Genomic DNA, 120,528 nt, shown 5'->3' with positions numbered 1-120,528 from the left:
GCAACGCCAGGGACCCAAGCTAGTAAAATATAAAAATAAATAATAAAATATAGGAAGAATTAAACTATAAACAGAAATAAAATATAAAAATATGTAATAATAAAATAAAATACACCTAATAAAAGTGAAAATGTATATGTATGTAGCGGAGGTGTCCACTTACACAGACAGCCTCCCGCCTCCACAAACAGGCCTATGGCACACAGTGCCGAAGAGCCACCAAAAGCCCTCCCTCCAAGGACATTGCAGGTTATAGCCGGGGCCATGAACATGTCTCCCAACTCCTGCCAATGTCCTCCTCAAACACCATACTGCCCACCACTCAAGGAATGCTTTCATTCGGGCACAATATCTTCTTAGATTTTTGGTTTTACCTCCAGATGGGCATCACAGGGTTCCTTACTCTTTCCATAGCTGTGAAATTTGCATGACCCCGCCCACTGCCTCTCCCTTAACCCTTTCCTATGGCACACAGCAAACAGGAATTGATCAGCAACTGAACAAGAGTTTTGGGAAGAATGTAGGTGAACTATTGTGTGTGTGTGTGTGTGTGTGTGTGTATATATACACACACACAGATAATATAAAGAAATAAAATGGAAAATATAAAAAATATAAAATATAAAAATATTTTTAAAATAAAATATAAAAAGCAATAAAAATATAAAATAAAAATGTATTCCACCTCAAACCTCAATATTACCATTTATTTTCATGCAATAAACAAAAATTATATCAGATTGTTTTGCCAAAAGAAACCACACACATACTTTAAATGTCAATCATTTTTAATATCTTTAAATATATTTTCCATAATTTAAATACAAGGAAAACAAGAAGGAGAGGAAATGAGGAAGTCTTCAATATTCCAATATTTATTTACTAGAATTAATTAAAAATAAAATCCATGGCATGAGGGAAATAAATTGTGCAAATTTATATTCAATTGTATTTCTTAAAAAACCAAGTCTTTTATTTTGTTTATTTATTTTCTCTAGATCTTCACCCAGAAATTTAACAAAATCTCATTACTGATGAACAACAGTTCATAATCTCAAAAAAGAAAGCTGTAATAAAATAAAATTATCAGAAAAAACGAGAAATGGAACATTTCGTAATATTCTGAAAAAGAAAAAATGCAAAAAATATTGTAAGACCAAAAATAAGAAAAACATTCACATTAAAGCAGGATGCAAAGAATGGGAAACAGAACGTTCTAGAATGTTTTGGAACATTGGGGGGGGGGGGGAGCTTAATTAGAAAAAAGTGGGGTGTGAAAAGGCTATATATATATATATAGAGAGAGAGAGAGAGAGAGCGAGATCAATCCATCATAAATGGGATCAGATTGCACATCGTATTGTGGAAAACTTCATGACAAAAAAAATAGGGTATGCAAAGGCTCTGTCTCTCTCTCTATCTATAATATGGATGAATTAATCATCAATGGGGTTGGCTTGTATCGCAGGGAAAATGAGAAATAGAACATTATGGGGAAAAAATAACAATAATCCCCCCCAAAAAAGGAAAGAAAAAAAATAATGGTTCCGAAAATAATAAAAAACGAGATGACTGAAAGGATCTTAAACTAGACAAATCTTCTAAAAAAGCGTGTGTGTGTGTGTCCATATATATAATGGAAATTGAACAAACTAATAGGGGAAAAATCTATTTCTGGTATATATATCATTTTCAGGCACAATTGTGTATAATTTCAGTTTTTTAAGGCCGAAGGTTTCTTTCTGTAATTACTATTAATTATAGCTCATTAATTTGTTGGGTTGATAAGAGCTTGTTAATGGAGGTATTTATTGATTTGAAAAAAGTGCTAATTCCAGGCTCGTTTGTCAAAGAAACGAGACCCCAAAACATTAGAAGAAAAATAAAGTTCATGAAATACAACATTAATATACTAAATTGCGGGACTCGTTGGAGCAAAATATTCAGATTTTCTTCTTTAAATCAATGGGATTTTTCCAGATGCGACCCATTCATAAGGAAATGAGAAAAACCTCTGCAAACAGGAAGCGGAAAGGATGAACATTGCAGTGGGCGGCGGCCATCTTAAAAAAATATCCACAGCCATAACTCTTGGTGGAGTATGAAGACAGCGGCCATCTGGAAAGGACAAGGAAGAATCACGACTTTCTTTGGACAGGTTTCATTACTAGGAGTCGATTGATTTCGGGAAGGATGAGTGGAGGACTTCCATTGAAGGAAGTAATTCACTTCATAATGTCAAGCAGAATGAAGATTGTGGCTATCCTGAAAGGACAACCCACGACGCCCTTTTAGGCCAGACGCCATCTTGGAAAGACAATGGATGAAGAAGGTACTTCACTTCACCACGGATGATGCCTTTACAGCTCTCAATGATTTCATCCAATGAAGGTGAAGGAGGCAGCCATCTTGAAAGAACAATTGACGATTTGCATTTTCAATATGGAAGACATAAGGAAACGGGTGACCCGCCACTGAAAGAAGGAATTCGCTACACCATGGACATCATCTTGGAAACTCAACAATATCATCCCATTAAGATGAAGACAGTGGACATCTTAAAAGGCCAATTGCCGACTCTTGTCTAAGAGGAAACGACTTCGTTTGGATAGGACTCGTCAACATTTCGGGAATGGTGAATGGCTAACATGGAAGACACTTAGAAACGGGGGATCCTCCATTGATAGTAGAAGGAAGTAATGAACATCACCACAGATGACAATCGATTTCAGGAAGGACGAGTACCCAATATGGAAGACTTATGTGGAAGGAAGAAATTCATAATGAAGATGAAGACAGTGGCCATCTTGAAAGATGACAATCGATTTTGGGTAGGCGAGGGCCAATGTGGAGGACTTCCATAGAAGAAAATAATTCACTTAATACTCTCTTAACTCCTAATGAGGATGAAAACAGCAGCCATCTTGAAAGACCGATCACCAACTCTCATATAAGAGTAAATGACCTTGCTTGGATTCCACCGTCAAAACGATCTGGTCACTTCCTGCACAGGAGGTCCTTCCTTTCTATAGTCACCCCAAGTTTCAACTGCCTAAATTAGTCCTCTCTAGGCATTTCCTTGATCCCCTGGTGAAATGCTCCCCACACTATCAGAAGGACGAGTGGCCAATATGGAGGACATTCAGAAATAGGAGTTCTTCCATTGACAGTAGAAGTAAGTAATTAACCACTGCAGATGATGAGTGGCCAATATGGAAGACTTCCATGGAAGGAAGGAATTCATAATGAGGATGAAGATGGCGGCTAAACTGAAAAACCAATCGCCGGCTCTCCTTTGGATCAGAGTCCACCTTGAAAGGCCAATCGGCAACCCTCATCCAAGAGGAAGATGCCTCGTCTGGATAGGACTCGCTGATCAGATTTGGGAAGGAGACAAGGGCGCAATGCAGAGGAACATTGTAGGGCTGTGATCCAGCCTCAGCTTTCTGTGTCATCTTGCTGGGCGCAGAAGGCCTCGAGGTCGGTCAGCCTCTGGAGGAGGAGGGCGTCCAGCTCCCGCCCGCCCAGAGCAGCCTTCTGGGCCCGAGTGAAACCCTGGCTGGCAGGGTGGAGCCTCCCTCGTAGCCGGCGCTTCCTGGGGAGTGTGAAGTCCGGGAATTCCAGCACACGCCTCCGCTTCTGGTGGCTCACCCACACCCAGGCCCCCCCGCGACGCTCCTTTGGCTCCTCAAAGATGGTCTCCAGGGACCTGGAAGTAGAGACAGGAGGAAGGGGGAATTACAAGATGGCACTCACAAGGAGAGAAGGGGCTCCTGAAAGGGAGGAAACATGGTCGATGTTCACCACTCTATCGGAAGAGCTTCTATGGAGGCCCGAAGTAGAAACCAAATCATGAATCCCATCATTTTCAATCTCTCACTCTTTACAAGACTCATTTCCATAATTTTCCCTAGATTAAAAAGATGCCTAGCTACACATCCCTCTCATATGATCCAAACAGGAAGTGGCATGACACCACTTCCTGCTGCAGGGTTCAAACCTTGTGGCTGGAGGGGATTTGTAGTTCTTGTTGGTGTAGATCTCCTCCAAGCTGAACTCGGTCTTCTGTAACCTGGGAAAGGTTCAAGAAAATGGTATTTCAAGATGGCACCCAATTTGTCTATTGTTCAACCCATTATCAGGGCCGGAAGGACTACATCTCCCATAGATGTAGCCTATGTATCCCACCTTTTGGGTCTTGGGAGGCCCATCGGGGTCAGGTTGGGATCTGGCTTCGGGATCGCTTTCCGGATCCGGATCTGTGAGACCTTCTTTGGCTTCTTCTTCTCTGGTTCGGTCTGCGGGCAAAGGAGAAGCATATACAGGAATACAGAACGGTTCTCGGTATCTACTTCACGATTACTCACTATTATCACTTCCTTCTTCCTACTGAAGAAACTAAGAAATGCCTAGGACGGACATATTTTGGTTAAATGAAAATATGGGTAAAATACTGAAATTATGATATTGAAAGGAAGGATTCATGGTCCAAGAGCATCACAGTGTGCTGGTGGACCTAGAAAATGCATAGAGAGGACACAATTTTTCAGACATGGATATTTAACATTATAGCTAATACTGAAATAATAATAATAATAATAATAATGTTTGTGTCCCCTTTAACCTTTCTTATAATGCCAATATAGTAGTAGTAATAGCAGTAGTAATAGTAATAGCTTCTAGAAGAAGACACTATATGAATATATAATATTACATATATATACAAATATTTTTGAAAGGAAGGACTTGTGGTCTAATAATACCATAGAGCTACATTGGAGAAACCCAGAGAGGACATATTTCAGAGAATGAAGGCCATGAATAGCTCATTTCCTTTGGAATACAGGATTTCCTGTGCAACAATACCATAGACTGGCACTAGAGGACCTAGAAAATGTCCAGAGGGGAAATATTTTGTCAGATGTGGATAAACGAAACCCAGGATAGGATCTAATTCTATGGGTGGGAAGAACTTCCTGCGCAAGGAACGCCACAGAGTTGCACTGGAGAACCTAGGAGATTCCTATAGAGAGTCCTGAACTCACGGTCTGAGGGGGAGTAGGGACAGGGACCTCCAGTTCCTCCAATGAATTACAGACAGAAAACGTCGGGGCCGGAAGGCAGGACCAAGATGGTTCTGGGGTCGACAGGCAGGTCGGCATTGAGGCAGAAAAGGAAGGCTCCCACCTGGGAAGGGGAAAGACCGCAACAGGAAAAGTCTCATAACAAAATTCTATAGCAGGGGTCCTCAAACTTTTTAAACGGGGGCAGTTCACTGTCCCTCAGACTGTTGGAGGGCCGGACTATAGTTTTTTTAAAAAAAAAATCAATTAAAAAAATTCCTATGCACACTGCACATATCTTATTTTGCTGTGTGGAAGGACCCTTAGAAGGGGTTCTTTCTAGCCCTCTTTAGGCAGTAATTCCAGGAGCAGGGAATGGGAAATCCTGCAATCCTATCACTAATATCATCTGCTGTAGGTGTGTAGTGAGGGGGTCAGAGAATGGGAAATCTTCTTATTTACAGTCTGCTTTAAGCGGTAATTCCAGGAGCAGAGAATGGGAAATCCTGCAACTGTATGACTAATGTAATCTGCTGTAGGTGTGTGGTGAGGGGATCCGAGAATGGGAAATCTCCCTATTTCTAGTCTGCTTTAGGCAGTAATTCCAGGAGCAGAGAATGGATAATAATAATAATAATAATAATAATAATAATAATAATAATAACAACTTAATTTTTATATCCCGCCAACCATCTCCCCAAGGGGACTCGGGGCGGCTTACAAGGGATAAGCCCAAAAATTACAAATAAAACACAAACAATTAAAAACATCAGATAAAATATAAAAACAATCACAATCATAAATTACATCAAAACAATATGGCTGAGAAACGAACATAGCTGGCTTTGGCCTTTAAAGCCCTAAACGGTTCTGGCCCAACATATCTATCCGAACGTATCTCGACCTATCAGCCCACCAGGACCCTAAGATCTTCAGGAGAGGCCCTTCTCTCAATCCCGCCTGCTTCACAGGTGCGGTTGGCGGGAACGAGAGATAGGGCCTTTTCTGTGGTGGCCCCTCGGCTTTGGAATGCCCTCCCTATAGAGATAAGAACAGCCTCTTCACTGATGGTATTTCGTAAAAAACTGAAAACTTGGATGTTCGAGCAAGCTTTCGATTAACCCGATGCAAGGAATTCTCGACCTAGGACCGGCAATTACTGACAACGAATCAGGATCATGGCTAAACTAAGAGATGCATTGGTCTGTATTGGTGGCCCAATACTGTGAAATGTATATGTTGTGTTTTATATTTTAATTGGAATATTGTTGTTTTATTGTTGTTGTAAACCGCGATGAGTCGCCGCTTTAGGCTGAGATATCGGCGGTATACAAGCGTACTAAATAAATAAATAAATAAATAAATAGCTGAGGTTCAGGCTCAATGAGTGCAATATATCCTGAAGGGAGCGCAAGGAAAGTGCAACAATCATCCTGCAACTGTATCACTAATACCATCCACTGTAGGTGTGTGGGTCAGAGAATGGCAAATTCCAAGACCAGAGAATGGCAAATCCTGTGAATTTGTCACTGGTATCATCTGTTGTAGGTGTGCAGTGAAGAGATTAATTCTACTTCATTTTAGGCATCAATTCCATGGACCAGAGAATGGGGCCCTTTCCACACAGCTGTGTAACATCCACACGAAACTAGATCATATGGCAGTGTGGACTCAGATAATCCAATGAACAAAATCTAGCTACCAGTATTTAAAAAAAACTCTAAAATTATAACTGTAAATAAAAAACAACACTCAAACACAGGGGAACTCCAGACAAGAAACAAACAGGGCCAGCTAATCACCTCTCAACAAAGGATCCCCCTAAAAACTGTCAGGCCATGAAATGGTAATCAAGGTGGCCAATTGAAACATTCATACCTACCTCCAACAGACAAGAGTTCTTTCTCCCACCCTGGATCTTCCACAGATATATAAACCCAACGTTCCTAGTTAAAGGTTTTCCTCCGACATTAAGTCCAGTCATGTTTGACTCTGGGGTGTGGTGCTCATCTGCATTTCTAAGTCGAAGAGCCAGCGTTGTCTTTAGACACCTCCAAGGTCATGTGGCCGGCATGACTGCATGGAGCGCCGGGGCAGCCTCCCTTGGTTGGCTCACGCTGCCCATCGGGCCTGATGGATTACCTGAGCCAGCCAAGGGGGTCACAGCACCGTGTGGCCTGTCATCGCGCGAAGTCCCTCGCCAGGCACAGAGCTTTGCACGGGAATAGGTCACGCGGGGCAGCTGCCCTTGGCTGGCTCATGCTGCCCATCGGGCCCAATGGACAGTGTGAGCCAGCCAAGGGAGGAAGAGCACCGCTCGGCCTGTCCCCGCACGAAGTCCCTCGCCAGCCACGGAGCTTTGCGCGGGGATTAGCCACGTGGGGCACCTGCCCGTGGCTGGCTCACGCTGCCCATCGGGCCTGACAGATTGTGTGAGCCAGCCAAGGGAGGAGCACTGAGAGGGTGGCCTGAGAGGGCACTGTGGGGGGGGGGGGCGCTCCTCCTCCGCGGACCAGATAAGTGCCCTTGGTGGGCCAGAAGTGGCCCGCGGGCCGTAGTTTGAGGACCCCTGCTCTACAGAAATGAAGGACTTCCTCCATAGAATTGCATTGGGGGACCTAGAAAATGCCTAGAAGGGACATATTTGGTGGAAAATAGACAGACAAAGCTATAAATAATATAAAACCCTATGGAAAGGAAGGACTTCTTGAACAGGAATACCACAGAATTGCCTGGGAGGACTAAGGAAATCTCCAGAGAGGACTACTTTAAGCAGTTGAAACTTGGGATAACTATGGAAAGAAAGGACTTCCTGTGCAGGGATATCATAGAGTTGCACCACAGGACCTGGGAAATGCCTAGAGAAGACAATGACAAATCAATGGGGATTTGGGGATTGGGAAAATAAAATATTTGAGATTCACCTAGTATTACTCTTTGGAGAAACAGGAAGTTCCATCGACTTTCCGGTCACTGGGGGTAACACTGTAGTGCTGGGTTTGAAGAAGAAAGCAGAGTTAAAGTAGTGTCAAACCGGATTAATTCCGCAGTGTAGAGGCTCCCTGGGACAAACTAAACTCAAGGAAATTGGAACATTCTCCATGGAAAGCTGACCTCTATCCTTTGGTTTGGCTTCTTCCAACCCAATAAGAAAGGAAAAGCATCTATACATTCATATATATATATATATATATATATATATCTAATTACATATATACTGTATATATAAAACTGAAACATTCATAAGATTTTCATGCCCTGAATTCGCCTTTGATGTAAAAATAGGCTGACCCCAAACATACATGTTTGTTTGTTTCGCAAAGGTTCCTATCTGGGATAACTGGATCAGGATCAAAAGGTGGTGGATATATCAGTTATTCTCCAACTTAAATTTATTGGGGTATTTAGAGCACAAAACCCACCACGGTTTGAAAATACGCCCCCCAAAATGAACACCACAGCACAGAGATAGAATGGATTAGTTCTGTAGTTATATGTGGATGCAATGCTTAGACATGGCCACAAGGGGGCAATATAGAAAGGAGGATGATGATGATGATGATGGTGATGATTTTACCTGTTCTGGAGGTTGAGGCACATCCATGGTGATGGAAAGGTTGAAATCGCAGAGGTCGCTTCCTGTGGTGAACAGATAGGTGGGACTTCGGAGGAAGGAGGGTCGAACTGTCTCCATGCGGGGAGTCCATTGTCAAAAGTAGTGGAAAGCAAGGATGCAAAGATATTGGAGTGTGGCGGGTTTGGGTCCTTTGAAGCCCCAGTGAACTGGAAGAAGGTGAGCCGCCGAACTGGGAAACGTAATTTTCTGGCCCAGAGGCGAGAATAACCTGGCGAGAACAGCGCCAGAATGGTCTGGAGTCCAACGGGGCACCCACCATCTTTTTTCACAGGGGACAAGTTCAGGATTGGCCCCGTAATACTTTGGGAAAAGAGAATTGAGAATGTCCACTCAAAGGGCAGCTGCATGGCTGTTTCTTTCCAAGTTGGCGTCGATTTCTGTATGGGAACAGGCACCATTTTGAACTGGAACAACGGCGTAGCAAAGGATAATTTCGACCTCAGGTCCAAGATACAAAAGCCATCCGATTCAAGAGGAAATAACGAGAAAGTTGACTGCAAATTGGACTTCTGAACGTTCGCATTCACAACAGATGATAATAGATCTGGTATCATTTTGCGTCCGAATCTGGGGATATTCAAGGCGGGTTTCGACCTCTGAGGGGGTGAAATTGTATTGGCGAGTACAGACAGCTTCCTCAAAAGGCTCATCTCTTCAGTGCATTTGCTAGGCTTGAAAATGTCCACCAAGGAGGTGATACGCTGTCCAGTCATCCTTCTGGGAGGATCCATATTGCATGGAGATGTTTGTGGCACTTCTGCGGCCATTTTCGGTAAGCTAAATGGGTGCTTTATCGTTCGAAGAGGGCAATCGCTGTGAACGGACTGAACAATCTGAGGAGGAATCGGTTTGCTTAACAATCGTTGATTGTTTCCGGAGCTTTCCGCAGATATTTTCAGCCATTTTGGCGACCCCCAATGTAGATGGAGGGCTCTATTATTAATTCTAATGCTCTCCATTCTTCTGGAAAAGCCATCAAAAGGGCGCTCGGTTTTTAGTATTTTCCTCCGTTTCTTTCGATTGGAAGAAGATACAGCCCTGAGGCATTTCAGAGGAGGACACATCAAGATATCTGGAAGCGAGCGTCCATTTTGTAAGGCCAAACTCGTTATTTCAGAGGGATCGTCAGACATAGTATCGTCAAATTTTGGGGTATTTTCCAGCTCCTTAAAAGGTTGTGCGATTTCTTCCTTGTCGGCAGGAAATGCAGAGGTCAGCAACTCAGTTTGCTCCATTGAAGGCTCTGAAGGATCAGGTCTTTTTTTCAGAGAGGAGTCTCCATCGGGCGACGTTTGAGTTTCTTCAGGTTTGAGGAACGAAGTTTGAGTCCTATCATCTATTTGTCGTTCTTCTGGGATAAAATGTTGGGTTTCATCAGGTTTAGGGACTGAAATCTGAATAATTTCATCAACATCCCTTTCCGTAATTTTTTTGAGGCCCTCTGAAATGGTACATGTCTCAAGGACCAAGCAGAGATCATCTATGTATGGTACACTAGGCCTCAATGCTTCCACCATATTCTTTGTCCTGGTTTCAAGGCTACTGATCTCATTATTGCTGCCATTTTGACTCGTGGGTGGCATTTCTTCATTAAGGGGCAAATGCATCCTACAGACCCCAAGGTGTTCTCCATCAAGAGACACAGCAGAAGTGATGTCAGCCTCGTTGGCCATCTTGGTTGTCTCTGGACATTTCTCTTGCGACAGTGCACTTTCATTTGATTCAGGGTCACAGTAGAGTGGGGGAGAATGGGAATTGATGTTTAAATTATAGCTGAAAGAATTCCTTTCTGCGCAAAGGGTCTTGCTTCCTTCGTCCAACATAGCCAATTCTCCATCAATCGGAAGGGGAGATATCTGATTATTCATACCCTGGTCTATGGTTGGCAAAAGGACAGGATCGCAAAGAGAAGGAACACCATGTTGAAAAATTATCCTATCCTCAATGGATCCATCTTCGGTTGATGGAAGGACAATGTTCTGGAGGGGGGAGACGTCATTTTGCAAGGCTGTGTTACTTTCCATGGATCCCCCTCTTATTAGCAGGCGGGTGTGATTGTGAAGAGGAACACTGCCACTGGATCCACCTGCAGCTGATGGAATGACGCCATTTTGGAGGGGAGGGGTGCCACTTTGTAATGTGATGCTATCCGCCAGGGCTCCATCTTTGGTTGGTAGAAGGTTGAGCTGGCAAGAGCCACCATTTTGTAGATTTGCACTGGATCCATTTCCACTTGGCAGAAAAAGGACATTTTGGAGAGGGCAAACACCATTTTGGAGGGGGGAGATGCCATTTTTTAAAGTTACACTATCTGCCCTGGATCCATCTTTGGTTGACGGAAGGTTGAGGTCGCGAGGGATGCCATTTTGGAGCAGGGAGAGGCAATTTTGTAGATTCTCAAGGGATCCATCTTCAGTTGGCGGAACAAGGATATTTTGGAGGGGGAAGACACCATTTTGTACAGCCACACTTTCCACCATGGATCCATCTTTGGTTGGTGAAAGGACGAGATTGCAGGAGAAGCCAGTTTGTAGATTCTCAACACATCCATCTCCAGTTGGTGGAACAAGGATATTTCCAAGGGGAGGGACACCATCTTGTAAAGCCACACTATCCGCCCTGGATCCATCTTTGGTTGGCAGAAGGCCAAGGTCATGAGAGACGCCATTTCCTTCTCTACCTATTGTCGCTCCACCATTTCCGTTTCCATAGAATTTTGCAAGGCGACTATAGGAATGATCCACTTTTTCCTCACATTCGCTGTAAAGACCTTCGCAGCTCCAATCGTCTTCCATCTTTATTTCAGAGCCCCATTCATCCAGGAGCTCGATTCCAGAGTTTTGCCCCTCTGTTCCACAAACGAGTTCAAGAAGGTCTGTACCTGTGCTTCCAAAATCCCAATAAAGGGAAGTGTCCACAATAACCCCATTTTCGCCAGTGTAGTGATTCTTGTTTCTCCAATCCTTCTGAAAACATGAACGTTCTCCGGCGTCCGTCAAATTGCAAGGTGTTGATCCTATCGTCTCAGCGTCTTCCATGAGGCTCAGCGGCTCAAGGGATGGCAAGGTGGCTGTTTCGAAAATGGGGATTGCAACCTCCGACCTCCAACCTTCACTCAACTGGGCTGTCCTCTGTGATGCCAATCCTGTTTCGGATTGGAGGGGGTTCCCGGGGGTCAAGGGCTCTGTGGCTTCTTCTTTGGGGCCCCATTTGCAGCAGAGGGCGGCCAAGGCCTCTTCCTCTTCAGCCGGATTCGTACTCGGGACCCGGGGAGCAACATAGGGCTCTTGCACCAAAACGGCCGACATCAAAGAGGGAGGAGAAGACGACAATGACAACGCCCCGAATCCCTCTCCTGGAATCAGGGCGGCCCCGGTGCCCCGGAGTCCATCTTTAGAAGCCTTGGCCACTTCACCTCCTCAAAGGGAGCCAGGAGAAAGGCCAGTGAACAGCATTACGAGCCTCCTCCTTCTTCATCTTCTTCATCACCTGGGTCGGAAGGAGGGGAGGTACCTCCTCTTTGCTCTTTTTTCTTTTCCCTGGTGGAGGAAACAGAGGGAAAAGCTTGAGTGAGAGACCCCCAACTCTCTCCCCAATACATTACCTCCCCTTCAAAGAGCCCCCCAAATCCCCCCACTTTTCCCCTCAAGCCCCCAAATTTCTCCCCAAAATCAATTTCCAAAGAACCCAATTTTCCTTAAAAAAACTCCCTAATTTCCTCTCCAAAGACCCCATAATGTATTTTAAAATACCCTCCAATTTCCACTCAAAAGGCCCCTGAATCTCCCTTAAAAGACCCCATAAATTAAGACCCCACAATTTCATCTCAAAAGACCCCATAACCTCCTTTAAAAGACCCCTTAATTTCCCCTGAAAATTTCTCTTAAAAGACCCCTTATCTTGAGACCATAATTTCCTCTCAAAAGACCCCATAATCTCCTTTAAAAGATCCCCAAATTTCTTCTCAAAAGACCCCAATTGCCCTGAAGAGACCCCTAATTTCCCCTCCAAAGACACCTAAATCTCCTTTAAAAGACCCTTAAATCTTTAAAAGACCGCTTAATTTCCTCTCAAAAAGACCCTGATTTCTCTTTTTAAAACCCTATAACCCCCTTTAAAAGACCCCCAATTTCTCTGAAAAGACCCCACAATTTCCCCTCAAAAACCCCCACAATTTCCCTTAAAAGACCGCTTAATTTCCTCTTAAAAGACCACATAATCTCCTTTAAAATACTCCTTAATTTCCACATAATCTTCCCTTAAAAGACCCCCAATTTCATAGAATCGTAGAATCAGAGTTGGAAGAGACCTCATGGGCCATCCAGTCCAACCTCCTGCCAGGAAGATTATGAGGTCTTTTCCCCTCAAAAGACCTCATAATCTCCATTCAAAGACCACTTAATTTCCTCTCAAAAGACCTCCTAATTTCCACTCAAAAGACCCCTGAATCTCCCTTAAATTATCATATATTGTATTGTTCTTATAGTATTATTATATTATATATTATTATTATAGAAGTAGTAGAAGTATGTATTTGCAAATTATGAGAAATTATATATATGTTGTATACACACACATATATTTGGAAGGTATGAGAAATTGTGCCTGATTTATTATTATATATTATTATACTATAATCAATGAGTAATATTTTATATTATTATATATCATTGTGTTATTATAATATTATAAGGTAAAGGTAAAGGTTTTCCCCAGACATTAAGTCCGGTCATGTCCGACTCGGAATTGGTGCTCATCTCCATTTCTAAGCCGAAGAGCCAGTGTTGTCAGTAGACACCTGCAAGGTCATGTGGCCAGCATGACTTCACGGAACGCTGTTATAATATAATATTATATATTACATTATTATAATATTGACAGTTTGAAGCCGGGTCAGGGTGAGCTCCTGACCTTCAGACCCGCTCCCCTGCCCACCTGGTGGATCAAAAACAGCAATGTGAGTAGATGAATAGGAACCACATTAAGCGGGGAGGTATTTTATGTAAGAAATATTAAATATTAACTATTTTGGATTACAAAAGTGTGAGTCAAGCACTGAAAGAGTTAGTAGGTGGAAGCCTGTAAGAGCCAGGGGAACAAAGCTAGTGTCTTCCTGAGAATGAGTAGGCCAAAGCCTGTTAGAGTGAGTGGGCCTAAGCTAGTGTCGTTCTGAGGAGTGTGCGTGAGAAGCTTTGGTGAAAGAAGCCCCAGGTTAAAGGCCTTACTATGTGAAGCTCCAGGATAAGTTCATTGTGAGAGGAGGCTCTGTGAGATTGAGGCTGTTTATCTGCATGAGGAAGAAGCCCAGCATGGAAGGAAAGAAGGAAGTATAAAGGACTTTATTTGTGTTATAGAAACCTTGTTATTGTAAATAGTGCAACTATATTATTTTACTACGAAGAAAAGCCTTCTATGGAAGATATAACTTTGGTCTGTGTGTTTTTGTTCTTTTTATCACTTCTGGTTACTGGTGCTGGGTTACACTGCTACTAATAAGTTACTCTGCTATACATTCATGGGGAGGGTCCTTCATTAATAAGCCCACTCGTCCAACATTTTAGGCACAGCGTTTCGGAGAAAAGTTGACGAAGAAAGAAAACTTTTTGGCAAGGAGGAGGAGCAACAGCACACCCCTGTGGCTGGAACCAAGCACAGCCTCCAAAAGATGCCGAATGATGAGAAATAAGCCTAACCCTAACCCTATCTATTGCCTGTCTTGACATTGTATACTCGGCATTGAATGTTTGCCGTATATGTGTTCTGTGATCTGCACTGAGTCCCCTTCAGGGTGAGACAGCCAAAATAGAAGTACTGTAAATAAATAAAATAAAAATAAAAATATAATATCTATATAAATAAAAATGCAATGTTCATTTGTGGGATTAACATAACTCAAAAACCACTAGACGATTTGACACCAAATTTGGACACAATACACTGATCAGGCCAATTAGTGACCATCACTCATAAAAACACTGAAAAACACAGTAGAAGGGACTTAAAAAGTCACACACCTCCGCCCAAAAGATGCTACAACGCATGCACAAAATGATTCCCCCTGGCAAACAAAACACACAATAGCATATCCACACTCTCTTCCAGACTACAGCTCCCAGCATCCCTTAGATCAGGCCCTTTAGGAGAGGAGGTTTAGCACAGCTGGTAAATCATCAGCAATTATAAGATCTATCAACCAAAAGGTTGCAAGTTCGAAGCCCCAGGTTGGCATGAGCTGCTAACTGTCAGCCTAGCTCATTGTTTACCTAAGCAATTCGAAGACAGCTTTAGCTGTGATTAGAGAAGTTAGGTACCGCTAAAAGTGGGGGAGGTGTTTTACGACGCCATAAAGAAAAAATATCAAAAAATGCTGGTTGACCAAAAGGAAGGAAAAGTCCTGATGGCTCTTCGTCATAGAGAATAGACTCAAGCCCAACCTTCCATGGCACCAAAAACAGCTGGACACTGAGTTGAAAGAAAAGGGGAGGGGGGAGAGAAAGAAGGAAGGAGAGAAGGAAAGAAAAAAAACATAACAAATCTTACTAATGGGAGTTTTAGGGGGTTAAATTATAACCTTATGCATTTTGCCGGGTACCCAAGCTAGTATTATATATATAACATATTAATAAAAGAATACTATAAGAATATAATTATAACAATAAGAATAGAAATATACCTATACAATAATAATATTATACTATAATATAATAATCCTATAAGAATACAATATATAAGAATGATATAACAATAACATAATATTATATTATACTAATATAAGAAGACTATAAATATAAAATGACTATAAGAATATTATATATAAGAATACAAATATAACATATTTATAATATAATATATTACAAAAAGAATATAATATAATAAGACTGTAAGATTATAATATATAACAATAATATAACATAATAATATATACTTATATGCTATAATACTATAATATAATAGAAGAAGAGTGGACTATATAAGAATATAACTGTAATATATAACAATAAAACATACAATAATACTATAATATAATATAGGAATACCATAAGGATATAGTATATAAGAATATATTAGTATAACCTATAATCTATATAAATAAAAATAAAAATGTAATGGTTGTTTGTGGGATTAACAGAACTCAAAAACCACTGGGGGAATTGACACCAAATTTGGATACAATACATCTATCAGGCCAACAAGTGACCATCACTCAAAAGAATTGATTTTGTAATTTGGGAGTTTTAGTTGCTGGGATTTATCGTTTACCAAGAATCAAAGAGCATTCTGAACTCCAGCAAGGGTGGAATTGAACCAAACTTGACACACAGAACTCCCGTGACCAAAAGAAAACACTAGAAGGGTTTAGTGGGCATTGACCTTGAGTTTTGGAGTTGTAGTTCATCTACATCCAGAGAGCTCTGTGGATTCAAACAATGAAGGATCTAGACCAAACTTGGCATGAATACTCCATATACCCAAATATGAACACAGATGGGAGTTTGGGGAAAATAGACCATAACATTTGGGAGTTGTAGTTCACCCAAAATCAAAGAGCATTCTAAACCTCACCAATGATAGAATTGGGCCAAACTCACCACACAGAGACCCCCATAACCAACAGATAATACTGTGCTTTCTGGTGGTCTTTGGCAACCCTTCTGACACCCCCTAGCGACCCCCCAGGGGCCTGATCCCCAGGTTGAGAAATGCAGCCTTAAGGCCTTCTATATTAGTTATACTAGTCCAACTCCCTTCACCAGGACAAGAAAACATAATCAAAGCCCTCCTGATAAAAAGCCACCCAGCCATAGATATAGGTAGATAGACATGATTCATGTGCGCGCACACACACACATATATATGTATATGACAGATATAGTATCATAGATTTGAAAGGGACACCTAAAGAAGGACAATTATATGCTGCATGTTCCAGAGTAGGCAAACCAGACAATCCCTACACCAACACTGACAAAGAAAAAAAAAAGAAATACTGTTTACACACAAGCAGAAAGACATTACATATATTAGAAACCAACAGTTTTTCATTGCCTTATTTTCCAAATCACAAGACTGGACCACAGCAATGCATGACAAGGGACAGCTAGTATTATATAATATAATATATAAGAATACAGCATATAAGAAAAATATAACTATAGTATAACAATTATATAAGACTATATATTACATAAGAATATAACATAATAATATAGAATAGCATAAGACTAAAAGAATATAAAATAAAATATTAATATCTGTAATAATATTATAAGAAAGTAAGGAGAGTATAAGAATAACATATAATAATAATATGAAAATATACTACTATTATTGTTCATTCGTTCAGTCATTTCCAACTCTTCGTGACCTCATGGACTAGCCCACGCCAGAGCTCCCTGTCGGCTGTCACCACCCCCAGCTCCTTCAAGGTCAGTCCAGTCACTTCAAGGATCCCGTCCATCCATCTTGCTCTTGATCGGCCCCTCTTCCTTTTTCCTTCCATTTTCCCCAGCATCGTCTTCTCTAAGCTTTCCTTTCTTCTCATGATGTGACCAAAGTACTTCATCTTTGCCTCTACTATCCTTCCCTCCAATGAGCAGTTGGGCTTTATTTCCTGAAGGTATGGACTGGTTGGATCTTCTGGCGCTCCAAGGCACTCTCAGAACTTTCCTCCAACACCACAGTTCAAAAGCATCTCTCTTCCTTTGCTCAGCCTTCCCTAAGGTCCAGCTCTCACATCCGTAGGTGACTATGAGGAATACCATGGCTTTAACTATGCGGATCTTTGTTGCCAATGTGATGTCTCTACTCTTCACTATTTTATTGAGATTGGACATCGCTCTCCTCCCAAGAAGTAAGTGTCTCCTGATTTCCTGGCTGCAGTCTGCGTCTGCAGTAATCTTCGCTCCTAGAAATACAAAGTCTGTCACTGCCTCCATGTTTTCTCCCTCTATTTCCCAGTTGCTAATCATTCTTGTTGCCATAATCTTGGTTTTTTTTATGTTTAGCTGCAACCCAGCTTTTGCGCTTTCTTATTTCACCTTGATTAGAAGGCTCCTCAGCTCCTCCTCGCTTTCGACCATCAAAGTGGTGTAATCTGCATATCTAAGGTTGTTAATGTTTCTTCCAGAAATGTTTACCCCAGCCTTGCATTCGTCAAGCCCCGCACGTCGCATGATGTGTTCTGCATACAAGTTGAATAGGTTGGGGGAGAGTATACAACCCTGCCGCACACCTTTCCGAATCTTGAACCAGTCTCTTGTTCCATGGTCAGTTCTTACTGTTGCTACTTGGTCCTTGTACAGATTCCTCAGGAGACAGACAAGGTGACTTAGTATGCCCAGACCACCAAGAACTTGCCACAATTTATTATGATCCACACAGTCAAAGGCTTTAGAATAGTCAATGAAACAGAAATAGATGTTTTTCTGAAACTCCCTGCCTTTCTCCATTATCCAGCAGATATTGGCAACTTGGTCTCAGCACAACAACAGAGAGGAAACAAACAAGGACATTTAATCACCTCTCAACAAAAGTTTGCTCCAGGCACTGTTAGGCCATTATATGCTAATCAAGGTGGTCAGTTGAAACATTCACACCTAGCTCCAGCAGACAATTTATTTACTTTATTTATTTACTTTATTGGTATACCGCTCTTCTCAGCCCTTAGGCAACTCAGAGCGGTTTACAACAATTTAGGTATACACAATACAAAATCAGACAAGAGTCCTTTGCCCCACCCTGGTCATTCCACAGATTTATAAACCCATTTTCCTAGTTCCAACAGACCTCACTACCTCTGAGGATGCTTGCCATAGATGCAGGCGAAACGTCAGGAGAGAATGCCTCTAGACCATGGCCATATAGTCCGAAAAAAACCTACAACAGCCCAGTGATTCCGGCCACTAAAGCCTTCGACAATACATTAATTTGGTTTCTCATTCCTCTACTTTTTCTAAACTACTATTATAAGAATAAAATCGTATAAATCTAACAACATATAACATAGCAATAGCACTATAATACATTGTATATTAATATAACAATAACAACATATGGTTTTTGTATGTTTTTTCGGGCTATAGGGCCATGTTCTAGAGGCATTTCTCCTGACGTTTCGCCTGCATCTATAGCAAGCATCCTCAGAAGTAGTGAGGTCTGTTGGAATTAGGACAATGGGTTTATATATCTGTGGAATGGCTGGGGTGGGGCAAAGAGCTCTTCTCTGCTGGAGCTAGGTGTGAATGTTTCAGCTGACCACCTTCATTAGCATTTGAAGGCCTGGCTGAGCCTGGGAAAATGTTTTGTTGAGAGGTGTTAAGATGTGCCTGGTTGTTTCCTCTCTGCTGTTTTGCTGTAGTAATTTTAGAGGGGGTTTTTTTAGAGAGGAAACAACCAGGCACATCTTAACACCTCTCAACAGAACATTTTCCCAGGCTCAGCCAGGCCTTCAAATGCTAATGAAGGTGGTCAGCTGAAACATTCACACCTAGCTCCAGCAGAGATGAGCCCTTTGCCCCACCCCAGCCATTCCACAGATATATAAACACATTGTCCTAATTCCAACAGACCTCACTACCTCTGAGGATGCTTGTCATAGATGCAGGCGAAACGTCAGGAGAAATGCCTCTAGAACATGGCCCTATAGCCCGAAAAAACCCACAAGAACCTAGTGATTCCAGCCATGAAAGCCTTCGACAATACAAATAACAACATAATAATCCAATGATATAATTTTCAAATAGAACATATAAGATGAATATACCATAACTATAAAAATTCTGTAAGAAGAATAGAATAGACTAGAATAACAGTATTATCACCGAATGGCAAGGTCTTCTCTCTGAAGGGGCTTCCTCCCTCCCTCCCTCCTTCCTTCCTCCCCCTCCCCTGAGGGAGGGGCCACTTCCGGCAGAACCCAAGACCGCGCCTCGGTGGGAGCCTTTCTCCTGCTTCTCATTCTTCTCCTCTTGCTTCTCCATCCTTACCTGCTTCGGCCGCCGAGGAGGCCTGCCTCCCTCTCGCGCCGCGACTATCCTCCCGCCCCTCTCGGTGACCCGCCGCCTCCACTTCCGCCTCCGCTCTGTCCCGCCACTCGGTGGTTCTACATCCGGGGACTGACTCCAGTGCCTTCCTTCCGCCTTGTCCCAATCTTAGGAGGAAAGAGATACCCGGATGGGGACGCTCTAGGCCTCCGTGGTGTTTATACACGCGCCGGGAGTCCCGCTCTCCATTCGAAGCCCAGGGCATTCCAGAGGCAAGGGGTGGTTGGGTCTCAGCCTCTCCGCCTCGCCTGGCCCCGCCCCATTTCCCGGTCGCAGTTGGTTCGGCCCGCCATTCAGGAGACCCAGGTGGGTTGAACCATTATGATCTACATAGGGGGGAATCCCGCAGAGGCCTGCCTGCCTGTCTCCCTTCTGTAATATGATACAGTCATAATATAATTGTAATATATTATAATAATATTAATTTAAGAACGATAATGTAATAATATAATACTGATATGATTGTAAGGTAATGATAATATAATAATAATAATCTATATAAATAAAAATGTAGTGTTCGTTTGTGGTATTCACAGAACTCAAAAACCACTGGACGAATTGACACCAAACTTGGACACAATACACCTATCAGGCCAATGAGTGTCCATCACCCCTAAAAACACACTAAAAAACCAGCAGAACCCCCCCCCCCCAAATAAGCTATATATACATATACACCTGCACACATACATACACACACACATGTGTACACAAGCACACACAAATATACACGTACATATAGACATGCACACATACATGCACACATACACATATATTTACATATACACATGCATACATACACATATATACACAAGCACACACATATACACAATATACATATGCACATATACACCTATCTATCTATTTGTGTATATGTGTATATATGTGTGTTTGCATATATAGATAGACAGAGATATATACACACATACACACACACAAACAAACCATATATGCAGACTGGGCCACAGCAACACATGGCAGGGTACGGCTAGTCTATATAAATAAAAATGTAATGTTCATTTGTGGGGTTAACAGAACTCAAAAACCACTGGACAAATTGACACCAAACTTGGACACAATACATCTATCAGGCCAATGAGTGTCCATCACCCCTAAAAACACACTAAAAAATCAGCAGAACGGACTTAAACCCCACCCACCCCCCAATAAACTATATATACATATACACTTGCACACATACATACACACACACATGTACACAAGCACACACAAATATACACATGCACACATACACATATATTTACATATACACATGCATGCATACATAAACATATATACACAAGCGCACACGTATACACAATATACATATGCACACACATACATCTATCTATCTATTTGTGTATATGTGTATATATGTGTGTTTGCATATATAGATAGATAGATAGATAGATATATATACACACATTCACACACACACACACTGTATATACAGACTGGGCCACAGCAACGCATGGCAGGGTATGGCTAGTCTATATAAATAAAAATGTAATGTTCATTTGTGGGGTTAACAGAACTCAAAAACCACTGGGTGAATTGACACCAAACTTGGACACAAGACACCTATCAGGCCAGTGAGTGTCCATCACCCCTAAAAACACACAAAAAACCCAGCAGAACGGACTTAACCCCCCCCAAAATAAACTATATATACATATACACTTGCACACACATACATACATACACACACACATGTACACAAGCACACACAAATATACACATACATATAGACATGCACACATACACATATATTTACATATACACATGCATACATACACATATATACACAAGCACATACAATATACATATACACATATGCACACACACACATATACACCTATCTATCTATCTATTTGTGTATATGTGTATATATGTGTGTTTGCATATATAGATAGAGATACATACACACATACACACACACAAACAAACCATATATGCAGACTGGGCCACAGCAACACATGGCAGGGTACGGCTAGTCTATATAAATAAAAATGTAATGTTCATAGAATCATAGAAACAAAGAGTTGGAAGTGACCTCATGGGCCATCCAGTCCAACCCCCTGCCAAGAGGCAGGAATATTGCATTCAAATCACCCCTGACAGATGGCCATCCAGCCTCTGTTTAAAAGCTTCCAAAGAAGGAGCCTCCACCACACTCCGGGGCAGAGAGTTCCACTGTTCGTTTGTGGGGTTAACATAACTCAAAAACCACTGGACGAATTACTGCCAAACTTGGCCACAAGACGTCAACTAACCCAAGGAGCGACCATCACTCAAAAAAATTGAATTTGGCATTTGGGAGTTGGGGGGAATAGACCTTGACATTTGGGAGTTGAAGTTGCTGGGATTTATAGTTCACCTACAATCAAAGAGCATTCTGAACCCCACGAACGACAGAATTGGGCCAAATTTCCCACACAGAACTCCCATGACCAACAGAAAATACTCAAGGTCATCCAGTCCAACTCCCTTCACCAGAGCAAGAAAAGGTAATCAAAGCCCTCCTGACAAACAACCATAGATATAGATAGATATGATTCACACACGCACAGATATAGTATCATAGATTTGAAAGGGACCCCTGAAGAAGGACAATGATATGTTGCATGTTCCTGAGTAGGCAAACCAGACAATCTCCACATCAACACTGACAAAAAACAACAAGAAATACTGTTTACCCACAAGCATAAAGAAATTACATATATTAGAATTCAACACCTTCTCGTTACTTTATTTTCCAGATCACCAGACTGGGCCACAGCAACATGTGGCAGTGGACGGCTAGTCTATATAAATAAAAATGTAATGTTTGTTTGTGGGATTAACAGAACTCAAAAACCACTGGACGAACTGACACCAAATTTGGACACAATACGCCTATCATGCCAACAAGCCAAAAAACAAAACATGCATTACAATGCATGCGCAAAAAACATATAAACACAAACACACATATATACACATATACACAAATATATACACACACATATATGCATATACATACACACAAAACACAAAAACACAGACTGGGCCACAGCAATGCATGGCAGGGGACAGCTAGTAATCTATATAAATACAAATGTCATGTTCGTTTGTGGGATTAACAGAACTCAAAAATCACTGGACAAATTGCAGCCAAATTTGGCCACGAGACACCTCCTAACCCAAGGAGTGACCTTCACTAAAAAAAAAAATCGATTTTGTCATTTGGGAGTTGTAGTTGCTGGGATTTGTAGTTCACTAACATTTAAAGAGCGTTCTAAACTCCACCAATGATGGAATTGACCCAAACGTGGCACACAGAACTCCCATTAACAACAGAAAACACTAGAAGGGTTTGGTGGGCACTGACCTTGAGTTTGGGACTTGTAGTTCATCTACATCCAGAGATCACTGTGGACTCAAACTTAAAGAGACTTAAAAAGCCAAAAAACAAAAATTACATTACAACGCATGCGCAAAACCACATATATAAACGCAAACACATACACACAGATATACACACATAAAACACATATAGACAGATGGCCACAGCAACATGTGGCAGGGGACGGCTAGTAAATAAGGGGGATTCAGGGCATTTTCCAAGTAACATCACCGAAACATACAAAGTAAACAGCATAACATAAAATTAACAAAACAACATAAGCATAAAATTATCAGAATAACACATGTATATTAAAAGTAATCCTGCCTGTTCAGAGCAATTAAAAGCTGGGACAAAGCTAGTGCAAACTCAAAATATGAGGGAATTAAGATCAGTGCTATAACTCTGGACTAGAACTGGTCATTCTCAAAGGCCACCAGGTCTTCAAGCTCTTACAAAAGGAGGGGAGGGATGGGGCCTGTCTTATTTCCCTTGGAAGGGCGTTCTAGAGGCGGGGGCCACCACCCAGAAGGCCCTCTCTCTTGTCCCCACCGACCCTTCCAATATTTTCGGTTGGTCATGGGAGTTCTGTGTGGCAATTTTGGTTCCATTCATCATTGGTGGAGTTTGGAATGCTCTTTGAATATAGGTGAACTATAAATCCCAGCAACTACAACTCCCAAATGACAAAATCACCCCACCCCACCAGTATTCAAATTTGGCGTATTAGGTATTTTGGGTGCTTCAGAACCCCCCCCCCCCCCCCCCCCCCCCCGCTTTTAAGTGGTACCTATTTATCAACTCATATTTCCTTTCGAACCACTAGGTAAGCGGAAGCTGAGCTAAAGGCCGGGAACTCAGCCTGACTTCAAACTGATAGCCTTTCAACTGACAAAATTAACTGCAGCTGGTGGTTTAACCTGCTGTGCTCAAGCCCAGCATTTTAATAACATTGATAATAAAACTGTAATAAAAGTTTTGTGTATGTGTCAAGAGCGGCTTGAGAAACTGCAAGTCATTTCTGGTGTGAGAGAATAGGCCATTTGCAAAGACGTTGCCTATGGGATGCCCAGATGTTATACCATCCTGTGGGAGGCTTCTCTCATGTCCCTTCATGGAACGCTGGAGCTGACAGATTCAAACCACCGATCTTTTGGTCAGCAGTCCTGCTTGCGAAAGGACAAAACCCATTGCGCCATTGGGTACTCCACTGATCATATTTTTGTTGTTCATTTGTTCAATCGTCTCCGACTCTTCATGACCTCATGGACCAGCCCACGCCAGAGCTCCCAGTCAGCCACTGATTATATACTATAGTAATAATATAATAGTAATATAATAATGATAATATCATTATAATATAATAATTAATGGGGAGATTCTCAGTCCTTGTCTAATGCAATTCTATGGTGAAATACATTTTCTTAAAGGAATATTTCTATTTTTTGAAGGATTTGAAGCCTCAAGATGAAAACCAACAAAGTCTACAAACTCGTCATCCATAAGAAAGGCTTCGGCAGCAGCGGTTAGTTCATGGGAAACTAAATATTGCATATATATATATATATATATATATATATATAATTATTACTGAAGTATAGCATTATAAGTAATATTAAATTATATTATTTTAAAATTATATTATAATAATCAAATATATATTTAAAATATTAAAATATATTATTGTTTTGAAATTATAGATATTGTTCTTATTAAATTATGATTACCGTTATTAAAATATATTATGAAGTATTATATTAAAACATATTATTCTTAAAATATTAATAGTCATAACAATTATTATTTATTGCTTTGCAGATGATGAGCTGGTGGTCAATCCCAAAGTATTTCTTCATATTAAATTGGGAGATATTGTGGAAATCGCTCACCCCAATGACGAATACAGGTCAAATATTAATTATTAATGTTATTATTTTAAGTTTTCATGTATTTATATTCTAATGCATTTGTCCTGTTTTTATGAGCATAGTATTATTTATATATCTGTATTAGGAGGAAATTGGGATAAAAATAAAGAAAATATAATAATTGTTATAGTAAAGGCTTTCTGTATATATTTCAGATTTCAATATTAATGTCAAAAAGACGTATGATTTTCCATAGGATTTGTGCTACATTAGAATAGTAAAGACAAATATCACTTAAGTAAAATAAGCGTTAAATATTAAATAACCAGAAAAATAAACTAAGGTGTAAACACTAAACTAATCCTGTATATTATATAAATGATCCAAAAAGCTACAGACCAATCTCCCTGTTGTGCCACCTCTACAAAGTTCTGGAGGGACTTATTTTGCATAGAATTATGGAAAAACTAGACCCCTGTCTGATCCCACAGCAAGCTGGCTTCATAAAAGGCAAAAGCTACACATCGCAAGTGTTGAACCTCACTCAGCACATAGAAGATGGTTTTGAAAGGCAGCAGATCACAGGAGCTGTCTTCATATACCTGTCAGCAGCCTATGATACTGTGAACCACCGCCTCCTCCTGAGAAAAATGTATGATATCACAAAGGACTACCACCTCACCCGCCTCTTAGGAAACTTGTTACAAAACAGGAGCTTTTTCCAGGGTCAGAGAAGCAGATGGCGGAAACAGAAGAACGGCCTGCCTCAGGGGAGCGTGCTTGCCCCATCCATGTTCAACATCTACACAAATGACCAGCCACTGCCAGAAGGGACAGAGAGTTTCATCTACGCTGATGATCGTGCCATTACTGCTCAAGCAGGGAGCTTTGAGATGGTTGAACAGAAGCTCTCCGAAGCTCTAGGTGCTCTTACTGCCTATTACAGGGAAAACCAACTGATCCCCAACCCATCTAAAACACAGACATGTGCCTTTCATCTCAAGAACAGACAAGCATCCCGAGCTCTGAAGATCACCTGGGAAGGAATCCCACTGGAGCATTGCAGCGCACCCAAATATTTGGGAGTCACTCTGGACCGTGCTCTTACCTACAAGAAGCACTGCCTGAACATCAAGCAAAAAGTGGGTGCTAGAAACAATATCATACGAAAGCTTACTGGCACAACCTGGGGATCACAACCAGATACAGTGAAGACATCTGCCCTTGCGCTGTGCTACTCTGCTGCTGAGTATGCATGCCCAGTGTGGAACACATCTCACCACACTAAAGCAGTGGATGTGGCTCTTAATGAGACATGCCGCATTATCACAGGGTGCCTGCGCCCTACACCACTGGAAAAATTACACTGTCTAGCCGGTATTGCACCACCTGACATCCGCCGGGAAGTAGCAGCCAGTAGTGAAAGGACCAAGGCAGAGACATCTCCAGCCCATCCCCTGTTTGGGTATCAGCCAGCACGTCAACGACTTAAATCTAGAAATAGTTTTCTAAGATCTACAGAGACACTCACTGGAACACCTCAGCAAGCGAGAGTCCAAAAGTGGCAGGCCCAAACCCAGAACCTCAACCAATGGCTGATACCCAATGAGACTCCCCCCTGGGCACACAGAGGACTGGGCGACCTGGAAGGCACTGAACAGACTGCGCTCTGGCACCACGAGATGCAGAGCCAACCTTCAGAAATGGGACTACAAAGTGGAATCCTCGACATGCGAGTGTGGAGAGGAGCAAACCACTGACCACCTGCTGCAATGCACCCTGAGCCCTGCCACATGCACAAGGGAGGACCTTCTTGCAGCAACACCAGAGGCACTCCAAGTGGCCAGATACTGGTCAAAGGACATTTAATCAACTCTCATACTCACAAATTTTGTAATCTGCTTGTTTGCTTTGTTCTGTTAGAAATGTAATATAATTTGACTGGTTGTTCTGACACGACAAATAAATATTATATAAATAATATATTATAATAATAATCTATAATAATGGCAATAGTATTAATATAACACAATAATATAACAATATATAACAATAGGAATATAAAATAGTGATATAAATAATATGTATGTTTATTTATTATATAAATAATAGTAATATATAATACAGGTAATTTGAATTTGTTTTAATTTTAATAGTTGTTTGATTATTTTTCTCATGTTAAATATTTATATTCTAGCATGGATTTTAAAAGGAAATAATAAATTAAAAACAATTTATTTTCATGTATATAAAATAATTAGAAAATATAAAATAAGCTATACAACAAAATATTACTACTAATGGAATACTACTAAAAATAATGGTACATAATATTAATATAATATATAATATTCTGATAATAAAATGAAAAATAGTAGTAACACATTATAATAAAGTATCAAATAATAATACTACAAACGAATAATATAATCTATAATAAGACTAATACTACAAACACATAATATAATATACTAATACTAGTAATACTGCAAACAAAAAGATGATATAATACTCTAAAAAACTAGTAGTAATACTACAAGTAATATAATAATATGAATAATACTACAAACAAATTACACAATAATCTACACATGAATAATATGATACTAATACTAATAATACTGCAAACAAATAATATGATATATCGTATATAGTCAAAGATATGCTGAATTTTTCAGACCTTTTTATGGTCTGAAAAAGCCTCCCTTGGCTTATAATGGGGTCAAGCCGGGCAGCGGAGCCTGGAGGCCATTGCTTCCAATATATTATATATTTCTCTCTCATCTTCCCCTCCCTAAACAGTGTGTTTTCTTTTCTGCTTCTGTTCTGCTATAAAAACATTTTCCCCTGAAATATTTGTTAATCTCGCCTACAGATATATAGGCATTTCACCCTGCAAGCCTTTGCAGTCCCTACGTATCTATATATTTATATCTATGTATATACATTAATTTTATACATTAATTTCCCCTCATATGTTTGCAGGTCTTTTCAAATCCTATATATATATAGATATCTAGAGATTTCTATGTACCTGTATATGTATGCGTTATTTATATATGGGAATCTTCCACTCACATGTTTGTAATGCAAATCCTATATAGGTATCAATAAATATAGAGGTACCTATATTAAATATCTGTATATCTGTGTGTGTATATGTGTATATATAAAAATAATTTTATATATGAATTTTCCCCTCACATGTTTGCAAGTCTTTGCAAATCCTATATAGATATAATTATAAAGAGAGAGATGTCTAGATAGATAGATATGAATATAGATATATAGGGCTTGCAAATATTACAGGGGGAAACTGTAATTTTATATTCTTATATAAAACTATATAAGAATAAGAATAATTGTATTTATTTCATTGCAGTCCTCTCCTCCTTCAAGTCAAATCGCTCAAAGAAGATTTACAGAAAGGTAAGGCTATCATAGAAAGATGGTAGAATATATGTGTGTGTGTGTGTGTGTGTGTGTATATATATGATACTATTATTATGCTCCTTTCAGAAACCATCAGCGTAGACCAGACAGTTGCTCAGGTCTTCCGCCTGAGGCCCTACCAAGATGTGCATGTCAATGTCGTCGATCCAAAGGTAAATATTATAATGTAATTCAATAATAATTTAATATAATATATTTTAATAAAAATGTAATAAATTATAATTATAGCAGCTCATGCTTCTAAGAGAAAGTCTGGCTAGACAGAGGACAAGGGCATAAATATTTTAATAAGAATTATATAATATATGATGATATGTTTTAATAATTGAATGTATTTGAATAATATACTATAGTAATGTTCCAAAATATTACTATTATATTAATATGTTTTATATAAATGTAATATATTTTGTATAACTATAAGACCTTTTAATAATATAATATAAACTAGATTATAATATAACAATAATAATATAATTTAGAAATGTAATACTATTATAAGAATAATATATTTTAATCTATCTATCTTCTATACATCTATACACATAATAAAAGTGAAAATGTGTATGATTTCCCCTTAGAAAATCCTGCTTGCTCGGGGCCATTATGTTGTTTTGGTTGACCCATGATTCTAGCCTAGTCTGGAGAAGCTTGGCATACATCTTTCCTATTATAGAGAGCAGGCTAATAGGTCGATAGTTTGTTGGATCATTTTGGTCTCCTTTTTTGAATATTGGGACCATTATGGAGGAGGTCCATGCCTTTGGCATGAACCCCTTTTCGTTGATCCTTGTAAAAAGGTGTGCTAGCAGGTTTGCCCACCATAGTGGGTTTGCCTTCAGTATTTCAAGTGCTGAGAAGCCTCCAAAGGCACTCCCTCCAAGGACATTGCAGGTTGTAGTGAACGCCATAAGCATGTAGCCCAGCCCCTGCCAACGTCTTGTCTACAGCATCATCCGTTGGGAGCCCCTCCCTCAACACCAACTGCTACTCCGGGACCAGAGTAAAGAGAGGGGTCCAGGAAGATACTGTATTTATTTTATTTATTGTATTGTATACTACTTGTAAGCCGCTCTGAGTCCCCTTCGGCGTGAAAAGGGCGGCATATAAATGTCAAAAATAAATAAATAAAACATAATAAACGTCCTCCCCAAACACCATAGTGCCCGCCAGCCAATTGAAGGCTTACATTCGGGGATGATTCCATCCTAGATGTTGTGTTTTTCTTCCAGAATGGACATCCCAGGGTTTCTTTCTCTCTCTATTGGCGTGGAATTTGCGTAACCCCGCCCTCTGCCTCCCCCTTAACCTTTTCCTACTCTTTCCTATGGCAAACAGCAAACAGAGGAAGGCTTCACTTTGATTTATAGGAATTATTGTACATACAGAGAGCACTGTGAATGAGAAAACAATATCAATTTAAATAATAATAACAATAATTATAGTAATATAATTTAAATGGTTCTGGCCCAGTTTACCTGTCCAAACGTATCTCCTGCTATGAACCATCTCGCAGCTTAAAATCGTCAGGAGAGGCCCTGCTCTCGATCGCACCATTCTCACAAATGCAGTTGTTGGGGACAAGAGACAGGGCCTTCTCAGCAGTGGCCCCCGTCTGTGGAACTCCCTCCCTAAGGACATCAGGCTGGCCAGCTCCCTTCTGTCCTTCAGGAGACAACTGAAGACCTGGCTGTGGGACCAGGCGTTTGACTAGAGGCATTGACCAGAAGACAATGGCAGCTTGGAAAGGAAACTTGAACATTATGGCATTGGATTTGTTTGGCTGGATCTTGGTTTTAGCGGCATGTTAGTTGAATGTTAAATTTTTTGATGATTTTTTGATGATTTTTGTAATGTTTTAATCAAGCTTTACTGTTTTTAATTGAATGTATATGTTGACTGATGCTTATGTAAAGTCTCCCTGAGTCCCCTTGTGGGAGAAGGGAGGGGTAGAAATGAAGGAAAGAATTAATTAAAGTAATATATTGAAAAAATAATAATAATTCAAAATAAAATAATAGCAATTAAAATAATACATTAAAATAATAATTATTAACATATTCATAATAATAATGCATTATTTTGCATTTCCAGGATGTGACCCTCGATTTGGTAGAATTAACCTTCAAAGATCAGTACATCGGTCGAGGGGATATGTGGCGGCTAAAGAAGAGCTTGGTGATTTGCATAATTTATTCGTTTGCCTAATTTGCAGAATTTATTTGTATGTTACAAATTTATTTATGTATTATTTGCATTCACTTCTTAGGTCGGCACCTGTGCGTACGTCACTCAGAAAGTGGAATTTGCCGGAATTCGGTATTACTCTCATTGTTTATTATTATATCATTAATATAATAATATTATATTTTATATTTTCTAATTTTATTTAATATTGATAATATTTTATGTTATATTTATTTAATATTTTAATATATTATATTCAATAATATTGTAAGTTAGTGAATCTATTTGAGGATTTAGAATTGTATTTTATGTATTTAAATTAGTTTATGGCTCATAATTCATAATTCATTATTTCAATTGAATTAAATAATTATTTATATTTTTAGTAAACTTTGATTGAATTAATTACTCATTTTTAATTTGTTAATTATTTACATTTTTTATTTATTTAAATTTTATTATTCACATTTTTTAGTGTTGTTGATTACTATTGTTATATTTGATTTTATAGGGCCCAAGCCGGAGAGCTTTGGGTTAAAAGCGAAAAAGTGACTTGTGGTTATATCAGCGAAGACACTCGGGTAAGACATTTCCTGATATAATTGAAAATATATATGCACATTTGTTGATTTGTTCCATGAAGGCTCCCATTGGCTTCAATGGATCAGGACCAAAACATGTCAGATATATTTGTTATGCCCTAAATTAAAATGATTGGAGTCTTTTAAGTATGAAACCCAGCCAATTTTGGAGCAAATGCTCAAAAAATGAAAATTGGAATTGGAAAGGATCAGCTGCAGAGCTTAGTATATACATATACTGAGGCATATATTTCTATGCCTCACAGGTGGTTTTCCGCTCAACCTCCGCCATGGTTTACATCTTTATCCAGATGAGTTGCGAAATGTGGGATTTCGACATTTATGGTATGGGAAGAAAACAAATATAATGAAACATAAAATGTATTACAATAATAACAAGATTATAATTTCTGGGTATTTTCATTTACGCAGGTGACCTCTATTTTGAGAAGGCCGTCAACGGTTTCCTGGCTGACCTTTTCACCAAGTGGAAGGTCAGCTTGTTGTTGTTTTGTTGTTGTTGTTTTTGTTGTCATTGCTTTGTGAAGGTCTAACAAATGTATGTTGTCTCCTTCAGGAGAAGAACTGCAGCCACGAAGTGACCGTCGTCCTTTTTTCTAGAACGTTCTACGAGGCTAGGTCCATAAGTAAGTCCTTGTGCAAGACCATTTACATTTTTCACTCATATTTAAATTTTCTTGTTTTCACATTTTGCTCTTATTTAAATTTCCCCGTTTTCACTTTTTCCTCGTATTTAAATTTTCCCATTTTTATGTTTTGGTCATATTTCAATTTTCCCGTTTTCACATTTCCCTCATTTTTAAATTTCCCCTTTTTCACTTTTCCTCGTATTTAAGTTTTTACATTTCCCTCATGTTAAAATTTCCCCATTTTCACATTTACCTCATGTTAAAATTTTCCCGTTTTCACATTTTGCTCACATTTAAATTTCCCCTTTTTCATGTTTCTCTCATATTTAATTTTCCCCATTTTCACTTTTTCCTCGTATTTAAATTTCCCCGTTTTCACATTTTGTTCATTTTGTTCATATTTAAATTTCCCTGTTGTCATATTTTCATTGTATTTAAATTGCTCTTTTTTCACGTTTTCCTCATATTTACATTTCCCCATTTTCTTGTTTTGCTCATATTAAAATTTTCCCATTTTCCTCGTATTTAAATTTCCCTGGTTTTCATGTTTTGCTCTTTAATTACCCTGCTTTCACTTTTTCCTTCCAATTTCCATGTTTTCACTTTTCTCTCTTACTATTTGAGATTATTTCCCCATAAAGCAAATTCTGTATTGAACTATCAACCGAAATAATAGAAAAATTAAGAAAATACTAAAAATAATAGTAAGAAATAATTATAATAATTCCTTCCTTCGTTTCAATTTTGCTCAGTTTGAGATTATTTCCTCATTAACATAAATCAATCAAAATAATCGTAAAATGAACAACAAAATATCCAAAAATAATAGTAAGAAATAATTATAATAATTCAAACTTGAGATTATTTCCCTGTAATGTAAATCCTATATGGAACAAAATAACGATAAGAGGAAGAATTATAATAAGGACAGTCATAACTGTAAATTCTGAATAACTTTTTGGAAGGGGGGAAACGTTCATAATCATTCAACCAAGTGGATATTTATTTAAATGTTTTCTCTTCCTCCCTCTGTATTTTAGGCGACTTTCCAGAATCGCACCGCCCCGCCATTCAACAAGATCACCAAGGCCGGTCCTATGAGGATTTTTACAAGTAGGTTCCTCCCTAATACAGTTCCACTTCTGTCATTGATTTACTCCATTGGTTTTCCCCATGGAACACCCTTTTTGGGGACATGACATGAAGTGACCTTAGCTCACTTCCTGTTGTCATTCTCTGTGATGCTTTCAGGGTCGTGGTCCAGAACGAGAGGCGGGAGGAATGGACCTCATTACTCGTTACCATCAAGAAGCTCTTCATCCAGTACCCCGTCCTGGTCCGACTGGAGCAAGCGGGTGGGGAAAATACTCCTTTATAGGTTTCATATAGAAATGAATTTAATATTTCACATAGAAATACATTTAATAATATTCATATTTCAATGAATAGTATAGAAACACACCCACACATCTATAACTTGGCACAAAGACTCAACATGGCCAACTGGCAGGATTTAGGGATGATTGCCCTCAGAATCTGTAAGTTGTACTTGTATCTGCATCCAGAGAAACTGACAATCGACCAGGAGCAAACTTGGCACAGAGAAGTCCCATGACCAACTGAACATACTACAGAGGTTTGGGGAAAATGACCTTGATTTTGGGAGGTGTAGTTCACCTGCATCCCAAGAGCACTCAACCCAGCTGATGACCCAACATGGCCAAATGTGAATACTGGCAGGGTTTGGGGGTGATTGCCCTGGGAATCTGGGAGCTGTAGTTCTCTTTATCCAGAGAGTACTGAACACATCGTAACGACGGATCTGGACCAAACTTAAGTGATATTACCTAACATCCCAAAACAAACAATGCCTGCTTATAATATCCCATGGTCTGTTGTAGCCGAAGTGATTGAAAGTACTGCAAATCCCATCATCTGTGGTCCATCCTCTCTCAAACAGCACCAGGACGTAAAGTGGGTCATGGGGGTTATGTGTGCCAAGTTTGGTCCATGTTAGTCTTCCATGGGGTCACAATGGCCTGTAGAGGTGGCAGCCAATCAGAAACTGCCATACACACTGACACCCACACAAATGACGGATCTGGACCAAACTTGGCACACAGATTCCCAGCGACCAACGGAACATACTGGAGAAGTTTGGGGGACATTGATCTTGATTTATGGCCATTATAGTTCACATGCATGCAGAGAAACTGACCCCCACCAACAATGCACTGGGACCAAAGTTAGCACAGAGAAGCCCCATGACTAAGTGAACATACTGCAGGGGTTTGTGGGAATAGATCTTGATTTTGGATGTTGTAGTTTGCCTGCATCCAGGGAACACTGAACCCAGCCCGCAACGGACCTGGGCAACACTTGGCATACAGGGCAACAATATGGGCAGCTGTGAATACTGGAGGGGTTTGGGGTTACTGTTCTGGGAATCTGGGAATTGTAGTTCACCCTTATTCAGATTGGCCTGAACCCAACTGATGTCAGATCTGGACCAAACTTGGCACACAGACCCAACATGGCCAACTGTGCGTACAAGCAGGGTTTAGGGGTGAATGACCTTGGCTCTGGGAGTTGTTGTTCACCCTTATCCAGAGATCTTGATACACAGACCCAACATGGCCAACTGTTAATACTAGTGGGGTTTCAGGGTTATTTCCCAGGGAATCTGGGAATTGTAGTTCACCCACATCCTTATGCATTTTCTAATGGGAGCATTCATAAACAACAAAATCAAAGACTCCTTTTCTAATAGTGTTATTAATTTATTAAATAATATGACCTAACACTCCAAAACAAACAATGCCGTTTTCAAATAACCCAGGCACTGCCATGTACTCAAGCTAGTATATAATAAAGCGCTAAATAAAATGTGATATAAAACATATTAAAATACAAATAAAATATTATAAAATACAAAATTTCTTTACATTTCATATAGGAATTAATTTTAAATTTGTATGGAAATTCCTTTACTTTCGTGTAGAAAATCATTTACCTTCCATATAGGAATTCATTCATACTGTTTGTGTTTCAAATAGAAATTCATTGACTTTCATCTAGAGTACCATAGAGTGGTGTGGGAGGACCTAGAAAATGCCTAGAGGGGGCATATTTTGAGGATGAATGGGATCCTATGACTCATCTGGTGATCCTTCTCTCCTAGAGGGGTTCCCTCCGGGACGTAATTCGACCTCAGCCCAAGGAAACTATTTGGAGGCCATCAACCTGTCCTTTAATGGTGAGCAGAAAGACTACCGCAGATCAGAAGTGTAGTGAGATCACAGTATTGCATTGTTAGTAGTATTATCCGAATTATAGGAAGCGAGAGTCATTGGTTTTGTCCATTTCATTGAGTCACAGATACATTTTGAAAGACGAAACCTATGTAAATGAAAGCTTTCCCATCGAAAAAGGAAATGCTGTATGATTGGCTTGTCTAGGACCCATAGAAATATCTCGAAAACCATAAAAAATCTGGGATTTGTACAATCTTAATTTTGAGGACCCAGTGGGGATGGAGGAATCAACCGTTTTGTCCTTGCTCATTAGTCAGTTTAGAGGAGAGATAATTAAGTTTTGGAGTTGATAGACTTGACCTATGAAAATGAAAATTTCCCCATAGAAAATGTTTCAGAGTTGTATAAAGAAATTCTTAGAAAATTCTCAAACTTGTAAAAATATTTCAAATTTGTATAAAGATTTGAAAAAAAAATTCTCAAACTTCAAATAAGTAAAAAGAGACTCAGAAAAGACTTGAACTTGAAAAAAACACTTCAAATTTGTAAGAAGAGATTTGTAAAGAAATCTCAGACTTGTCCGAAAAAATAACACGACTTTCTTTGTTTATCCCAACCAGTCTTTGACAAGCATTACATCAACCGAAATTTTGACCGGACGGGTCAGATGTCGGTAGTGATCACACCCGGTGTGGGCGTCTTTGAGGTGGACCGCCTCCTCATGATCCTGACCAAGCAACGCATGATCGATAACGGTAAACAAACAAACCCATATTTATTAGACATTGATTTAATAAACTTCATCTTCTTTTGTGAGTGTTTGATATTTGGTTCTCTCCATCGGCGTGATAATCACAGCAGCAATGGGAGATATAGCCCAGTCAGAATGGGAGATAGTGTAATTGTGATAGGAGATATAGTTAAGTAAGGGTGGGAGATATTGTCTAATCATAATGGGAAATATCGTTCAGAAAGGATAGGAGATATAATCCAGTCATGATGGGAGATACTATCCAATTGTAATGAGAGACATAATATAATCATGATGGGAAATATCGGCCAATCCTGATGGTATAGTCCAGTTGTGATGGGAGATGTTGTCCAATCGTGATTATTGATATAGTCCAATCATGATGGGGGATACAGTGTAATAGTGATGAGAGATAATTGTCCAGTTGTGATGGGCGATGTAGTTCAATAATATATGGAGGGAATTGGATTACTCACCATATGAAATATTTCCTTACTTTTGGTAGGGATCGGTGTCGATTTGGTCTGTATGGGAGAGCAACCCCTCCATGCCGTTCCTCTCTTTAAGGTAGGACTTCGTTTATCTTACTCATTCTTATTTATTGTAGGCATTTCCTGGACCTCCTGTGCAAGAATACCATAGAGTTGCGCTGGAAAACCTAGAAAATGCCCTGAGGGCACATTTTTTTCCTTTTTATTTCTTACAGCTACACAATCGTTCCAGTCCTGGGGATTCCCGTTTGGGAGATGACTATAACATACCGCATTGGATAAACCACAGGTATATCTCATTGAGGAATTGTATATCTATATAAATAAAAATGTAATATTCATTTGTGGGATTAACATAACTAAAAAAACCACTGGACAAACTGACACCAAATTTGGACACAATACACCTATCAGGCCAACAAGTGACCATCACTCATAAAAACACTGAAAAACACAGCAGAAGAGACTTAAAAAGCCTAAAAATAAAAATACATTACAATGCATTCACAAAACCACACACACACATATACATGCAAACACACATATATACCCATATACACAGAAATATGCACACACATATACACACACAAAATATATATACAGACTGGGCCACAGCAATGCGTGGCAGGGGACAGCTAGTATTGTGTGTGTGTGTATGTGTATATATGTAATTCTAGAGTTGTCAATAACAATATACCAAAATATTTTTTTTACAGTTTCTACACTTCAAAAAGCCAGCTCCAATGTAATAGCTTCACTCCACGCATCAAGCTGGCAGGCAGAAAGGTAAGGATATTCCCATTTCATATATTACCCCCCCCCCCCCCGATATTTTCAAACTTAAATTAAATTCTGAAGGTGCTATTGGTAAAATAAAATGGTTCCCTCACGGACCTCACTCTTTCTCTGTTTTCCTGCCTTTCGCAGCCGCAGGGTGAAAGGGCAAAGAACAGCAAGGATTCATGTGAGTCATTTCCCCAAATTATTTAATTTAGTTTGTTGTTAGTCTTGTAATCACTGTATTACTCCATTAATAACCATACAGTTGTCCTGTAATAACTACAGTTCTATTGTAATAACAGTAGTGTTGTTATTCCCATTATAACCATAGGGTTGCCTCATCATAACCATGGTGTTGCCCCATAAGAATTATAGGATTCCTCCATAATATGTGGGATAGTGATCCTCTCGTCCCTTAAGAATCATACAGTTGTCCTGTAATAACTGTAGAGTGGTCCCTTAATAACAGTGGCTCTGTTAGTCCCATTATAATTATACGGTTGTCCCGTGATAACAGTGGTGGTGTTATTCCCATTATAACCATGGGGTTGTCTCATCATAACCATGGGCTTGCCCCGTAAAAATTATAGGATTCCTCCTTAATATGTGGGATATTGATCCTTTCTTTGTCCCATAATAACCATACAGTTATAGGATTTCTCCATCGTAAGTGTGCTGTCGATACTCTTGTTATAATAGTACAGTTGTCCTATAATAACCAAAGGGTTGTCTGATAGTAACCATAGAGCTGCCTCTTAATAGCTGTAACGTCATCTCATGATATTGTGCTGTGCTGTAATGGGCATAGGGTTGTCTTGTTCCGTAATGTTTCAATTACTGTTGTGACCCTAGTGTTGTGTTTCCAGCGCTGGGAGCTCCGAAAGAAACTGAGAACGCCCTTCCAATCCAGGTGGACTACGATGCCTATGATAGCCAGGTCTTCAGGCTCCCTGGACCCTCCCGGGCACAGCGTTGTGCCCCATTCCGGTGAGAGGGGGCCCTCCCTCCTGTGATACCTATCTGTGGCCTTGTTCCATAGTCACCAGGGTGGCGTCTGGACGCAATTTTATGGGTTTGTCTATAGTCACCATAGAGGTGTCTCCCAACTGGGGGATTGTCTCATAATAACAGTGGAGTTTTCCTGCTATAGCTGTAGCCTTACCCCTTAATAACTGTGGGTTGTGCTGCTAAATTCATAGTGTTATCCCATAATGACCAGGGCATTGTCTTGTTATATCAATGGTCTTATCCCATAATATTATATTATATCCATGGCCTTATCCCGTAATAAGTGGGGCCTTGTGCTACTATATTCATGGCATTATCCCATAATGACCAGGCCCTTGTCCTGTAATAACAAGGGGGTTGTCCTGTTATATCCATGGTCTAATCCCATAATATCCTATTATATCCATTGCATTAACCTGTAAGAACTGGGGCCATGTTTGTTATATCTATGACATTATCCTATAATAACCAAGGACTTGTCCTGTTATATCCATGGCATTATCCCATAATAACAAGGGGGTTGTCCTGTAATATCAATGATCTGATCTCATAATATCCAATTATATCCATGGCCTTATCCCATAATAACCAGGGTCTTGTGCTACTATATCCATGGCACTATCTCGTAATGACCGGGGCCTTGTTTTGTCATATCCATGATCTTATCCCATAATAACGAGGAGATTGTCCTGCTATATTCATGGTGTTATCCCAGAACATTGTCCTGTTATATCCATGGCCTTATCCCACAATAACCATGGGGCTGCCCTGTCATAATCGGTGGATTGTCCTGCAGTCGCCCTAGTGTCATGTGATGAAGTAGGGAATTTCCCGCGCAGGTCAGTCCGGGAACGCGAGAGCCGTCCCCGGAAAAGCTCAAGCTCCTACGACGTCTCGTCCAGCCCTTCCCGCCTGGGAGGCCGGGCACTTCATCTTCCCCCAGAAGAAGCGCGGAGCCAGGCCTCGGACGACAGCTCCCTCGGCCGCATCTCCAACATCCTCATGATCCCCCGCCCACACCTTCACACGACCTATGAAGTCAGCAGCTCCTTGGGATACACTGGCCACCGAGGTGAGGACAATCCTGATATTTGGAAGCTCGTCTATATTTATTTTTTTACAAATTTGTTTATATGTGTTGTCTTGATAAATATAACATCGCCATATGGACCCAAAGACTGTGAATGGCAACAAGCAATGAATCGATGTTCTCTCGTGGTATTTTTTGCAGACGCCCTGGAGAGCATGTTGGAATCGCAACAGCGCGACTCCAGCGCTCCTGGAAGGTTCCACGTCGGAAGTGCCGAGTCCATGTTGCACCTCCGTTCAGCTGGAGGGTACGCCCCGCAACGGGCCCTCATAAACCCCTTTGCCCCCTCTCGGATGCCCATGAAACTCACCTCCAACCGGCGGCGTTGGGTACACACTTTCCCTGTGGGTGAGTAAGGAATGCTGTTTGCATGTCTCCCTCAATTGCTGATGAGAGCTATGCAATCGATGAAAAACCCGTTACAAAATTCAAAACTCATATTTATGTGTATATATGTGTATATTAGGACTGGGTGGCCCATGAGGTCTCTTCCAACTCTATGATTCTACTTTAGAAATGAAAGGCTGGTGCCCCCCTAATTTCTTTTCATCTACCTCTCAGCCTTCTTTTCAGGCTAAACATGGCCAGCTCTTTAAGCCACTCCTCATAGGGCTTGTTCTCCAGACCCTTGATCATTTTAGTCACCCTCCTCTGGACACATTCCATCTTAGAGTCAAAATCTCCCTTCAATTATGGTGCCCAGAATTGGACACAATATTCCAGGTGTGGTCTAACCAAGGCAGAATAGAGGGGTAGCATGACTTCCCTGGATCTAGACGCTATACTATTGATGCAGGCCAAAATCCTGTTGGCTTTTTTTGCCGCCACATCACATTTTTTTGCCTTCATTTTTTGTTTGTTTATAAAGTGTAACATACAGTGAGATTAACTTTTTTAAATTAAATGTTTTAATGGCCTCTTTGGAAGTGATATAAGCTGCCTTGAATACCGTTCTCAGGGAACGGTGTAACATGAAATGATCAGTGATATGTAGCAGGGGAAACAACAAGACTGGTATAATTAACAATTAACATTTGTGAATAAATGAAGATTTACATCCATCATTGATTGGACAGGTCCATCAGGAGAAGCTATCCAAATCCACCACCAGACCCGCCAGAACATGGCGGAGATGCAAGGGAGTGGACAACGGGATTGGACGCATTCCTCTGCCGAACTCCTGGAGCTCGCCTACCATGAAGCCACGGGGAGGTCAGGTTCGCCCCCAAATCCTGTGTATCTAGGGTCCTTTGGGTTTGGTCAATCGGCCTTATGAATCCTTTTTGGCTTTTTCAGGCACGGGGTTTTCCGCCATCCAGACGACACTGTTTCCTTCTCAAGTTTCAGCGGGACAGAAGATTATCCTCACCAGTTAACGGGGAGCCATGGTACTGATGAAAGTCTCTTGTTTTGTACAAACGAAGATCAACAGGCTCCAAATTTCAACATTTTGACTGGATAATTTGGTTTCCCGCAGGGACGAACGTCAGAACCCAAGCCAAAGACTCAGCCGACGGATCAGTCTCTAACTCTCCAGATCCAAGTAAGTATTGAGGTAGAACCCAAAACATAACTGAAAAAGAGATGGGAACGAGACCTGGTTCCTAAATCTAGAGTCCCACCACAACCCACAACTTCTTGTCCGCGGCTGTTTTTCCTCTTATTTCTCCATCACTCAATATCGGGGGGTGGTGGGAAGGCTCATATTTAATTTGTCTTGTTCTGGGCCATTCACAGTTTGTCCTCTTGCTTTGCTAACTAAAACCTGCTCATTGGGGAGGAGGGTGAATTAATTCCACGGGTGATGAATAGAGGGCACACTTCTCCAAGCTCTCCTACTTGCCTGCCCCTGATTTAAATAACGTTTGAATACTTTTAGACATATCCGAAATTGCATGAGGGGTTGAACGATGAGTTGGCATGGGGGCCCTGCGTTATTTTAACAAACTCTGTCTTTCTTTCTTCCTTCCTTTTCCTCCCCACCCTCCTTCCTTCTTCACCTCTCCCGCCCTCCTCCTTCCCCGGCTTCCTGTCCTGTCCTGGGCAACCTTTCACTCCTGCCTCCGCTTCCCCTCCCCGACCCCCCCTCCCCGAATGAATGGTTTCCTCCTTCCGCCCCCATGATGCAACGAGGCAGTTCTGCTGACCCTGTCTGCTCCCCCCATAGTGCCAGGCTTCTGTTGTACCGTCGGGGTGGACTGGAAGTCCCTCACTACCCCGGCCTGCCTCCCCCTCACCACGGATTACTTCCCCGACCGCCAGAGCCTCCAGAATGACTACACCGAGGGATGCTACGACCTTCTCCCGGAAGCCGATATGGACAGGTACGCCTTTGTAGATGGCATCAGGATACGCAGCGTCCGGGGGTGTAATGATTATTACCCCAATGAATGAGATGGGGAACAGAAGGCGATATCGCAATATATGCTATGACCTCCTCCTGGAAGCCGATATGGACAGGTATAGCCCTGTATGTGGCATTGTATACTGCATCACAATAAACAGGATCTGGGAGTTGTTTTATTGTTTCATTCCATTCCCCCCTCCCCTCCTTGGACATACAATTTATACTGCAAACTACAGAAGTTACTATTGAAATATCAATCTCAATCTTAATTTTTCCACTTCACATCTTAACACATTTTCTAAGCCAGGGGTCCACAAACTTTTTAAACAGAGGGCCAGGTCACAGTTCCTCAAACTGTTGGAGGGCCGGATTATAATTTGAATTCCTATGCACACTGCACATATCTTATTTGTAGTGCAAAAATCACTTAAAACAATACAATAATTAAAATGAAGAACAATTTAACAAATATAAACTTATTAGTATCCCAGTGGGAAGTGTGGGCCTGCTTTTGACTCATGAGATAGGATTGTTGTCATTGTTGTTGTGTGCTTTCAAGTCGTTTCAGACTTAGGTTGACCTTGAGCGAGGGCCGGGTAAATTACCTTGGAGGGCCGCATCCGGCCCCCGGGCCTTAGTTTGAGGACCCATGCTCTAAGAGATTCCTGACTGGTTCCCACATCCTCTTAATTATCATAACCTTTTCCATTTTGTCTATATTGCTCCATTTACAGTTTTCTTATTTCCACATTTAACATACTAACTTGCACCAATTCGTCAGAGTCCAATTTATTTTTTCTTTCCAACGCCTCACTAAAACGCTATTAATTTGTCAACCAATTTTTCTTTTTGTATATTATTCACTCCTGTTGGATGGGGTTAAACTCCCCCTGAAGACTCAGCTTTGCAGCTTGGGAGTGATCCTGGATTCATCGCTGAGCCTGGAACCTCCGGTCTCAGCGGTGGCCAGGGGAGCTTTTGCACAATTAAAACTTGTGTGCCAGCTGCGCCCGTACCTTGGGAAGTCTGATCTGGTCACAGTGGTCCACGCTCTTGTTACATCCCGAAAAGATTACAGCAACGCACCCTATGTAGGGTTGCCTTTGAAGACTCTTTGGAAACTCCCAACTAGTCCAATCGGCGGCAGCCAGATTACTCACCAGAGCGACACACAGGAAGCATACCACTCCCCTGTTACGTCAGCTCCATTGGCTGCCGGTCCACTTCCGAACGCAATTCAAAGTGCTGGCCTTAGTCTATAAAGCCCTATAAGGTTCCAGCCCAGCTTACTTGTCTGAACGTATCTCCCTCTATGATCCACCTCGGAGTTTAAGATCATCGGGGAGGCCCTCCTCTCTATCTCGTTACCCTAGCAAGCGGGCGATTGGCGGGGACAAGAGACAGGGCCTTCTTGGTGGTGGCCCCCATCTGTGGAACACACTTCCCAGTGAAATTAGGTCGTCTCCATCTCTCCTCTCCTTTAGAAAAAAAGTTTAAATCATGGCTATGAGACCAGGCATTCGGGTCACAGGCTTAGAAGTAATAATCACAATGACTCAGGAGAATTGATAATGGACAGGCCTCGGACTGGGACTCTGGATGGTGAATTGGATTTGGATGTGGTTGTATTGTTGTTAGTATTGTTTTTAATTGAAATTTTTAATCTTTTAACCAATGTTTAATTTGTGTTTATGTTGCTCTTGTTTGTTTTGTTGTTGACATCTAATGCTTGCCAGTTGTAAGCCGTACTGAGCCCCCCCTCCCCCCCCCCCCGGGTTGAGAAGGATATAGATACTTGTAATAAGTAAATAGTCCTTTCATACATTTCTATTAGCTATTATTACTTGTAGATTTCACATTCTATTGATTTCTCCTTCAATCATTCTCCAGTATTCTTGCATTTGATCACGTTCCCATATCATGTGATTAAAAACCCTCTTTGTTCACAACCATGCCAACACCTTTCCTTTATTCCTGGTAAGAAATGTGAAAGTTGTGCAGGAGTTCTGTACCATTTTTTAATGGTTGGCTTGTAATAATCATTGCATCATCAGCAAAATGATTGAGCTTTATTTCTTCCTTTTGTCCTTCTTCCTTTTCTATTGTATATCCTGTCCAATTAGTGCTATTCTTGATGCATTCAGCTAGTATTTCTATCGCTATTACAACTAGAGTAAGGGAAAATGGACAACCTTGTTTTGTATCATTTAAAATTGGGATTTCTCCTGTCCTTCCATCGTTCACCCTTACTCTTTCTTTACAGTTTCTATACAACTGTTGCAATGTTTTGCAAAAATGTTTCCCCATATTCAGCCGTTGATACAATCTTAACAAAAATGTATGATTGGCCTTATCAAAAGCTTTATAAACGTCCAATTTGAGAATTCCAATTTTTTTTCTTATTCAAATTTGCGTGGTTTATTGCAATTACCACATTTTATTGGATCCCCAATTTTTCTTCTCTTCACAAATCCATATTGATCTTCTTTGATTATTTTTGGCATTATTGTTTTCAATCTTTTTACCAGAACTTTTATAAATATTTTATAATCCTAATTACACAGACTAATAAGTCTATAAAACCCTGGTTGTTTTAAATCTCTTCTCTTTTTTTGTATAGTTAAAATGTCTGATACTTTCCATGTTATTGTGATTATTACCTCAGTGGATGAGGTAGGGAACAGAAGGTGGCATCACAATATATGGCACAGGAAGACCTCCTCGGTCTCCGCTGTTACAATACACGACAAAAGTAGAGACACCTCCCCTCCCACTCTGGTATTCAAGGAGGTACGTTCCCAACAGATTGTGATTACCTGATGGATGAAATGAGAGTCATAAGACACCATAGTGATATATGATGCAGGAAGACTCCACCAACTTGATACATGATACAGTGAGACATCCCCTCCTCCCGTATCAGTGTGTGAGGGGGGGTATGTTCCCTATAAATTGTGATAACCCATTGGTTCCCATATCCACCATCACAATACGCAGCATTGTAAGACCTCCATCTCCGGGAGGGATACATTTCCCACAGATTGTAATTACCTGATGGTACCCATACCTGCCATCCTGATACACAGTATGTAAGACACATTCCCCGCGTATTGTGATTACCTCAATGGATGAGGTGGAGGACAGCAGGCAATACCGCAATATATGGCATAGGTCTCCTCGATCTCCACCATCACGGTACACAACAAAATAGGGACACCTCCCCCCATCCCAAATATTCAGGAGGTATGTTCCTGACATTGTGGTCAGGAAGTCATCAGATGCCATAGTGATAGATGACTATTCAAGGGGACACCCTCCCCTTATATTAGAGAATTGTGAGAATGACCCTGCTTCTGAATCCCAACAAACCCAACTCTTTGCTTCCCAGGCGAGACGAGGAAGGGGTCCAGATGACGGCCCAGCAGGTCTTTGAGGAATTCATTTGCCAGCGACTGATGCAGGGCTACCAGCTCATTGTCCAAAGCAAGCTGCAGAAAGCGGCGGCTGCTGTCCAGCCCCCACTGAGTAGTAGCCCCCTCTACAGCCGAGGTGAGGCAGCCATCTTTCTTGCTTTGTTACTCATAAGGGAAGTCAAGTTCTTGTTTGTTGGTTATTCAACATGGGCAACGAAGTGAGGCATATAGATATATATAATAAATATAATGAATCAAATGTATGTGCCTCTTGTTGTGGCGACTTAGGCCTGGTGTCCCGGAACCGGTTGGAAGAAGAGGACCAATACTGGCTGAGCATGGGGCGGACTTTCCACAAAGTTACTCTCAAGGATAAGATCATCACCGTCACACGATACCTGCCCAAGTGAGTGTCCTGCCTAAGCATTGGTTCAAACAGAGGACTGTTTTCTCCCTTTTCCAGCTCTAAGAAGGAGGGCCTACTTTCTCCTTTCTCCAGCTCTGAGGAGACTTACTTTCTCTCAGTCTGAAAAGGCCCACTTTCTCCCCTGTCCAGCTCTGAGGACTACTCTCTCTCATTTCTAAAAAGGCCTACCTTCTTCAGCTTTGAGAAAGACCTACTTTCTCCCTTCTCCAGTTCTGAGAATGCTTACTTTCTGTATATCCAGGAAGGCCTACTTTTTCTCTTCTCCAGCCTGAGGATTACTTTCTCCCTTCTTCAACTCTGAGAAGGCCGGCTTTCTTTATATCCAAGAAGGCCTACTTCCTCCCTTCTCCAGCTCTGGGAGGATTTGCTTTCTCCAGATCTGAGAGGAAGGCCTACTTCCTGCTTTCTCCTCTCTCCAGCTCTGAGAAGGCCAACTTTCTGTTATCCGAGAAGGCCTTCCTCCCTTTTCCAGCTCTGGGAGGGTCTACTGTCTCCAGCTCTCTTCTCCAGCTCTGATATTATTTTGTTGTGGTGGTTGTCTTTCTAGGTATCCATATGAGTCTGCACAGATCAACTACACGTACAGCCTCTGTCCGTCCCATTCAGATTCGGAGTTCTTTCTTTGTTGGGTGGAGTTCTCACATGAGAGACTGGAGGAGTACAAGTGGAATTACCTCGACCAGTATATCTGCTCTGCAGGTTCGGAGGACTTCAGGTCAGCCGCCTTTCCTTTCTCTGCCCCGTTTCCTCCCCCTTCCATAGAGACTTTTCTGTGTGGCAGGATGGCATCACTCCCGTATCTGCGGCGGATACCATAGCATTGGGTGGGAGGACCTTCCCCTCCATGGGACGAGGTCATTGAGAACGATGAAGGCATCCTCCGCAGTGAAGCGGATTACTTCCTTCTACTCATCAAATGCGAGGCAGCCATTGTCCTTCCAAGGTGGCCTCCAATCCAAATGAGAGTTGGTGATTGTCCTTCTAAGATGGCCTCCAGTCCAAATGATTGTTGGTGAATGTCCATCCAAGATGGCCGCCACCTTCCCCTCCATGAGACAATGGTCATTGAGAGTGACTAAGACATCATCTACGATGAAGTGGATTACTTCCTTCTACTAGCCAAACGTGAGTCATCCATTGGCCTTCCAAGATGGTGGCTGCCTTCCCCTTCACGGGCTGAGGTTATTGAGAGAGATGAAGACCTAATCCATGGTGAAGTCTATAACATTCCTCTACTAGCCAAACACAAGTCTTCCAAGATAACAACGCACCCAATCAGAAAGAAGGCTGCATCTTCCGAGGATGCCATAGAGCTGCCTAGGAGGGCCTTGAGAATGGCTAGAGAATCATCATGCTAATGCTCTCCTCTCCCCCCTCTTGCAGCCTGATTGAGTCACTGAAGTTCTGGCGAACGCGCTTCCTGCTGCTGCCAGCCTGTGTGGGGGCCACCAAGCGCATCCTGGAAGGGGAGTCCCACTGCGACATCTACGGCGAGAAGCCCCGCTCAGAGGAGGAGGAGTGGCAGCTCCGGGACGGCTTCCTCCGCTTCGTGGAGGGGCTCAACCGCATCCGCCGGCGCCACCGCTCTGACCGCATGCTCCGGGTGAGCTGAGGGAACTGCCCATGCCTACCTGCCATGGGGATGTGCAAAGAATGTGCCACTGTGTTGACTTGGAGCCCTTGTTTCCCCTCCCCTCCCCCGTTTCCTCTCTCCATGTGCAGAAGGGCTCGGCCATGAAGGGTCTCCAGACCTCGGCAACTCCCACCCTGGCCCCCCACCCACCGGAACCACCCCCCAACCTGGTCAAGAAGGGCACCTCTGCCCTCTCGGCGCTCCTGGAGATGGAGGCCACGCACAAGTGAGTGAGCAAGCAAGCAGTCATCCAATTCTGAATGTTGCTTTTCCTTCTGTCTGCCAATAAGAAATCAATATCCGCTTCCAATAAACATGACTAGTAAAAGAAAACCAATATCTACTTCTCCTTAAGAATGGCCAATAAAACAATCAATGCCCACCACTACCAATAAATATGGCCAATACAAAAATGGCCAATGCAAAATCAAGATCCAATTCCAATACAAAATTAATATCTACTTCCAATACAAAAATGGCTAGTACAAAATTTATATCCACTTCCAGTAAATATGTCCAATACAACAATCAATACCCACCACTACCAGTAAATACTTCCAATATAAAAATGGCCAATACAAAATCTATGTTTTTTCAATAGAAAGAAATCAATATCTACTTCCAATAAAATATCAGCATCTTCCAATAGAAAAATCACTATCTTCTTCCAATACAAAATCAATATCTACTTCCAATACAAAAATGGCCAATACAAAACCAATATCTACTTCCAATTAATACAACCAATAAGAATTCAGGGTCTACTTCCAATAAACAATCCGTAGCCACTTCCAGTTCAAAATCGGTATCTACCTCCAATAAAAAATAAGCATCCACTTTCACTAAAAATGGCCAATAAAAAATCAGTACCTATTTATTGGAAGTAGAGACTGATTTTTATTGGAAGTAAATATTGATTTTGTATTGTACATTTTTGTATCGGAAAAAGATACTGATTTCTTATTGGAAGAAGATACTGACTTTTTGAAGTAGATAATAATTTTGGATTGCCATTTTTATATTAGAAGTAGATATGATTTTTTATTGGATACTAGCGTTGATGTGGCCCAGTCTGTTGATCTGGAAAATAAAGTAATGAGAAAGTGTTGGTTTCTAATATATGTCATTTCTTTATGCTTGTGGGTAAACAGTATTTCTTGCTGTTTCTTTGTCAGTGTTGATGTGGAGATTGACTGGTTGTCTACTCTGGAACATGCAACATGCATAATTGTCCTTCTTCAGGGGTCCCTTTCAAATCTATGTTACTATATCTGTGTGTGTGTGAATCATATCTATCTATATATATCTATGGCTGGATGGCTCTGTCAGGAGATTTGATTACGTTTTCTTGCCCTGGTGAAGGGAGTTGGACTGGATGGCCTTGAGTGTTTTCTCTTGGTCATGGGGGTTCTGTGTGGGAAGTTTGGCCCAATTCTGTCATTGGTGGGGTTCAGAACGTTCTTTGATTGTAGGTGAACTATAAATCCCAGTAACTACAACTCTCAAATGTCAAGGTCTATTTTCCCCAAACTCCATCTGTGTTCATATTTGGGCATATGGAATATTTGTGCCAAGTTTGGTCCAGATCCATCATTGTTTGAGCCCACAGCGCTCTCTAGATGTAGGTGAACGACAACTCCCAAACTCAAGGTCAATGCCCACCAAATCCTTCCAATATTTTCTGTTGGTCAGGGGAGTCCTGTGTGCCAAGTTTGGTTCAATTCCATCGTTGATGGAGTTCAGAATGCTCTTTGATTGTAGATTGTTTGAGTCCATGGTAGTCTCTGGATGTAGGTGAACTACAACACCCAAACTCAAGGTCAATGCTCACCAAACCCTTCTAGTGTTTTCTGTTGGTCACGGGAGTCCTGTATGCCCCGGTTGGTTCAATTCTATCATGCTATTTTGATTATAGGTGAACTATAAATCCCAGCAACTACAACACCCTATCTATCTATCTATCTATGGCTGGATGGCTCTTTGTCAGGAGGACTTTGATTTCATTTTCTTGCCCCGGTGAAGGGAGTTGGACTGGATGGCCTTAAGTATTTTCTGTTGGTCATGGGGGTTCAGTGTGGGAAGTTTGCCCCAATTCTGTCGTTCATGGGGTTCAAAATGCTCTTTAATTGTAGGCAAACTGTGAATCCCCGTGACTACAACTCCCAAATGTCAAGGTCTATTTCCCCCAAACTCCATCTGTGTTGATATTTGGGCGTATTGAGTGCTTGTGCCAAGTTTAGTTCAGATCCATCATTGTTTGAGCCCACAGCGCTCTCTGGATGTAGGTGAACTACAACTCCCAAATTCAAGGTCAGTGCCCTCCAAACCCTTCTGGTGTTTCCTATTGGTCATGGGAGTTCTGTGTGCCAAGTTTGGTTCACTTCCATCGTTGATAGAGTTCAGAATGCTCTTTGATTGTAGGTGAACTATAAATCCCAGCAGCTACAACTCCCAAATGACAAAATCATAGTTTTTTGAGTGATGGTCACTCCTTGTGTTGTGAGCCGTTTTTTGCCAAATTTGGTGTGATTTCATTCATTGGTTCTTTTGTTTTTAAGGTGCTCATTATGCACAGAGCATTTTTATATAGAGAGATATATACAGATTTTTTATTGGAAGTAGATCCTGATTTTGTATTGGCAATTTTTGTATTGGAAATAGATAATGTTTTTTATTGGAAGTGGTTATGGAATGCTTTTGCAGTATTCAAAAAGACAACGTTTGTTCCTGCACTCATTTGTAATTTTATTATCAGTTTCACTTTTAACTTTACTTTGAGTTTCACTTTTGCAGCATTTTTTTTACATTTGTTTTCCCTTTTCTTTGTATTACAGGAGAATGTATTATTTGTTGTTGTTTTTTTCAGGACATTGACCGAACAACAAATGGCTCCCATTTCCACCAAAAACTCCAGCGCCCAGCCCTCCGATGGCAACAGCACGGCCACAAATTCGAATTACGTGGACAGCCCACGTAAAGTAAGAAAAGAAATTGAAAATAAAATTGAAAAATAAATAAATAAAGTGCAATGGAATAATTAATAAATAAATAAAAATGGCACAATTCAATAAAGTAATAAAATAGAAATAAATTAAAATAATACATAAAAGTAAATAACTAAAATATTAAAAATAAATGTTAAATGAATAAAGCATATTTAAAACAATCAATAAAATAAATAAATGAAATTATAAAAAGTCACAATAAAATAAATAAATATTAAATAAGTAAAAAATATATAAAAATAAATAAATTAAATAATACATATATAAAAATAAATAAATTAAATAATACATATATAAAAATAAATAAATCAAAATTAAAATGATATGTAAAAATAAAGTTAAATAACTAAAATAAGACCAGAAAATAAAATAAATGAATAATAATTAAAATAATATGTAAAAATAAAAAATGAGTAAATGTAGTAATACATATAAATAAATAAATAAATAATGTGTAAAAATAAATAATCAAAATTACATATAAATTAATAAATAATAATTAAAATTTATAAACATAATAAAAGTGAAAATATGTGTGTATGTGGCTGGGATCCCCACTTTCACAGACAGGCTCCCACTTCCACAAATAGCTATAGCTCCCACTACTCAGGGGACACCAATGGCCTTCCCTCCAGTGACATTGCAGGTTATAGAGAGTGCAATGAACATGTCCAAGAGCCCTGCCAATGTCCTCCACCAATATAATATTGCCCACCACCCAAGTGAAGGCTTTCATACGGGGACAATTCCATCCTAGATTTTATGTTTTTCATCTACCACAGACATCCCAGTGTTTCTTTTTCCATTGGTGTGGAATTTGCATGATCCCATCTACTGCCTCTCCCTTAACCCTTTCCTACTGTTGTCAACTCTGTCTGCACAACAAACAGAGCAGTACTAATCAGCAACTAAACATACTGGAGGAGTTTGTGGGATTGACTCCACATGATGGGAGTTGTAGGTCACACTGCATCAAGTCAGAGCACTGTGGCCCCTACTGACAATGGACCTGGACCACATTTGGCACATACAATCCCCTTAAAAAATGATTTCTTCAAATAACCTGGGCAACGCTGGGTACCTAAGCTAGTAATATATAAAAATAAATGAAAGAAAGAAACTAAAAATGAAATTAATAATTAAAATAATCTATAAAATAAAAAAAACACAAAGGTAAAATAAATAACTAATTAAAATAATCCATAGAAATAAAAATGAATAAATGAAGGAATACAGAAAACTAAAATAATAAATAAAGAAATAATAAAATAATATATTATAGTAATATAATAGATGAAATAAAAACAAAACAGACCTTTATTGATTTTTACTTGCATGTTATATATATATATATATCTACTTACACATATATATGTAAGGAAGATTGTCCCATTTCTGAGGCTGAGAGAGTATGACTATTACAGCAGATTTGAGCTTGGTAGTCCCATGGTTTTATAGGCAGCAATGGCCTTTTTTTTTTTTTTTTGTGGAGGTATCGATTGACCAGTCAGTGGTCGGTTTGGAGTCTGAACGGAGCAGCGGCCAGTCGCTGACTGGGTCCCAAAGTGTTGACCAGATGCCTGGATGGACGGAAAATGGGTGAGTAATGGGGGGGGCAACCCCCGACGTCTTTGGCACAAAGCCGTATTGAACACCCTGAACCCTCTCTTCGCAGTACCCAGCCCTTGACCGCCGGCCCCTTGACCTCATCGTCCACCTTGACGGAGATCCTGGAAGCCATGAAGCACCCAACGTAAGAGAGGCAGAGGTAGGGGTGGTTCCCCTGCCATTGCATAGGGCTGGGATGCCCACTTCCTGTCTTCTTCGCAGGTCAGGGGTACCACTCCTCACTGAACAGAAAGGCCTTTCCCCGTCCTGCTTCATCAGTGCGGAGGCTGTCCATTGGCTAGTCAACATGGTGGAAGGGGTCCAGACTCAGGCCATGGCCATCGACATCATGCAGGTGAGCAGCAGAAAGACGAAGGGGAGGGCTACTTCTGCCCTTCTCCAGCTCTACTTCCTCCCTCCTCCACCTTTGAGAACAAGGACTACTATCTCCAGCTCAGAGAAGACCTATGTTCTCCCTTCTCCAGTTCGTCCCTCTGATCCCCTGTCCGTATACAGTACGTTGCCTTCTCATCCAGTGTTTTAAACTTTTAATCCTTGCTATCGGCCCTACCCACTGATTTATTTTCTTGTGTGTAAATTATTGTGATTTTATATTGTTGATGTTTATTTATATTGTTTCTTGTATTTTATTTTTATTTTCATATTTTACTGTCGTTGTATGCTGTTTATTTGCATTATTGTATTGTTGGGCTTGGCCTCATGTAAGCTGCCCCGAGTCCCCCTGGGGAGATGGTGGCAGGGTATAAATAAAGATGATTATTATTATTATTATTATTATTATTAGGTGATCTGCTTCCTCCCTCCTCCAGTTCTAAAAGGCCTACTTTCCCCCTTTTCCATCTCTGAGGCTTCTAGCTCTAAAAAGAAGGATCTAGTTCCTCTTCTTTCCAGCTCCACTTCCTCCCTCCTTCAGCTCCAAGATCAAGGCCCACTTTCCCTTTTTTCCAGCTCTACTTTCTCCCTCCTCCAGCTCTAAACGGGCACTACTTCCTCCCTCCTCCCACTCAACTGTCACTTTCCCAAGAACTGTCCTCTAGAGGTCTGTCCGTCCTATGACCTCAGGGTCATGACCCCCCAGAGCCCATTTCCTCTCCCGGTCCATCTTGTTAATTATCCTCCATTTTTCCGATCCAGAAAATGCTGGATGAGCAGCTGATCCTGCATGCCTCGGGGGAGGCCCTCCGCACCTTCGTCTATGGCTTCTACTTCTACAAGGCCCTGGAAAACAAGGAGCAGGAGCATCGCAGTGAGTCCCACCATTGGGCCCCTTTTTCTTCCTCCACAATGGCCACACGAGGGGTCCTAATGTGCCTGCCTTTCCGTCCTTCCTCCCTCCCAGCGGGGCTGCCTCCGCCCCCATCGCTGTGGCCCTCAGCTGCCCGGGATGACGCCTCAGCCTTCCAGCGCAAGTGGTTCGAGGTGGCTGTGGTAGCCGAGGAGCAGCCCAGCCTCCGCTCCGAGGTCCCAGCCTTCCTCCTGCCCTGGCTGCCCAGCCGCCCCGCCTCCTATGCCAGCCGGCACAGCTCCTTCAGCCGCAGTTTTGGTGGCCGCAGCCAGGCTGCCGCCCTTCTCGGTAACCGGGGAGGGAGGGCAGGAGGTCCCTTGGAGGGGAGGGGTCGGTCAATGCGTCTCCTGAGACCAGTCCACGGGCACCACCTTCTCGTTCCTTGCTTCACTTCTCCCCTCGATTTCCTTATTTCGTCCCTTGTTTATTCTCGTTTTCCTCATTTCCTCCCTGATTCCTCCTCATTTTCCTTGGTTTCCCCCCTCATTTTCCTGCTTGTTTTTTCTCTCATTTCCTCCCTTGTTTCGTCTCATTTCCTTCCCTTGTTTTGTCTCATTTTTTCCTCTTGTTTTTTTCTCATTTCTCCCCTCTATTTCTCCCCTCATTTTGTTGCTAATTTTTTCTCGGTTCGCCATTTCCCCTCATTTGCCCCATTTATCTCATTTTCTTCTCTCGTTTTCCCTCTTTTTTCTCAATTTTCCCTCTTGTTTTTCTCATTTCTCTCTTCTATTTCCCTCTAATTCCCCCTTTTCTCTTACTGTTTTCCCTCTCATTTTTTCATTCCCCCATTTTTTTCTCATTTCCTCCCTCGGTTTCCCCTTCATTTCCCCTTGTTTTTTTGTTTTCTTCCCTCATGATCCCTCATTTTCCCTGTTTCCCCCCTCATTTTCCTCGTTGTTTTTCTCATTTTCCCTTTTTTTCCTTCATTTCCCCCTCATTTCCCCCGATTTCTTCTTGTTTTTCACATTTTCCCTCTTGTTTTCCCCCTCATTTTTCTGAATTTTCCCTTCATTCCCCCTACCCTCAATTTCATTCTTGTTCTTCCCCTCATTTCCCCCCTCCCCTGGCAGCGGCCACAGTCCCGGAGCAGCGGACAGTGACCCTAGAGGTGGACGTGAACCACCGGACACAGCGCCTGGAATGGTGCAGCTGCTACTACCATGGCAACTTCTCCCTTGGCGCTGCCTTCGAGGTCAAACTTCACTGGATGGCCGTCACTGCTGCCGTCCTCTTCGAGATGGTCAGTGGGGGTGATCCTTGAGTCATGGGGGAGGGGGAGAGGTCAACATGCACACCTTCCTTTCTTCCCTCAAGCCTGGTTCCCTCTCAACCTCAGGTCCAGGGCTGGCACCGGAAGGCCACTTCCTGCGGCTTCTTGCTGGTCCCGGTCCTAGAGGGGCCCTTTGCTCTGCCCAGCTTCCTGTACGGAGACCCCCTCCGGGCCCAGCTCTTCATCCCTCTCCACATCCACTGCCTACAGAAGGAAGGCACCCAGGAGCACCTCTTTGATGGTAAGGTCAGCACTCCATGGAAAGGAGGGGAGGGACTTCCTGCCTAGGAGGGCCAAGGAGATGTGCTGAAGGATCTAGGGAATGCCTAGAGAGGACACATTGTGTTGTGAAGAAAAATGTGGTTAATACTGAATAATAACGAATGAGCCATGATCCTGTGATATGGATGGATGACGACGAATAATGATTTTTGATGACGACTGACCACTGTAATTATATGATTGTATTTTGCTATTTTAATGTTTTAGTGTGATTTAGAATATGATGTTTTAATGACTGTCTGTAATATTGATGTTGGAAACCGGCCTGAGTCCCTCGAACGGAGGTGAGAATAAATAAATAAATAAATAAATAAATAATGAAAATGTGGGTCATACTGAAATAATAATAACAACAACAACAATAACCCTTCCACCAGGATTTGAGCCGGAGACCTACTGGGACCGAATGCAGTTGCTGCAGGAAGTGATTGCCCACCGGTTCGGCTTCATCCGGGACAAATACTCGGCGTCTGCCTTCAACTTCCCCTCCGACAACAAGCCCCAGTACATCCATGTCACAGGTTAGTGACCCCTGACCCCCCCCCCTTCCCTATGACCTCTCACTTTTGGGGATATAAATGGACGGATCACAACCTGTTAGGATTGCAACCCATCAAGGGTAGCAGAGTTTGAGAGGGGTATTCCTTGCATTTATTTGATTTTTTTGGCAGCCAAAGATTCAAGGAGACTTCTTTTAGAATACCAATGTTTGTTTACTTATAACTTCTAAACTTTGATGATACAGGCACATTTCGTTTGAGGGTTGAAATATGTCAAAAACGTTTGGAGAGTTTCTATCTTAACACTTCAAAACGTTAATTGTTTCTTCCCAAACTGTGCTGCTCCACATAGCTCTCCTCAAGAAGCGTTCACTTTCAGAGAAAACACAAGCCTCAACCATTTCTGACATTAGCTTCTACACAATCGCAGGCTCCAGCTCCAAGAGGCATTCTCTAATAGGGCTCAAAGCTCAACTGATGTTCTCTAACGGTCATTCCTTTTTAAAACGGAACATTCTAAACCGTCACATGATCGCAGCCCCTCCCACTGCTTCAGTACAAAGAGACCAGGTAACTGCAAACTACAAACAAGACATACACTTCAGATTACAAAATGTCACACTAATAAAACACTATTACACAATAGGCAAACATAACATAGAGGAGGCTTGAGATCTTGCTTCCTTCAACACTCACAATAGCTGTCACCATTATTTAACATCTAATATCCATATTATTATTTCTCATTTATTCCTCTCTATTATTCCTTATTTATTTCTGTCTATTGTTATTCCTGATTTGTCTCTTGATATTGTTATTCCTTATTAAACTCTTTATTTATTATCATTATTATCTCTTGATATTATTACTATTTCTTAAGTTAGTAGGAATATATCCTTATACAGTAAGAGTCTCGCTTATCCAACATAAACGGGTCGGCGGAACGTTGGATAAGCAAAAATGTTGGATAATAAAGGAGGGATTAAGGAAAAGCCTGTTAAACATCAAAGTATGTTATGATTTTACAAATTAAGCACCAAAACATCATGTTTTACAACAAATCGACAGAAAAAGCAGCAACACAGCAATGTTATGTAGTAATTACTGTATTTACAAATTTAGCACCAAAACATCACAATGTATTGAAATAGCTGTGGATCCTGGTGGGAGGCATACTGTGTTGGGTAATACGGAACGTTGGATGAGCGAAGGTTGGATAAGCGAGGCTCTATGGTACTATTATTATTATTTCTTATATTATTATTATTTCTCTCTCGATATTGTTATTATTTCTCAGTCTCTCAATATTGTGAGATATCATTTAACGGGATTTCGACGTTATGCAAATGGTTCAATATATCCCGATATTATGAATTATCTCTCGATATTATTATTTCTCAATCTCTCGATATTGTGAGATATTGTTTAATGGGGTTTGACACCACATACATTGTTCAACTGTGGTGGTCCTTCTTCTTCGTAGGGACTGTCTTCTTGCAGCTGCCGTACTCCAAGCGCCGCTCTTCGGGGTCACAGCCGCTTCCTCCTCCTGCAGCCGCCCCTCCCCCAGCCCAGCGCAGGAGGCGGGACTCAGCCCCCTCGCCCTCGGCCAATGGGGAGGGGCAGGGGGTGGGCTTCCACTGGGCCCACAACTCCATGCTGACCAAGACCTGGCGCTCCTCTGCCACGGGCGATGAGCGCTTCCCTGACCGGCTCCTCCGGGACTTCACCCACTTCTGCGCCAACGGGGAGGGACGCCTAGCTGCCTTCTGGGCTGCCTGCCTTGCCCGCACCCACGCCGCCGCCCCTTGACCGAGCCCCCACATCCATCCAGGCCCTCTCCTGCCCTCTTGAAACAATCCGCAGGCACCTGCCTCTCGGTTTACCTCCAGTAACACAGAATAAGCCATTCCATCTCTTTCAGGGCAATCCTGAGGTACATTCTCCCTTTTTTGCCCCAGAATGACACATAGTAAGCCTTTTCAATTCCATTTCTTGCCAATTTTGGGGCAAATTTAAGCCAGTTCTCTTTTTTACCTCAGAATGACACAGAATAACCCTTTTCCTTCCCTTTCTGGCCAATCCTGAGGGAATTTCCTCTCATTTTACCTCAAGATACAGAATAAGCCCTTTCCTTCCCTTTCTGGCCAATCTTGAGACATCCCTCTCGTTTTACCTCAGAATGACACAGAATAACCCCTTCCCTTTCTGGCTAGTTCTGAGGTACATTCCTCTTTTTTTTTTTTACCTCGGAATGACACAGAATAACCCTTTCCCTTCCCTTTCTGGCCAATCCTGAGGTACATTCCTCATTTTTTACCTCAGAAAGAGACAGAATAAACCCTTTCCATTCCATTTCTGGCCAATCTGAGGCAAATTCCTCATTTCTTTGTTTCAGAATGACAGAAATAGACAATACAACCCCTTTCCCTTCAATTTCTGGTCAATCCATTCTGCATGCATTCCCCCCACTGAGCATTTTCCTGTCTTTTTTTCTCTCATTCTGAGGTAAACTATTGGGAATTGAGGAAAATTTATCTCGGGATTCAAAAGAAATTTATCTCAGGATTCTCCCCCTCCCTTTTTTCCCCCCTGTCATTTTAAGGGGGGGGGGGGGAAGAATTGAGGGAAGTTTACCTCAAGAGAAGAAGGGAGAGATGTAGGATATGTAAGATAATATAAATATATACACATGTAAATATGTACGGTATTAAAACACTGGCAATAAAATTAACAAAATACTACACAATTGCTTGTTGTCGTTTTTGGCTACAAATAACTTGGTCCTCACCTCGTATTTCCTCCTGAGAAAACATGGAGGTGAATTATCCCCAGAAAATTGAGAAATTATTTTATTTCACATTTTATTTAGTGTTTTACTATATATTTAATTTTGTGTTTTATTATAGACTAGCTTGGGTACCCGGTGATTAATTGAAAACACAGTCATTCCTGAGAGCTCAAAAGGCCCTACTCCCCAAATTGAGGTATATCCATATAAACAAAGGCCTTGTTCACATTAAAATGTTGACTAATCATTGCCAAAAGCCTGCTTTAACAGCCTTAGAAAATGCATAAGGAGATGGGTTTTGCAGCACCCAAAAATCTTGGGTCAATCCTTTCCAAAACCTGCCAGTATGCAAAGTTGGCTGTGTTTGGTCTGTGTAGCAAAGGTGGTCCAGATCCGCAATTGCTGGGGTTCAGAATGCTTTCTAAATGCAGGGTGAACTACAACTCCAACCGGGGTGGGTTAGTCCCCCAAACCTCTCCAGTATGTTCTGTTGGTCTTAGGGGTTCTGTGTGCCAAGTTTGGTCCAGGTCCATCATTGGTGGGGTTCAGAGGGCTCTCTGAACTTGGTGAACTACAGCTCCCACCTGGGTGGGTCAGTCCCCCCCCCCCCAACCCCTCCAGTATGTTCAGCTGGTCATGGGACTTCTCTGTGCCAAGTTAGGTCCCCGTCAGTGGGGGTCACAGTATTTCTAGATTCAGGTGAACTACAACTCACGAAAATCAAGGTCAACACCCCCCTCCAAAAAAAACAAAACCCTGCAGTATGTTCAGTTGTTCATGGGGGTTCTCTGTGCCAAGTTCGGTCCACATCTGTCATTGGTGGAGTTCAAAGGGCCCGTGGAATACAAGTGAACTATAACTCCCAGAGTTCATGGTCAACCAACCCCAAAGTCCACCATCATTCACAGTCAACCATGTTGGGTCTGTGTGGCAAGTTTGGTCCAGATCCATCATTGGTGGGGTTCAGAGGACCCATGGAATAAAGGTGAACTATAATTTCCAGAGTTTGCTAATCACTTCCAAAGTCCACCAGCATTCACAGTTGGCCATTTTGGGTCTGTGTGGTAAGTTTGGTCCAGATCCGGCATCTGCTGGGTTCGGTGTTCTCTGAATACAGGCGAACTATAACTCCTGGGTGCCAAGGTCAATCCTGCCCCCAACAGCTCCAGTATGTGCTGTTGGTCGTTTTGGGGGGGGGGGGGTCAGTGTGCCAAGTTTGGTCCAGATCCATCATTGGTGGGGTTCACAGTGCTCTTTGGATGCAGGGTGAACTACAGCTCCCACGCAGGTAGGTCAGTCCCTCCATTCACTTTATTATATATGAGATAAATACAGATTTTATTTCATTTCGCATTTTACTTAGTGTTTTATTATACATTTCATTTTGTATTTTATTATATATTCTATTTTATATTATCTTTTATATATATCAGGAGATCTGTATTTGTAATGCACAATAGTATGTCGTGGAAACCTGGGGAATAATGTCCATATTTAAATAAGCTAAATAATCATTAATTAAATTATAAAATAATAATAATTGATATTGATGGATAGAATAATAGATTTTATTTTTAAAAAAACACACATAACTTCTCAGGTTGAACTTTGCTATCGAGACCTAAATCAGTACAATAATAATAATAATAAATGTGTGGACTCTGAGCCACTAATTATTATTATTATTATACCTTTAATTAATTTTTAAACGGTAAGAAGCTCATTATTCTTATCTCAAGGTTTTTCTCGGGAAAGTCACTCCGTTTCCTCATGCATTTCAGCTGTTTCCTTAAAGGAAGTTCTTGAGTATTTTATTCATTCAATATATATATATATATATATATATATATATTGAATGAATAAAATACTCAAGAACTTCCTTTAAGGAAACAGCTGAAATGTGTGTGTGTGTGTGTGTGTGTGTGTGTGTGTGTATATATATATATATATATATATATAAATTTCAATTGTTATTAACTAACCCAGGTGTCAACATTGACATTTTTTTCGCCCCAGAAGAAACCAAATGGGAGGCAAATCCCACCAAACTGGTTTGAATGGTTTCACCTCACATGAAAGAGGGATAATAGAACAAAAGCAACACTCACAACCCTCTTCCTTCTCTTTGTTTAAGTTTCGTTATAATTATGATTAGTATTATTCCTTCTCAATTTTCTATTATTATTCCTTCAATTATTATTATTCCTCTATATATTATTATTCTATTATTATTATTTTATTATTATTATTTCTCCATTATTATTCTCTATTTTCTATTATTATTTCTCCATTGATTATTTTTCCTCAATTTTAGTTTAGTTAATTAGTAACACTATTTATTAGAAAAAAGCCAGTCTTTGATTTTGTTTTTTATGAATGTTCCCATTAGAAAATACATAACGATATGGGTGAACTACAATTCCCAGAATCGTGGGTCAATCCTCCCCAAACCAGGCCTGTATGTGCAGCTGGCCATGTTGGGTCTTTGTGCCAAGTTGGTTCTTTGTGCCAAGTTTGGTCCAGATCCGGGGTTGGCTGAGTTCAGTGCTCTCTGGATAAGTGTGAAGTACAACTCCCAAAATGAAGGCAAACTCCCACAAAGCCCTGCCGTATGTTCTGTTGGTCATGGGGCTTCTCTGTGCCAAGTTTGGTCCCGGTCCATTGTCGGTGGGGATCACAGTTTCTCTGGATGCAGGTGAACTACAACTCCCAGATTCCCAGGGCAATCACCCTCAAACTCTGCCTGTATTTGAAGTTGGGCATGTTGGATCTGTGTGCCAAGTTTGGTCAAGATCAGTTATTGATGGGGTTCACAGTGCTCTGGATGAATGGTGAACTACAACTCCCATGCGGGTGGATCATTCCCTCCCCAACCCCTCCAGTATGTTCTGTTGGTTATCAGGATTCTGTGTGCCACGTGTGTTCCAGATCTGCCATTGGGTGCAGGGTGAACTACAACTCCCATGTGGGTTGGATAGTCCTCCCCTAAATTTCCAGTATGTTAAGTTGGGTTCTGTGTATTATGTTTGTTCCAGATTAATAATTGCTGTGGTTCAGAGTGCTCTGTATGCAGAGTGAACTCCCACGCGGGTGGGTCAGTTCCCCCAAACCCCTCCAGTATGCTCTGCTGGTCATGGGTGTTTTGTGTCCCAAGTTTGGTCCAGGTCCGCCATTCCTGGGGATCGCAGTGGTTTGTGGAAGTCGGTGAAGGTACTGCAAATCCCATCGACTGTGGTCCATCATCCCCCAACCCTCACCAGAACATAAAGTGCGTCCTACGGAGTCTGTGTGCCAAATTTGGCCCAGGTGCATCATTCGTTTGAGTTGCAGTGGTTTCTGGAAGTGAGTGAAGGTACTGCAATTCCCATCATCCCTGATCCATCCTCTCCCAAAACTCACCAGGATGTAAATTACGTCATGGAGAGTGTGTGTGGCAAGTTTGGTCCAGGTCCGTCATTCGTGGGGGCCGAAGTGGTCTCTGGAAGTGAGTGAAGGTACAGCAAGTCCCATCATCCGTGGCAAGTGTGGTCCAGATTCATTGTTGGTTCGGTTCACAGTGCTCTCTGGATGTAGGTAAACTACAATTCCTATGAATCATGGTGAATTCTTTCCAAACCTCTTGTTCAGTTGCTGATCAATTCCTGTTTGCTGTGTGCCTTAGGAAAGGGTAAAGGGAGAGAGGCAGTGGGCGTGGCATGCAAATTACACACCAATGGAGAGAGAAAGGAACCCTGGGATGTCCATTCTGGAGGAAAAACAGAACATCTAGGATGAAATTGTTCTCATATGAAAGCCTTCACTTGGGTGGCGGGCAGTATGGTGTTGGTGGAGGACATTGGCAAGGCTCTTGGACTATAATCTGCAATGTCAGTCGTATCCTGAGTAGTGGGAGCTATAGCTGTTTGTGAAAGTAGGAGCCTGTCTGTATAAGTGGACACCTCCGTCACATACACATATACACACTTTCACTTTGATTGTGTGTATAGATTATTATTATTATTATTATTATTATTATTATCCTTTCTCTATTTTCTATTAGTATTCTCCATTTTCTATTGCTCCTGTTATATTTATTCTTATATTTCTTACTAGCCGTCCCCTGCCATATATTTGTGTATATGTGTGTTTGCGTATATATATGTGGTTTCGCGCATGCGTTGTGTCAATTTGTCCAGTGGTTTTTGAGTTATGTTAATCCCACAAATGAACATTACATTTTTATTTCTATAGCTTTATTATTATTATTATTATTATTATTATTATTATTATACCGTCTCTATTTTCTGTTATTATTATTATATTTATGTTGTTATTCTTTCTCCTTTTCCTCTTCTTATTATACTTCCCTTTTATTATTATCATATTTTTCATATTAGGGCCCTCCTGGTGGCGCAGCGGGTTAAACTGCTGAGCTGCTGAACTTCCTGGCTGAAACATCAGCAGTTCGAATCTGGGGAGTAGGGTGAGCTCCTGCTGTTAGGCCCAGCTTCTGCCAACCTAGCAGTTCAAAAATATAGATCTATAGGTACCCTTTCTGTTGGAAGGTAATGGCGCTCCGTGCAGTCATGCTGGCCACATGACCTTGGAGGTGTCTACGGACAACGCCGGCTCCTCGGCTTAGAAATGGGGATGAGCGCCACCCCCCAGAGTCGGACAATACTAAGCTTAATGACAAGGAGAAACTTATTTATCACATTATTATTATACTTTCTCTATTTTCGATTATTATTATATATTTTCTTATTATTATACCTTCTCTATTTTCTATTATTATATTTCTTATATTATTATTATTCTACCTTCTATCATAATAATAATAATTATTATTATTATTTTAAAAAATGTAATTGTTTTCCCCTGACATTAATTCCAGTCGTGTCCGACTCTGGAGAGTGGTGTTCATCTCCATTTCTAAGCCGAAGAGCCAGTGTTGTCCGTAGACACCTCCAAGGTCATGTGGCCGGCATAACTGCAAGAAGTACCATTATTATTATTATTATTATTATTATTATTATTATTATATTTCTTATTATTATTCCTTCCTTCCTACAGCATTTTGTATTCTTATTCTAGAGGATGAGGATGGTTCCAATGCTGCCTAGCAACCGTGGGCCTCCAACTGACAAATCCGAGGGAGGCTCCCTGATTGGCCTGTGGGCCTCCCAATGGGCGGAGCTTACGCTGGGCAGATTGGCAGCCTCCAAGGCAGTCTCCCAGTTTCCCCAGTTCAGCCGATTAACTGGGAACAGAGCTTGTCCAGGAACTCCCAGGTTGGGTGACCCAAAACGTTCTTAAGAACCTTGACCAACATTAGCATAAGAGAAAGAGCAAGAGCGAAAGAGGGATGGATTGATGAACAGATCTAGATGGATGGATCTATCAATAGATACAGATACATAGAGATGGATGGATGGATGGACTAGATAGATAGATGGACTAGACAGAGAGAGAGAGAGAGATGGATGAAGAGACAGATAGGTAAAGAGATGGACGGATGGATAAAGAAAATTAAGTAAATAGATGGATGGATGGAAAGATAGATGGATGGACAGATGGATGGATGGATAGATGATAGCTAGATAGATGTAGACATAGGTAAACAGATAGATAGAGTATATAGAAGATGGCTAGATAGATATAGATAGATCTAGCAACAGATACATCTAGATAGATGTAGAAATAGAAACATAGAATTAAGACCGTGGTAGCACAAGAGGTTAAATCGCTGAGCTGCAGAACTTGGTCAGCAATTCAAAACTATGGCTTTGGTGAGCTCCTTTAGTTAGCCCCGGCTTCTGCCAACCTAGCAGTTCGAAAACATGCAAATGTGAGTAGATCAATAGATACCGCTTTGGTGGAAAGGTAATTGTGCTTCATGCAGTCATGCCACCCACATGACTGCATGGAGGTGTCTATGGACAACGCCAGCTCTTCAACTTAGAAATGGAGATGAGCACCAACCCCCAGGGTTGGAAACGACTGGACTTACTGTCAAGGGGAAGATCTTTACCTTTTTAGAGATAGATAAGTAGGTAGATAGATATAATGATGGACAGATGGATCGAGCGATAGATATAGATATAGATACAGAGAGATAGATGGATAGATAGATAGGTAGATATAATGATGGATGGATGGATAGATCAGATCCAGGAGACAGACAGATAGAAAGAGAGAACTGTAGATAGATAGATAGATAGATAGATAGATAGATAGATAGATAGATAGATGTAGAGGTAGGTAGGTAGGTAGGTAGGTATAATGATGGATGGATGGATAGATCAGATTGAGGAGACAGAAGGAGATAGAACAATAGATAGATGAGATAGATATAATGATGGATGGATGGATGGATAGATCAGATCAAGGAGAGAGAGATAATAAATATAACGAAAATGTCTGTCTTTCTATCTAAGACAGACAGATAAAGATAGATAGAGGGGGGAGATGGATGGATGGATGGATAGACAGACAGACAGACAGACAAATGGACAGATCAGAGGAGACAAATGATAGAAAGATAGAAAGAGAGAGAGAACAGTAGATAGAGAGAGAGAGAGAGAGAAATAGATAGAGAAATAGATAGAGAAATAGATAGATATAATGATAGTTGGATTGATATATCAGATCAAGGACAGAGACACACAATAGATAGAAAGATAGAGAGATAGATCGATAGCTAGAATGATAGATAGGCAGACAGATAGATACATATAGACAGAAATATAGATACTAGATATAAAAAGATAGATAGATAGATAGATAGATAGATAGATAGACAGATAGAGGAAGGAAGGAAAGAAAGATGGATACAAAGATAGATGGAGATAGATACAGTAGATTGAATGATGGATAGAAAGATAGACAGATATAGATAGATACTAGAGATAGATAGATATATAGATAGATAGATAGATAGATAGAGAAAGAAAGAAAGGTAGATTAGATTAGATAGAATGATGGATAGATGGAGGGAGTGAGAGAAAGAAGGAGAGGTAGATTGATCAGATCGAGGAGTGAGACACATGATAAATAGAACGATAGATAGATAGATAGATAGATAGATAGATAGATAGATAGATATGATGGATGGATAGATCAGATCGAGGGGAGAGACCGATGATTGTCTGTACTGGTAGATAGAAAAAAGGAGATAAAGGGTAGAGAAAACAACAGAAAGATAGAAAGACAGATATAATGATGGATGTTTAATGATAAAATTATGTTTGCTTTATATTGTTTTATGATGTTGTTTTATGAATTTATTGTGTTATTTTAAATTATGTTGGTTGGGCTTGTACCCATGTAAGCTGCCCCGAGTCCCTTCGGGGAGATGGAGGTGGGATACAAAAATAAAATGATGATGATGATGATAGAATCATAGAGTTGGAAGAGACCTCATGGGCCATCCAGTCCAACCCCATTCTGCCAAGAAGCAGAACAATTGTGTTCAAAGCACCCCCAACAGATGGCCATCCAGCCTCTGTTTAAAAGCCTACATAGAAGGAGCCTCCACCACACTTTGGGGTGGAGAGTTCCACTGCTGAACAGCTCTCATGGTCAGAAAGTTCTTCCTAATGTTCAGGAAATGTCTCCTTTCCTGTAGTTTGAAGCCATTGCTCTGCGTCCTAGTCTCCAGGGCAGCAGAAAATGATGGTGATGATATGGATGGATCAGATAGACAGACAGATAGAACAATAGATAGAAAGAGATAGATATACATAGAAAAACTGATGGAAAGATAGACAGATACATATAGATAGAAAGATAAATCTATATAGAAAGAAAGAAAGATACTAGAGGGAGGGAGGGAGGGAGGGAGGGAGGGAGGGAGGCAGAACTATAGATAGATAGATCAATAGAGAGAGAGAGAGATAAAGAGATAGATAACAAGAAAGAATGATGGATAGAACGATAGATCAAACAGAGAGAGAGAGAGAGAGATATTAGATAGATAGCAACAAGTAGGTAGGCAGGCAGGCAGGATGATGGATAGACAGATGATGGAAAGATTGAGATAGATAGATAGATAGATAGATAGATAGATAGATAGATAGATAGAGATAGAAAGACAGAAAGAAATGGACAGATAGATAGAAACATAAAAAAGATAGAGATAGAAAGGTAGAAATAGAAAGAAAGATAGAAAGAGAAAGATAGATCAATAAATAGATAGATAGATATAGAAAGACATAGCTAGAGAAAGATATCTATAGATAGACAGATAGAAGGACAGACAGACAGAGATAGAAAAATAGAAAAAAAGGAAGACAGGAAGGAAGGAAGGAAGGAAGGAAGGAAGGAAGGAAGGAAGGAAGGAAGGAAAGGATACAAAGATAGAGAGTGAGATAGAAGAGCGAGGGGGAGGTGTGGGTGCGTTTCTGGTGGCCCTTCTTTTTCTTCTCTTCAGCTGTTGAAATCAATGGAGGAACGAAACTGATTAATTAATTCTGGAGGCGAAGGAAGGAAGGAACGAACAAACTAACGAACAAGTGGGAAGAATGAGAAGAATGGCCTTCGTTTCGCAACCTTGTAATGATTAATCTCCCATTAGGCCCATGCAAAGGGGCTGGAATGGGAGGAATCTACCGCAGAGGGGCCCCCAAAGGCCATGTAGTCTGCACCCATCCCTTGTTGTTATTGTTGTTGTTGTTGTTGCTGTTAACTTTATATTATTAACTATTGTTATCATTATATTCTTTAGATTATTTTATATTCTTTATATTATATCGTAATAATGACATAATGACATAATAATGAAAATGAAAAGAAAATAAGAATATAAAAAGTGAATAAGAATAATATATAAAAATAAGAATAATAATATAAAATAATAATATAATATAATAATGAAAATAATAAGAAAATAATCTAATAATGAAAATAAGAATAATAGGAATACAATATATTAATAAAATATATTAATCATATATAAAAATGTTAATAAGAATATTTCATTTTCATTATATTCTTATTTTTATTTTCTCTATATTATTCTTATTAAATATTCTTATTTTATGTTATTCTTATTTTCTTCTTGTTTTCGTTTTCATTATTATTATATTATTGTTATTATTTTATTTGTTATTATTGTTATATAATATTCTTATTTTATATTTTATTACTATTGCTATTCTTATTCTTATTTTAATTATTAATTTCTTATTATTATATTATTCTTATTGTTATGTATTATTCTAATTCTCTTTATATTCTTGTTATTTTCTTTATATTATTATTATTGTTTCATGTTATTCTTATTCTTGTTATTCTCATTATTATATTCTTATTATTTTTTCTTTTTGTTATTGTGATATATTATTCTTATTCTCATTTTATATTCTTATTATTTTCATTATTTATTTGTTTTGATTTAAATAAATAAATAAAAATTAATTAATTAATCTGTTCTTATTCTTATTTTTATATTATTATATATTATTCTATTATTTATATTATTATTATTATTATTATTTTCATTATTATTACTACTTCTTATTCTTATTTTCTTTATATTATTATATATTCTGATTATATATTATTATTCTTATTATATATTCTTATTAATTTCATTGTTATATTCTTATTCCTATTTTCTTTATATTATTATTATTGTATATTATTCTTGCTGTTGTTATTATTATATGTTATTCTCATTTTCTACATTATTATTATCGTTATCATTATCATTCTGATCATTATTAATGCATTCCCTGCTTTTCTTTCCTTCTTTCCCCTTAAGGGTCAACCCACCTCCCTTCTGGGTGATCTCCACTGACCTTTTGTAACCCCAGGTGACACCCAGGTAACTTCAAGAGCGAAAGAAGGAATGTGAAGAGATGCCTTAATTCCCCCAAGGCCCGCCTTCCTTCCTTTCTCCCTTCCTTCCTCCCTAAAAATAGCCCTTGGCCCGTCTTACCTGCCGCACCTGCAGCTGGTTTCTTTATTAACAAAGGCAGCAAAGGAGGAGGAAGAGCCGCAGGTGAGCAATTAGGACTCCCTCCGGAGCAGCGAGTTTGATCATTAACCCCCAGCAGAGATATAAAACGGAATACGGAGGAAAGGAAAGGAAGAGAAGAGAAGAGAAGGAGAAGGAAGGATGGAGACCACTACGCTCCCGCAGGGGTTCATGACCACAATGAATAAGGCCAGCGACAAGAGGGTGGCAGTGGACAATGCGGCCGATATTGCTGTCATCGTGATCTACTTCCTGGTGGTCCTGGCCGTGGGCCTCTGGGTGAGTCCCTGAGTCCCCCGCTGCCCTGGGTCTGGGATCCACCATGTCCCCCCAATCCCCAGTTGACCACATTCACAACCCCTCCGCCATCCACAATGCTCTCTGAATCCTCGATTCACCAGATCCTTGAACCATCAAATCTATGAATTCCCCGAATCCCTGAGTCACCAAATCTGCACATTCCCCAAATCCCTGGTTCCTCAAATCCAGGAATCCCCCAAATCTACAACTCTCTGAATCCTTGATTCTTCAAATCCTCAAATTCCCCAAATCCCTGAAATCTTTGATTCACCAAATCCATACTTCCTCAAATCCTTGATCCACTAAATCCACACATTCAGGAAATCCCTAAAACATTTGATTCACCGAATCAATGAATTCCCCGAATCTTTGATCCACCAAATACATGAATTCCGCAAATCCTTGATTCACTAAATCCAGGAATTCCCCAAATCCTTGATCCACTAAATCTAGGAATTCCCCAAATCCACAACTTTCTGGATCCTTGATTCCCCAAATCTGTGAATCTTTGATTCCTTAAATCCTTAACTAAATCCACAAATTCCACAAATGCTTGATTCACCAATTCTAAAAATTCTCCAAATCTCTCAATCCCTGATGCACCAAAATTAGGAATCCCCCGAATCCACAACTCTCTCTCTGAATCCTTGATTCCCTAAATCCACACATTCACCAAATCCCTGAATCCTTGAATGACCAAATCCTTGATCCACTAAATCCATGAATTCCACAAATTCACAAGTTGCCAAATGTACACATTCCCTGAATCCCTGGTTCTTCAAATCCACAAATTCCCCAAATCCACAACTCTCTGAATCCTTGATTCACAAAATCTCAAAATCCCCAACTCCTTGAATCCTTGATTCACCAAATCTACACCTTCACTAAATCCCTGGTTCCCCAAATACAGGAATTCCCCAAACCCACAACTCTCTCTAAATCATTGATTCCTCAGCTCTATGAATCCCTCAATCCTTTATTAACCAAATCCCAGAATTCCCCAGATTCCTGAATCCTTGATCCCCCAAATCCATACATTCCCTAAACCCCCCAAATCACTGAATCCCTAAATCCCCAGATCCTTGGACCTTGATTCCCCAAATCCCTCAATCCTAGAGTCACCAAGTTCTCTGAATCCATTAATCATAGATTCCCCAAATCCCTCAATCCTTGATTCACTAAATTCCCTGAATCCTTGATTCACTCAATCCAAGAATTCCCTGAATCCCTGCATCCTTGATCCCCCAAATCCCTGAATTCTCCAAATCCCTCAATTCTTGATTCACCCAAATCCTTGCGTTCCCCAAATCCCTGAACTCTTTAATCCCTCAAATCTATTCATTCATTCATTCATTCATTCATTCATTCATTCATTCTGTCTCTCTCTGTTCTATTATCTATCTATCTATCTATCTATCTATCTATCTATCTATCTCTTCCTTATCAATCAATTAATTCTCTCTCTCTCTCTCTCTCTCTCTCTATCTTTCTATGTTTCTCTATTCTATCTATCCCAGTGGTTCTTAACCTGTGGTCCGCAGATCACCAGTGGGCCACGAGGACGAAAAACTGGTCCGCGAACCTCCTTTCACTTTATTTATTTTATTTTATTTCCACTCCTTTCACGTCACCTGCCACTCCTTTCCTGTCACTAACCAACCCCGACCCCTTGGATAGACCACATCAGCTCTAGATGATTAAATATGGTTTTCTGTGGGCAAGCAGATGGGAACTACCAGATGGCATATGTTCTGTATCAGAAACTAGAGCTGATGTGGTCTATCCAATGCAATTTTCTGAATTCCAAATTACCAAACCAAATCTAAAGTTGACCAAAAATTGATTCGTAATACTTTTGATACTAATGTTGGAGAGTGGTCCCTGGTCAAAGTGGTCCCTGGTCAAGTGGTCCCTGGTAAAAAAAAAGGTTGGGAACCACTGATCTATCAATTCATTCTCTCTGTATTCTCTCTATCTCTTTCTTATTGATCAATTAAATCTATTGCTATTAATATCCATACTGATATAAAGACTGATAACAACAGAGAGAAAAAGAAATAGATATAATATATCAATATGGAAAGGTAATAGATATGGATAATAATAGGCTAATGTTTAGATCAGGGATCCACAAACTTTAAACTGAGGGCCAGGTCACAGTCCCTCAAACTGTTGGAGGGCCGGATTATAATCTGAAAAAAACATGAATGAATTCCTATGCACACTGCACATATCTTATTTGTAGTGCAATAAACACTTAAAAACAATACGATAATTAAAATGAAGAACAATTTTAACAAACATAAACTCATTAGTATTTCAATGGGAAATGCGGGGCTGCTTTTGGCTGATGAGATAGGCTTGTTGTTGTTGTTGTTGTGTGCTTTTAAGTTGTTTCAGGCTTAGGTTGACCCTGAGCGAGGGCCAGGTAAATGACCTTGGAGGGTTGTATCTGGCCCCCGGGCCTTAGTTTGAGGACCCCTGATTTAGATAGATAGATAGATAGAGAGATAGAGAGATAGAGAAATAGAGAGGAAGTTGATTTATAGATAAATTATAGATAGATATAGATTGATGATACTTACTTACTTAGGCAATCCCTCATTGGCCGAGTAGGATAGTCTTCCAGGATTCTTGTGGGTCCATAGGTGACTGTGGAGCCCTATTCTTGACTTGATGATAGATTGATGATAGAATCTATATAAATAAAAATGTAATGTTCGTTTGTGGGATTAACAGAACTCAAAAACCACTGGGGGAATTGACACCAAATTTGGACAGAAGACACCTAACAACCCAATGTATGTCCTTCACTCAAAAAAACACTGGAAAATCACAGCAGAAGGGACTTTAAAAGCCCCAGAAAGCTAAATGACGAAAACGTAAATGAGAATACAGAAAAAAGGGAAGAAAGAGGGAGGGAGGAGGAGAAAAGAAAGAAAGAAAGAAAAGAAAAGAAAAGGGGAGGGAAAGAAAGAAAGAAGGAAAGGGAGAAGGAAGCATGGAAGCAAAGAGAGAAGGAAAGAAGAAGAGAAAAAGGGGGAAGGAAGGAAAGTTAGAGAAGGAAGGAAGGAGAGAAGGAAAGAAAAACGAAAGAAGGAAGGAAAGAGGGAGCGAAGGAAGGAGGGAAGATGTAGAGAAAGAGGGAAGGAAAGAAGGAAAGAGAAGGAAGAAAAGAGAAACAGCAGAAGAGAAAGAAAAAGGGGAAGGAAGGAAAGAGATAAAGAAGGAAGAAGAGAAGGAAAGATGGGAAGGAAGGAAAGAGGGAGTGAAGGAAGGAGGGAAAGAAGGAGAGAAAGAGGGAAGGTTGGCCACAGCAACGCGTGGTGGGTACAGCTAGTTGTAGATAAATAGAGAAAAATATTGGATAGATATTGATAGAATTGTACGTAGAATTATACAGATGATAGAATTGTAGATAAAGATATTAGATAGATATTGATAGAATTGTACATAGAATTATAAATAGATTGATTGATCAATAGATGAGATAGACAGATGGATGATAGGTAGATACTGATAGATTATAGAATTATAGATAGAGAAATATAGATTGATGATAGAATTGTAGATAAATTGAGAAAGATGTTGGGTAGATATTGATAAATCCACAAATTCCCCGAATATCTCAATCCCTGAATTCCCCGAATCATTCAAAAATCCCTTTTGGCAACTGATTGATTGATGACTGATTTCTATCTGGCTGCTGCGATAACAGCAACAACAACAACAACAACAATAAAACTTTATTTATATTCAGCTCTGTCTCCCCAGAGGGACTCAGGACAGATTCCAAGTATAAAAGGCAAATATTCAATGTCCAAATACAACAACAATACATCCATACTAACAAAATTTCAACAACCCAACATATGAACACGAATTATGACTTAATAACTAAAATTAAATTTAAAAACTCAGCCTGTTATAACAGACATAAGACAAAGCATCAAACATTGAAGAGAAACAACAATTTCCCACTGCCCTGATCTATTCTGTTTCAATTAATCAATCGATCAATCAATCAAGTTAGTCAATGTTTTTTTCCCAATAAGTCTTTATTGAGCTGTCTCTCAATCTAGTCACTTGTTATGTTCTCTCTCTTATGTATTGTAATCGATCTATCTATCTAATATCTTTCTCTCTTTTTCTATTATCTATCTATCTATCTATCTATCTATCTATCTATCATCATTCAATATCTACCTATCATCTGTCTGTCTATCTTATCTATTGATTAATCAGTCTATCATTGCTTCTCTAATTCTTTTAATATCTATCTAATATCTCTCCATGCAGTCATGCCGGCCACATGACCTTGGAGGTGTCTACGGACAACGCCGGGTCTTCGGCTTAGAAATGGAGATGAGCACCACACCCCAGAGTCAGACATGACTGGACTTAATGTCAGGGGACAACCTTTAAGCTTTAATATCTCTTTATCTACAATTCTATCATCTCTATAATTCTATCTACAATTCTATCAATATCTATCCAATATCTTTCTTTCTCTATTTATCTACAATTCTATCATCAATCTATATTTCTCTATCTACAGTTATATCATCTATCAGTATCTAACTATTTTCCACCTGTCTATCTTATCTATTGACCAATCTATCATTCTATCTATGGATGGATGGATAGATAGATAGATAGACAGACAGACAGACAGACAGACATGTGTGCATTAGACTGATAGGACCAATTAACCTGATCAGATCCAAACTATTGATCATTAGCAAGGATCCCCAAAAGGCCATTGATTAATATCTGAATCATTCTAATCAATACCCTTCATTAATTGATATTTTTGTGTTTCCGCTGATTTTAGGCCATGTATTCCACGAATCGTGGGACCGTCGGGGGCTTCTTCCTGGCTGGGCGCAGCATGTCCTGGTGGCCGGTGAGTGGCATTATTGATCCACTGATTGATCTATCTATCTATCAATCAATCAGTGAATTCCATGGAGTAAATCTTCCCAAGAAAGGCACTTCATAGCTTTGCCTCTCTCCCTCCTCTTTCCTATAACTGGGGCAAATGGTGTCCTGATGTTGCATTGATTGATTACTGGATTGATTGAGCAATAGATTGATTAATGAATTGATGGATTAATATCTCGATCAATGAATATATGGATTGACAAATCGAACTATTGGTGAATAGATTGATAAACTGATCAATTGACAAACTAATCTATGATGAATCAATCGATTGACAGATTGATGAATTGATGAATTGATTGATAGGTAATAGATTGATTATTTGATTGATTGGTGAATCAGTCAATTGACTAATTGATCAGTGAATAGATTCATGATTTGATTGATCGAAGAACTGATTGACTGACAAATAGATGGATCGGTGAATATATTGGTTATTTGATCGATTGATTAATAGATTGATTGACTAATAAATTGATTGAGAAATTGAGCAATTGGTAAATAAGTTGATGATTTCATCACTGGACGAATTGATCAATCAGTTAATAGATTGATGACTTGATTGATTGATAAATTTATCGCTTTCCTATATTCCCCAGATCGGGGCCTCCCTCTTCGCCAGCAACATTGGCAGTGGCCATTTTGTGGGGCTAGCTGGAACTGGGGCAGCTGCTGGGATTGCCATCGGTGGCTTCGAGTGGAACGTGAGTATTGATCCCAATAGAATTATTGATTCCTGATAGGAAATTGGACTATGTATATATGCATGTGTCTGTGTTTTCATTGGCCCCAGGCGCTGGTGATGGTGGTGGTCCTTGGCTGGGTGTTCGTCCCCATTTACATCAAGGCCGGGGTGAGTACAGATGTTCAGGCTGACCCTAAGACCCTAACCCAAACCCCAACCCGAATTCCAGTCCATCTCTAACTCAAATGAGGTCTCTAATCCTAGCCCATCCTTGACCAAACCCTCAATCTTACCCATAAAGAACCCTCACTCTAATTGTATCCCTAAACCTGACTCTAACTCATCCCTAATTGTAACCAACCCCTGACCCTAGCCTTGAACCTGACCCCAGTTCTACCCATAACCCTTCCTCTAACCCAAACCTAAACTAAACTAAGCCTTATTCTAACTTACTCCCGACCTTAACCCTCATAGATCCCTGACCCTAACTCCAGCCCTAAGCCCTCTTTTACTCTCACTCATCCCTTCATTCATACTGAACCCTAACCATGATTCTAACCCATCTCTGAATCTAACCCTACCTCCCATCCGAACTCTAAATTTATTCTAAACTCATCCTTCTACCTTTATTCTAAATGAACTCTGACCTCAACTCTAACCAATCCCTGACCCAAAACCTATCCCTAACCCTTCTTCTAATGCTTCACTCGCTCTAGCCTTAACCCCAATCCTAACCCTAATTCTAACCCATTCTTTAATACAACCCTAACTCTTCTTCTAACCCCAAAATTCCCCAAAATCCCCAATATCAGTGGATAAGCGAAATGTTCTGAAACTGGATGGGCTCACGGTGGTAAGCGTGCTCTACCATTGTAGCAAGTTTTACCCCAATAACTGTAAAAATGAGGGAGAAAGGACCCCCGAAGTTTCCCCACATATGCAATAGATGAGAACAAAAAAGTCAAGAAATTTCATTACTCTCATTATGGTGGTAAAATTTATCCACCAATTTATCCACAATTCATCCATCCATCCACCATTCTAGTCACGATTCCATCCATCCATCTATCTATCTATCTATCTATCTATCTATGTATCTACCTACCTACCTATCCACTCATTCATCCACAATTCTCTCTCTCTCTCTCTTGCTCCCTCCCTCCCTCTATCAATCTATCCACATTCACAAACATAGAATTGTGTATAATGTATGTAAGTATGTATCCATCCATATACCTGTCCACAATTCTATCTATTTATCTATCAGTCTCGCCACCCACCATCCATCCACCAATCTTTCTACAATTCTTTCTAATCTATCTATCTATCTATCTATCTATCTATCTATCTGTCTATCTATTTATCTACCCATCCATTCATCCACAATTCTATTTATCCAGCCATCCATCCACCAATCTCTCTATCCATCCACCCACAATTCTATCTATCTATCTATCTATCTATCTATCTATCTATCTATCTATCCATCCATCCATCCATCCATCTATCCACCCACCCACCCATCCACAATTCTATCAGATAGTTATATATATCTATCTATTTTTCTATCTACCTCTCCATCCATCCACCAATCGCTTCCTCTCTTTCTCTCTATCTATTTATCTATCCATTCATCCACAATTCTATCCATCCATCCATCCCATTCATTCATCCACCCACCAATCTATCTATCCACCCATCCGTCCACAATTATCTATCTATCTATCTATCTATCTATCTATCTATCTATCTACCCATCCATCTATCCATCCACCAATCTATCCACCCACCCATCCACAATGCTATCTGTCTCTCTATCTCTCTATCTCTCTATCTCTCTATCTCTCTCTCTCTCTCTCTATCTACCTGCCTATCTATCTATCTATCTATCTATCTATCTATCTATCTATCTATCTATCTATCTATCTATCTCATCTATCCAATCACCAATCTATCTATCCATCCATTCATCCACAATTCTATCTATCTGTCCATCCATCCATCATCTATCAATGCACCAATCTATCTACAATTCTGTCTATCTGTCTATCTAGCTATCTATCCATCCATCTATCCACCCATTCATCCATCTATCCATTTATCAATCGATCTACAATTTCTTTTCTATCTGTCTATCTATCTATCTATCTATCTATCTATCTATCTATCCATCAACTAATCTATCCACAATTCTATCTATCTATCTATCTATCTATCTATCTATCTATCTGTATTATATTACAATGTTATCATGTGTCACTGTACAGACAATTGAACAAGACAGCTCTTGTAGGTTTTTTTTAATGTTGTTTATAAAAACTTAGAAATTTCCCCAAAATTCCGTGGAAAAGTGAAAATGTCCTGAAATTGGGTGGGCTAATTGTGGTCAATGTGTTCTGTAACCATACAAAGTTTCAGCCTGATAGCTGTAAAAAGTGAGGCAGGAAGGAGCCCCGTGAGTTTCCCCACATGCGCAATCGCGAGAACGAAAAAGTCATGAAATTTCATTTCTCTCATTATGGTGACGAAATTTTCACTAACGACTCGCATAGGCCTACTACCCATCCCTTACTCCAATCCTATTTGTTACTTTCACTCTACTCAACTTCAATATGGAAATATTATAACAATAACCATAAACCCGATTCTAACGAAGCCGCTGTCTACCCATAACCTCAATTTTTACCCTAATTGTAATCAATCTCACTGATCTTTGACCCCTGACTGTAACCTTGAAGGGGCCCCTGATTCTAACTTTAACTGACCCCTGACCCTAACCCTTCTTCTGACCCTCATCAGGTGGTGACGATGCCGGAGTACCTCAAGAAGCGCTTTGGAGGGAAGCGGATCCAGATCTACCTCTCTGTCCTTTCACTCCTGCTCTACATCTTCACCAAGATCTCAGTGAGTGGCAACCATCTTGGAAGCAAGGAGGCCCTTTAAGGGAAATGGGGGAGTCCCGGGGGAGAAGGCCAAGAGAGAGGAGCCTCAGGGGGAGGAAGAAAAATACTATTATTATTATTATTATTATTATCATCATTATTACGTTGTTATATTATTATATATTTATTTACTTACTATATTTATACCATCATATATATATATTATATCACTACAATTATATTATATACTAGCCGTCCCCAGCCACACGTTGCTGTGGCCCAGTCTGTGTATGTGTGTTTTGTGTGTGTATATATGTCTGTGTATTTGTGTATATGTGTATATATGTGTGTTTGAATATATATGTATGTGGTTTTGTGCATGCGTTGTAATGTCTTTATGTTTTGGCTTTTGAGGTCTCTTCTGCAGTGTTTTTCAGTGTTTTTATGAGTGATGGTCACTTGTTAGTCTGATAAGTGTATTGTGTCCAAATTTGGTGTCAATTCGCTTAGTGGTTTTTGAGTTATGTTAATCCCACAAACAAACATTACATTTTTATTTATATAGATAATATAATAATTATTATATACTATAAAATTTATATTATAATAATTATTATAATAAGATATCACTGCAAATATATATTCTATCACTACAATTATAGTATTATGTGAGATATATATTATTATATGATGTATATATTATAAGATATGTATTCTTATAATATAAACATTAGTGTGTGTATATATATATATATATATATATATATATATATATATATATATCACATTATATCTATATATTATACCATATATACCATGAGATAAGCCTCCCCGCAGGATTGTAACAAATCCAGGCATCCCCTGGGCAACGACTTTGTAGATCGCTGATTCTTTTACAACCAGAAGCAACTTGCAGCATGGAACCAAACAAACCAACAGACCTTTTTAGGAGCAACTATGACAATAATCTCAATCCCCATCAAAGACATGCCAGTTGCCAATTTTTTTTTTATCGTGTCAGGAGCGACTTGAGAAACTGCAAGTCGCTTCTGGTATGAAAGAATTGGCCGTCTGCAAGGACGTTGACCAGGGGATGCCCGGATGATTTGATGTTTTTATCATCCTTGTGGGAGGCTTTTCTCATGTCCCCGCATGAGGAGCTGGAGCAGATAGAGGGAGCTCATCCGCCTCTCCCCGGATTTGAACCTGCGACCTGTCGGTCTTCAGTCTTGCCGGCACAAGGGTTTAACCCATTGCGTCACCGGGGGCTCCAAATAACAGCTGCTTTATGAATTGTGCCAAGATAAAAAATGTGATGTGCTGTGTGTCCAAGAAACATACAGGGATAAACAACAGAAATGACCGAAAGTTCCAGGAATGATCTTAGTGGCGGAAAAACCATATGCACAGTATAGAAGCGCTAACTTTGTAAAACCAGGACTTAAGTCAGCAGTGCCCATAAACACTGAAGAAAACAATATAACAGTAGAGCTTAGTAACATCACGGTTACCTCTATGTACAAGTCCCCAAATGAAGAGTTTTGTTTCTCCTCTTCTGAGAACTTTGATAGGCACCAAAGGACGGTAGTAATTTATTTATGTATTTATTTATTTATTTTAACCACACTTTTATCCTGCCCTTTTCATCCCAAAGGCGACTCACAGCGGTATACAGACTGGCAAAAATTAGATGCTGAACACACATAAATACATAGTTTAAAACAGGCTAAATCACATAATAAAATTCATATAAAACAATTTAAAACTATAAAAATCAATGACTTCCAAGTTTAAATCCATGTCCATTTACATCGTTAAACCGTTCCATATTCGTTCGCAATACTTGTCTGGTTACAACTAGGTTCCAAAAGCTTGCTCGAAGAGCCAGGTTTTTACTCTTTTCCAAAAGGTCAGGAGGGAGGGGGCCGATCTAATATCCACAGGAAGGAAGTGCCACAGCCGAGGGGCCACCACGGAGAAGGCCCTGTCCTTCATCCCCACCAAGCGTGCCTGTGAGGCAGGCGGGATCAAGAGCAGGGCCTCCCCAGATGATCTTAAATTCCTGGAAGGTTCGTAAGGAGAGATACATTATAATAGGCAAGTTGGGCCAGAACTGTTTAGGGCTTTATAGGCTATTGGTGACTTTAACAGCCATAGCCATGTATGGGGCTGTGCTCAAGAGGATAAAAATGGAGAGGTTGTCCTCTCCTGGTCTTAACTGCACAAACTATCACTCATTCATGATAGTAAGCTCCCACCATTCTACAACAGTGGGCGATGGCACCAAGGATATAACCCCGACCTCCTATTTGTGAGTGACAGAATTATGCAGCAATGCACTAAATCAGTGGGATCACCAATACCAAATACCCAGCATCGGCCGATAGTATGCCAATTGTTCCCAACTACAAGACCTCAGGAAGTTTGGTTTAAATGAAGATTCAACTTCAGAAAGGCAGATTGGTCTAAATTCTTAGACATGTTAGATGACAAGATCATATCGATCGCCCCAACCCCTGAGGAATACAAGCGCTTTATCAAAATAGTAAAAACCTGCTCACGGGCCTCTACACCAAGAGGCTGCAGATCCCACTACCTTCAGGGCATTACTCCTGAAACAGCTGCCTTGTTGGAAGACTATTACAGGCTCCACAACGAAGACTCATTTAGTGAGCAAACTCTTCAGGCAGCGCAGAGCATTTTGTCCTCCATCTCTGAAGCCAAGAAAGAACAGTAGATAAAGCTGATAACAGAAGTCCACATGGGTTAGTCAAGGCGTGGAGGCTGTTAAGACAGTTGAACAATGATCCCCCACAAACTAATACCCATGCCAACATAAAGGCAGATCACATAACGCATCAATTTCTGAAGAATAGGAAACCCAACATTGCTGCCAAAGGAGGAAGGAAACCAATAGTCAGACAACCAGAAAATGAGAACAATAACCTTTTACATCTACTGAATTGGACATGGCTCTCAATGTAAAATGTAAAAATGGCAAAGCAGCTGGCCTGGATGATCTACGGATGGAACAAATTAAGAACTTTGGCCCAAAAGCAAGGTGCTGGCTGCTGAAGCATTGCATCCTGTCAGATCCCTAAAATTTGGAGGAAAGCAAGAGTCATAGCCATCTTGAAACCAGGCAAAGACTTTGTTGTTGTTGTTCATTCGTTCAGTCGTTTCCGACTCTTTGTGACTTCATGGACCAGTCCACGCCAGAGCTCCCTGTCAGCCATCACCACCCCCAGCTCCTTCAAGGTCAATCCAGTCACTTCAAGGATCCCATCCATCCATCTTGCCCTAGTCGGCCCCTCTTCCTTTTTCCTTCCATTTCCCCAGCATCATTGTCTTCTCTAAGCTTTCCTGTCTTCTCATGATGTGGGCAAAGTGCTTCATCTTTGCCTCTCCTATCCTTCCCTCTAATGAGCAGTCGGGCTTTATTTCCTGAAGTATGGACTGGTTGGATCTTCTGGCGGTCCAAGGCACTCTCAGAACTTTCCTCCAGCACCACAGTTCAAAAGTATCTATCTTCCTTCACTCAGCCTTCCCTCACATCCGTAGGTGACTACGGGGAATACCATTTCTTTGACTATGCGGATCTTTGTTGCCAGCGTGATGTCTCTACTCTTCACTATTTTTTCAAGATTGGACATTGCTCTCCTCCCAAGAAGTAAGCTATAGATCAATCTCCTTGTTATGCCATCTTTACAAAGTTCTGGAGATACTTATTCTGCATAGAATTGTTGATTCCACAGCAAGCTGGCTTCAGAAAAGGCAAAAGCTGCACATCGCAAGTGCTGAACCTGACTCAGCACATAAAAGATGGTTTTGAAAGGCAGCAGATTACAGACGCTGTCTTCATAGACCTGTCAGCAGCTTATGACACTGTAAATCGTCGCCTTCTCCTGAGAAAAACTTATAATATCACAAAGGACTACTACCTTACCTGCTTTATAGGAAATCTGCTTCAAAACAGGAGCTTTTTTGTTGAATTCCAGGGCCCGAGAAGCAGATAGCGAAAACAGAAGAACGGCCTGCCTCAGATGAGCATGCTTACTCCATCAATGTTTAACATCTATGCAAACAATCAGCCACTGCCAGAAGGGACAGAGAGTTTCATCTATGCTGATGATCGTGCCATCACCGCCCAAGCAGGGAGCTTTGAAATCATTGAATAGAAGCTCTCCAAAGCTTTAGATGCTCTTCCTGTCTATTACAGGGAAAGCCAGTTGATTCCTAATCCATCTAAAACACAGACGTGTGCTTTTCACCTTAAGAACAGACAAGAATATCGAGCTCTGAGGATTACCTGGGAAGGAATCCCACTGGAGCATTGCAGCACACCAAAATATTTGGGAGTCACTCTGGACCGTGCTCTGACTTACAAGAAGCACTGCCTGAGTATCAAGCAAAAAGTGGGCGCTAGAAATAATATCATATGAAAGCTGAAAGGCACAACCTGGGGATCACAACCAGACACAGTGAAGACAACTGCCCTTGCGCTTTGCTACTCTGCTGCTGAGTATGCATGCCCAGTGTGGAACACATTTCACCACGATAAAACAGTGGATGTGGCTCTTAATGAGACATGCCACATTATTACACCCTACACCACTGGAGAAATTATACTGTCTAGTCAGTATTGCACCACTTGACATCTGCCGGGAAGTTGCAGCCAATAATGAAAGGACCAGGGCAGTGACATCTCCAGCTCATCGCCTGTTTGAATATCAGCCAGCACATCAATGCCTTAAATCTAGAAATAGTTTTCTATGATCTACAGAGTCCAAAAGTGGCAGGCTAAAACACAAAATCTCAAGCCATGGCTGATACCGAATGAGAGACTCCTTCCTGGGCACACAGAAGACTGGGTGACTTGGAAGGCGCTGAACAGACTGCGCTCTGGCGCAACGAGACGCAGAGTCAACCTTAAGAAATTGGGCCACAAAGTGGAATCCACGTCATGTGAGTGTGGAGGAGAGCAAACCACAGACCAACTATTACAATGCAGCCTGAACCCTGCCGCATGCACAATGGAGGACCTCCTTACAGCAACACCAGAGGCACTCCAAGTGGCCAGCTACTGGTCAAAGAATATTTAATAGAATGCCGAGTTTTTAAACTTTGTGTTTTTTAAATACATTACAACTGTACCCTTGGTTTGCTTCTGACACAATAAATAAAAAAACCCATATATATTATTATAATATAATATATCATATTATAATATACTAGCTGTCCCCTACCACGCGTTGCTGTGGCCCAGTCTGTTGATCTGGAAAATAAAGTAATGAGAAAGTGTTGGTTTCTAATATATGTAATTTCTTTCTGCTTGTGGGTAAACAGTATTTCTTGTTGTTTCTTTGTCAGTGTTGACATAGAGATTGTCTGATTTGCCTACTCTGGAACATGCAACATACCATTGTCCTTCTTTAAGGGTCCTTTTCAAATCTATGATACTATATCTGTGTGTGTGTGAATCATATCTATCTATCTATGTCTATGGCTGGATGGCTCTTTGTCAGGAGGGCTTTGATTACGTTTTCTTGCCCTGATGAAGGGAGTTGGATTGGATGGCCTTAAGTATTTTCTGTTGGTCATGGGGGTTCTGTGTGGGAAGTTTGCCCCGATTCTGTCATTCGTGGGGTTCAGAATGCTCTTTGATTGTAGGTGAACTGTGAAGCCCAGTGACTACAACTCCCAAATGTCAAGGTCTATTTCCCCCAAACGCCATCTGTGTCCATATTTGGGCATATAGAATATTTATGCCAAGTTTGGTCCAGATTCATCATTGTTTGAGTCCACAGTGCTCTCTGGATGTAGGTGAACTACAACTCCCAAACTCAAGGTCATTGCCCACCAAACCCTTCCAGTATTTTCTGTTGGTCATGGGAGTTCTGTGTGCCAAGTTTGGTTCAATTCCATTGTTGATGGAGTTCAGAATGTTCTTTGATTATAGGATAATAATGAATCCCATCAACTACAACTCCCAAATGACAAAATCATAGTTTTTTGAGTGATAGTCACTCCTTGTGTTGTGAGACGTTTTGTTGCTAAATTTGGTGTGATTTCGTTCATTGGTTCTTTTGTTTTTAAGGCACTCATTATGCACAGAGCATTTATATATATATAGAAGATATATAACATAATACTATGTGAATATAATAACAAGCTATAATATAATATTAACATAGGGGGGAGTAGCCTCTCCGATGTAGCCTCGCTCCTTTCCTCTTCCTCCTGAAGCTACTATAAAATATGTATAATTATAATATAATAACATTATAATATTATAATAAGGGGGAGGAGCCTCTCTGATGTAGCCCTGCCCCTTGGATCCTCCCACACTCTTGGCCATTGCTGCCTATGAAGGTTCCTTCAAGGGGGAGGAGCCTCAAAGGGGAAGGTGCCTAATCCAGAGTGGCCCCCGCCGCCTGGCTCTCACAAGCACCTTGTCCCTTTAGGAGAACAGCCGGGCTTCTCTCTCTCTCTGTGTTTCCATAGAGAGAATGAGAGCCAACCATGGCAACCTTTGACCCCTCGTTAAGCGGGTTACTAATTAATGGGCCAGCTCTTAATACCCTATCATAAAAGCCATCAAAAGGTTGAAGGAAAGCAGTTAAAGAATGCCTTAATGGAGACTTAATGAGGCAGAAAGGGGACTAATAGGGGCTTGGACCTTGGAATCAAGAACAAGGCCTTGCAGGTTCAAGAAGATATATAGATATGGATATAGATATAAATAGATAGATATAGATATAGATAGCTAGATAGATATAATATTATATGTGTGTGTGATAATACAATATAATATAGTATAAAATAATAATAATAATAATAATCACAAACCAGTAAAGGTGGTCCCAGTGGTGATCGGCACACTGGATGCAGTGCCTAAAGACCTTGGCCTGCACTTAAACACAATCGGCGCTGACAAAATTACCATCTAAGGCCACCTTACTGGGATCTGCACGCATTATTGGCTGATACATCACGCAGTTCTAGACACTTGGGAAGGGTCCGACATGTGATCCAATACAACAGCCAGCAAAGTGATCTTGTCTGCTGTGGACTCATCTTGTTGTGTTTCAAATAATAATAATAATAATAATAATAATAATAATAATAGACTCTGGCACAAGTCAGTCAAGGTCGTCCCAGTGGTGATCGGCACACTGGGTGCAGTGCCTAAAGACCTTGGCCTGCACTTAAACACAATCGGCGCTGACAAAATTACCATCTGCCATCTTACTGGGATCTGCATGCATTATTTGCTGATACATCACACAGTTCTAGACACTTGGGAAGGGTCCGATGTGTGATCCAATACAACAGCCAGCCAAATGATCTTGTCTGCTGTGGACTCATCTTGTTGTGTTTCAAATAATAATAATAATAATAATAATAACTTTATTCTTATATCCCATCTCCATCTCCCCAAAGGGACTCGGGGCGGCTTATATGGGGATCAATCCCAATATAAAATACAAAGTAACACAATTAAAACATATAACAATAAACTATATTAAAACGATAAAAGCAATAAATGTAAAACATCATAAAACATAAACCAAGCAACAACCAACCAACAGCCGGGACAAGTGAGCATGTGCAGATTTGAGACTAATAGGGCAGGACAAGGGCTAGTGCAAACGCAAACTATAGGGCCGGGAGCTGGAAATAAAGTGCTGGAGATCCTACTAAAAGATCAGTATCTGAACTATTATTCAAAGGCACATTGAAACATCCAAGTCTTCAGGTCTTTCCGAAAGAAGGACAGGGTGGGTGCTAATCTAATCTCCTCGAGGAGAGAGTTTCAGAGCTGGGGGGCCACCACCAAGAAGGCCCTCTCCCTCATCTCCACTAACTGCACTTGCGACAGAGGCAGAAGCAAGAGAAAGGCCTCCCTGGCAGAACGTAGCGCTTGCACCGGTTCATAGAGGGAGATATGGTCACAAAGATAAGCAGGACCTGAACCGTTTAGGGCTTTGTAGGTAACAACCTGCACTTTGAATTGGGCTCGGAAACTTATCGGCAGCCAGTGGAGCTGATCAGTAGAGGTGTTGTCCTCTCCCTGTAACTAGCTCCAGTTAACAACCTAGCTGCTGACCTTTGCACAAGTTGCAATTTCCGGGCCATCTTCAAAGGCAGCCCCACGTACAGTGCATTGCAGTAATCCAATCTAGATGTAACCAAGGTGTAGAGCACCATAGCCAAGCCAGACTTCTCAAAGTACGGTTGCAGTTGGCGCACAAGTTTGAACTGTGCAAATGCCCTCCTGGCCACCACCAATACCTGAGCATCAGGTGTCAGCGCTGAGTCCAGGAGGGCCCTCAAAGTGCAGACCTGTGTCCTCAGGGGGAGTGGGACCCTGTCCAGCACAGGTTGCCACCCTATATCCCGAACAACCTTACAACTGACCAGGATGACCTCTGTCTTGTCTGGATTAAGCCTCAACCTGTTAGCCCTCATCCAGTCCATCACAGCAGCAAGGCACTGGTCCAGTATCTAGGGGGCTTCCTTGGAATTCGGTAGAAAGGAGTAGTAGAGTTGTTTGTCATCTGCATAGAGATGGCACCCAACTCCAAAACTCCGGATGACCTCTCCCAACGGTTTCATGTAGATGTTGAAAAGCATGGGAGATAGAATGGAACCTTGCGGGACCCCTCAAGTCAATGGCCAGGGGTCCAAGCAGGTGTCTCCCAGCTTCACCAACTGGGTACAATCCTCCAGGAAGGAGTGGAACCACTGCATAGCAATGCCCCCAAGACCCATTCCGGAGAGACGACCCAAAAGGAAACCATTGTTGATAGTATTAAAAGCCATTGAGAAAAGTTGAAGAGAACCAACAAGGACACATTCCCTCTGTCTAGCTCTCCGTGGAGGTCACCCACCAAGGCGACCAAATCCGTTTCCGTTCTGTGACCAGACCTGAAACCAGACTGCAATGGATCTAGTTAATTGGTTTTATCCAAGAATCCCTGGAGGTGAGAAGCCACCACTCGTTCTAGAACCTTGCCCAAGAAAGGAGATTAAAAAGTGGTCAGTAGCTGTTAAGGACCGAGTAATCTAGGGATACCTTTTCAGGATTGGTCTCGCAATTGCCTGTTTTAGGCTAGCCAGTAATTGTCCCTGATTCAGCGAGGCATTTATAATCTTCGCAAACCACTTGGCTAATCCCCCAATGGCAAGTTTGATAAGCCAGGAGGGACAAGGGTCTAGAGCACATGTGGTCATTCTCACCGCTCCAAGGATCTTGTCAATGTCATAATATATAATGTAACACAATGTAATAATATATGCAATCATTCATATATATTCATATATATACACACACACACACATATACATACACACACATATGTATATGATACTAATATTATACTAATTTATAAAACAATAAATTCTTACTATAACATAATAATATAATATAATTATAATCGTTATTATATTATAGTAAAATCCAATATTATATAGTGTAACAATATATAATATATATTATTATAATAATATAATTATATATATATATATATTAAAATAAAATAATAATGTTTAATATGATAATATACTAATATTATAATATACTTATAATATAATTTTACAATATAATATAATAAATATATTAATTAAAATAATATAATATATAATAATATATATAAATAAAAATGTTATGTTCATTTGTGGGATTAACCTAACTCAAAAACCACTGGACGAATTGACACCAAATTTGGACATAATAGACGTATCAGGCCAACGAGTGACCATCACTCATAAAAACAATAAAAAGCACAGTGGAAGGGGCTTAAAAAGCCAAAAAACAAAAAAAATTACAAAGTATGCACAAAACCACATATATATATGCAAACACACATATATACAGAAATATGTACACACATAAAACATATATGCACAGACTGGGCCACAGCAATGCGTGGCAGGAGACAGCTAGTTATATATAAAATAATAATATATAATATGATATACTAGTAGTAATATAATTATTATATTACATTATATATTAAAATAAAATTATAATATGCAATATAATAATAATAATATTTCTGCTAATATTTATTTCTCCAGGCGGACATCTTCTCAGGGGCCATCTTCATCAAGCTGGCCATGGGGCTGGACATCTATGTGGCCATCATCATGCTGCTGGCCATTACGGCCCTCTACACCATTACGGGTAAGGGGCTCTTTCTTGGAATTCTAGTAGTACATTCCTGCCTAGGAAGGGGGTCAGACTAATTACCCTCTGGGTTCCCTTTCACACCTCTTTCTCCCCATTCATATCCATTATTAGGAGGCTTAGCTGCGGTCATCTACACGGATACCTTGCAGACCTTGATCATGCTGGTGGGGTCCATCATTCTTGCTGTATTCGGTAAGATAATAATAATAATAATAATAATAACAATAATAATAATAATATAAAATATTAATAATGTAAAATATAAGAATTATATACAATATAATAATAGAGATATACATTATTATTATATTAGAGTATATAATCATTATTACTAGGTTTCCTATCATTCTTGTTATGATTTTATGTTTTATATTATTATTATTCTATAATAATTATAATAGTATTATTATATTATAATATTATTATAGTGTGTATGTATGATAATCATATAATTATTCTAAATATATAATATAATAATATATAAATATTATAATAATATAACAATAACATAAAATCTTATCAAATAATAATAATATAACAATTGTAATAATCATATCAAATAATGATAATGAAGAAAAAATGATGAATATATAATTATTATTTATTTATTTATTTCATATCAAAAGCATTGCATAAATTAGTATAAAACTGATAAAATAGAAGGTATGCAGGCGGCTAAATATCTTTTGACCAAAAACGGGCAACAGCAACGGCATTGTCTGTAGCCTCCAACAATTCCTCCTCTGTACATGAGGCAGGGCACAATGGACAAGCATACAGATGCAGAGTTGTCTGTTCTGCTCCACAGTTACACAAGGTGAAATGGATTCTTATAGGTTCCATTTGGCCAGGTTGTCTTTGGATCTTCCCACTCCGCTTCTGAGTCTATTCAGGGACTTACAGATTGCCCATTCTTGTTTTGCCCCTGGAGGAAGACCCTTTCTGTGCAACTTCCTGTTGCAACTTCCTGTTGCACATCAGGGACGGGGGCAATGTCAGCTAGCTTGTAGAGTTTATCAACAGGTGTAGGTTTAAGACATCCTGTGATTATTCTGCATGTTTCATTCGATGCTGTGTTCACCTGCATTGAATGGGTAGACTTGTGCCAAACAGAGCAGGTATACTCGGCAGTGGAGTAAGACAAGGCTAGGGCTGATGTTCTTACTAATTTTGGGTCTGCACCCTATGTGCTGCCAGTAAGTTTTCGCAGGATGTTATTGCGTGCAGCTACTCAGGGGCGGCTCGTCCATTACGCGAAGTAAGCGGTCGCAGAACACTTTTTTTTGCCAGGGGTGCAGAGGTGCCTCTGTAAATGCCCCTCGACCGCCACTTGAGGAGCGACCCCTCAGCTCCCAACAGCCCTAGCAGTCCGGGGGGGGGGGGGGGAGCCTCGGCTTTCTTGCCTCGCTGCCGGGCAAGCCTCTTCCCAAAGGGGCCGGGCCCTTGAGCCTCGCCTAGCCCCTCTCGTTCCTGCTCCACCTGGCCACCGGGTGCGCAAGCAGAGCCGGTGCTCAATTGTTCTCTGCGTTCGATCCCTTCCCCATGACCGGCTTCCTTTCCCAATCCCCCGGCGCTCCACCCGCCTCCTCTCCTCTCCCCAATCTGCGGGTGGGCCAAGGGGCGGAGCTGCCATGTCTGGCCCGCTTCGGGTCCGGAGGCATGTCTGAAGACCCCAGCATGTGCACCAAAACCCGCCTCTTCTCCTGACTTTCTCTTCAGCCATTGGGACCAAGAGAGAGAGAGAGATAGAGAGCCCCTCCAGCTGGAGGTATCTCCCACCTCCGCTCCCTCCTATGTTTTTGCGCCTACCTTCAGAAAAGGTGGGCATCTCCACCTCTCTCTCTCTCTCTCTCTCTTGGTCCCAATGGCTGAGGAGAAAGTCAGGAGAAGAAGCGACTTTTGGTGCACACGCTGGGGTCTTCAGGCACACCTCCGGACCCAAAGCGGGCCAGGCAAGGGAGCAAGTGCGGCAAGTGTAGTTACTGGGATGTATAGTTCACCTACAATCAAAGAGCATTCTGAACTCCACCAATGATGGAATTGAACCAAATATGGGACACAGAACTCCCACGACAAACAGAAAATATATATCAATGATTGGTTGGGGGGGGGGGCACCAAAATACTGTTTGCTTACCTTTGAAAATTACCTAGGGCCGCCTCTGCAGCTACTTTGTGCTTGGTGTTCAAGCAGTGTTTCCTATATGCTAGTGTTTGATATAAGGTGACACCGAGATATTTAGGGTGGAAACAATGTTCAAGCTCTTGACCTTCCCAGGTGATTTTCAATTTCCTGTTGGCTTCACCGTTGTGTAGGTGGAAAGCACACACTTGTGTTTTGGCAGGGATAGGCTTCAGGTTGTTATCTTTGCAGTAGCTGGAGAGATCTTTCAAGGCATTAGTAAGTTGGATTTCAACTGTTTCAAAGTCTTTTGCTTGTGTTGTTAGGTAACACAAGGTCATCAGCGTATATAAAGCTCTTTGTGAGTGGTGGTTGTGGCTGATCGTTAGTAAAGATATTAAACAAGGTTGATGCAAGAACCTTGGGGTAAACCATTCTTTGGCTTCCTCCACCTACTTTTCCTGCCCTGAAACTCCACATGGAAGTTATGGTTTTCTAGGAGAGTCTGGATATTTTTTGTGAAATCATAGTCTCAGGTAATATAGTAGACTTTCTGCAGCATTTTCCTATGCTGCACCATGTCATAGGCTGCTCCAGTAATGCAACCTTTCCCATATCCTTCCTCGATGTACTCAGTCAGATTAATAATTTGGGCTGTACATTTTTTCCCTGGTCTGAAACCTGCTTGTTGTGCAATAAACTGGGGTTCAATTACAGGTCCTAATCGATTTAGTAGTATCCTCTCATATACTTTACTAGCCGTCCCCTGCCACTCGTTGCTGTGGCCCAGACTGGTGATCTGGAAAATAAAGTAATGAGAAAGTGTTGGTTTCTAATATATATAATTTCTTTATGCTTGTGGGTAAACAATATTACTTGTTGTTCCTTTCTCAGTGTTGATGTGGAGATTGTCTGGTTTGCCTACTCTGGAATATGCAACATATAATTCTCCTTCTTCAGGGGTCCCTTTCAAGTGTATGATACTATATCTCAGTTTGTGTGAATCATATCTATCTATCTATATCTATGGCTGGATGGCTCTTTGATTACATTTTCTTGCCCTGGTGAAAAGAGTTGGACTGGATGGCCTTAAATATTTTTTGTTGGTCATGAGGGTTCTGTGTGGGAAGTTTCCCCAATTCTCTTGTTGGTGGGGTTCAGAATGCTCTTTGATTGTAGGTGAACTATAAATCCCAGTAACGACAACTCCCAAATGTCAAGGTCTATTTTCCCCAAACTCCACCTGTGTTCATATTTGGGCATATGGAGTATCCGTGCCAAGTTTGGTCCAGATCCATCATTGTTTGAGTCCACAGTGATCTCTGGATGTAGGTGAACTACAACTCCCAAAGTCAAGGTCAATGCCCACCAAACCCTTCTAGTGTTTTCTGTTGGTCATGGGAGTCCTGTGTCCCAAGATTGGTTCAATTCCATCATTGGTGGAGTTCAGAATGCTCTTTGATTGTGGGTTAACTATAAATCCCAGCAACTACAACTCCCAAATGACAAAATCAGGTTTTGTTTTTGTTTTGTTTTTTTGTTTGTTTGTTTTTGAGTGATGGTCACTCCTTGGGTTAGTGGCCAAATTTGGTGGCAATTTGTCCAGTGGTTTTTGAGTTATGTTAATCCCACAATCAAACATTACATTTTTATTTATATAGATATAGATGACATAGGAGTGAGATAGGCCGGTCGTTCCTGGCATTGGAGGCATCTTTACCAAGTTTTAAAATGGCAGTGATCTTAGTTTTCCTCCATAGTCTGGGAATCTGTTTGTGTGCCAAGCACTGATTGTAAAATTTCAAAAGCGAGTTTCCAGCTTTGGGCCCCAAGTGTTTGATTTGCTCCACCATTACGTCATCTGGGCCAGGTGCTTTACCAGTTTTACATCGCTTAATAGCTTCTCTGAGTTCTTTCGGGTTTATGGGAGATGTCAAGTGGTGGGTTTCAAATTCTGGCCCCCTGTTGATTTTCATCTGTACTTTACTGCAGTTGGTTTTCCCATTCTGAATTAGCTGGTGTGCTATCTAGTCTGGTGTTACGTTTGCATGTCCACAATTGACCAGAGGGGTCACTATCCAGGCGTTTCAGCAATTGCCAGGCTGGACATGTCAAGATTCTCAAGTAGTTCCATCCAGCGGTCTTTTTTAGCTTTAACTATGGCTGTAGATTATTTTTGGCCTGCTGCTGTAGTCTCGTTGCTGTATAGATTCTCTTGAAATAGTCTGACATCACAATGAGAAGACTAAAAATCCTCGGAATGCAACTGGCAGTGGAACGACCTCACAGACAATATGGTAGTGCCATTTTTGTACGATCTGGTATAGCAAACTCTGAAACCTCTCTCACAGAAGTGAAATCCTATCTGTGGAACTCGATAAATGCAGCGTATCATCACTCTATAAACCACCTGGGGGGTTGATTTCTATTTTACGCCCCCAACCAATTGCCACAACCATCAAGCCCATTTTATTGTGGGAGATTTCAATAGCCATTGCTGTGCCTGGGGCTGTGATGAAGATGATAGGAATGGCGAAGCAGTTCTAATGTGGGCTGACAATAGTAAAAGGAGCCTCCTCCATGACAGTAAATTACCACCATCATTCAATAGTGGCCGATGGAAGCGTGGTTATAACCCTGATATCATTTTTGTAAGTGACAGCATAGTCCACCATTGCATTAAAAAGAGTATTAAACCCAATACCTAATACTCAACACAGACCAATATGCTGCCAAACATATGCAACTGTAAGACCACAAAATGTCCCTTTCCGCAGAAGATATAATTTCAATAAAGCTAACTGGACAAAGTTTACAGAGAACTTGGAAGCAGCTGTTTCTGATATCGAACCATCTATAGAAGGCTATGATCTTCTTGTAGAAGCTGTGAAAAGAACTTCAAGGCTCTCAATCCCTAGATGCTGTTGTACAAGCTACCTACCAGACCTAAACAAAGAATCACGAAACCAGCTACAGGAATATCTCAGACTATTTCAAGAGAATTATTTTAATTATATAATGATTATAATTATATAAAAATAATCATATAAAACAACAACAACAACAATAATAAATATTTTATGTATAGACCGCCCTCTCTCCCCAAGAGGACTGATATATTATACTATATAATATTGCATATTTTTTCATTACTATTTTATACAATTATTATCTTCACTATATGATTGTAAATTACATATTATTATATTTTATATTTATTATTATTTATTATTGTATATTTTACTTTATACTCTTAAGTTGTATATTATTTCCTCATTATCATTATTAAATTATAATAATATATAATATAATCATAGTAATATTATCATTATATATTATTATATTTTATACTTATTATTATGATATTATATATTGTTATTATATTTTACTTTATACTATTTATAATTATAATAATTTATAATAATCCATTATATATAAATATATATATATATATATATATATATATATATATATATATATAATATTATATATAATATAAGATGGATGGCATCCTTGAAGTGACTGGACTGACCTTGAAGAAGCTGGGGGTGGTGACGGCCGACAGGGAGCTCTGGCGTGGGCTGGTCCATGAGGTCACGAAGAGTCGGAGACGACTGAACGACTGAACAAGATATATAATATATAAAATATAAATAATAGTTTTAGAATAATAATAATAATAATAATAATAATAATAATAATAATAATAACGGGGCCACCGCTCCCTAGACACAGAGGCCACTTCCTCATTGGGTTTGTTTCATGCTCCTCTCGATACAGCTTTCTATCATAATACTCACTAATAATAATAATAATAATAATAAGAATGATGAATGAATAGATCCAACTGCGGAGTCACCGCTTCCTCGACATGGAGGCCGCTTTCTCAATGAGTTTATTTCACGCTCTTCTCAATGCTGCTTCCTATCCTAATAATCTACAATAATAATAATAATATAGCAACAATAATATTATAATATAATCATAATCATAATAATGAATAGATTCTACTGCAGAGTCACTGCTCCCTCGATACAGAGACCACTTTCTCACTGAGTTTGTTTCATGCACCTCTTAATGCAGCCTTCAATGAAGTGGGGGGCTATGATCAGTTCATGGAGAAGTACATGAGGGCCATTCCGACGATCACGCAAGCCACCGCCAATATTTCCGAAAAGTGCTACACACCGCGTCCGGATGCCTTCAGCATCTTCCGGGACCCCATTAATGGAGACCTGCCTTGGCCAGGACTCATCTTTGGACTCAGCATCCTGGCTATTTGGTACTGGTGCACAGACCAGGTCATCATTATTATTATTATATATTCTATTATTAATTATATTATTATCTGGTGTTATTACTATTATTTACATTATTATATAATATCATTATAAAATTATATTATTATTTATATATTTTAAATGGTATTATTATAAAATTATAGTATTATTTATGTTATTATATAGAATATATATATATATAATACAATCATATTATTTATATGAGTATATTTTATAATATAATATAATAATATACTATATTATAACATTACTATATAATATAGTATATATACTATATAATAATATAATATATAGTAACACTAAATAATAATGTAAATAATAATGATATACTATACTATATTATTTATATTATATAGTATAAATTATATTATTATTTATATTATTACTGCATATTATATATTATTATATAGTATTAAATTATTCTATTATACATCATTATATATTATTATTATAGAGTATTATTATATAGCATTATATTATCTTCATTATTATACTATAATATTCTATTATTTATATTATTATATAGTATTATATATTATTAGTATACTATATTATATTATTCTATTATATATTATTATTCTGTTATACTATAATATTATAAATACTATGTTATGTTAGTGTCATTGTATTATAATATATACATATGATATTAATCTATATTAGTAGTAGTCATTTTTATAATTATTTATATTGTAATTAGAAGGATTTATATGATAATTATTTATATTCCAAATAATATTACAGTATAATACTAATATAATAATCGTATATTATAATAATATGAATAATACTAGAGTATCATATGATATTTATATAATGTAATATAATGTATTATATATTGTAATATATTATATTATATTGTTATATTACCATTACTTTTATTGTAATGCAATAATAATACTGAAGTACAATATAAATATAATAATTGTATGTTATATTATTAATTGTATTATTATAATATCTTACCATATTATAATTATATATATTATTTGCTGCAGGTAATTGTGCAGCGGTGCCTGTCTGCCAAGAACATGTCTCATGTCAAAGGGGGCTGCATCCTGTGCGGATACATGAAGCTGCTGCCCATGTTTCTGATGGTGATGCCGGGGATGATCAGCCGCATCCTCTATACAGGTCACTCAGAGATGAATAGACTGATCTTATGAATGGACAGGTTCTTATGAATGGACTGGTTCTTGTGAATGGATTATGATAAGAATCTGAGAGATTCACACTCAGGAGTCATGTATGTAGATAGATGCGAGTGAAGAGACTCTTCAAAGGGAAGAATGAATGAATGGGTTCTTATGAATGGGCTCTTCAAGGGGAAGGAGGATAATAATGAGGGAGATTCACACTCAGGACATTTGTATGAATGGGTTCTCAAAGGGGAAGGCGAAGAAATGGGTGGATCTGATGAATGAATGAATGAACGAATGAATAGGCACTTAAAGGGGAAGGAGAATGAATAGACAGATCTATGGATGGGGAAGGAGGAGGGTCATAATGAGAGAGATTCAAACTCAGAACTCATGTATGTAGATGCGGATGAATTTTTTTTCTATTTACTTCCTATATTTATACCCCGCCCTTCTCCCCCCGAAGTGGGACTCAGGGCGGCCTAACAAAAGCATCATAAAAACAACCACAGTACAATCAAAATATTAAAAATGTTGAAACAACAATTAAAACAATTAATTAAGACACATCCATTAAAATCGAAATCCAAAAACCAGTCCGGGTCAATTCATTGCCATAAGTTGTGTGATCTTCTTCCACTTGCTGCTCACTGATCAAACGCTTGGTCCCATAACCAGGTCTTGATTTTCCTTCTAAAAGACAAGAGGAAGGTGGCCAATCTGATATCTCTAGGCAGGGCGTTCTATAGGCGGGGGGTGGGGAGGCACTGCTGAAAAGGCCCTGTCTCTTGTCCCCATCAACCGCATTTGCAGTAGTGGTGAGATCAAGAGCATTTAAGAGTGAATGGGCTCTTAAAGGGGAAATAGAAGGAATGGATGGCTCTATGAATGGACTGATCTTATGAATAGATGGACTCTTAAAGGGGAAGGATATTGAATGGATGGCTCTTATACATAGGTTCTCATGAAAGTATGGACTCTTAAAAGCTAATAATAATGTAAACAACATTTTAAAATCAAAACCACAAGATCAATCTCCTTGAATTTTGTATACAATAGATAACAGGGGATCATGCCCCCCAAATTTCAGAAAGATTCGCACATCTACTGATTTTAGGGAATTTTTTAAAGTGTTTTTAAAAGCCACAACAGCTATCTCATTGAATCTCTCTCTCTCATGTTAACCAATAAAATGTCAGTTTAGGGATATCTTCCTAGCCCAGCACAGAGATTTACTCACTAGAAGTATAGTCAGTCCTGTTCTTAGTGGATTCAACGATTTATTGGAAATCTAGCTGCTGCGAAGAGAGACAAATCTCTCCCCTCTCCTGATTGGGGCTTTGTCATACTGAGCAGAATTCTGGGAAGCGTAGTTCAGGGCAGGAACTTTTGCATTCACTGCCAGAGGGCTTCTCACCTTCCCAAACTACATTTCCCAGAATGTTGTCCTTTCTCAGTCTCTTTCCCAGCTCACTCAGTTCATCCTGCCCTGCTGCTTTCCTCTCCTCATGGCAAGAGGCCATTCAATTAAAGAGGAATGGCAGCAAAATGCAAACAAAAATGTCTTGGGTAATAATAATAATAATAATAATAATAATAATAATAATATTAATAATAATACAATTTATTTGTATTCCGCCCTATCTCCCCAAGGAGACAGAATGGATTCCAGCATATATACAGACACAGATTCAGTGCCTTTGAAACACACATTGCATTTCACGCAATAAAACACAAACACATTGGCCAAAGAAAGTCAGTGTTGGCCATCAGAAGTCAACGTTCATCTTAGTAAATATTGAGCCCCCGGTGGCGCAGTGGGTTAAACCCCTGTGCCGACAGGACTGAAGACCGACAGGTTGCAGGTTCGAATCCGGGGAGAGGCGGATGAGCTCCCTCTATCAGCTCCAGCTCCTCATGCGGGGACATGAGAGAAGCCTCCCACAAGGATGATAAAAACATCAAATCATCCAGGCGTCCCCTGGGCAACGTCCTTGCAGACAGCCAATTCTCTCACACCAGGAGTCACTCCTGACATGACAAAAAAAAATCTTAGTAAATCAACACTGGCCATCAGAAATCAATGTTGGCCATTGGAAGCCAATGTTCATCTTAGTAAGTCAATGTTGGCCATAGGAACTCAATGTTGGAGATCAGAAGTCAACGTTCATCTTAGTAAGTCAATGTTGGCCATCAGAAGTCAACGTTCATCTTAGTAAATCAACATTGGCCATCAGAAATCAATGTTGGCCGTTGGAAGTCAACGTTCATCTTAGTAAGTCAATGTTGGCCATAGGAACTCAATGTTGGAGATCAGAAGTCAATGTTCATCTTAGTAAGTCAATGTTGGCCATCAGAAGTCAACGTTCATCTTTGTAAATCAACATTGGCCATCGGAAGTCAACATTAGCCATTGGAAGTCAACATTCATCTTAGGAAGTCAACGTTGGCAATTGGAAGTCAATGTTCATCTTAGCAAGTCAATGTTGGCAATCAGATGTCAACATTCATCATAGTAAGTCAGTGTTGGTCATCAAAAGTCAACGTAAATCTTAATAAGTCAACATTGACCATCGAAAGTCAACATTGGCAATTGGAAGTCAACGTTCATCTTAGTAAGTCAATGTTGGACATTAGAAGTCATTGTTCATCTTAGTAAGCCAATGGCCATAGGAAGTCAGTGTTGGCCATAAGAAGTCAGTGTTGGCCATCAGAAGTCAATGCTTATTTATTTATTTAGGATAATTCTATTCTGCCTTTCTCCACAATGCAGACCTAAGGTAGCTTACAAACCAAATGCAAACATTAAAATCCTTCAATCAGGAGAACAAAGTAGATAAAACCATGATAAAACAACAATCAATAAATCCCACAAATACATAGACAAAGGCAAAGGCTTCCCCTTCCACTTCCTGCTCTTCAGGCGGGTTTCAGTGAGTTTTGATTCTTAAGTTTTTGGCACATGTGTTGGATATTGTCTTGTAAGTACGAATTTTAACTTCCAAAAATTTTGCAGAAGCCTACAATCTATATTTCTATGTCTCTCCCACAGATGAAGTGGCCTGCGTTGACCCCGATTTCTGCTACCAAACCTGTGAGACAAGGGTGGGCTGCTCCAACGTCGCTTACCCCTTTTTGGTGATCCGGCTCATGCCCAACGGTGAGGAGGCAGCCATCTTGAGAAGGAGGGGAAAACATGGCCGCTTTGAGGCCGGGGAGCCAGGAAAGGAAGGGAAAGGAAGGAAAGGGAAGGGAAGGGAAGGGAGGGGCCAAAGTGGGAAAGGTGAATCAATCCATTTTAATAAATCATTTTATTATTATATTATTATATTTTACAATGAATTGTATTGGTAGTTATTTCATTTACATTGCACTCTAGCCTTGGAATGCCTTTTCACCCAGCACCATACCAGACTCCAGTAGCTTATTTACAAAAGCATGTACAAAAGGGAAATAATAATAATAATAATAATAATAATAATAATAATAATTTATTTATTTATCGTGTCATCAGCAACCATTGTTTTACAATTCTAACAGAGCAAAACAAGCACAGAGATTAAAATGAAAAAGAAAAAAAAAGAAAAAAAAACCACACAGATTTTGTAAATTTGGTATTTGGTTAAATGTCCTTTGACCAGTATCTGGCCACTTGGAGTGCCTCTGGGGTTGCCGCAAGAAGGTCCTCCATCGTGCATGTGGCAGGGCTCAGGGTGCATTGCAGCAGGTGGTCAGTGGTTTGTTCTTCTCCGCACTCGCATGCCGAGGATTCCACCCTGTAGCCCCATTTCTTAAGATTGGCTCTGCATCTCGTGGTGCCAGAGCGCAATCTGTTCAGCGCCTTCCAAGTCGCCCAGTCTTCTGAGTGCCCAGGGGGGAGTCTCTCATCTGGTATCACCCATGAATTGAGGTGCTGGGTTTGGGCCTGCCACTTTTGGACTCTCGCTTGCTGGGGTGTTCCAGCGAGTGTCTCTGTAGTTCTAAGAAAGCTATGTCTTGATTTAAGTCGTTGACGTGCTGGCTGATACCCAAACAGGGGATGAGCTGGAGATGTCTCTGCCTTGGTCCTTTCACTATTGGCTGCTACTTCCCGGCGGATGTCAGGTGGTGCAATACCGGCTAAGCAGTGTAATTTCTCCAGTGGTGTGGGTCGCAGACACCCCGTGATAATGCGGCATGTCTCATTAAGAGCCACATCCACTGTTTTAGTGTGATGAGATGTGTTCCACACTGGGCATGCATACTCAGCAGCAGAGTAGCATAGCGCAAGGGCAGATGTCTTCACTGTGTCTGGTTGTGATCCCCAGGTTGTGCCAGTCAGCTTTCGTATGATGTTGTTTCTAGCGCCCACTTTTTGTTTGATGTTCAGGCAGTGCTTCTTGTAGGTCAGAGCACGGTCCAAAGTGACTCCCAGGTATTTGGGTGCGCTGCAATGCTCCAGTGGGATTCCTTCCCAGGTAATCCTCAGAGCTCGGGATGCTTGTCTGTTCTTAAGGTGAAAGGCACATGTCTGTGTTTTAGATGGATTAGGGATCAGATGGTTTTCCCTGTAATAGGCAGTAAGAGCACCTAGAGCTTCGGAGAGCTTCTGTTCTACCATCTCAAAGCTCCCTGCTTGAGCAGTAATGGCACGATCGTCAGCATAGATAAAACTCTCTGTCCCTTCTGGCAGTGGCTGGTCATTTGTGTAGATGTTGAACATGGATGGAGCAAGCACGCTCCCCTGAGGCAGGCCGTTCTTCTGTTTCCGCCATCTGCTTCTCTGGCCCTGGAACTCAACAAAAAAGCTCCTGTTTTGTAGCAGGTTTCCTATCAGGCGGGTGAGGTGGTAGTCCTTTGTGATATTATACATTTTTCTCAGGAGGAGGCGGTGGTTCACAGTATCATAGGCTGCTGACAAGTCTATGAAGACAGCTCCTGTGATCTGCTGCCTTTCAAAGCCATCTTCTATGTGCTGGGTCAGGTTCAGCACTTGCGATGTGCAGCTTTTGCCTTTTCTGAAGCCAGCTTGCTGTGGGATCAGACAGGGGTCTATATTTTCCATAATTCTATGCAAAATAAGTCTCTCCAGAACTTTGTAGAGGTGGCACAACAGGGAGATTGGTCTGTAGCTTTTTGGGTCATTACGGTCTTTGCCTGGCTTCAAGATGGCGATGACTCTTGCTTTCCTCCAGATTTTGGGGATCTGACAGGATGCAGTGCAGTTGTTCATCAGCTCCAGCAGCCAGCGCCTTGCTTTTGGACCAAAGTTCTTGATTTGTTCCATCCGTAGATCATCCAAGCCAGCTGCTTTGCCATTCTTACATTTGTTGAGAGCCATGTCCAATTCAGTAGATGTAAAGGGTTCATGGAGGTTGTTGTTCTCAATCTCTGGTTGTCTGGCTATTGGTTTCTTTCCTACTTTGGTGGCAAGGTTGGGTTTCCCATTCTTCAGGAGTTGGTGTGCTATCTGATCTGCCTTTATGTTGGCATGGGTATTAGTTTGTGAGGGATCGTTGCTCAGCCGTCTCAGCAGCCTCCACGCCTTCTGGCTGCTCCTGCCCATGTCGACCTCTGTGATCAACTTGATCCACTGTTCTTTCTTGGCTTCAGAGATGGAGGACACAATGCTCTGCGCTGCCTGAAGGGTCTGCTCACTGAATGGGTCTTCGTTGTGGAGCCTGTAATAGTTTTCCAACAAGGCAGCTGTTTCAGGAGTAATGCCCTGGAGGTAGTGGGTTCTATTATTAATAATAATAATAATAGACTTTATTTATATTCTGCTCTATCTCCCTGAGGGGACTCAGGGTGGATTACAGAATACATATATGGCAAACATTCAATGCCATTATACAATTAACAAAGACAGACATTACATAGGCAAAGGCAAAGGCTTTCCTCTTTTTCATCTCTGGCATCTGGAGGCTGTGCACATCTCGACTGTTGTGTGACGACAGTCTTACAATCATGAGTAAATCAATTGCTCAGTATACGATAAACAACAGAAAACTGCTTATTGCTTATCAGCAATAGGACGTAGTATGAATTGCAATTTTACGTTTATACTTTGCTAGTAGTGCAAGAAAAACTATTGACGCATTACAATGTCGTCATAGAGTATGCAAAGGTAACTTCAAGTTGTCCTTAACCTTGGGTTAAATGGTACATTCAATACTTCGAAAAACAAGCTACAGAGGGCTGCACTGTCGACCTGAGAGCGGTTAATTTTGTAACATGAGCCATGCAGGGCTAAGCCTTAGGCCCAAATGAAGTGTAAACTTCAGTAATATTCAAAGCATGTGTAAATGCGGAGAAAAAACAGAGTCCAATGACAGAACACAAGGCACATCAGTCAAAGGATACCTGAGAATGGGAGAGACAAAGTTTTTCTCTGATGTTTTAGCATAAAAAGACCTTGGCAGAATGTCATAATTGTCCTATAGCTGGGATCTTGCATCCAGCCTATAGTGTGATACAAATGTCATAGAGTTTGTCCAAATGGCTGCCTTGCAAATGGCGTCCAGTGGGATCCCCCGTAGGAAGGCCGTGCGAGGCCTCTTGTTGCTCGCAAGTGGAGAGATGGTCGTGGAGGTCGATGAGCAGGTTGATAATAGAGTTCAATGGTGCAGGCAATCCAGAGGGAAAGCCGTTATGATGAGACCAGGTGCCCTAGCCTGTTGTCGTCATAGGATAGGATATGAACAGTCTGGGTGATGTCCTGATGGATTCAGCTTTGTTTGTAGAAGAGGAGTGCTTGCCTGATGTCCAGCAGGTGTAAACGCTGTTCTACCAGGGATTCTTAACCCATCTAAAACACAGACATGTGCTTTTCATCTTAAGAACAGACAAGCATCCCGACCTCTGGGGATTACCTGGGAAGCAATACCCCTGAGCATTGCAGCACACCCAAATACCTGGAAGTTACTCTGGACCATGCTCTTACCTACAAGAAGCACTGCCTGAATATCAAGCAAAAAGCGGGCGCTAGAAATAATATACAAAAACTGACTGGCACAACCTGGGGATCACAACCAGCTACAGTGAAGACATCTGCCCTTGCGCTATGGTACTCTGCTGTTGAGTATGCATGCCCAGTGTGGAACACATCTCACCATGCTAAAACAGTAGATGTGGCTCTTAATGAGACATGCCGCATTATCACGGGTTGTCTGCACCCTACACCACTGGAGAAATTACACTGTCTAGCCAGCATTGCACCACCTGACATCCGCCGGGAAGTAGCAGCCAATAGTGAATGGACCAAGGCAGTGAAATCTCCGACCCATCCTCTGTTTGGGTATCAGTCAGCACGCCAACGACTTAAATCAAGAAATAGTTTTCTAAGATCTACAGAGACACTGGCTGGAACACCTCAGCAAGCAAGAGTCCAAAAGTGGCAAGCTCAAACCCAGAACCTCAATCATTGGCTGATACCAAATGAGAGACTCCCTCCTGGGCACACAGAAGACTGGGCAACTTGGAAGGCGCTGAACAGACTGCGCTCTGGCACCACGAGATGCAGAGCCAACCTTAAGAAATGGGGCTACAAAGTGGAATCCACAACATGCGAGTGTGGAGAAGAGCAAACCACTGACCACCTGCTGCAATGCAACCCGAGCCCCGCCACATACACAATGGAGGACCTTCTTGCAGCAACACCAGAGGCACTCCAAGTGGCCAGATACTGGTCAAAGGACATTTAATAGAATACCAAGTCTGCAAATTTTGTGTTTTGTTTGTTTGTCTGGTTTTTTAAAAATGCAATACAACTGTTTTGGTTCGCTCCTGGCATGATAAATAAATACCAGGGATGACAGGGACTGAAAAAAGGCTGGCAACATGATGTCTTGGTTAGTGTGAAAAGCTGAGACTACCTTCAGTAGGAAGGTTGTCGATATGGAGCACTGCTTGGTTGGTGTGGAAAACTAGGTAGGGTTTGTCCACACAAAGTGCTGCTAGTTCCGAAGGTCGGCGAGCCAACGTGATGGCTATAAGGAAGGTGACCTTCCAGGACACCAGGCGAAGATCTGCTGTTACCATAGATTTGAATGGTCAGCCTTGGAGCTGTGAAAGGATGAGCTCCATGCTCCATCCCAGGGTTGGCGAGCAGGTGGATGTCTGGAGGTTGTTGTAACCTTTAGAGGTCTTTATGAGGTGGTTGACGAAGAGGGAATTGTGGCCCTCGTTCTGCTGTGTCCATGAAATGGCAGCTAGGTAAGCCTTTATGGAGGAGAGAGCCAGGTTGCAGTTAACTAAGGTGAGCAGGAATTTGGGAACATGGGTGACCATGGCTGACTCAGGTGGAAGTCTTAGTCCCGAAAGAACTGTCAGTACTGAGAGATTTTGTAGGTGTATGACTTTACAGTTGCTGGCTTGTGGGCTGCCTCCAAGATAGTCTGCAGTTCTGGGGTGTTCAGTTGTCGGCTGCCTCCAGGATGGCCTGCGCTCCAGTGTGTTAGAACTGGATTCTCCAGGCTGAGTGGTGGAGGGACTGCACATCCGGGTGCAGTATCTTCCTTTGTTCTCTGGAGAGCATGTGTGGAAGTGGGTTGAATTTGTGATATCTGCCCTTGGAGATATCAAGAAGCATTGGGAGCCACATTTGTCTCAGCCACACCGGTGCTATGAGTATGCAGTTGGTTCTGGATACTATGATGTATCCAGAACCAAGGACCCTCAGGATTAACGAGATCGGCAGGAACATGTTAAGTAATTCTTATGACCAGTTGAGGAGAAAGGCATCCCCTAGATTTGCTGCCTCTGCCTTTGGGTTGTAGCAGGATCCGAAAAGGGGCAGCTGGGCATTTGTTAGGGAGGCAAAGAGGTCAATGGTTGGCCAGCTCCACTTGTCAAAGACCTCGTGGAGCTGCTTTGGGTTCAGCACCCACTCGTGGGTGGTGTGCTTTGATCTGCTGAGATGCTCTGCAAAGCCATTGTCCTTTCCTGGGACATGTATCGCTGAGATCAAGACTTTGCATCAGATGCACCATTCCCAAATGTCCATGGTTAAGCTCAAGAGTTCTCTGGATCTGGTGCCCCCCTGTTTGTTGAGGTAATACATGAACATGGTATTGTCTGTCAGTATTTGTACTACCTTGCCGGAGATGAGGTAGGCAACTGCTCTTAGGTCTTTGAAGATGGCCAGGAGCTTGAGATAGTTAATGTGGTGTGTCCTTTCTTGAGAGGACCAGTGGTCCCGAGTGTTTTTGGTTGTTGTTTTTTGTCGTGTCAGGAGTGACTTGAGAAACTGCAAGTCGCTTCTGGTGTGAGAGAATTGGCCGTCTACAAGGACGTTGCCAGGGGACGCCCAGATGTTTTGATGTTTTATCATCCTTTTGGGAGGCTTCTCTCATGTCCCCGCATGAGGAGCTGGAGCTGATAGAGGGAGCTCATCTGCGCTCTCCCCGTATTCAAACCTGTGACCTGTTGGTCTTCAGTCCTGCCGGCACAGGGGTTTAACCCACTGCACCACTGGGGGCTCCTGTCCTGAGTGGTGAGGTTTTCGTAGTGAAACCTGTTCTGATCTCCTCCATTGGGTGTGGAGAGTGGAAGGGGACTCCGCAGCAGACATTGGTCAGGCTGCTCCACCAGGACAGGTGGTGGATCACTGGTCTTGGTACCATGAGGAAGTGGGAATTGTGGTGGTGGAGAGGGTCAAAGTGGTCTATAAACCATCTGAATGTTGGAGGACAGGAAAAGAGATTTAAAGATGGGCTCAAAGCCAATCTTAAAAACTGTGGCATAGAACTGGGAAGCCCTGGCCCCTGAGTGCTCTAGATGGAGGTCAGCTGTGACCAGCAGTGCTGTAGAATTTGAAGAGGCATGAATGGATGGCAAAAGAGAGAAACATGCCAAGAGGAAGGCGTGTCAAGCCAACCCCGACCGGGACCACCTTCCACTTGGTGGGCCTTGCACTGCTGGGCCTTGCACTGGCTGAATCAGCGAGGATTGGCTTGAAGAGGCTTTGGAGGAGGTCGATGGTGGTTGCTTTGCTGGTATCAGCGGTGGCGATGGATCAGGCCTCTTTCTCTTTCAGATGCCTTGTTTCTGTACCTTGTACAGGGATTCAAAGATCTTTCCCAGTGTTGGAGAGATTGGGGATAGGAGGGGCTGGATCGATGCCTCCGTCTGTGCCCTCTTCATTTCCTCTTGGGCCCTCTAGAAGGCCATAATCAGAGAAGCGGCTGTTGGTGGTGTCGCCATGATCTATTGAGAAGACCTTGCAGATGTTATCGAACTCAATGACAATGAAGGTCAGGGTGGAGGCTTCATGGCCTTGGGAAGTCTTAGAAACCTTTGAGGTCTTTGACGCCTTCGACATCATGGAAGCCTTCGATGGAGCTTTTGGCAGGGCCGATGTGGAAGCCTTTGTCGATGCTTTTGTCGAGCCCGAAGTCAACGGCTGTGTTGCCATGAAGGGGGTTAAGGCCTGCTGGTACATCATTGCCCAAAGGCAAGAGACTCAATTTTTTTCTTGCCTGCACTGTAAAAGCTTGGCAGTGAGGGCAAGAGCTCATGGCATGTGCCTCTCCCAGGCAGAGAAGGCACTTTGTGTGGCCATCGGAGTCCAGTAGCTTTGATGTGTACTGGATACATCTCTTGAACCTTGTGTCGACATGGTGAGAGGAGTTCCAAAGAGCTGTTGCGGCAGAAGAAAAAGAACTGGGGAGTGAGGAACTGGGTCGCCTTTTATGCCCACAGGTGGAATTGGCAGGGCTACCACCAAAAACAGCTTGGGAAGCTTCCGTAAGAGCCTTCACAGACACAGTATTCTCCACAAGTGTACATTCAGAGAACTTGAAGAAGAAAAGGTGCTACGATATAGCAATAGTCCATATATATATAGGGCCGAGCTTTAGCACAGTGGCTTAAACCGCCAGCTGTAGAAAATCTTGCCAATTGAAAGGTTGGCAGTTCAAGCCAGGGTTGGGGCGAGTTCACACCATCAGCCCAACTTCTGCCCACCTAGCAGATTGAAAACACAAATGTGAGTAGATAAATTGGTACCGCTTTAAGCGGAGAGATTATAAAAGGTGCCCATAAGGACAATCCAGCAATTTGATCGGGAGGATGTCTATGGATGACAAAGCTCCTTGGCATGGAAGATGGAGTGACAGCAACCCCCCTCCCTTGTGGCCAGAGTTGGGTAAAGCCTCCAGATGCCGGAAATGGAAAAAGATGGGGAAAGCCTTTACCTCTGTATTATGTATTGTCTGTCCTTGTAAACTGTATAACAGCATTGAATGTTTGCCATATATGTGTTCTGTAATCCGTCCTGAATCCCCTCTGGGAGATAGAGAGGAATATATATTAAAAAGTATATATACAAAGTTCAGTAGTCCATAATAGCGAGGTACGTGGAATCCAGTAAGTTATGATCATAGGCATAAACCCACTGGAATTCCAAACATCCTCTGTCTCATCTGCAACTGCCGGCACTTCTCTCTGATCTAAGGCCTGCGATTCACCCTGATCCCACACAAGACTCCTCAGTGGGAAACCTGTCATCCCCCTCGTCCTCTGAGAAATCCCCAGCACCTTGCTGTTGAGCCCCAACCATTTATTTATTACTATACTACACTTATATTTTACAATGATTTCATTATTATGTATATTTTATAATATTTTTGTAATTGATTTTACTGCTATTTATTATTTTATAATTTATTTTATAATTTATATTATATTTTATAATTGTGTTACTTACATCTTGATTATATTTTTTATAATTACTTTATTATTACCTTTCATCATTTAGTTTATTATTGTTATGATTCCTTCTTCCTCCTCCATATTATTCTTATATTTTATGGTTAATTACACTGTTCAACGGAGAAAATGTTGCGGGCCTGAAAATAGCTGTTCTTTTATGATTTTGGGGTGCTGAAAACGAAAATGACATTTAAAAATGTATATTGGCTCTAGTTTTTATGATATAAGCAATCACGTGATCACGTATGGTTGAAAAAATGCATGTTGCGACTTACACTATGGAAGATTCTAGAATATTCTAGAAAGTTTGATGACGCAGTATTAGTGCCGTGTGCAAAAGCCAGAAAGCCCTATATAAGGCCAGACTTTTGAACGGTGAGGGTCAGTCAGTTGAAGACTGAGACAGTATCATTAAACATCGTTTTACATTGTTCTTTTTACTGTAGTTATGCCTTGCACGTGTGTAAATAAAGCACTATGGAAAAAAGATATCAAAGCAAATGGACTCCGTCAATGCTGTCAGACTACTGCTGGAGCATTGTAAGAGATAATCATTTCCTTGAATACAAAAGAAAAGTCAAGAGAAGCAAACAGGATATAAACTAAAGTCACGATTAAAGCGACATTTAAACTTTCAGACTTTTCAACTGCATTAGGCCTGCTAATATAGTTTCTTGCTGCACAAACATAAACAATAGACTAATTAAATAAATATTTCTCATGTATAAACTATTGGCAATATAATTTGACTAAAATTTAGTAAATATTCACAGTTGATATACATGCAGTAAGGTTAGGTGCATTATCATAATATTAACGAATTACCTATTGTGGAGAAAATTGAAATAACTGTTGCCAGAGCCAATTAACACATTTAATTATTATATTTGAATTCAGCATGTTAAATTTATTAAGAAACGGCACATTTCGTTTCCGCAACTGAGAAAAACTGAAAATTTGTAGAACAGTGTTATTATCACCATTATTACAATGTTGTTGTTATTATTAAATTTTATAATTAATTGTATCTATGACTGTCATTAATTTTATTACTTATTATATTACATTATATTACTAATTAGTATCATGTTAATTATGATCATGTTATTGTTATTAAATTTTAAAATTATTATAATTTACTGAGGTAATTTAATCTTTGAATGACAGGTCTGCGAGGTCTGATGCTGTCGGTGATGTTGGCCTCCCTGATGTCCTCCTTGACCTCCATCTTCAACAGTGCCAGCACTCTCTTCACGATGGACATCTACACCAAGATCCGAACCAGAGCCAAGGAGAGGGAGCTCATGATTGTTGGAAGGTGCAACAAGAGAAGGGACCCCGTCACCACCATCACGTTGCCTTGCTACAAATCCCATAAACCCACCCCCTATTTCTCCCATTTTCAGGGTCTTCATTGTGATCCTGATCGCCCTGAGCATCCTCTGGGTCCCGGTCGTCCAGGAGGCCCAAAGTGGGCAGCTCTTCGACTACATCCAGTCCATCACCAGCTACTTGGGGCCTCCAATTGCAGCTGTCTTCTTTCTGGCCATCTTTTGCAAGAGGGTCAATGAGACGGTAAGGGACAGACTCAAAATGATTAAGAGCTGATCGGTCGGAAAGAGAGATCAGTATGAAAAGGGTCGATCAGAGGGAGAAATCGATAGGAAAGGAGTTGATCGGAGGGAGAGCTAGATAGGAAGGAGTTGAACAGAGGGAGAGATACATAGGAAAGAAGGAGTCGAGTAGGAGAGATTTATAGGAAATTAGCCAATTAGAGGGAGAAATTGATAAGAAAGGAGTCGATTGGAAGGAGAGATTGATAGGAAAGGAGTCGACCAGATGGAGAGATGTATAGGAAAGGAGTCAATCAGAGAGAGAGCTTGATAGAACAGAAAGAGTTGTTTAGAATGAGAGATCATTATGAAAAGTCGATTGGAGGGAGAGGTTGAGAGGAAAGAAGTTGATCAAAGGGAGAGATAGATAGGAAAAAAGGAATCGATTCAGGGAGAGATCAAGAGGAATGAAGGAGTCAATCGGAGGAAGAGATCGAGAGGAAATGAGTTGATCGGAGGGAGAGATGGATAGGAAAGAAGGAGTCGATCGGAGGGAGAGATCGAGATGAATGAAGGAGTTGATTGGAGGGAGAGATTGAGAGGAAATGGGTTGATCAGAGGGAGAGATGGATAGGAAAGAAAGAGTCGGTCGGTGAGAGAGATCGTTAGGAAAGGAGTTGATCGGAGGGAAAGATGGATAGGAAAGAAGTCAATCAGAGGGAGAGCAATCGGAAAGGAGTCGTTAGAGGGAGAGATCAATAGGAAAAGAGTTGATTGGAGGGAGAGATCAATACGAAAGGATCATAGGAAGGAATGACCAAATCAATGGAAAGCAATAATATTTAACGAGTTGATCGGAGGACAAGATCAATAGAAACCAATAGATAGGAGGGAGAGATCATGAGGAAAGGAAAAATAGATTGGAGAGATCAACAGAAATCGCTAGATAGGAGGAATAGTTTGGACAGAGGGATCATTGGTCTGTAATGTTGTCATGTTCCAAACTATTGGTTTCTAGTGATCTCATGCTGCAATCTCTCGGTTTCCAATGATCTCATTCTCCGATTGACTCCTCCTCAAACATAGCTTTCCATTGATCTTCTCTTCCTCTGATCAACTCCTTCCCAAACATTTATTCGTTTCCATTGATCTCATCCTCTGATCTATTGGTATCAATTCATTGACTCCTTCCAAAACACAATTGTTTTCCATTGATCTCATCTTTCTCCAATCGGCTCCTTCTCAAACATTATTAGCTTCTATTGATCTCATCCTCAATTGGTTCCTATTGGTATCATTCTCTGATCAACTCCTTCTCAAACATGATGGGTTTTTATTGATCTTGTTCTTCCACAAGACTTCTTTTCAAACATTACTTATTACTATTGATCTGTCCAATCTACTTCTTCTCAAACATTCTTGGTTTCTATTGATCTCATCCTTTATCGGTTCCTATTGATCTCCTTCTCAAACATGATTGAGTTCTATTGATCTCGCCAATCTACTTCTTCTTGACCATTATTGGTTTCTCCAATCTATAAGTTCCTATTGATCCCCTTTCTCAAAGATGATTGAGTTCTGTTGATTTCTCAAATCTACTTCTTCTCAAACATTCTTGGTTTCTATTGATCTTGTCCTCCAATCTATTGGTTCCTATTAACATCATTCTCCAATTAACTCTTTCTTGAACATTGTTGGTTTCTATTGATTTTTCTCGGACACTATTGATTCCTATTGATCTCTCCCTCCAATTGACTCCTTCTCGAACATTACTTATTACTGTTGATCTCTCCAATTTAATTTATTGGTTTCTATTGATATTGTCCTCTAATCTATTGGTTCCTATTGATCTCAAACATGATTGAGTTCTGTTGATCTCTCCAATCAACTACTTCTCAAACATTTTGTTTCTAATGATCTCTCCTTCCTCTGATGGACTCCTTCTCAACCGTTATTGACGGGTCCCTCCCTGACCTTTCCCCTCCGTCCACAGGGAGCCTTCTGCGGCCTAGTGCTGGGCCTCCTGATAGGCCTTTCCCGGATGATCACAGAGTTTGCCTACGGGACAGGGAGCTGTGTGCAGCCCAGCAACTGTCCGGCCATCATCTGCAAGATCCACTACCTCTACTTCGCCATGATCCTCTTTGCCATCTGCGTAATCATCGTCCTGGTCGTCTCCTTTCTCACCAAGCCCATCGACGACGTTCATGTGAGTCCAAACCGGACTTTGAGGGGAAGGGGGGTTCTCTAACCCTAATTGTGACTCTCTGACTCTGACTCTAGCTCTAACTCTAATCATAATTCTAACTGTAACCCAAATTATCTTACTCTAACTCTATCTAACCCTAACCCTTAGGCTCTCTAACCCAGGCATGGACAAACTTTCTAACTTGGGGGCTGCATGGTAGGCCAGAGTGAGGTGGGCAGGTCTGGTAGGGAGGGGGTTCTTGCCAAATCCCCTCCCTCCCCTTTCCCTACCTTTCTCTTCTCTTTTGGAGGCAGAAAGTGAAGAAAAGACAGGAAGCATTTGGATCCCAAAAGGGTTGGTCTTGGTCAGGATGAGATGGTGGACAGGAGAGAAAAAGTCTATCGATTAGACCCCGTATTACCTACTCCTGATATAGAATCCTAGAGTTGGAAGAGACCTCCAAGGGACATCCAATCCAACCCCCTACCGTCCAGGAAGGCACAATCAAAGCACTCCCAATAGATAGCCTCTGTGGAAAAGCCTCCAGAGAAGGAGACTCCACCACACTCCCAGTCAGCCTATGCCATTCTCCAACAGCTCTTACTCTCAGGAAGTTCTTCCTAATCCTTTTAGTCAAACCTTTCCCCCAGCCATTTGAAACCATTGCTTCCTTGTGCTCTGGTCTCTAGAGCAGCAGAAAGGCATCCCCCCCCCCTCCTCCTCCTCCTCAATGGGACACTCTTTTAAATCTTGAAACATGATTCTCGTGTTCCCTCTCTACCTTCTCTTCTCCCAACTAAGCATCCCCCAGGAGGAAAGGAGGAAGGAAAATGAGAAGGAAGGAAGGAAGGAAGGAAGGGGAAAGAGAGTGTGAAGGAGGGAGGAAAGAGGGAAGGAAGGATGTAAGGGTAGAAAGGAAGAAAGGAGGAAGGGAAAATGAGGGAGGCAAAGAGGAAAGGGTGGAAGGGAAGGAGGGGAGGGAGGAAAGAGAAGGAAGGAAGGAGAAAGGGGGGGAGAGGGAAGAAGAGAGGAAAGAGGGAAGGAAGGACAAAAGGGTGGAAGGGAAGGAAGGATGGAAGGAGAAAGAGGGAGGTAAAGAAGAGAGGGAGGGAAGGAGGAAGGAAAGAGAGAAGGAAGGAATAGGATAGTGAGAGAGAGGAGGGCCTGAGAAAAGAGCCTAACTCTAAGGCTGACCATAATTCTAACCCTCTCACTCTATCTCTAACCCTAACTCTAACCTCGAAGACCAACCCTATTGCTGACTCCAAGCCTCTTCAGTCTAAGTCTATTTCTCACTCTAACTCTAAGACGAACCCTATTGCTAACTCCAAGGCTCTCTAACTCTGCCTAACTCTATCTAACCCTATCTCTAACCCTGATTCGACCTCAAAGACCAACTCTATTGCTAATTCCAAGGCCCTCTAAGTCTGTCTACTTCTAACTCTAACCCTAAGTCTAAGATGAACCCTATTACTAACTCCAATGCTCTCTAACTCTATCTCTAAACCTGAGGCTAACCCTAATTCATATCCTCTAATCCTAACTCTAACCCTATTGCGAATTCTCTATCTCTAACTCTAACCCAAACTATTTAACACTCTTACTAACTCCAAGGCTCTCATTTCTAACCCTAACTCTAACCCTGATTGGACCTCTAAGACAAATCCTATTGCTAACTCCAAGTCTATCTTAGTCTAAGTCTACTTCTAACCCTAATGCTAAGACAAACCTTATTGCTAAACTCCAAGGCTCTCTAAGTCTCCTTCTAACCCTAACTCTTAAGACAAATGCTATTGCTAACGCCAAGGCTCTCTAACTCTGTCTAACTCTATCTCTAACCTGAAGTCTAAGGCTAACCCTAATTCTTATCCTCTAACCCTAACTCTAATCCCAATTTGAACTTTCTAACTCTGTCTCTCTCCTCTAACTTAACAGTTCCTAACCTTTCTTTTGAACAGGGAGCACTCTCCAACATTAGTACCAAAAAGGTTATTAATCAATTTTTAGTTAACTTTAGATTCAGTTTGGTTATTTGGGGTACTGATTCAGAAAATTGCGTTGGATAGACCACATCAGCTCTAGTTTCTGATACAGAACATATGCCATCCAGTAGTTGCCATCTGCTCGCCCACAGAAAACCATATTTAATAAGCCTCAGTACTATAATACAGTTTCGTAAAACCAGTTGCTCTCATTGCAACAGTGTAGTAACGGTGAGGCCGTTGACCATATTTTAGTTCTTGTGGACTACTGCTCTAAGTCTATCTAAGTCTAACTCCTACGCTAAGTCCAACTCTAACCCTACCTCTGAGTCTCTGACCTGAATCCTAACCCATACTTCCGAACCCTAAATCCCCATTTCCTCAATCCCAGCTTTATCGGCTCTGCTGGTCCCTCCGCAACCGGACAGAAGAACGGATCGACCTGGACGCCGAGGAGGAAGTGGCCACGAAGGAAGATACTGACTACGAGGACCAAACCCGTAAACTTACTGTTTATATTTTTGCAAATTTGTGCAAATTAGAAAGGGGGAATTGTTTGGTGGTGATGAGTTGACAATGGGAGTCACAGTCCAACCAATAATAATAATAATTATTATTATTATTATAATAATGTATTAAATTTAAAGGTCTTCTGGGTGGGTAGATGATGGGAGGTGCAGTCTGTCCAATAGATATATTACATTTAAAAGAAATTGAGGTCTTCTGAGTGGGTGGATGATGGGAGAGTCACAGCCCGATCAACAGATATATTACATTTAAAGGGCTTCTGGGTGGGTGGATGATGACAGTCACAGTCTGTCTAACAAAGGCATTATTATTATTATTATTATTATTATTATTATTATTATTATTACACCTGGCTACTCCAAATGGATTCAGAAAATGGATTAGAGGAAAGGCAGCACAATACAGGTATAGAGGCAGAAGAATAACAACAATATCTGGGAACTCCAAATGGATTCGAATCTTTTTAGGCCAGATAATGAAGTCAAGGAAAGGCAGCACAGTACATGTAAAATAATAATAATTATTATTATTATTTATTTATTTATTTATTTATTTTTAAAGGTTATCTGGATGGGTGGATGGGGGTCACAGATAGAAGAAGTTGATTCAATAATAATAATAATAATAATAATAATAATAAATGTAAAGGTGGACTGGATGGGAATCACAGATATAATAATAATAATACAGTAGAGGCTTCGCACATCCAGCATTCTGTATTATCCAATGCAGTCTCCCTCCCACCTGGATCCACAGCTGTTTCAATACATTGCGATGTTTTGGTGCTAAATTCATAAAAACAGTAATTACTAGATAACATTACTATGTATTGAACTGCTTTTTCTGTCAATTTGTTGTAAAACATGATGTTTTGGTGCATAATCATAATGTAATTTGACGTTTAATAGGCTTTTCCTTCATCCCTCCTTATTATCCAACATTTTTGCTTATCCAAAATTCTGCCAGCCCGTTTATGTTGGATAAGTGAGACTCTACTGTAATAATTTTAAAGGTTGTCTGGATAGATGGATAGGAGTCACAGCTATAATAATATTAATTTAAAATAATAATACATTTTAATGATAATCATTATCATATATAATACATTTAAATTATAATATAATATAATAATCATAAGTTTAAATAATATAATAAGGATAAATTTTAATGTTAATGATAATAAGATATAAAACATTTAAATTATAATAACATATAATGTTTAGATATAATAATAATAATAATAATAATAATAATAATAATAATAATAATTTTAACAGGAATGATAAGAATATATAATGATGCATTGAAATAATATTATAATAATCACGCTTAATTTATATATAATAATAACACATGTAAATAATAATACTTCTGGAGAGGATGATGGGCACTGCAATCCAATCCATTGTATGTATTGCATTTAATTGGTTTTTTTTGGGGGGTGGGGCTGTGTTTTGACAGAACAAGAGGTCTCCTGTGGCCGGAAGGCGCTGAACTGGTTCTGTGGTCTGGACCAAACTGGCCCCAAACTCAGCCAATCGGAGGAGGAGGCCCTACGCCAGAAAATGACCGACACCAGTGAGGTGCCCTTCTGGAAGCGAGTGGTCAATATCAACGGCATCCTGCTTCTATCTGTGGCCGTTTTTTGCCATGGATTCTTCGCCTAGAGGAGCGGGACAATTTGCATATACGGGTGAAATTTGCATACATGAGCGAAATTTGCACACAATCTGCATATATTGATGAAATTTGTATAAAATCTGCATGTATGGGCAAAATTTGTATAGAATGCATATATGGGCATAATTTGCACAAAATTCGCATATATGGGTAAAGTTTGTATAAAATAAACACATTGGTAAAAATTGTATAAAATCTGCATATATGTGCAAAATTTGCATGAATTGCCCCAGTGCATGGAATTTGCATATGTTGTGGATTTGCATATATTGGCAAAATTGGTATAAAATTTGTATACATGGGCAAAACTTGCATAGAATCAGCATATGTTGGTAAAATTTGTATAAAATCTGCATATATGGACAATTTTAATGCCTAATGCATGGAATTTGCATACATTTTGCATGTATTGGCAACATTTGCATTCATGGGCAAACTTTCCATAAAATCGGCATATATTGGCAAATTTTGCATAAAGCCCAAGTGCATGGAATTTTTTGTATGTTGCAAATTTGTGTATAGTGGCAAAATTTGCATAAAATTGGCATACATGGACAAAATGTGCATAAAATATCCAAGTACATGGAATGGACATATGTGAACTTGCATATATTGGCTCAATTTGCATAAAATCAGTATGTGGGCAAAATCTGCATAACATTGGCATATATTGCATAAAATGCCCAAGTGCATGGAACTTGCATACCTTGTGGATTTGCATATATTATCAAAATTTGCAGAAAATGCCCAAATTTGCATGGAATTTGCATACATTGTGAATTTGCAAATCAAATATCATAAAGCAAATGTAAGCTCTGAATGGACCAAAAAAAAAAGCAGTTCAAAATTTGCATAATTTCCTCGCATAATTAATAAGGGGATTGATACATAGAAGGCGGCCAAAGCTGGCCCCTTCACAGCAAAGAAAGCAATAATAATAATAATAATATGGCAATCATTTTTTCCTACTTGATTTTTCTGCTTCCTTCTTTTTTTGTCTCTTTCTTCCTTGTTTCCACCTTCCTTCCATTTTTTAAAAAATGTGCAATTTGAAGCAAAACTGGAACTTTTATAATAATAATAGTAATAATAATATAATTTATGATAATAATAATTATAATAATAATAATTACTTCCTTCGTTAAAGACCGGCCAGCAAACACTCTTTGCACTTTGTATAATTGTGAGAAGGAGAAAAACAAAGAAATATATATGATTTTTTTATTTTTTAAAAGTATTTGTATGTTATTTCAGGGGAGGGGGGGGGTTCTCGTCCTCTTTTCTATTCAAAAGCTTTTCTAGCAGCGTCAGCATTGACAAGAGGTGATTAAACGGGAAAACAATGTCTACCAAATTAAGGCCGCCAAAGAAGAAAGAAGACCACAAGAGGGGTGACCCAAAGGTCATCTAGCCTGACCTCAAGTAACTCCAAAACCTAAGGTCATCCAGCCTGACCTCAAGGAACCCCCCCAAATGCCTATAGAGATGCCTATTATTTCTGGTCTGACTTCAAGTAACCAACCAAAATTTGGAAAAATTATGACATAACTTTTTGGGAAATGGAAATCTCTATAACCTTTTGGAGAAATGGCAGTCACCACCATTTTCGGAAAATCAGGAATATCCCTGAGAAGAGTTTAAAACTCACTTGAGTCAACCTTCTCCTTAGTGGTAAATATCCACCAGTATTCCTGCAATTAGGTTTCCCGGCGGTTAAACTGATATACCTAGATATCTATTTGTTAAACTGATATACCTAGATATCTATTTGAACTGTTAGAGACAAAGATATGACAAATGCACAGAAAACAGCAGTTTCAGAAGTGTTCTTTTCAGTTGCCCAAAAGCATCTACTTTCCCATAAAATATATTTGGATTTAATTCATGCTCTCAAGAGACAAAAAGAAGTAGTCTTCATTAGAAGTAGCATAGCTGGTTTACTCACAAACTTCATGTATTCGGCATAGAGGTACTTTACATACCAATCCAGTTACACATAGGATTTGAAGTAGTTTCTCTGTGCAGATAACACAGGGCATCTTTCTTATAACCAACAGTCCATAAAGCATCTCTTTGCTCTGAGAGTCTAATGGAGTCAGTTCTCGAAAGCATTCTGTTTCTACTGTTCCTACATTGAAGGTCTAATGGCTTCTGCCTTTCTAAAATGGTAGTCGGAGTCCTGAACAATTCCAGATCTAATCGCATGGTCTGCAGCCCCTCCCACAACATAGAGTTAAGGAAAACCAATACACACATATTCAATATTATTATTTATTTAAAACATTTATATTCTGCCCTTCTCACCCCGAAGGGAACTAAGGGCAGAGCACAGCATATATACGGCAAACATTCAATGCCGGGACACAAAATCTTATGTACATAAAAATTTAAAAAAATTACCAAAATATTAAAATACACCATTTGAAACGGTCCTAGTCATCCATGTCAAATCTAATTGGCCTGGTCATCTTTCCTATTGCCGCTTTATTGCCCTGTCCCGAAAGCTTGGTCCCACAGCCAAGTTTTGACCATCCTTCTAAAGGACAGGAGGGAGAGGGCCGATCTGATCTCACCAGAAAGGGAGTTCCATAGCCGGGGGGCAATCACCGAGAAGGCCCTGTCCCTCGTCCCCACCATGCCTGTGACAATGGCGGGGCAGAAAGCAGGGCCTCCCGGGAGGATCTTAATCTCTGGGATGGTTCATAGGGAGAGGTAAGCAATCTGAATTATATACATAACAAATCACTAGTGTAGGAGGCTTAAAGAAGGTTGCTATTTCCAACACCAAATGCCCATAGAAATGCTTATTATTTCTAGCCTGACCTCAAGTAACCCAAAAGCCCATCAAGAGCCCCGAAAGGCCATGAGCCTGACCTCAAGGGACCCCGCAGCGCAGCCTCTAGGAAGTTGGCATCACCCGGCCTGACCCTGGGGCACCCTGCAGCCCAAGAGAAAGGTCTCCCTTGGTGCTCTGGACCCCTGGGAGGGACTTCTTGGTGGAGGACTTGGGCTCCCACTGGGTGAGCTGGCGAGCATTGGGGGCGGCTCCCAGCTGGGCTCCTGGAGCAGAGGCAGGCAGACGGGGCAGGAACGTGTGGGGGCTCGATCAAGGCACTCAGCACCTTCAAGGCGTACTGTTGCCCCTTGTGCTCTGGGGGCCCCGCCTCCAGGGCCCCGGACTTCTCTGCAGAGGGGGAGAAAGAGAGAGGGGCGTATGTGTACACACAAGGAGTCAGGGGCTGGGAAACATAGTACTGGAGTCTGGGAGACATAGCATGGCAATAATAGGGGCCTGGGAGACATACTACAACAAGAACTGGAGTTTGGGAGACATAATATGGCAGTAATGGGGCCTGGGAGACATAGTACAGCCAAAATTTTGACCCGGGAAACATAGTATTAGGGTCTGGGAGACATAGAATGGCAAAATAGGGGCCCAGGAGACACAGTATGCCAATAATAAGGACACGGGTGACATAGTATGCCAATAGCAGAAGACCGGGAGACATATCATGGCAATAATTGGGGTCCAAGAGACATTGAATGACAAAAAGCAGGGTCCAGAAGACATAGTACAGCCAGAATTGGAGTCTGGGAGACATAGTATTTTGACCTGGGAGACATAGCATGACAAAAATAGGGTTCTGAGATACACAGTAAAGCCAGGAGTGGTCCAAGAGACATACTATGGCATACATCAGGATCTGGAAGACATAGTATGGCAAAAAACGGCGTCTGAGAGACATGGGGTATGACAACAGTTGGGGTCTAAGTGACATTGTACATACAAGTTGGTACAATAGTGCATGATGCCAGGGAAACATCCTAGGAGACACAGTACATCAAAAATTGAGGTGCAGGAAACATAATATGTCCAAAGTTGGTGGCTGGGAGACCTAGTATGCCAAAAATGGAAGTCTGGGAAACATAATATTGAAGTCTGGGAGACACAGTGTGACGAAATTGGGTTCTGGGAGACATAGTATTGAAGTCTGGGAGACATAGTATGGCAAAAATTAAGAGTCAGGGAGACACAGTATGATCAAAATTGGGATCTGGGCAACATCGTGTGACAAAATATTGGGATCAGGGAAATACAGTATGACACAAATTTGTGTCTGGGAGACATAGCATAACATAATTGAGGTTGGGGAGACAGGATGATAAAACCTGGGGTCCAGGAGATATCTTATAGCAAACCCAGGGAACAAGAGACATGGTATGCGTTCTGACTGTCTTATTTTGTATTGCTATTAATTGCGATCCAGTTAGCTTCAACGTATGATATCCATTTGAAAGAGACTCCCAGGAGCAGGAGCTCAATTCTTACAAGGCTAATATCATATATGTATATCTGTACATATATATATATCTATCTATCTAGATTAGAAATGTCTTACCAGGTGTAGTGATGACTGTGAACATGAGCGTCCTGGTGGCATTGGGGTTTTCATCCTCCAGAAGCAAAACCAGATCCAGGAAGACGTCTTCCTCCAAGACAGTGTTCTTCCCTTGCAAAGGGATGCTGGGAAAAATAATAATAATTGATCAACGCATTAATGATTGGGGATAATGCATAGGGAAAAGGCAGCACAAGACAGGTACAGAGCCAGCACAGGAAGATCTGGCTACTCCAAAGGGATTCAGATGACAAATTAAGGGAAAGACAGCATCAAACAGGTATAGAGGCATAATAATAATAATAATAATAATAATAATAATAATAATAATAATAATAATATCTGTCTACTCCAAAAGGATTCAGACAATGGATTAAGGGAAATGAAGCATTACATTGGGACAGGGGAATTATTATTATTATTATTAATAGTAATAATAATAAGCGATTCCAAATAGATTCAGAGAACGGATTAAGGAACATGAAGCATTGCCCAGGGATAGGGGAATAATAATAATAATAATAATAATAATAATAATAATAACCATCTGCCAGCTGCAAAAGGCCACCTTATTGGGATCTGCACGCATTATTTGCTGATACATCACACATTCCTAGACACTTGGGAAGTGTCCGACGTGTGATCCAATACAACAGCCAGCAGAGTGTCTGCTGTGGATTCATCTTGTTGTGTTTCTAATAATAATAATAATAATAATAATAATAGCTTCAAGGAAAGAGGCATTATGCAGGCATTATTATTGTGCCTGGAGTAAAGGAAAGGCAATACAATAAAGCTACAGATGCAGTACCTGGCTACTACCAATGGATTCAGAAACAGATTAAGGGACGGGAAATAATAATACTACTACTACTAATCTTATTAATCCTAATAATTATCTTTCTTGATCTGATGTGGATGGCGCCTGAGGCCAGCGCCTAAAAGCCTTCAGTCCGCAGGCAGCCCCATAGCATCTCCAGGATCAGCACCTGGACCTCTTCAGGCTCCGAGAACAGCTTCAGGCCCAGCGAGGGCACCAGGCCGCTCACCACCATGCACACCACCCCTGCCAGGGAGGCATGAGATTCAGCGGTCGGACTCCCATCCAATTCCTGACCAGGCCCAACCCTGGTTAGCATTCGAAAAAAGACCAGATCTGGGGCACTGGGAGTATTGAGAACCTTCCTATTATATTGTTGTTGTTGTTTATTATGATTATGTGTATTTATATCCCACTTTCTCAGCAGGGCCAACCCTGCTTAGCATCCCAGAAAAGACTAGACCCAGTGCATTGAGAATATTGAAAAACAGATTATCATTATTATTATTATTACAGGCAAATATCCTGGAAAAAATCCAGGTGAAAATTACCTTTGTTTATTATTTTTGGTGTTGTTGTTATTATTATTATTATTATTATTATTATTATTATACATTTATAATAATAATAATGCTAATAACAATAATAATAATAATAATAATAATAATACTTTATTTATACCCCGTTACCATCTCCCAAGGGACTCGGTGCGGCTTACATGAGGCCGAGCCCACAATACATCAATAATAAAGCAATAACAACAAATAATACAAAACAATAAACTAAAACTCATAACAAAAATAAGCAATAAACATTAACAGTAACACAATGACAATTAAAACCTTATTTATTTATTTATATACTATATTTATACCCCGCCCTCTCTCACCCTGAAGGTGACTCAGAGCGACTTACAAAGTGGCAACAATTCAATGCCGTATAAACAAACGTTAAGAAATAACATCTAGGCATTAAAAACCAATTATCAAACCACACAAATCCAAAGTCATTTGGAGCCCTTCCAATCGTGTTGCACTTATTTCATACCCACTTATTGTACTGAATTACTCTCCGAAATTTTAGTCCCACAGCCAAGTTTTTAATTTCTTTCTAAAGGTCAGAAGGGAGGGAGCTGATCTAATTTTGCTACATGTACATGATTATGATGCCTATATGCAAATATTCTGGAGAAAAATCCAGGTAAAAATGACCTTTGTTTATTATTATTATTATTGTATGCAAATGATTATGATGCACAAGCGCAAATATTCTGGGGAAAAATAAATCCAGGTTAAAATAAAACAAATTTTTTGTTAAAATAAAACAAAATAAAATTGAT

General features: G+C 40.6%; 3 protein-coding genes across 4 annotated transcripts; 2 read left to right on the top strand and 1 right to left on the bottom strand.

Moving 5' to 3' along the window:
* Positions 1 to 770: 770 nt before the first annotated feature.
* On the bottom strand, positions 771 to 19,789 carry PRR14L (proline rich 14 like). Its single transcript, XM_067473339.1, has 7 exons — positions 19,686 to 19,789; positions 8,641 to 12,239; positions 7,988 to 8,056; positions 5,046 to 5,187; positions 4,189 to 4,298; positions 4,001 to 4,072; positions 771 to 3,709 (listed from the first exon to the last, which is right to left on the bottom strand). Exons 2-7 carry the CDS (start codon positions 12,006 to 12,008, stop codon positions 3,439 to 3,441), a joined length of 4,032 nt encoding a protein of 1,343 aa, XP_067329440.1. The 5' UTR covers positions 12,009 to 12,239; positions 19,686 to 19,789; the 3' UTR covers positions 771 to 3,438.
* A 39-nt stretch (positions 19,790 to 19,828) lies between these two features.
* Positions 19,829 to 57,780, top strand: DEPDC5 (DEP domain containing 5, GATOR1 subcomplex subunit). 2 transcript variants are annotated; one of them, XM_060785219.2, is made up of 41 exons: positions 19,829 to 20,048; positions 24,579 to 24,652; positions 24,946 to 25,033; positions 28,378 to 28,424; positions 28,515 to 28,600; positions 30,543 to 30,626; positions 30,718 to 30,767; positions 31,147 to 31,216; positions 31,483 to 31,561; positions 31,649 to 31,710; positions 31,794 to 31,863; positions 32,907 to 32,979; positions 33,118 to 33,221; positions 35,048 to 35,122; positions 35,741 to 35,875; positions 36,377 to 36,438; positions 36,578 to 36,651; positions 37,079 to 37,148; positions 37,290 to 37,326; positions 38,009 to 38,129; positions 38,990 to 39,222; positions 39,382 to 39,588; positions 40,317 to 40,452; positions 40,537 to 40,628; positions 40,718 to 40,783; positions 41,408 to 41,564; positions 44,976 to 45,136; positions 45,289 to 45,406; positions 45,975 to 46,142; positions 46,811 to 47,030; positions 47,150 to 47,286; positions 49,927 to 50,038; positions 51,558 to 51,664; positions 51,741 to 51,818; positions 51,896 to 52,028; positions 52,829 to 52,940; positions 53,034 to 53,267; positions 54,050 to 54,219; positions 54,316 to 54,490; positions 54,909 to 55,052; positions 56,515 to 57,780. In XM_060785219.2, the coding sequence occupies exons 2-41, from the start codon at positions 24,595 to 24,597 to the stop codon at positions 56,841 to 56,843; spliced, it is 4,734 nt and encodes a 1,577-aa protein (XP_060641202.2). In that variant the 5' UTR covers positions 19,829 to 20,048; positions 24,579 to 24,594; the 3' UTR covers positions 56,844 to 57,780. The 2 variants fall into 2 exon arrangements, with proteins under 2 accessions (XP_060641202.2, XP_067329439.1); XM_067473338.1 differs by having other exon boundaries at positions 41,378 to 41,564.
* Positions 57,781 to 67,587: 9,807 nt separating this feature from the next.
* Positions 67,588 to 115,018, top strand: LOC132781192 (sodium/glucose cotransporter 1-like). Its single transcript, XM_060785220.2, has 15 exons — positions 67,588 to 68,059; positions 72,915 to 72,986; positions 73,624 to 73,728; positions 73,818 to 73,877; positions 76,509 to 76,613; positions 86,675 to 86,780; positions 86,898 to 86,978; positions 92,991 to 93,208; positions 94,207 to 94,342; positions 97,400 to 97,507; positions 107,206 to 107,356; positions 107,445 to 107,613; positions 109,585 to 109,800; positions 112,153 to 112,261; positions 113,751 to 115,018. The coding sequence occupies exons 1-15, from the start codon at positions 67,922 to 67,924 to the stop codon at positions 113,954 to 113,956; spliced, it is 1,980 nt and encodes a 659-aa protein (XP_060641203.2). The 5' UTR covers positions 67,588 to 67,921; the 3' UTR covers positions 113,957 to 115,018.
* The last annotated feature ends 5,510 nt before the right edge of the window (positions 115,019 to 120,528 follow it).

Source organism: Anolis sagrei, chromosome X, assembly GCF_037176765.1.
Source record: "Anolis sagrei isolate rAnoSag1 chromosome X, rAnoSag1.mat, whole genome shotgun sequence".
NCBI lineage: Eukaryota > Metazoa > Chordata > Lepidosauria > Squamata > Dactyloidae > Anolis > Anolis sagrei.
This window is presented reverse-complemented; position numbering and strand designations above follow the sequence as displayed.

Bases quoted from the DNA above. Each gene is read 5' to 3' on its own strand.
- PRR14L (XM_067473339.1), bottom strand. From the start codon at position 12,008: ATGTCGGCCGTTTTGGTGCAAGAGCCCTATGTTGCTCCCCGGGTCCCG. The intron at 4,299-5,045 runs GTGAGTTCAGGA...CTTTGCCCGCAG, and splicing joins TCCCTACTCCCCCTCAGACC to ACCGAACCAGAGAAGAAGAA. The intron at 3,710-4,000 runs GTTTGAACCCTG...CTCTACTTCCAG, and splicing joins AAATCCCCTCCAGCCACAAG to GTCCCTGGAGACCATCTTTG.
- DEPDC5 (XM_067473338.1), top strand. From the start codon at position 24,595: ATGAAAACCAACAAAGTCTACAAACTCGTCATCCATAAGAAAGGCTTC. The intron at 31,217-31,482 runs GTAAGACATTTC...TATGCCTCACAG, and splicing joins ATATCAGCGAAGACACTCGG to GTGGTTTTCCGCTCAACCTC. The intron at 41,565-44,975 runs GTACGCCTTTGT...TTTGCTTCCCAG, and splicing joins CCGGAAGCCGATATGGACAG to GCGAGACGAGGAAGGGGTCC.
- LOC132781192 (XM_060785220.2), top strand. From the start codon at position 67,922: ATGGAGACCACTACGCTCCCGCAGGGGTTCATGACCACAATGAATAAG. The intron at 97,508-107,205 runs GTGAGGAGGCAG...TTTGAATGACAG, and splicing joins GATCCGGCTCATGCCCAACG to GTCTGCGAGGTCTGATGCTG. The intron at 112,262-113,750 runs GTAAACTTACTG...GTGTTTTGACAG, and splicing joins TGACTACGAGGACCAAACCC to AACAAGAGGTCTCCTGTGGC.